This window comes from Fundulus heteroclitus, chromosome 10 (genome assembly GCF_011125445.2).
Source record: "Fundulus heteroclitus isolate FHET01 chromosome 10, MU-UCD_Fhet_4.1, whole genome shotgun sequence".
Lineage (NCBI taxonomy): Eukaryota > Metazoa > Chordata > Actinopteri > Cyprinodontiformes > Fundulidae > Fundulus > Fundulus heteroclitus.
In genome coordinates this window covers 2118433-2259503 of record NC_046370.1, presented here as the reverse complement: position 1 = coordinate 2259503, position 141071 = coordinate 2118433, and the positions used below count along the sequence as shown (strand labels likewise).

The window sequence follows — 141071 nt, the reverse complement described above, 5'->3', positions numbered from 1 at the left end:
CTCTAACCTAATTTGATACTGCCTCCTGTCGCAATCTCCAGGTTTTTGGGTTTTGGTTTTCTTTTGTGTTTGTATTTTAAATATTTCTTTGCTGTTAAGTTCCCTAGATCATGCTTTATTTAGTTAATTATTAATGTGTATTTCTGTTAGATCATTCCCTGAGTTTCTTGGTGTCCTGCTCCACATCTCCACTGATTGCCCTCCCTTCATTAAACCTCATTTTTCCTGATCAGTTTTTCTGTTTGCCTGGCATTTCTCCACCCTCTCTGAATTTGTATATTTTCAGTAATTCTCTTGTTTCCTCGCTGTTTTTTTTAAAAATTATATAAATATATTTTTATGCTCCCCGTTGCTCTGCCTTATTTTCTTTTTCCTACTTGCCACATCCCTGGTCTCTTTATTTGCAATGTCTCCATGCCATGTCCAGTTCCGGTGCTTCTCCTTTGACACTTTGTAAGTTTTCTTTTTTTAATTATTAAACTTTTCACCCACTCTTCCTGCATTTAGGATCCTCCTGACACCTCCGTGTTATTCACATCCTCTTTTTTTTATCTTTACAACCCAAATAAAGGTATTACAGATCACAAACTGCTAATTAAATCATCTCAGTTTTTATTTTTAGAATCTCGATTCCTCTAAGTATCACTTATTATGAAGTAGAGCTGATCTATGGTTGTACAGATGCAAAAAGGAAACAGCAAAATCACCCTTTAACCTTTACAGTTAATTCATAGAAAATAAGGACAAGAAAACGAATACTACATGTTTTGCAGTCAAGTGTAAAAGGATATGGAACATTAAAATTTAAATTACATGGAAACACTATTATTACTATAAAACAGCAATAATTAAATTGGATAAATCATCGCACACGCCATACTTTAGAGTCATATGTCTTTGCAGAGACTATAAAACAAGTTACTATTATGTGTGAAAGGTTAAGGCACAGCAAGGACAACTCAGTGGTTTATTAAATGTCCAAAAATCGTATAATTTTCTCTGCTTAATCATAGAAATTTTGTGGATTGAGGACTATATCTCGTCTGAGAGGGAGGGGGGTCCGAGTCATATTATCTTTTGTATTTATCTAGTTTTTGTGGTTTTGGTAAATTTTTGCAGTTGGTTACAACTGACTTCAGTCATGTTTAATTTTTATCTGTTTTTTTGTCACTTCTTTCTTGGATTGACTTCTTTATTTTATTTTGTGCCTTAAACCATAGAATAAAAATCAGCTGTTCGTGTATGGAGTCGGTTGTGTTTCAAAGATTCTCTCGTATAATAGAGTAGGACGTGATCGGGTGGGATACAAAATAAAAAGTTGTGACGAAAAGCAAAGTCCGAGAATCTATGTTCTAGTTAAACTGTTTTACTGTTTTTAATGTTCTTTTTTGTTTCTACATTCTATCCCTACTTGCTTTTATTCTATTTTCTATCTACATTTTATTCCTACTTGCTTTTATTTTGCTATATTTTAATCATGTAAAGCACTTTGTATTGTCTTTGTACTGAATTGTGCTATATAAATAAATTTGCCTTGCCTTGCCTTGCCTAATCCAAACAGCAAGGAAGCTTTTATAGAATATCCACTTAAACCACCAAACAGAACACAAGCAAAACACAAAAATCCACAATTCATGACTGAAGCAGATTTTTACCATCTGCATTTCAGAGAACTGCCGACATAAGTTAAGTAAATCTTTGATTTCCCCTTGTATGCAGAATGCATCCACTGTAACTTTTTATTTGTGAGCCTTTAAACATTGCAAATCTTTAAAACCCCAGGGGCCTTTCTACATGAAGTTAGCGTGCGTTCTCTCCAGGTACCCGAGCCTCCGTCCACCATCAAAACACCATAGCGTTGACGTAATTCACCTCTAAAACCAGGAGATCTGTGTGGCTTTCTGTCCTGTTTTTTATTCATGTCTTTACGTTTTAACTGCTCCTATCAGTTGTTTTGCTCTTGCTGTGCAACTTTTTGGTTGTAAAGGGCAGAAGAATAAAGATAATAGCAATCATTATTTACTGCTGCAACTTTGTACTTTCCAATGAAATTTGTCCTCTGCAATCTGACAATCTCTCAAGCAGCCAGTGGGACTCGAACCAGGGACTTGCTGCCTTCCCAGGATGCCCACGCCCTTCTCTGACCGCTAGGCCCCCACCAGTGGTGCCAAACATAGTGCCTGTAAGGATAAAGGAAGCATAGAAACTCAAGTTTGTGTATTTTGATTAAAAATGTACCAGAAAAAAACAGTTTTCAAGAGAAAAAAAATGAAAGCAAAAAATTGTCTTGTATGTGTGAATGTGTCAACACTCTTTAATGGATCTGCTTTTATTTTTAGCAAAACCTGTTTGTTTGTTTGTTTGCTTGTTTTTTTTTTTTTCTATTCAGATGATTTTTATTGTTTGTATTTAATTGTTGAAGCAGCTTTGTTTAGCGTTTGATGTCCATCTATCTATCTATCTATCTATCTATCTATCTATCTATCTATCTATCTATCTATCTATCTATCTATCTATCTATCTATCTATCTATCTATCTATCTATCTATCTATCTATCTATCTATCTATCTAATTTATACACCCTGACAGTGTCTGTGTGCTGTGTAGAACTTGCTGTTTTTTTTAACTATAATGTCAAAGCATGCAGCTACTCAGATGCTTCAGTATCTAAATATAACCAGACTGATTTCCCCTTGAAGCAGAGCCTACATGAGAAAAACACAAACATGTCTCTACCTTTTTTTTTTTTTTTTTTGTTCCAGACATGAAGATTACATGTTATTTTCCTGAAAAGTACGTTTCCAGCACAAAAATGGACGATGACGTGATTACAACCGTGGCCACAATCATCCCGCTGGCTTAGCTCCTCTTTTTTTCCTCCTCCCTTCTCACTGAATGATAGTAAACGCTCATATAAGATGGTTTCACATTTCTCATACAAGCACTTTTGTTCAGTCCCTTTCCTCTCCAATGAGCTGACAGAGATTTGCCACCAAGGCTTTAATGTGTCTCACAGGAGCCTTGTGGGCCTTTTAGCACTGGTGCAGGAGTAATTGGTCATCTGATACCTTCTTCGCTGATGGCTTTGCGGGATTTTCTCAAATCCCGTCGGCTGATGACATTAGCCTATGTACTTTTTTCCCCGCATTCATTCGGTTTGAAGACCCTGGGCAGGTCGCCATGTACATCACAGGGCACACAACCAAGCATTCACACACGAAGCAAAGGAGGATTTCACAATAATGAATTAACCTGAAACTGAACAGAAGCCAGAGTACCCAGAGAGAACCAACCCATGCACAACATGCCTACCCATGCAGAAAGACTCCAGGCCAGGATTTGAAACCAAGACCTTCTTGCTGCAAAGCAATAATGGCACCAAAAGTGTCTCTGAGCAACCCATCATACAAGAAAGCACAAGTCTAAAGGAAAACCTGCACCAAAAACAAACACTGATACAAAAATACCTACTTGTATTAACATTTATATATTGAACAGATAATATGTTTTAGAATTGAGGACATCTACTCTGCATTGATGCGATTTTAAGTCTTTTCCCTGAAGTAAATTCCTTAAGCAACGTTTTAAAACTAAATGTTTCAAAGCACCTAAAGAGAAATTCTGCAAAGCATTACAGTCGGACATAGTTTCAGCATTTCATGACCTAACCATCGGATTTAAACTGGCATTTATTTTGAGATTAGATTACACACTCAAACACACACGGGCTCTGCTTACTAATTAGGTGACTGGTTGCTCTGGGTTTTTATTTAAGGATTTTACAGTGAAGTGATCCTTGTTTGTATCGAATTTCAAAACCACAATTTATTTTTTACTTTAGCAGCACAATTAAGCACATCTTTGGGTTAGATGGGTTAGTTTTAACAAATAAAATCCCAAATGTACCAACAATTTTGCGAGACATTTCACTGAACGTTATCTGGCATATCTCAATTCTACGTGGGCTCCAACACCGGTCCATCAATTATATTTTAGGACTGTGGGAGGAAACCAGAGTACAGATGGAGAACATGCAGAAAGCCCCCAGGCTGGGATTTGAACCCAGGATCTGCTTGCTGCAAGGCAATGGCGCAGTCTCTGCTTCTTTTTTCTATCTAGACCACATGTGTCAAACTCAAGGCCCGCGGGCCAAATCTGGCCCGTCAAGACAATTTATCCGGCCCTCAAGAGCCAATAAAGACATATCATGTCATAAGATAGAGGCATATATTCTTTTAAAGTGTATAAAGTAGTTAAAACTATGCCTCCTGTGGCAAATGTAGATTTTTGAACTGTGTAGTAACAGCCTCCTGCCACTAAATGTCAGTTTTTTCACAACACATTAGAACAACTCAGAAAAGTCCAAAAAGAGAAAAAGTGATGCAGAATTTATTTATGGACATTTATTGTTAAACTTAATATAAAGAGGTTAAGTACGAAATGTGACTAGTTGCACAGGAACTAATGCTGTGAGAGGCTTTTTTTTTTTCCTGTTTGTATTTTATTTTGACTTGAACAAGTAATACTACTACTGCTGTTGTCATATTTTGTAGATTGTTCAAGATGTTTGTTTAAACTGCCAAAATTTTAATTAATATATTTTGGGGGGGGAAAAAAGTGATGCAGAATGATGAGTTTAAAGTGTAACTCACCCCAATATCAACTTTTTTAGCGGATAAACTGAATAAACTTGGCATAAGGTTGCTACTTTTATGTTACTGTGCATTTTTTTTTATGCTGCTATGGGAACTGAATTGAAATCAAAAGTATCATCTATGCACGTGCAACTGGCCCTTTTAATGGCTGCCTGATGCCAAAGTGCCCCAATATAGAAATTAGTTTGACACCCCTGATCTAGACATTCCAAAGTTAAGGCTGCACATTTTTTTTTTTTAGAAATATCACACTGTACTCCAAAAAAAACAAAAACACATTTATTAAATTACCAGAATTTTTTTTTTTTTTTTACAATAAACACACAACACAGAGCAAGTGTCGTAAAATATTTACATGCAGTCATTTTTTTTTTTTTTGTCTGTGTGTGTCCTGTGAACGCTGGCGGCTCGCGCTGCAGGGCTTTCTCGTAGGAGGTCTCCAAAATAACCCGGGTTGTCTGCTGCTCCGAGCCGCGGCCTGGAGGGCAAGTGCGACATTCTGGAGGGTGTTGTGAGGGAACTCGGGGTAGATGTTACACCGGAGGAAGGGATCAAGGGTAAAAAGTGCACGCATCAGCCCTGTGAGTCCTGTCACGTTGATAAATAGGAGCGTTCAGAGAACTCGGGGCAACAACAGGGAGGGAGACTTGTCTAGACACGCCGTCTAGACCCGACTGACTCAAACAATCCCGAGATGTTGATGGATGGATTGTTAAAGTAGGAGCTGGACTTACTGTATGATGTCTGCGTAATAAATACCATGTGGGGATCTACTTTTGGAAAAGGGAGCGTCGTCGGAAGTACAGTTTGGACAAGAGGGTTCCCCCCCCTACAGGGGCTTGGAAAACCAAACACTGGGCAGATGAAGGCAGGGGGGGAAGGATCACGCTGGAAAATATCTCACTGTTTATACATCCAGAGTGTCCGTGGGCTTCATGAAAGCCTTTCCAGCATCGCATCTGCACTGTTTGCACACGAATCTGCTCACATTACTCTCACGTGAACGGAGGGCATAAATAAAAATCAATAGCACGACTCCTTACGGTGAGGGGAAATTAAATAGAGGCGCCATAAAATCAGAGGAGCACCGGAGAAAACAAGAGAGCATAAACCATACCGGGTGTATTCTGTCACTTTAGTTTGAGCCCGTGCAAGTCCAGCGAAACACCCTTACAAAAGTATTCACACCAGTGTTGTAGTCAAGTCACTATGCCTCGAGTCCGAGTCCAGGTTCGAATCTCAATTGTTCAAGTCCGAGTCAAGTCCAAGTCATTAAAAAAAAATCTGAGTCGAGTCACTATTGATCAAGTCGAGTCCAAGTTCCGCACTAAAGTAAGCATAGCCTACATGTTTTTAAACTAAAAAAAAAAAATCCACACTCCACCACATTGCTCTAATAATTTAGATATTAAAATCATACACCAAATAACATTCTAATGACTTATTAAAATTATAGCCTAATGATATATAAAAAAAAAGTCGAGTCTTTTTCTCAATTTCCGAGTCAGAATGATCTGAATGTAGGAGTCCGAGTCCAAGTTCGAGTCATCAGTGCTCCAGTCCAAGTCAAGTCACGAGTCTCTAAATTTAGCTAATGACTCGGACTCGAGTTCGAGTCTCGGACTCGAGTCCTACAACACTGATTCACACCCCATTCAACTGTGAAATAACCCTTTGATTTAATGCCGAATAGGAATCTTCAAACCACATATAAATTAGACTAAGAAGTAATCTAATTCAGGGCGTGTCTTTATTCAGGATATTGGAACCTTCCCCTGATAAAAAAAAAAAAATGGCGCTCTGGGCGTGGGTTATATAGCCCATATATATAAAAAAAGCATTACTGCTTCAAGAGGTATGAATACTTTTGGACGGCACTTTCTCCTACCCGCAAACTCTGTACTTTTCCACCAGCAAAGATTACAAAATAGTTTCCAGCTCCTTCACAGATAAGGAGCCGTCTGGGTCGTCTGCTCCGTTACCGCCGCAGTTATCGTTCCCTTTGTTGGCTCTGGTATGCCGGGCGAAAAGCCCTGACTCAGCCCTCCCCGGTTTCCACACGGCCGGGTCCTGCTGGGGGCCCGGGGTCTCCGCGGAGCTGGGGACGAAGACGCACACGCTGCTGTGGTTGTGGTGGAGAGCCGACGGGGCAGAGTGTCGGGGCGGCCTGACCCCTGACCCGCCGGCGGCCCCTCCCGAGCTCGTCGTCCCTCCTGTGAAGGAAAAAGCTCTGGGATGAGTGGCGACCACGCAGACGCTGTGGGTGGTGGCGTGGGACATCATGCCGCCGTAGTAGCAGCTCCCCCCGCCGCTGCTCGTCATCCTGGCTTTCTGTTTGAGGTCCATGACCAAGCTGCGTCTCAACCAAGCCTTTTTCACCTCGGCCTGCACCTGATTTATGAAAAAAAAAACAAAAAAAAAACATCATATTCATCTTTTCTGGTGGCTGGGAACGTTTCAAAACAACCGCCTTGCAGCTTTACCTCGCCGTTGCAGAAGCAGTAGATGAAGGCCACGAAAAAACCCTGAAAGCATACATTTTTTTTCGTTTTTACTGCATTAATTTTTAACCTGTTTAACCGCTGCATGACCACACACAATCATCCGGCTGTTCAGGATTGGGCTCTGACCTGGGAAGAGTTGAAAAACATCTCGTAATGCATCTGCACCTGCCACAGCAGCCCGGTAACCTCGGTGTACGGGAGGGCCATAAAAACGATGTAGTGGACGCCGAATAAAGGCATCAGCACCAGGGTGGACTTCAGCAGCTTCCTACAGAGAACAATAAATTACACCAACTATCCAGGAATGGTTTGCATCCTTTTCTTCCAGGAAACAAGTCACCTGTACTGCTGCCGAGGGTCCAGTTTGCCCGTGTTGGTTTCCCACAGTTTAGAGGCCAGAACACGGATTATGTTGAGGAAAAGGAGGAAATTCACCTGCGTGGGCAGAGAGATGAGGTCAAACCACTGAGCTATATAATACACTGGAGTGCTGATTTTGCCGAAAAGCTGAAGTCACTGGCCGCCATCTTGCTACTCCCTACTCTCACAGAATCCCACAGGATTTGGTTGCAACAACAAGCAGTTTTCTGGCTGAGTGAAAACATTTCACAGGTAATTCTACAGTCAGTGGATGTACTAACACTATCAACTACTAGGAAATTAGGTGCTGAAATATTTTACATGTTATTCATATTAAGTATATATATAAGTATGTGTATATGTATATATGTATATATATGTATACATATATGTAAATATATGTTTTTGCATATTGCTATTTATATATTTATAAATGTTATATATATATATTTAAATAGATGAAATGCAAAATATTTCAGCACATGACTTTCTCAGTACTTGATAGTTTTAGAACATAGCATAAAAGTATATGGTATTTGATATTTTAAAAGTTTTAAGCCCCCCCTGAACATGAGAAAATCCTTGTTATTCGATGCTGTAGTGCACATATTCCCTAGTTACTGGGGGGAAATAGGGAGTACCAATATGGCGGCCGGTGGCTTCAAAGCGACTCGTTCTAACAGCCGGCGATTAGCACTCCAGTGTATAATATAGCTCAGTGGGTCAAACCCTACGCTTTAAACCCTGGAAAAGCCAACTGAAGCTGAAAGTGTTTTTTTATTTTTTTTATTTTTTTTTTACCACAATGGCCGCCAGAATGGGAACTTGGTAGATCCACTTCAAGTTTCCGGCGCTGATGTCCCAGCATCTGGAAGCAGGAGAGAAGCCGTTGTGGTGAAGATAACAGAGCATCCTCTGAGGTTATTGTCTCCACAGTAGGGCTGGACGATAATTCAATAACAATATATATCGATCGACAGACGTGAGGTCAGTGTAAAGTTCAATGAAAGAATAGTTTTCCTTCCTTTTGCATTCTATCCGATTATGTAGTTTAATACTATAACCAATCACAAACGCAGACCCAGGAACGCTCCGTCACTAAGCTTCAGGGTTCAGGGAGAATGTGTTTTCTTTTTTTTTTTTACTTACAGTTTTGGTAAAAAGTTGGTTGAACAAAGAGTTGCGTTTGGATTCTATGTTCTTTATTTAAAAAATGGGGCATTAAGCAACGGCATAAAACGGCCAGGGCTGCACTTAAAATACACGCTGGTTAAGATTCTCTGTCATCCAGGTTATGGTCATTCCAAAAAAAAAAAAGTAAAAAACAAAGCAACTGGACTTGTTTTCCGTAGTAGAAGACGTTTCGCTTCCTCTCCTGGAAGCTTTCTCAATTCAAAAAGTCTGGAGTAATGTGGAGTAACAAGCTTTATACCATTGCCAAACAAAGGCCTTGCAATGGCTTAGATAAGATTGAATTTGCATGTTATCTAAGCCATTGCAAGGCCTTTGTTGAGCTTGTTACTCCACATTACTCCAGACTTTTTGAATCGAGAAAGCTTCCGGGAGAGGAAGCGAAACGTCTTCAACTACGGAAAATAAGTCCAGTTGCTTTGTTTCTTACTTTTTTTTTTTTTTGGAACTTAAAATACATGTTTTGAATTATCAATGCCGATCAGTCTGATTTCTATTTTATCTTTTTTCTATATCAGCCCTACTCCACAGGTAAAAATTGGGTCCAAAAGCAAGAAAACAACTTGCTGTTTAGCCAACATGGTGACGACAAACTAGAAAGGTTTGCTGCAGCTTTCTAGCAGCTAACATTGGTGATTTCTTTCTCCCTTACGTCCTCGCTAGCAGTGAATAAACTGCATTCCTCTGCAGCCATGTTTGACACATCCAGCTGTTGTTTGCGTCTGTATAGATGGGCGAGTTCAAAGGAGAAGCTCATCTTGTAGCCCTGTTCCTGACTTACGAACATCACATCTGCCTTTACTGAATAGCATCATCTCACGTCTTTCCTGTATCGAAGAGAAGCTGGCCACTGTTTCAGAGTATCATTATATCTCAGGGAAACAGGAAGTTGAGTTACTCATTTACAGTTCCTAGACACCCCGATTAACTTAAAAAAAATACATTGACAAAAATGCTTTAGTTAGATTGATTTAATGTGGAGAGCTAGATTGCAATTCAGTAAAATTACCATTTTCCCCTATTGAATAAAATCATGGAAGAGGATTAGGGCCATTAAAAAAAGTTTATTCAACTTTGACTTTAATTTCCCGAGAATAAAGTAAAAATTGAATAGATTTTTTATTGTTTGAATGGCTGTCCTTTTTTTTTTGAAAGGCTTAATCCTCTTCCATATATATTTACCTAAACTAAAGCTTTATTTCAGTTGAAGTTTCTGCTACTGCATTCAAAGATGAATTGCCAGTAGAGTGAACGACCGTGCTGTAAGTACAGATACATCTAAAAAAATTAGAACATCATGAAAAGGTTTAATGTTTTTTTCCTCACTCGTTTCAGAAAGTGAAACTCATATATAGATTCATTACACATAGGTTTCAAGTCTTTATTTCTTGTAACTTTGAAGATTATGACATGCAGCCTTTTTGACAAAGCTTATAGTTAGAGTGGTTCATGTTACTCTGAGCTATCTCTGTAGTTATGCTGCTATAGGCTTAGGCTGCTGGAGGACATCAGGGTCTATTTCTCTCACTCTGCTGAGTTCTCCTACTGCTCTCCAATTTGCATTGTTTGTTGTCATTTCAGCTTTTAACTTTTTGTTCTCTTTCATTTTTCTCTTCATAGAAGGTACACCTGGTCTGGCGTTCTGTTAGCTGTGACATCATCAGGGGAGGCAGATCATCCTCTATTACCATCTAACATAGAAAGTACTCCTGGGTCAATGTGAGCTTCTGTGCTTTCTGTGTCTCTGCTCTGTCTTCTCTAACATAGAAAGTACTCCTGGATCAATGTGAGCTTCTGTGCTTTCTGTGTCTCTGCTCTGTCTTCTCTAAGCCCCAGTGGGTCGAGGCAGATGAGCGTTCACACTGAGCCTGGTTCTGGTTCTGCTGGAGGTTCTCCTCCCTGTTAAAGGGGAGTTTTCCTCTCCACTGTCGCTTCATGCATGCCCAGTATGAGGGATTGCTGCAAAGCCATCAACAATGCAGACGACTGTCCACTGTGGCTCTACGCTCTTTCAGGAGGAGTGAATGCTGCTTAGAGAGACTTGATGCAACCTGCTGGGTTTCCTTAGAGAGGAAACTTTCTCACCAACCTGGAGGATCTGATGAATTTTACTTTGGAAAGAGCCTCGAGATGATGTGTATCGTTAATTGGCGCTATATAAATAAAATTTAATTTAATTGAATAGAACTCAGTGTCTCATAAAATTAGAATATTGCGAAAATTGTTGTGCTTTAGGACAAGGTGAACCAGCCACAGTCTTTAGAGCAAAATACATTGAAGAATTTGGGTGATGATTCCCAAGGAGTTAATCAAGGCTGGAGTCAGCACACCAAGAGCCAATGCGCACAGACAAACCACTACACACGGGATGCAAATGTTTTATTTCCTTGTGTCAAGCCACTGTTGCTCAGTGACCTAAATTCTTCTTTTCAGATGAAAGTAAAGTTTGCATTTCATTTAGAAATCAACGTCCAAGATTGTGAAGGAAGAGTGGAGAGCCACAGAATCCACCTTGTTTGACGTCCAGTTGGAAGTTTACAACTGGAAGTGCAATCAATCTATAAAATATATGACTTTCATTTTCTGAAATGTGTGACAAATAAATTTGAACTTTTGCACAACGTTCAAATATTTTCAGATGTACCTGAATACATCTAAAATGTTAAGACACATCACTGGACTCACTGAGTATCTGCCAACGAAGCTCGTGCGCTGACCCAAATGGACACAAACACCGCTGGAACGCCTGGGAGCAGCAGAAAGACAAGTTAGGGTTCTTGTACTTCTTATACCGAGCAGCTTTTATTGTGTTTTTGCATTTTACAGATGGATATTTCATATGGTTGTTTGGCGTCACAAAAACAAAGAGAAAAGATTCTCATCTTCTCATAATGCATAGGAGGTCATGCAGTCAAGCATGTAATTGTATTAGTTGCATTTTGTACTTAAGAGGGGAAATTTCCAAATTTTTCACCAACCTGACATACCTCAAAATCAAATATGGCTACCATGTATAAACATGGGTTTCAGATGTTTTCACATGCCTACAAAAATGTTTTTGTGATATAAAAAATGAGACTATAATAGATCTTTTGAAAAAATTTTCCACATATAACGTAAAACCTATTCAGCAGAACTCAAAAACAAACACATGTGCTCCTTTTGACTCGCTTTCAGCATTCAGTCTTCTTCTAGTCACACCTACCGTCAACTCTATTTAATCTTATAAACCTGAAATACAGTTCAGCTGTCCTCGTTGGATTTCTCCACATTTGGATCCTTATTCAGCATCGGAACTACTCTAAGCCAAAGTCACATTTAGCAGAGAGGATCCGAAAAGTGCCGTTGTTCGAAGGTATCAGTCAGGAGAAGATCTCGAGTTACAGGAATATCCGACAAGTAGTGGCTGGGTTTTAAATGCAACAAAAGTTCTGCTGCCTTTTCAGTGCATAGAGGCATTTTTACCCTCCATTCAACTTTATAAAACTTTAAAATATTTCTGTTAGTTTATAAATCACTGAACGGCTTAGCACCAAAATACATTAAAGACCTGCTGTTGCTCTATCAACCCTCAGATCTTCTGGTTCTGGTCTACTCTGCATACCCAGAACCAGAATCAAACATGGATAAGAAACATTTAGTTCCTATGCTCCACAAATCTGGAACAAACTTCCAGAAAACTGCAAAACAACCAAAATACTGACTTCCTTTAAATCATGACTGACAACCTGCCTGTTTAAAGTTGCTTTCAGCCATAATCACAGGAACACTGACCAACATATTTGATGTGTATTGATGTTTTCACTTGATACAATTTAATGTATGTTACAGTATGTTTCAGTGTGTTTAATATGTTTTATGTTTTCATGATGTAAAGAACTTTGAACCGCCTTGCTGCTGAAATGTGCTACACAAATAAACTTGACTTGACCACGGTCTTTATCTTTTACCCTCCCTGCCTCTGTTTGCAATGTCCCAGGCTGTATAAACTGTTTGCTTCATGTTTGCTAAGATAGCAGCTGTCCTACCGGGCTTTATGCTGTTGAGGAAAAGGATGGTTAATAAACCGGACGAGCATTGTGGAAGATCCAGTACCAGTGTCGTCTGAGTTTTTGTAATGAATGAGTTGCTCCTACCACCTCTCGACCACTATAAATACAATCCACATTACAAACCCCAAACATCCCACCCACCCACCAGAGACATCCTCCAGCTCATTCTTGGGTATCCCGAGGTGTTCCCAAGCCAGACGGGATATATAGTACCTCCGGAGAGTTCTGGGTGTTACCCAGGGTTTCCTCCCAGTGGAACGCCCCCGTTTAATCCCCAAAGGAAAGTGCTTTCAGATTTCTGAACCACCTCAACTGACTCCTTTCGATGCGGAGAAGCAGTGGCTCCACTTTGCCCTACCCCCAGATAACTGAGCTCCCCTCCCTGTCTCTAAGGCTGAAACCGGCTATCTTTTGGTCATGATCCATACCTCATAACCACAGATGAGGGTCGGAAGGTAGATGGACCGGTAAATCAAGATCTTTGCTTTGGATCAACTCTTTCTTCACCACAACAGACCAAAGCAGTGCCTGTATTACCGCAGACGAGCCCCTAATCTGTTTGTCCATCTCTAGTTCCGTCCTACCATCACCGGTGAACAAGACACCAAGATACTTAAACTCCTCCACTTAATGCAGAGACTAAGCTCCAATTATGTAAAAAAAAAATAAAAGCAGCACAACCTAATGACAAGAAAAACAGATATGCAATAATATTACTGGTACTTTCATTGTCCTTCAGTTGTGTAAATACATTGCAATTATTCCATTAAAGGCATACTATGCAACATTTTTCAGTTAATTAATGCGTTCCATACCGTTTTGGATGATTAAATGATTCATTTCAGGTCGAACGGAGAGAACTCCATGTGTTTTTGCCCTGCCATTCACTATATGCACGCGCGAAAGCAACAACTAAGAACCGCGTGTTAACGTCAAATAAACATGCAAGCATATCGAGTTTTTTTTTATTATTATTATTATTATCATTATTATTATTATTATTTTTTATTTTTTTTTGAATGTTGGCAAGGCGGCTGCGGCGGCCGCCTCGCCAAGATAGCGCTGCGGGAAAACCTGATCTTCATACTTTCACTGTGTTAGTCATTGTTTGTACTGCCGTTTTTTTCAACTTTTCGTGGCGTTCGCCTGTCTGCTAAGCTCAAAACAACCGCGCCTGGCTTGACGGAGAAACCAGAACAGCTGAGCATCTTTACGACAGTGCACTTTTACTTTCGGCCTCTGGGGGGAGCCTCGCTGGAAAATCAACCCCGGTAGCATAGTATACCTTTAAAAGAACTGAAAAACTCCTAAAATCTCCATATGTGATTATCTATTTTGGGAAACAGTTCCAAAAGTCATTTTTAGCAGTTTGACAGTCAGGACAGTTCATGAGAAGGGATTTGCAACTTTGTAACAAACTATACAAAGTCTAGAACTTAACAGACAGAAAATCTGTGGGGTCAAAGAACTGATGGTAATTAGTGATAATTAGCTCTACGTCACAGTTAATTTGCTTATATTTACCACACATATGATGGTGCAAAGGGCAGCCTAACAACCACTAGGAGTGTCTGTGACACAGTGTGAACACAATAGCCTCAGTATATACTGTGCAGCCCACCAGGGATGCGACTTACCCCAGCCCATGATGGTGAGGGCCCACAGGTAGTTCTTGTCAGATAGGAAAGCCATAAAGATGAGGCTGTGGAGGTACAATCCCTCCACCAGAATCCAGTAATGATTGGTTGCCAGGAAGTACAGGAAGAGGGTAACAGCAGCTTTACAACCAGCCTGATGGCACAAAAACAGCAGTTTACTGGAGCGAATTAACCCATTAGCGTAAGTTTTGTTTGCACACTGGAGGCTGGTCCACTGGCTTCCAGTAAGCAGGCGGCCATCTTGGGTGCACGTATTTGTGCATGCATTTACACACATCCCTCTCAATGCCAAGGCCAATTCAGTAAACCTTTCTGAGCATAAAGTCTGGGAACAGATCACGACGTTGTGCCTGACTCCGTCTTATTTGAAACACTAAATGCTTCCAATGATTTAATCACTGCTTTCTCCCAATATGCTCAATTCATATCTTTACAACATTTGCATTTAGTGCTAACTGCTAATCAAAATGCTGTCTTTATACTAAGAAGCAGTAAACACAGTACAGTAAACAAGAATATGAATACAAAAAAAAAGAGTTGTATTTGTATCTTTACCATGGGCGGTTTCACTGCTGTGAACTCAGACTCGGTTCTGTTGGTGTCAGATATGGAGGAGAGCACAGCGTCCTTCACAAAGATGCTAACAGCTCGACAGATGAAGGAGGTGAAGAGGTGAATGTGAATGTAGTTGCGTGTGCAGTGGAGGCGCCTGGAAAGAATTTGTGTGTGATAAAAAGAAATGGTCAGAACCAAAATTACATATTTTATCACTTGTAGGAGAAACCTGCTGAAGGTCAGAGTTCAGGATGTCCTGATTTGATCCCCTAGTTTTGGTTTGAGGTTCGAAACGAGGCAGAATTACAGGAGCTGTGTGACTTTCTTTGATTAAACTGAAATCCTGATACCTGTTCTTGGTTTACAGTCTGATTTTATGTCTGCATCAGCCCTGACAAGTCATACAGCCAAATGTCAGTCTGAGGGTATTTCCCCCTTTGCAATCATGGTCACGGTAAAATAGTCACAATCTCCAGGTGTTTAGGTTTTGGTTTTCTTTGTGTCTTAACTATTACTTAGGCCATAATTTCTTTAGTTATTTCCTTATGTTTATTTCCCTTGGGTGTTTGAATTTAGCTTTTATCATGTTTTTGTTTTTTCCTGTTTATATTTTGTAGTTTCTACCATTTTAGTTTATACATTTGTGGATTATTGTGTTATTATGTTCTTAGTTCACCCTTTGAACATTTTGTTTTGTTTCTTTTAGATTACTTCCCCTTCCTCCTCTCAGCTCATCTGTTTTCATCGGTCTCAGCTGTTCCTCATCTCCTTTACCTGTTTTTTTCCCCCTCTCTTTTCTCCTCACGTCCCTCTGTGTTTAAACTAACTGGTTTTCATTTACCACCATTGGTTTCTTCTGTTTGGTTTAATGCTCCCTGTTGCTTTATCGTTCTGCCTGATATTTCTGGGGTTTTTTTCTCCTTGTGCCTGCTGTAAGTTTGCTTTTGTATCCTGAATTACATCCTCATTGCGGCCTCTGAGTTCCTGCCTGCATTTTGGTCCTGCTAAGACCTCACAGTGTCAGACAAAAACTGCCTTGCTGCCTTGCTATCTGCTTTAAGCTGCGATATCACCAACCAGCAGAAGACCGGTGCAGAGAGCAGCTGAAACACAAGTCAAAAAAACATCATGACGGGAAAAAAAGCGTCAAGTTTATGAAGCAGAAGAAACATCTTCTGCTCACCCAAATTCTTGAATGGATTTTACTTGACTAGCCTCTTAAGACTGTGGCTGGTTAACCTTCTCCTAACTTTTTCCTTCCACTCAATTTTCCGTTAACATGCTTGGATGCAGCACTCCGTGACCAGCCAACATCTTCTAGCTGGAACAGCACAGAATTAAGTTAAGCACCAAACTAGCAATTAGTGAAGACTATAGCTGCATTGAGTAAGATACATGTTTAAAGAGAAATGATAAAGGTAAGGCTATTGAGGTGATGTGCTGTCAGATCTGTAACAGGTTTCTGTAAAGCTTCTGTCAGCGTGAAGAAAACTGATAAGAGAGGCTGCAGCGCCCAGAACGTCATTGTTAAACCTATCGGCTCGATGCCGATAAAATGTAATGCACTATTTTATTGCGCTTTAAAGCTACCAGGTTGTTCAAGCATATACATATTATTGGTTTCATTAACTTTAATTAAGTAATGAACTGAAACTCAGCATGGTCAAATGCAGATTCTTAAATGGCTCGGAACGATGTTGCAGAGAAAAATATATATATTTTAATCAGGATATTCCTGATTTAAACATGAAATTAAAATTTAGTGTTTTTTTTCTTACTTGAAATAGCAAAGGATGGATATTGCTACCAACAACGATGCCAGAGAAACGGAGTAGCCGACAGTGTACATGAGATGGAGCCGCTGAAAGACCTGCTGAAACAGACCAGAGGCTCTTTTCACATGGATATCTGGTTAAAAATGTTAAACAGAGCAAAAAGTACATCGCAGTTTATCAGCATTATTGTTAAAAACCTCCAAATTTGAGACATTTTCATTATTTTAAAGCAATAGCTCCCATCATTGCATGGTTTCGGCTTTATGATATGTCAACCTGAAACTTCAGCCTGGGACTTTAGTACGTGTAATTCAGGAACACGCTGAACCCAAACAGAAAATGTTCCTGTACACACCTCCTCCAGGTTTCTGTGGTTGGAGGTCAGGTATCGGGTGCACTCCGTGTAGTTTGCCCATGTGCGGTTGTTACTGGGCACCAGCTCCCAGTTCCCTGACACATCACACTGGCGGTATGCTCGCCCTGATTCACAGGTGCACAGGAGACAGTGACAGGCAGAACGGCTCACACAAAACAGACAACAGAGCTCCGAAACGACTACAGAATGGTGCAAATTCACATTTTTTCCCCCAGTGTTTTACAGTTCAGTGTGTTTCACTTACCTCTGTGGTTGAAGTCATAGATGTATGCCGGACACTGCACTGAGACCAGCTGGGCCGCTCTGCTTCGGGGCCAGCAGATGATCCCATCCCACTCCGGAGCGCAGTCCCCATCTTTAAAAACGATGGGAAACAGGATGTACCCGTATTAATGTAATCAGAAAGAACGGAAGGTCTGATTAGCTTTCGCCAACTGTTACCATCTGTTATATCCCCATGATACACTTATTTGTTATGCACATAAACAGCTGTAGAGTCATTTAACATGGATGTTCTTTATTCCAATGTTTAACTTGTCCTGTCATGGAGTTATTTTAATATGACAACACACCAGTTGTCAGGATCCCCAGGGATGTCATAACTTATGGTAGCTCCCTGGGGATCCTGTAGTCTGTGTTTGTTATTAAAGCGACTGGAGAGCTGGGTCGGGCTCTCTGGCAGAGGACTCAATTAGTTCAAATCCTACCAAGAGAACAGAGACTTCTTTGTGTCAGTAGGTAACGTCTCATCAGAGCGGACAAAAGTCACATGTGGGGTTCCCCAAGGTTCAATCCTGGGATCTCTTCTATTCAGTATCTTTATGGTTCCACTAGCTGAGGTTATAACAAGAAACATTATTAGTTACCATAACTAAGCAGATGATACACAGCTCTACATTACAATGTCACCAGGTGACTCTTAGCCCATCCATGCACTGAACGGATACTTAGAACAAATCAATGAATGGAGGTACCAACACTTTCTCCAGCTGAACAGAAACAAAACTGAAGTTATTATCTTTGGACCTAAAGAAGGACGAACTAGAGTCAGCACACAGCTTCAGTTATTACAGCTACAAACTAGTGAACAGGCCTGAAATCTGGATGTAGAGATAGACTCAGACCTGAACCTTCAAGGACACATAAAGACCGTCACAAAGTCAGCCTTCTACCACCTGTAGAACATTTTCAGGATTAAAGGACTAGTGTCCCAACGAGATCTAGAGAAACTCATCCACATTACCACAACGGTGTTTTCACAGGTCTACTCAAAAAAAATCAACCAGACAGCTGCAGCTGATCCAGATCGCTGCTGCCCGCATTCTCACTAAAACTAGGAAGATAGAGCACATCACCCCAGTTCTAAAGTCCTTACACTAGCTCCCTGTAGCTCAGGAAATAGACTTTAAAATACTTTTGTTAGATTATAAATTCCTGAACTGCTGTGATAGGGTTATTAAAGATAACCCCTTTTATCCTAGACCAAAAAGCACGCAACACAAGGTTAGACTGTTCTATAGAAGAGGACAGAGGATAAACCCAAGCAGAGGACTTTTACACCCTGACAGTTTGAGATCGTCTGCGTCGGGCCATCTCTCTCCTTTTGCCTTTATTGTCACACATCAAAGAAGGGTCAGGAGGATTCAGGAATTTACATCATGGGGGTTGAAAACAAAGAAGGGAGCAAGTTTTATTGCGGATGGTGATCAGTCACCAGCTTCATGCACAGCTGGATAAGGCAAGGCAGTCCTTATCTGGGAGGACCATTTGTTGTCCCTGTCTAAGGTTAAAAACAACAGAACCTTCCTGAAAGCAAACTCTGTAAACAAACCAAATGCTGTAACTTGATAAAAATAAAATTAATACATTCATATTTCTCCAACAGGCTGAGCACCAAAATACATTAAAGACCTGTTGTTGCTGTATCAAGCCTCCAGACCACTCAGGTCTTCTGGTTCTGGTCTGCTCTGCATACCCAGAACCAGAACCAAACATGGAGAAGCAGCATTTAGTTCCTATGCGGCACAAATCTGGAACAAACTTCCAGAAAACTGCAAATCAGCCGAAACACTCAGTTCCTTTAAATCAAGACTGAAAACCCACCTGTTCGGTTGCTTTCAGCCATAATAACAGGAACACTGACCAACATATTTGATGTTTATTGATGTTTTCACCTGATACTATTTAATGCTTGTTACTGGTCTCACAACCAGTGACCATTTCAATGCGTTTATGATGTTTTTATGTTTTCATGATGTAAAGCACTTTGAACCGCCTTGCTGCTGAAATGCGCTTCACAAATAAACTTGAGTTGACTTGACTTTATATTATTCTTTTTCATTGTTTTCTTCTAGATCCTTTGTGTTATATGCTTAGTTTTGGTATTGGATTTAGGTTCATTAGTGATTCGGGTACTGGTTAGATTTGTCCTTTCTTAGTATTAGTTTAGTGAGAGATCCTTATCTGTGTTACCTGTTTAGTTCCCTGTTATCTTATGTTCTCATTACTCTAGTATGCTGCTGGATCCTTACTTATACTTGCCTGTGTTATATTTTATTAGTGTATTGTTAGATTAGTTTGCTTATGGCCCTTTATTTCTGTTGTTCTGTTATATCTGTTCCTTCTTAGTGTTTTTACTCCTTCATTTTATTGCCCCATTATCTTGTCCCCTGCTAGGCTCTGCTAATTCCCTGCACCTGTCAGCTCATTATCCTTACTTTCCTTCAGCCTGGCTGTGAGCTGCAGTTCACCTGCCCCTCATTACACACCTACTGTTTCCATTGTATAGCATTAAGAATTGCTGTCTTAATGCCAAAGAGAGCCCAATAAATTCACTTTCACAAGTGGAGCATTATTACTTTCGCTAGAGCGTTCTGCTTGATATACATTCAAAAAACTTTATTAGATATGATTAGTCAAAATATTTCCAATTAACTTAATGCTTGTACACAGTTATTAACTGCTTTTTTTTTTTTTTTTTACAAAATCATCAGGCCACCTTTTCCTATAAAAATGTACTTGAATAACTAATTGCTATTTATACTTCATCCAGTGGATTGAATACATTTAAATCAATAATAAATGGTTTGTGTTACCCTCAGGGGTTGTTTTTGATAAGGGTCATATGGGCAGTTGCATTGAAAATGGAGTCCACTGAACAAGTTTCTAATTGCTTTTATCAATGTGTTGAATTGGGTGATGCTCTGTATTTTATTCCTGCACTAGAATCTCAGATCATTTCATGCATTATAATTGGTATAATTAATGGTTTTCCCATTATTTATGTTCTACAGGTCTTGCCTTATTCAGTTTTGCCATAAGGTTCACTTTCTCGTGTTTTTTTTTTCACATTTGTTAGATGTTTTTCCTTCTTACTGCATTTCTTTACTTTTTGCCTTCTTGTTAATTCTTGCATTAATTTTTACTTTGAGTTTTGTGTTTGTCTCCTCAGTCAGGTTACATCCTTGTATTTCTTTTCAGCTCCATTCATGTTGTCTTCAGTCTGTCACCCTCTACCATCACCCTAGCCAATTTACCTCCATTCAATCCACCTGTGCTGCGCTCATTATCCAGCCTTTGTGTCACCTGGGACTCTGTCTATTTTTACCTCTGCCTCCTGCAGTCTTTCTCTACCAGATTGTGTGAGCAGCCATCCAGCGTTAGTGTTTGCATCGCCTGTTTTTGACCAGTTTCTCTGTTGTTGTTGTTTGTTTTATTTTTTATTTTTTGGATTCCCTGTTTACCCTTGCTGGATACCTCACCGGCCTTCTGCACTCTGACTGCGATTCCTGCCCAGCCTTTTTGTTCTTGTCTTTCTTCTCCTGCTTGTTAACTCCTGCTGTGAGCAGCCTGCTCCACTTTTGACATTTTCCTGCCCACATCTGGTGATTTGGTTTGATTTATAAAAAAAAACCAAAAAAAAAAAAACCCTTTAAAGCGCAACTCCATGTCTGGCTTGAATATCGGGTTTTCTGATCTGCTGTTCTTGACAGCCGCCAATGGAATAAATGAATAAATGATGAGTGAAAGATGCCTGTTTCATTTAGACACTCTTCAAAATGGGAAAGACCCTCTGAATTCTGTAACCTGACTCTCGCCAGATGAATTTCGTTCCGCTTAGCTCCATTCATCCATCTGGAACATATCCATAGGAATGGCTTTTTCAGAAGGCTGGGCCTTATCAAAAATCCTTGCATATGATTGGATAAGCCACTTGTCTGTCATCTTTATCGACGTGCTATTTCAACCACTCACACCGAAGCCAACCCATGACGCTGTGAGAGCGACGCAGGAAAAAACAAAACTTATTTTTTTTAATGTGTTTGCAGCTCTAGTGGCACGAGTTTATTGACAGTGAGCTGACAGGAAGAGGGAGGAAGACAGGCGGCAAAGCGCTACGGGTCGGAGTCGATCCCGGGCCGACCGCGTCGAGGACTAAAGGCCTCCTAACATGTTTTGTGCTAACCGATAAGATGTCCGCTGCGGAAAACATCGTTTCCACCAACAAAAGCCTTCAGAGGCGTTCTCTGATGTTCTTTTAATGAAACAATATTAGGTAGATTGGACAACACGGAAGAAATAGCAGCATCAATGCTAACCCTTGCTTCCTCGATGCGAGCCGCCATTGTTGTCTGAATCAAAACAGTCTCACGTCATGGTCGCTTCTCCACTACGTCACATCTATGAAACTCCAGCCCTGCGTCCTGATTGGCTAGACAATATAATTGGTTGAAGAAATCACTCTCTATGGGAGATGTCCCAGATGGATGTGAGCGAAGCTAAGCGGAACGAAATGCATCTGGCGAGAGTCAGGTTATGAATTCTGAGGATCATGTTTAAAAAAATCTTCACCAGGCGTGCCAGATGTGGAGGGTGCTGTAACTCTGGCTTCCCTGTACGTTCTTGTTTGCTTGAAATCTGCTGTTTCTGTTAGTTTTTACAACTGACCCTCACACAGATGAAGGCATCATGGGTAGAATTGCATTTTTAACCTGGAAACATTTCAAAAAATGCACCAGGAAAGACCGCGACTGAAGAGGTTTTTTCTTTTCCACCAACCCTCATCTGCTCCTTTTTAGACATTAAGTGTAGGATTTCTGCCTTTTTTTTGTAAAAATAAATAAATCACCTTTCGTGTTTGACTCACGATCCGGTGGTAAAGCAGCTGCAGAACTGGACTCAACGCTAGCTGCTGTGATGCTACGTCTCCCTCGCTCAGAGCTACGTGTATGCCCCCGAGTTAGAAGAGCCGACCCTGGACCAGATTGTTTTTGATAGCCAGCTGGGAGCCTCAGAAATTAGATTGTTTAGGGAAGTTTATCGCAGAACGTCTTGTCGTTTGATTGGTTGCCTCGGCGAATGCTTCACTAAGCGGGTCCGTGGTGTAAATGGCTGTTAAAAGAAAATTATTGTTCCTTTTAGAGTAGAATAAAGCAAAGGTTGACATAAATTCAGTTTCTGTTAATGTAAACTGTCCGCACAACTCTCCCTATCATGTTATTCTGTATTTATCATGTCAAATAAAAATAGTGTAAACAACTGAAGGTGTTTTTGGGTCTTCAAAACCGCTTTAAAATAAGACTCCCCCTATAGATGGCTAATAAATAGTTTATAGATATGAATAAATGGTTATTATGCATTAATTAGGAGCAAGCAAGAGACAACACTGATTAGTTTATGCTTCCAAGGTGGTAACTTAGTCTGAAATGTTTAACATAAGCAACTCTAGATGAAATATATAGTTGAACAGATTAGGCAAGAAACCAGTCAGTTTTGTCTGTTGGTTGCCCCTAATTAGTGCATAATAAACATTTATGAATGAGCTATAAAGTGTTTTAATGATATAGATTATATGAAATTAGCCATTAATTGTAAAGGTGCACTAAAATGTGTCTCAGTAGACTCACTCGCTTTGATGATGCGGCTCTTTTGGGACAGTTGCTGCTTTTTGACTGCAGTTTTAAGTTTGTAAAGCTAAATATGTAAATCTGTAAGAGTGAAAATGTTGCTGCTTATGGAGAAAATCTTCAATGAACAAAGGTCATTAAAATTGTGGAGGTTTGGGTAAATCGTTTTCAAGATCTGGAGGAGTGTAGAATAATATAATTTCCAGACTTCATTTCCTGCTCTTTTACCCACTTATGTATCCATCCATCTTTTCATCTTTCATCCATCATCCATCCTCTGCCCATCTATCCATCCTTTCTGCAGGTTATATATTTAAATCTTCAACATTTTAATACATGCTGTAAACTCTAAGTTGAAGTCTGTTTTTCTGCTTTAAAAAAAAGAGTCAGTGGTGGACTGAGAACTTTGCTTTAGTCTGAGAAAACTTGTCCTAGAAATTCGCAACAACCCTGTAAATCTTAGGTCAGCGTAAGCTTGTATAAACTCCTTTTAGGAAGATTGATACAGCCACTTTAGCCACTTTACTCTGCCAATGTTTATTTTCTGTTACTCTTCTGACATCTGCGTGTAGTTCGTCTCTGAAAATCTTTCTCCTAATGCAACATGATTAATCTTATCTGACATGGCTCCTACATCCTCGCCTAAATTAAAATTTCCCTGTTTCAATAAATCAAACGGTGCAGACGTAGATAACACTCCAGAGGATATTGGATGGATGTCATATCTGATGCCAGATAATTAAGACGACTCATGTTTTTTTTTTTCTTCTTCTTCTTCTTGTTACATATTTAGACATGTTCCAGCAGATATCACCGGCTCAGTATGGTTGTGAATTGATAAAAAAAAAGCGGCACACAAACCTCTAATGAGGGCCATTTGGGCCCGGATGCTCCTCTCACACCTGGCATGGGCACCAATCAGAACATAGATCTGCTCGTCTCGCGTGATGACGTCATCGGAGTCTATCTGCAGCAGACAGAAGATAAAGCTTTAAAAACCTAAGAGATGGAAATGATGGAGGATTTTCTCCTGTTACTCCAGCCAGGCTCCTACAGACAAAAACATATTAATGTTTATCATTTAACCAAATCTTTTAATGAATGTTGATCAACATAACTGAACGTCTTTTAACCCGACAAGGCTTATTAACTGAGTTATTAATCATGGCTGATTGCAGCTGGTAGCTGGCTGCAGAAAATTATTTATTCAGTTGGTAGAAATTTAAGTATTACAGATTTACTCAACAAAAGTCTTCTGGAGCCATTTTTACTAAACTACAGATTCCAGAACAGTTTGCAAAACCATTAATAGTAGAAGTTGTAGCCGAGCTCATCAAAACTGCACAAAAAAAGTTAGACAGTCAACATAAATTATGAAATAAAAAGTAATCATTGCATCTGTTGTCTCATAATAATTTCATATTCATTATTCCTTTTCCATTTTTGGCTTTACTTCAGGTTATTTTTGTGTGTAAGCCTCCTAATTTAAAGCTTCAAAGCCACGGCGGGCAAATGATTGCGTCTTTATAACCTTTTGGCTTCTGTGTGACTTCAAGCTGGTCTCTAATTGGTTACTTATAGAAACCTGTGGCCAACCAGCGCCTTTTGTGTCATCCTCCATCCAATCAGATTAATTCATCCTGTCAATCAAAGCCACTCCACTGACAGCTTATATGTGCAAATGTCACTCAAACACACAGATGCAAACGGAAGAGTCATCCGACAACAACGAAAAGACAGGAGAGAATGGCAGCAGTGACAGAACATTTTGTCACTTATTTAGAAAATAACAATTTCACAAGGCTGTTGCTGGAGGGGAAAAAAAAGCGAATTTATATTCAAGTAAATTTGATTGTTCACTTGTATCACCAGCCGCCCCTGGTGCCAACCCCTCTGCCAGATTTTGTAAAAAAAACAAAGAAACACCCCTGGGGCCTCGGGTGCCTGGGGCCCATGGCTGGGTCCGCTCCACCGTAGCTGCCGGCGGAGCCCACAGGCTCGTCCCCGTGGCTCCCGGGGGGTTCGGCATTGTGGCTGTTGGCGGGTTTCCTGGGGGCCGTCTCTCCTCTTCCCTTGGGTGGAGGAGGCAGATTTCCTGTGTCGGCCCCTCTTGGGCACCTTTACTCTGAAAGTCCCTTATGGGCATCTGGGATTCTGGTTCCCCTGGCGTCTGCCTCGGTGCTCTGGGGGTCTTCATAACTACCATTGAGCGTTTTCTCATGGATAAACCTTACAAGCACAACCACAATCTAACAAACACCTACAGGTGCTTGGATCTAGGTACTTACACATTCACTTCTATACCGAAAACCCCTATTATTATCTTCAGCTGTCACTTTATACATGTCATATTAATTAATACTGTATATAGTTCAGTGATGGTATCATGGTGTCACTTGATTGTATCTTTAATATTTTATCGGCAGGTTTTGCTTTTCTTTGTACATCTCTTTGCAGGTGAAGAAGCAGACTGACGATGTATCATTCTCTCCCCTTTCTCTCCTCTTTCTTTCGCCTTTTCTTCTCTTCTATCTTTCTGTTTCAATGTCCATAAAACATGAAATATTCCCTGCACAAATTTTAACAAAGCTTGTTGCACGAATAAATCAAGCAGAGCACTATGGCAAAAGCGGTAAGGCTCCACTTGTGAAAGTAAAATCTGTTGGGCTCTTTTTGGCATTAAGACAACAATTCTTATTGCCACATTGCCAAACAGGACACTATGTAAAAAAAAAAACTCAGACTGTCACCTAGAGAGGAAAATGAAATCAGTCAGGTAATTCAGAAACTACCCAGGAAACTGCAGGGCTTAAGCCTGGCATGAACTAGAAACGTTCAAGAAAAAAGCAGACGCAGCAAAATTCACTCCTTCAAGCTGGACTGAAATAAGCACAAAGTGGATTAAAATAGTTTTCCAATTCTCAAACTTTGACTTAAATCAACAGGTAGATGGTAGATGGTTCAAACTCGGACAAAAGCGATTCTTCCAAATGTCGCGATCCAACATTCAAACCGGTCTAGATGTTGATTAAATACCATTAATGCCGTTTCGAATGAACTGTGCCAATTTTGTCAGGAAAAGTCGCTAAACATCCAGCTATAATTATTATGTCAGAAGCTTTCAGATGGCTCCAAAAATCCATATAAGTGGAGGTAACCTCCGTATATTTGAGCTTACATGCAGAAATTTGTCTCGGCATGGAAAAGAGAATATTTAAAGTCTTCAAGCTTCTTTGTATGAGGAAGGCCTGTGAACATCTTGAGCTTAAACTCTTTGGTTATTTGTCAAATTCCCAGAGCAACAGAGACGTTTCTATTAAAAGTCAGAAGGCTCCTTCCAAGCAGAGCGATCTGTCAAGCCTTTCAAGGATCTGATGTGCTGCCTCCAGGTGTTGTGAAATTTTTGTGCGAGGGTGCGGTATGTGATGATCCCCCGCTACCTCGCCTCGCTCGGCGGCGGGGCAGAGGGCCGGGCACATGAGGGAACCGGCCCTCGGCACGGCGGCGGCACTGGTCAGAGCCGAGCTGCACAAACAACTCTGTGTTCCCGGATACATTTCACAACACAGCAGCAAAACAAGCTGCGAGTCAACCGGAGAACAAGAGGTGACGGAGATGTCAATCAATCTCTGTCTATCTGAGCGGCTAAACATGGCTCTTTTTTTTTTAGGACTCCTGCACTGCAAAAATATACCTAAAAATAAGACATTTTTTCTTGAAATTAAGGTATTTGTCCTTGATTTGAGCAGGTAAATAGGATTATTTGCCAATGGAATAAGATTTTTGCACTTAAAATAGGAACAATTCATCTCCATTGTCTTATTTCAAGTGTAGTTTATCTATTTATCTTATTTTAGGGGTAAAAATACTCATTCCATTGGCACTGTATATAACTGAATGCACCTTCCCTACTCTGCACCTTCTTGTATGAGCCAATGTGACGAGTGAATTTCTCCATTGTGAGATCAATAAAGACTATCTTATCTTATCTTATCTTAAATAGTCTTATTTACCTGCTCAAATCAAGAGCAAATACATTCATTTCAAGAAAATTTTACTTATTTTTAGCTCTCTTTTTGCAGTGTGCTATGGATTTCCTGCGAGAATAAATGGATTTTATGGCGAATGTGAGCTGTTAAGGTAGTTTTATAGTTGTGAAAGCCAGAGGCTTAGGTGCAGTATTTGGGTTTGTATGTCAGCTGAAGTTGAGGATATGAGTTTTCCTTTTTCCACAGCTGCCTTCCTCAGAAGCCAAAGCAAATTCTTGTTAAACTGATGAAATCCCAGCTGGACCAATGCCAGCGTTTAAGTGACTCTTAACGCTGATCCAGGCACGGGCCATAAAAGGTAAACCATCAGAACGGCTGCCGTTTTCTGTAGGCATTTCCTTCAGATGTGTGTGTGGGGGGGTTCTCTGAAGAGGTCAACCCACCAGTCCAGGGTGCAGGATACCCCGTGTTTGTTCTCAGACGGCACTGCACTGCAAAAACAGAACTAAAACTAAGTGAAATTTTCTTGAAATCATTGTAATTTTCCTTGATTAGAGCAGGTAGATAAGACTATTTGCCAACGGAATAAGATTTTTGCACTTAAAATAGGAACAATTCATCTCCATCGTCTTATTTCAAGTGCAGGATGTCTAATTATCTTATTTTAGAGATGAATTGTTCCTATTTAAGTGCAAAAATCTCATTCCATTGGCAAATAGTCTTATCTACCTGCTCAAATCAAGTAAAAATACACTAATTTCAAGAAACTTTTGCTTATTTTTAGTTCCCTGTTTGCAGTGTGGACACCCTGTATCTACGGTGACAACAATTACAGTCCGTACAATACATACGTTTGTCTGTCCTTGGGCTCCATCATGCTTCAACGTGCATCGATTTTGTGCTTCAGCAAAAAAACAAACAACATCAGTGAGAGGAGGCCATTCCCATCCGTTTTTTTTTTTTTGTTTTTCTCCCTACAGATATTGCATTTAAGCAAAAACAATTAGTCTCCGCGTCCAATCCCCGTCGAGCCTGTGAAAGCGTCAACCCTCTCGGGCCTCGTCTGCGAGAGCCAAGTGATTTTCAGGCCGACTGATCCTGAGATTGTAACTCTGTCACAGGGCGGGCACTCAAAATCGACCAAGAGGGGAGATTTAGTGAGGAAGAGTCGGAGATCAGCGAGGTGCGTGTTGTCCGGATGGACGGCTGAGGGAAAGCCTGGGGGATCTGTGACGCAAACGCTGTAGACAGGTAATTTCTAACGGGGAAGATTGAAGGGTTGCTCTTTGGCTGGCCCCCCCCCCCGTCATCGCTTAAGTGCTCCACTTTCAGGAGCAAGAAGAATCTCCGTGAACCAAGGATCTGCACGTGCTCAGGGACAAACCTTCACAGGAACCGACAACCCTTCAAAGAGTCCTCCATGGGCACGTTTTGGGAAGCCACAGAAGATCCGAAGGAAACATGAAACAAACCGCGGCCTCTCTCACCTCGTTAGAGGCCAGAACGTCTGGCTTCAGTACGAGTAAAAATGGCATCTAAAGACACCCTTAAGCCTTTCTGGAAAAAAAAAAAAAAGTTTTAAACAGATAACTTTGGCGTGTTGTGTAACCAGAGATGTGTGCAAAAGCAAAACAGAACAAAGACGCTGAATATATATGAGACAAAAACAACAGAAAACACAGAATTCAGCAGAGAATCATGCGATCGTTTAGGGGCAGTTGTAAATTTAAGCTCAGAAACAGAAGCGTTTCAGAAAATGAAAAGCTTTTGACTGACATGAATCCATGAGCAGATGAAGAAGCAACAGGCTGCAGGGCATGCATGTAAAAAAAAAAAAAAAAAAAAAAAAACACTTCCCTGCTTGTCCTGCTGAGAACTGAGGCGGTTATAAATCACAGAGATATAACTGCTGATTGTTTCAGCCCCAGCTACATACCTGCACCAAAGTACATATTTGGTCATGTTTTAACATATTTTTTTCCTGCTCTGTTTTTGAACTTCTTTGTAGAGATAATAGAGTCATATTTTCCTGCTTTGACTGCTTTCACTTAACATCCTCCCTATGCCTTGGTCTTATGTTTCATTTTTCTATGCATCTCCAGCCATGCTGTGTTTTTCAGTTCATGCCGTTTTTTGTATTTTGGGGTCCGATTTTGGTTTAATTGTTCTTTTTGGTCCGATATGCATCATAATCACCCTACATGTTTGCAAAAGCATGATTCTTCTTATTTAATTATTTCATTTTGTTCTTCAGTAAAAAATGAAAAAAAAAAAAGATCCTCATGTTTCTTTTTTTACCATATCTTCATAATTGATTGGTCAAATATCGGCCTTTTTTTTTTAAACGCCGCACTGTCTTTAATTTGCATGCATAGTCTGTTTCTCTCTGGGTCATATTTTGTTTTCTGTAACAGAACAGATGCCCTTCTGGTACATTTTGGTCCGAGTTTATGCCTGAAACTGAACAAGATAACGTAACGGCAGCAGAGATGAGCACCTTTGCAGCTCAACATCCGTGCTGCAGAGAGGCGCTGTTGATAATTCCCCCAGGGTTATCAAAAATGGTTCCAGTTGTTGTTCCTGAAGCTGGCCCCACTTCCTATCAGGTATCAGATAAGACTTTGTTAACATTCAAAAACTGGGTTTTGTCTTTTCCCACAGTCTGTTTCCATGGCCTGACAAAACTTAGACCTTTTAAAATCTGATTAAAGCCAAATTTGGCTAGCCTTTTAAAATTTTCCACAATTTCCCTTTAAAAACTATATGGAAAACCAAGAAACTTTATCAGCTTATCTTTATAATGTATGCAATATAAATTAAAACCACCAAAACAATCGAAAACAAGTGAAGTTTTTGAGCTCTACCTAAAGACCGACAGTAGGGGAGAACTGTAAGGCTTTATTCTGATAGCAGAACCTGTTAAATCTTAAACAATAAAAACAATCCAGTTTGAAAATTATTTATCAATAATTTAATAAATGAGGACTTCCCAAGTGCAAATGTGGTATAGCTCCAAATTAATGACATCTGCCCTTCAGAAGCAAACATTTAAACACATTAAAAAACTTAAATCTTATTTTCTAAAACTCTGCGTAGCCGGGTTGCTGAAAAACCCCATTAATTGTTTAAATGCTCAGAAATAAAAAAAAAATCAACTTACCAGTGCAGCAGCTGTCATCACACTGTGCAAAAGAGCCACAGCATAAAGTCCCTGCAGAGATAACATGATTTCTTTTAACACAAACGCTTGAAAAAAAAGAGCAACAACACAACTTTCCCCCACAGCCTCAGATAAAGTGGCGCTCCTCAGGCTGCGCTCAGAGAAACTTCTTGAGGTGTGTCGTTCTCTCGTGTCCCATCAGTGCTCACATTTTGCTCATTAGTCCAGAACAACTGCTTTCCTGAGCTTCCTGATAATATCCAGGACAAAAAAAAAAAATTCTTTGCCTTTCCCCTAACGCTCAGAGGACATTTCTGCTGCAGACTGTGGGAGCGTGCAGCCATCGGACTGAGCAGAGAGGATTAAACCTCCCGTTTTTTTTTTACAGCTCTTTGGAACCACTGGGCTGGGATGGGTTGGCCTTTATTGGCTGGGTATTAACTCTTTCTGCTCCTCTGCTGCTGCTGTCATCTGTCTCTGGTTACCTCTCGCCTGCTTGGCCTGTGTGTGTTTTTCAAAACCCTGCACTGGAGTAATTATCTTTTTTTACTGCTGCCACTCAGTTTAACTTTCACATCACATAAAGTCAGTTTTACTGCGCTGGTAAGTGGCCATATAATGAGCCCTGCCTCTCCATTCCCCGCACACACACACACACCTACAGGTTTTACATAGAAAGTACATCTGATTTCAGATAGAAAAGCATTAAGCTCACTTTTGGCCTACTTTTGGACCCTTTTGTGTTTTTGAGGACGCAGACTTTTGATTTTTGCATATTGGATAAATCCTTATCAGCAGCGCTAACCTCTAACCTTCCTGAAACTTGCAGAGACAGCAAAAAACGCAAGTCGATGACTGGGTTGTTGTTTTTTTTTTCCTTCACACACATTTTCTAAATCAATAAATTGTTAAAAGAAATAGGAAAGCTCAAGCAAAAGACCACGTTTTATGACTTTATGATAAAAAAACATCTAAATCTGTACAGCAAAATCTCTTCTGTTACTGTATGGATTAAAATTAAACCATGTTTGGTGATTATTTGACATGGATTGATGACAAATATGTGCCTAGACCCTATTAATGTCTACAAGTCCAACTGCACTGCAAAAAGAGAACTAAAAATAAGTAAAAATTTTCTTGAAATTAATGTATTTGCCCTTGATTTGAGCAGGTAAATAAGACTATTTGCCGATGGAATGAGTATTTTTCCCCCTAAAATAAGATAAATAGATAAACTGCACTTGAAATAAGACAATTGAGATGAATTGTTCCTATTTTAAGTGCAAAAATCTTATTCCATTGGCAAATAATCCTATTTACCTGCTCAAATCAAGAGAAAATACCTTAATTTCAAGAAAAAAATTCTTATTTTTAGGTATATTTTTGCAGTGTGATGTCTAGTTCTCAGCAATAAATAAATTCAGAGCCAGGTTTTAATGCCGCGTTGACAACTATGGACAACTAAATGGTTTATTGACACTGACAAGTAAATGTTTCTTCAGGACTCAGGAGACGGATCCAGGAAGGTACTGATGAACTGAGGAAGTTGCTAGGGGAAGAAAAGTTTGGGAACTGATGAGGAAGATGAAAAAGTGTCACGATATTTTTCTAGGATGAACCCGGACACAGCACGCACACACAGAGCTAGTTCTTAGGAGTGAGTTTTATTGAATAGAGTGGAAGATGAATGATGATGGAACCCAGAGTCTTACAGCAGACGGAGGATCTGAGCCGAGGACTTGAGACCAGAACAGCTCACCAGGAGTTGAGAACAGGAGTTGAGAACTTGAGTGGGAACAGAGCTGAGCTGGATCTAGGCTGAGACTGGAACAAAAACAAAGCTGAAGGAAAGTCTTCTGGCTGACTGTAACAAAAAACTGAGCTGACAAGGATTCTGGCAGAGACTGAGCGGGAGTGAACACTATGGACCGGCGACGAGAACACAACTGAGGTGAGTTTATATAGGGAGCTTGACAGGTGGTGGGAATAAGGACTAATTAGTATCCAGACAGGTGTGACTATAGCTGAGCGAGGGAGAGCCGTGTGAACTGCAAAATAACAAGAAAGAAACCAGACAAAACTTAAACCATGACAAAAAGACGAAGAGGGAACTCATTCTTACTGTTTGTGGAGACGATGCAGATCCAGGAGGAAGGTGAGTGGACCCGCGTTGGTTCTGACCGCGGGTCCAGGGGGGCAGCCAGAGGGGCGCTGAGAAGATTATTGGAGGGATTTACAAAATGAGTTCTTCCATTAAGGGCTGGGAGGTAGTGTACGGAGCAAAGGGCTGGATATCTGCAAGGGAGGACATTAGGAGGTAAGCGAAAGGACATAGGAAGATAACGAGCAAAGACAAGAGTCCTGATTATGACTGTGAGTAGCGACAATACGGCATCTGCCTCAGGGGAGCCCAACGCCTCCTGACTGGCCCTGATGTGCTGTAGCTGAGTGGAGTCACCTGCAGGTAATGTAAAGCAAGGTGCACACACACACACACACACAGCCTGGCGAATGGTGAAGTTTAAAAGAGCTGCAGCAGTAAAATGTACAAACTGGGTCATTATTTTTCGTGCTGTCTATTTTAAATGCGGCTTAGTTGATCATTCATGCAGTTGTTTGTTTCAACAAGAATCAAATACATTCATTGTCATTTCATCGCACGACTAACCAAGCAAGATTTTTAAAGGCATTCTATGCAACATTTTTCAGTTAATTAATGCGTTCCATACCGTTTTGGATTATTAAATGAGTCATTTCAGGTCGAACAAAGGTTTTCTCGGCCGCCCTGGTGGTCTGTGGGGGAAATACCGTACTTGCAATTGCAGGAGCCCTCGGCCCGCACCCACAGGCTCAGAAGTCTGGTGCATCGCGAGAGTCAGTCTTGCTTTACGGCGAGAACTGCTACACGCCCGCAGTGAAAGGCTCGTTGCTAGCGCAGTGGCGATATTTATGCAGTTATCATGGCGGAACCAGCGAGAAAACAGCGAAAGCCCATGTTGGAGCAGGCAAGAAAGAGGAAAAGGGCTCTGGACAGAGAGGAGTCGTACACGGGTGAACATCAGGCAAGCTTTTTCAGAATGGCGAGAGCTAAAAGAAAAAGAAGGCTGCAAGGCTGACGCGGACCTCGCGTTTCTGCTGATGCGATTGTAAGTAACATTGGAATGGTTTCTCTCTCTCTGTGTGCATGTTCATACCTTCACTGTGTTAGTCATTGTTTGTACTGCTGTTTGTTCGACTTTTCGTTGTGTTCGCCTGTCTGCTAAGCTCAAAACAACCGCGCCTGGCTTGCCGGAGAAACCAGAACAGCTGAGCATCTTTACGACAGTGAACTTTTACTTTCGCCCTCTGGGGGGAGCCTCGCTGGAAAATCAACCCCGGTTGCATAGTATACCTTTAAGAGACTGGCTCAAAAGTAGATGAAACATATACAGCCACATGCAGTGATGTAAAGTTCACACTCTAAACAGCAGAGCAGCATTTCAGCATCTTTAGGCAGGAGGCTGGATGGCAGCAGAGAAGGATTCACCATTAGGCAAAACAAGGCAGTTGCCTGGGGACCTCAAGTTCTTGGGGGCCACATACAATTCCTTATACACGTATGGTTAATGCAGTTATTACTCATTTGTGCACATTAATTATGTTCTTGATTTAAATCCTTTCACTAAAATGCCATCAGAATGCTTATTATATTAAGTGTTTCACTCTCCACTACATTGGGTCTTGCTGCCCATGTGCAGAAAGGTCCAGGCGGCATGGGGCGGATTTACCATTAGGCGAAACTAGGCGGTTGCCTAGGGCCCCCAAGTTCCTGGGGGCCCCGATTATCCAGCCAGGCTTTGATAATGATGTTGTTCCACCAGACTGAGAGAGTCCAGCATCATCCACTCTGCTGGTAAGCAGTCACCACAGTGGATTTCCTGAAGATGACCCAGCTCTGGCCAATCAGCTGTCTGATCATCCACGCTGCTCAATAGTACTGAGAGGCAAGGCAAGGCAAATTTATTTATATAGCACAATTCAGTACAGAGACAATGCAAAGTGCTTTACATGATTAAAATATAGGAAAATAAAACAGAATAAAATCAAGTAGGGATAGTGTAGAAACAAAAAAAGAACATTTGAAAACAGTAAAACATTTTAACTTGAACATTCAAAGGCAATTTTAAACAAATGTGTTTTTAATCTCGATATAAAGGAACTCAGGCTTTCAGCACTTTTACAGTTTTCTGGAGAGGACCACTCCAGGTGAAGAACAGGATCTTGCCAAGAAATGGAGACGGGCGCGGATTTACTTCCAGCTATTATTTCATTCAAATAAAAAATGGAGAACAGATAAGCAGATCATGGCTTGTCTACTAGAAAAAGGGACAAAAAAAACATAGAGGAAAACCACAAGAAAAGGGATAAGAGAGGGACAAAAGGTAGAAAAAATAATGTATGTCTATTCTATTAAAATGTTTGTATCTGTATAATGGGTCTGTTTTATGTGTCGTCTTCACAATTCAGAGGGCCCCATGCCTTTCTTAGGCATGGGGCCTAGGGCCCCAAATTTCCTAAATCCGCCCCTGCCAGGCGGACAGCAGCAAACCATTTGAAAACAAACGGCACAAAGAGGCGAGATGAGAGGAGAAGAGAGGAAAGAAAGCTGAAAAGAAGCTACCCTTGTTTCTGCTGCCGCCTTTTTTGGAAACACAGGAAAGAACAATCGGCTGAGTGAGAAAGGGCTTGACGAAGGAAGACTCCTTCCTGACTGAAGTCAGCGCATATGGATCACCTCACTGCAAGATTTGCTCAGGCCAGGGTTCATAAAATAACATTTCAGGGACAAAAGAAAGAAAATACAACTACTAGAAAAAGGAACAAAACGAAAACATTGAGAGGAAAACAACACGAAAAAGGGAGAGGAAGAGCAAAAGGGGAAAAAAGGAGAGGACTACAAGTAAAAGGAACGGAAGAATAAAACATACCAGGACATAAGGGAGAGAATGGAGGGGATGACAAGGGATAAAAAGAAAGACAACATGAAAAAGGACAGGAGTTAAAACAAATAATGCATCTGTATTCTGTTAAAATGTCTATTTGTGTAATTGACCTGTTGTTTTGTGTGTTGTCTTCTCATTTCAGAGGGCCCCATGCCTGTCTTTGCCTAGGGCCCCACATTTCCTAAATCCGCCCCTGGGTGGCAGGTTGTGTTTTTCATGGTTTGGAGCCATTTACCTGGTGGCAGCAGATCAAACATAAGGTGTCTCTGACAACGTCCCGAATCCTGCAGGGAAAGACTTTCTCAGATCCCCTCTGCAGGGGATTCTGTTTATGCAGACCAAACCAGATGTTTGCATCCACTGTGGAAAAAGATAGAAGCTTACTAGTGTGTTACGCTAGTTGTGATTCTCAAAATTAATTTTATTTACAAAATGTGAGGAAAAATTTGCGAAAGTATGTTTGTAAGGATTTTTTTTTTTCCATTTTGACATTTAGAAATTCCCCTAAATCTCAATATTTGGTAGAACAGAAATCAGGGCTTTCTAACGGCCACTTTGTGACGAATGTTTTGGGTCATTGTTCATCTGAAAAACCCATTTGTGCGTTAACTTCCAGGCTAATGTCTTGAGATGTTGCTTCAGTGTAAAAACAAAAACACGACGCTGCCTCCCCTGGATTTCAAAGTTGAGATGGTTTGCAAACTTTCACCTTATGGTCAACATTTCAACATGTTAATTTAACCAAACCACAGAACGTGTCTCCAACTTAACGGCTTTATCCCTGAGAACATTTTTTTTTATATATATACTTTATTTGTTGTTCAAACGTTTTTAACTGTTGAATAAGTAACAGACAATAATACAAATGATGACAATGGTAAAACAAAATCAGAGAACAAACCGGGGTATAAAAGAGGTATCAAATGTACAGTTAAGTGTGACAAATGTATATGCAAAATGTAGAAGACTAAAGAAAGTTAAGCACCATAAAATTGGCTATTATCAAACATCATCCCCTAACATGAGGAAGGTGGTCCATTTCTCCCAGAGGGCATTCTTCTGTTTTTGAAGCCTTAGTAAAAAGTTTAAGCGCCCCATGGACTGAATGCTTTTCACTATGGTAAACCACTGGTTTATATGTGGGGGGGGGGGGGGGGGGTCTTTGGTAAGCCATCACTTGGTAAAAACTTTTTTTACTTGCAACAATGAAAATTTTAAGAAGATATTTATCTGCTTTAGACAGGTTTGGATCCAAATTACCTGAGTAAAACGAAATACATGTAAATGTTACATAATTTCCTTTTATCCCTGAGAGTATTGTGTCACGTGTTCTGGTTTTCTTTGTTGATTTTGGAGTATTGGCTTCTTCCTCTCTGAGTGGCTTCTTCCCTTGGATGATGACGTTCTCTTACCTGCTTGAGCCTGCGGGTCTTTTTCTTTTGTTCTGGGGTTTGATTCACATGTTGTACCAAAACATGTTGAACTCTGGGACCTGACAGAACGTGTCTCCTGCCTGAACCGTGATGACATTCCCATTTTGTTTGTACTTCTGTGTAATTGCTTCAACAGATGAACGTGGAACTTTCATGCATCTGAAAATGAAACCTGAGGAGGCTCACGGTTCCTTTCCTGAGATGTTACCTGGATTTTTTTTTATATATTCCTAACTTTTTATTCATATTTCTAGTATTTTTATCACTCTAACTATTACTGCTACTATTAGTATTATTACTTTAAATATGACCAAGATTAGTGCTGCTCTTGAGACTAGTACTACAGTAAGAACTACTGCTAGTACAACTATAAATATTACTCTCACAATTATTACTACTACCATTACTATAACATTGACAGCTATCGCTACTATCAGTATGACTAATACTGCTATAATTATTACTGTTACTACTTTTACTAATAATCAATTACTGCTAGTAAAAAATAACTATAATACTATCACTAATACTGCAACTACTCCTATTACTACTAATACTGTTATTACCATTTATACTACTATGACTATTAACAGCTATAGAAATTACTATTACTGTTAACATTAGTGCTACCAGTACTTAACTATTATGACTACAACTAATACTGTTTGTACTGCAACTACTAGTAGTACTACTACAACTACTATGGTTACTACTACTACTACTACTACTACTACTACTAATGTTATTATTATTTATTAGTATTATTAATACTACTACTACTAATAATAATAATAATTAATACTTTAAATTATCTGGGTTATTGAGTTTATGAAGAATTTGATAATTTGCACAAAATTCTGTATTGATTAATGTGCGTTTATTAGATCTCCTCCTGTAGGTCTATGGAATGGTTTGTTAAACTCATTGACATCGTTTATTGATTACCTGCACAAAGACCTGTAGACTTGACGGATGATCATCTGAAAGGTTTATTGTCTACTAGGTTTATTTTTATTTCTTAATTTTTTTTTGCTCGTTACCCTTTTTGAGTATATGTATCTGGGAAGACATTGCAGTTGTTACTTTGTTTACATTTATTCTCCTTTGTCAACGTGTTGTTCTATTTTCTAAAAGAAAAAATACATTTTCAAAAGATAAGATAATTGGGTGCGACGAAATAATAATATTAAATGTTCAATAATAATAATAATAATAAAATAATAATAATAATAATAATAATAATAATAATAATAAAAGACAACAAAAATTCACACTGCTTTTACTTTGAAAGGTCAGCGTCAACAGTTACGTTACTGACACCCCGGAAGTAGTAGTTCCACAACAAAGGCGGCTTCCTGTGCGTGCGCTCTTGTGCTGTCATAGGCGTAAGGTAGAAGATTTAGCTGTTTTATTTCCCATTTTTAATGAAAACGGTTCCTTAAAGTTGAATGGTTGGTCTAACGCCGCAGAGGTGCGGCTTTGTGCAGAAGTTTGTCTGCGCATGTGCGGCAGCAGCGCCTCTGGCTCAGTAGCTGTGGCTGTGTGGGCGCTGTGAAGGGCATGCTGCGGCCAGCGCTGCTCCGCGCTGGGCGCTCCCTGCGCCTCCCGACCCTGGCCGCCCATCTGCCGGCTTCATGCGGGCTGTCCCCGGCGTGGGGGACGTCTCCTGTCCGCCCGCTGCAGCTGAGCTCCGCCCTGTGCGCCGGACACAACAAGTGGTCAAAGGTGAAACACATCAAGGGACCGAAGGACGAGGCGAGAGCAAAAACTTTCATGAAGTTGGGGATGTTGATGAGGATAGCTGTTAAGGGTGAGTTCAAAGTGCTCTTTAAGCTTATTCTACTAATTCTAAATATATAATATATATGTTTTACCGTGTTGTCAATCTCCAGAAGGTGGGTCTAACCCGGACCTGAATATAAACCTAGCCCACTTAGTGGAGCAGTGCAGGAGCAAGAACATGCCCAAAGCATCCATAGACGCAGCAATCAAGAGTGCGGTAGGTGCATCACTCCCTGCTGCACACTAATAGATATAAACATTTCTTTTTTTACCTTTTCTATCTACTTTATCTTTGCACGATCTAATCTGGACGGGGGGAAATCTGTACACAATGTTTATTGCATGTTGTTTCTTGTGTGTACTCTTAAGCCGGAGTGTCCTGAAAAGAATTTCACCACAGCAACACGCAGCGACAATAAAGAATATTTGAATCTTTGAACTGATGTAGCAGACATGGCACACCACCCAGGGCGGCATGTCACTGGGGATCAGGGAAAAATTGTATCGTTACACGTGTATAAATTACACTTTTGATTTCATTTCAGTTCACACACAAATATAAAAGAAGCTGCACAGTAACATAAAAGTAGCACCCTTAGGCCCAGTTTATACAGTTTATCTGCAAAATAAGTTGTTATTGGGGTGAGTTACACTTTAAACTCTCATAATTTTTCATCACTTTTTCTCTTTTTGGACATTTCTGGGTCGTTTTAATGTGTTGTGGGAAAAACTGACATCTAGTGGCAGGATGCTGGCACAGTTTCATCCACTTTATACACTTTAAAATGATATATCCCTCTACTTTATGACATGATAAGGCTGGATAATTTGTCTTGCGGGCCTTGAGTTTGACATGTGTGATGTATGGAAAACCGTTCTGCCGCAGACTACATAATCTTGTGTATCTAAACCTCCTCTAATGTCGTCATGTCTTTATTCCGCCCTCTCTGAAATGCTCGTAAGGTTTTCTGAAGGTCTTGTTTCAATCATTGATTTTGGTAGCCGTTTCAACGTCCGCAATAATGGCAGCGGTGACCAAAGTGCTTAACAAAATAAATTTACAGCAACAAAAATATGCTAGGAAGTTAAAGAAAACGGATTTAGAACAAGGTAGATACAACCAGAAGTGTCACCACAGTTTCATGTGTTAAAAGTCTGCCTGAATTAACAAAAAAATGTTGAGTTTGATTTAAAAAAAGGCAAGGTTTAGTTAGAGATCGAAGATTTGCTGGAAGCTGATTCCAGATTAACTTTATAATGTTTTTACTACTAATTTTCTGCCCAGCTTTGTACATGACCAGGTTGCAAAAATGATTATGAATAGACAAGATACGTTTATTTGTTATTGCACGCTGTTATCAGCATAAAAGCAATATTTTTCTGTTTTCCCCAGACTAAAAGTATGGGGGGGAAGAAAAAGTTTACAAATAGGCAAAATAAGGCTTGCCAGATCTAAAAAGCTCTCTGTTTAAGGTCATCTAAGACAATATTTTAATCGTGTCAGCTTTTAAGTCAACAAATGAGAACAAGTTGTGTTTGTAACAGGCTGGTTGTTAGAAAGATCAATTTAAAAATGGCTTAAAAAAAACAAACTTTTTAACCCTGAATGATTCAAATGTTAAAAGTAAGCATCCAAACAATAAAAATAATCCACTGAAAATAATGAAATACTGTCTGAAAATGAAAGAATTGCTACATTTCTGGGAAATATTGCTCGAGGCTACCTCACCGTGAGCCTGGCTGATTGGGAGTGAAATATAAAGAAACAAGAAATTAGCCTTAAAATGTAACACAGTGAATGTAGCACCTCTAGGCTCTATGGTGCATCCTAGGAACATCAACAGCTTCAAGTATTATTCCAAGAAATATAAAGTAAAGCGTATAATTTCTTTTTCATCACCTAAATGCTAAATGTTTCCCTCGGCTTAAAAGAACCGCATGGGGAAAACCGGTCCGAAAAAGCATTTCAAGTCCAGACGGTCCAAACAGAATCCTGTTTGGTGAAAATAAATGTGATTTAATAGAGTTTTTACTCCTTGTTCTGATATTAAAACAAAGTTACGTGTTTCAGGAAAAGGCCAAACCGGCGTCCCAGCACATGTTCGAAGCCCGGGGTCCCGGCGGGTGTCTGCTGCTCGTCGAAGTTCTGACGGACAACAACTCACGGACTCTGCAGGACATCAAACGCCTGCTCAACAAGAACGGGTCAGAACCTCCCTCCGTATCACTCTTCTCTCATTCAAGAAACATTTCTAAGATACAACACATGGTCTCCAGAACGGATCTGGAGAACATCTTTCATGCTTTTGTGTTATTGTGCTCAGATTGTTCTGGACAGAAAATGAATTCCTCACAAACGAGGTGTTAAAAGACCCACAGGCGGCGTCCTCCACAATCAGTGGCGCCGCTGATTAAGACGAGGAAACCGAGTTTTTTAACCAACTAATTAATTAGCTAGCCTGTGCACAGCGTTATGATTATCCCAGAAGCTTCCAGAATTCAGTAATTTATTTATTTTTGTATATTTGCACATAAAATGTCCTGATTGAGAGCAAAGTGGAACAGAATTCAAATGTCTTACTGCATGAAGCAACTTGGAGTTTAAACCTGAACTGATTCTGAGTAAAATGAACAAATTTCGTGCTGTGAACAGCTTTTAAACTATTTATCTGAGCTGCGTTTATATAAAAGTTTTACCAGTCAGCTAAGCTCTCAGTCTGTCCGTCCGTCCGTCTTCTTCCGCTTATCCGGGGTTGGGTCGCGGGGGTAGCAGCTTCAGTAGGGAGGCCCAGACGTCCCTCTCCCCGGCCACTTGGGCCAGCTCCTCAGGAAGAATCCCAAGGCGTTCCCAGGCCAGCCGGGAGACATAGTCCCTCCAGCGTGTCCTGGGTCTTCCCCTGGGCCTCCTCCCAGTGGGACGTGCCCTCACTCTGTTCCAGTGTTATTAACGGCTATGAAAATCCAAACCTAACCACGTCGTCGTCCTCAGGGGGATGCTGTCCGACGGGGCTCGTCACAACTTCAACCGGCGGGGGGTGGTGGTGGTGCCTGGTCACAGCGTCTCTGCGGAGAGAGCGCTGGAGATGGCCATCGAGGCGGGAGCGGAAGACGTCCAGGAAACTGAGGATGAGGAGGAGAAGCTCCAGCTGAAGGTTAGACTGTGTCTGGGAGGAAAATTACAACAAAAAAAAATCCTGAGTTTATTAATACCCTGAGCTATCTCTGTAGTTATGCTGCTATAGGTTTAGGCTGCTGGAGGACATCAGGATTTATTTCTCTCACTCTGCTAAGTTCTCCTACTGCTCTCCATTTTGCATTATTTGTTGTTATTTCAGCTTTTATCTTTTTGTTCTCTGTCATTTTTCTCTACATAGAAGGTACACCTGGTCTGGCGTTCTGTTAGCTGTGACATCATCCAGGGAGGCAGATCATCCACTATTACCATCTAACATAGAAAGTACTCCTGGGTCAATGTGAGCTTCTGTGCTTTCTGTGTCTCTGCTCTGTCTTCTCTAAGCCCCAGTGGGTGGAGGCAGATGAGCGTTCACACCGAGCCTGGTTCTGGTTCTGCAGGAGGTTCTCCTCCCTGTTAAAGGGGAGTTTTCCTCTCCACTGTCACTTCATGCATGCTCAGTATTAGGGATTGCTGCAAAGCCATCAACAATGCAGACGACTGTCCACTGTGGCTCTACGCTCTTTCAGGAGGAGTGAATGCTGCTTGTCAATAGTCGCGTTTCCATCAACGATTTTTAATGCGCATGCAAAGTATTGCGTTAAAAGGGGGTTGATGGAACCGGCAAAATTTGGATTAACTCACTAAATTTCGCAAAAAAAGGTTTTAACGTTCACTTGAGGTGATTTTAGACTTTATCAAAGACCAGTAAATGCGCTAAAGAGGAGATGGAAACGCATTTGTCGAATTTGTTTGTCGCATTTGTCGAAGCGACAGATTAACAGGGAGGAGAACCTCCATTAGAACCAGAACCAGGCTCAGTGTGAACGCTCATCTGCCTCGACCCACTGGGGCTTAGAGAAGACAGAGCAGAGACACAGAAAGCACAGAAGCTCACATTGACCCAGGAGTACTTTCTATGTTAGATGGTAATAGAGGATGATCTGCCTCCCCTGATGATGTCACAACTAACCAGTGTTGTAGTACTCGAGTCATTAGCTAAATTTAGAGACTCGTGACTTGACTTGGACTTGAGCACTGATGACTCGAACTTGGACTCGGACTCCTACATTCAGATCATTCTGACTCGGAAATTGAGAAAAAGACTCGACTTTTTTTTATATCATTTGGTTATAATTTTAATATGTCATTAGAATATTATTTGGTGTATGATTTTAATATCTAAATTATTAGTGCAATGTGGTGGAGTGTGGATTTTCTTTTTAGTTTAAAAACATGTAGGCTATGCTTACTTTAGTGCGGAACTTGGACTCGACTTGATCAATAGTGACTCGACTCGGACTCGACTCGGATTTTTTTTTAATGACTTGGACTTGACTCGGACTTGAACAATGGAGACTCGAACCTGGACTCGGACTCGAGGCATAGTGACTTGACTACAACACTGCAGCTAACAGAATGCCAGACCAGGTGTTCTTAGAAAAACAAAAACAAATTTCCTACAGTACATATTTATAAAAAATAAAAGTTGTCTTTTTTTTTTTTTTAAAAAAGGTGTTGCAACATTTGAGTTTCTAAGCTGAGTGTTATTTAGCTGGATTGAATGCAAAAATGCCTCTTTGGATCGTAAAGTGACACTGAGCTCAGTGCCTTGTATGACGTACCCTTCCAGTAAATCCCAATGATTTGCTGTAATCTAATTTGGAAAGTTTTACTGTTTGCTAAACTTTTCCAGTCTTGGGGGGGCGAAAACAGAAGATGCTTAAGAGCTTGTCCTGTGTGTCTCTCCCCAGTTCATCTGCACTACGTCCGACCTGAACAAGGTCCGGGGTTCACTGGAGGGACTGGGATTACAGATCACATCTGCAGGTTTGGAGTTCGTTCCCCGCAATCACTCTTCTCTGGATCAGGAGCAGCTGGAAGCCGCCTCCACTCTCATAGAGGCCCTCACTGACTGTCCAGATGTAGTGAGAGTTTGGGACAACATCCAGGCCGACAGCTGAGACGTTCGGGGGGTGGGGGGGGGACACACACCGCATATTTGGAATACCTCAAGCATTTGCCATCTGATACCCTTTCAAAAGAGTGTTGTGGTGAAAGCTATGCATGTTGTCACAGAGAAGAGACATTTTAAGGAGGCAGTTTTGGATGCTTTATGTGTGGGGGAAACATTAAAAAGAATTAAACTGTGGTAGGGAGTTGTTTTCCATTCTTGGTTGACCTACGACCTTTGCAAGTGGCTGTGGTGCTGCTCCAGATGTCGCTCTGATGAAGAGCAGTTTTCGGGCCGATGCTGCAGGAGCAAAGCTGGTAAAGTGTCAATGAGAGTAAGTGGTTCAATCAAAAAGATTTTTCCTTAGATAAAAAAAAAAAAAAAAAAATGCATTTTCTCTCATCATAGTCAAAAAATCCATAAACTGGTTTTCACTCCCTAAAGATTCACTGACATCCACATCGTCACCGTAGCTGTGCTAAAAATATGAGGAGCTTTCATCTCCCCTGGTTTTCCCGCATATTGATTTCAGATTCCTCATTTATCAGCCAGACAGACCAACAATATGATCGTTTAGGAGTATTTACAGCAATCACTCTGTAACGTCTCCATTTACAGAGACACGTGCTCTCTCTCACATCTAAAAGCAAGTCGGGATTTTAGACTGTGGGAGGAAGCCGGAGTACCCGGAGATGACCCATGCATGCACAGGGCCGAGATTCAAACCAAAGACCTTCCTGTTCACTGCAAAAACGAAAGAAAAAATAAGTAAAATTTTCTTAAAATTAATGCATTTTTCCTTGATTTGAGCGTGTGAATAAGACGTTTTGCCAATGGAATAAGATTTTTGCACTTAAAGTAAGAACAACTCATCTCCATCATCTTATTAAGAGGGCAGAATCTAATCATCTTATTTTAGGAGTCAAAATACTCATTCCATTGGCAGATCATGTTGTTTACTTGATCAAATCATGGACAAACACACTCATTTCAAGAAAAATTGACTTATTTTAGTTCTGTTTTTGCAGTGTTGCAACGGTGCCACCATGCAGCCCGACTTTGTTACACAGCTGGAAAATAAATCACTTCTCTTGTAGTGTCAAAACTCCCGTCTAGAATAATTCAGGTTTATTTCTTTCACAAATTTATAAACGAATACCGGCCGGATGATGGTGGAGTTGCTGCTTCGCACCAAGAAGGTCCTGGGTTTGAATCCTGCACTGCAAAAAGAGAACTAAAACTAAGTAAAATTTTCTTGAAATGAATGTATTTGCCCTTGATTTGAGGAGCTAAATAAGACTATTTGCCAATGGAAGGAGTATTTTTACCCCTAAAATAAGATAATTAGATATCCTGCACTTGAAATAAGACGATGGAGATGAATTGTTCCTATTTTAAGTGCAAAAATCTTATTCCATTGGCAAATAGTCCTATTTACCTGCTCAAATCAATGAAAAATACTTTAATTTCAAGAATTTTTTTATTTTATTTTAGGTCTATGTTTGCAGTGTGGCCTGCGCTGCAAGAGCAAAACTAAAAATAAATACAAATTTCTTAAAATGAGTGTGTTTGTCCTGGATCTGAGACGATAAATAAGATTATTTGCCAGTGGAATAAGATTTTTGCACTGAGAATAGTAACAACTCATCTCCGTCATCTTATTTCAAGTGCAGGATGTCTTATTCTAAGGGTAAAAATACTCCTTCCACTGGCAGATAATCTTATTTACCTGCTCAAATCAAGGACAAATACATTGATTTCAATAAAATTTGATTTATTTTTAGTTCTATTTTTGCAGTGTGGGCTCTTTCTGGATGGAGTTTGCATGATTGGAATCCCTCCGGGTACTCCAGCTTCCTCCCATAGAGGCTCATTGGTCTCTCTAAATTGCCCTTAGGTGTAAGTCTTGTTTATCCTAAGATGGGCTGGCGACCTGTCCAAGATGTCCTCTGCCTCTCGCTCAGTGGCTGCTGGAGATGGGCCCCCAATCACCCTGCCAGAGATAATAGATGGATGAAACCGCCCTAGTTCCTGAATAAGTAAACCGAAAGCAAAACTTGACTTTGATAACCAGTCTGAATTTCTTCTGTCAACGATTATCTTACCTTCCTCCATTATTTCCAAAATGTAGCATCTGTGACTTAAAAGAAAACATCTGGATTTACCATGGATATAAAGTCTCTACGACCATCTGGTAAAATGTCAGCAATCCACCTTTAATGTGATGTATATTCTGCACAATTAAAATAAAAACAAAGACATCTGTTGGGTTTTCAAAGCTTCTTCGATAGGAGTCCGTCTTAGAGGCATAATTTGACTTGGGGCCGCTCTTCTTTTAGGAGCACCACCGCCATTAACAACGTTTCAATGCAGATTCGGTGGAATCTGGGAGGCTGGGCCTAATTTAATTGGCTGAACATGAAAACAACCTCATATAAATGATTATTATTTGCTTATAGATCTCAAAGAATCCATCAACACCAGAGTTGTATGTAAAATGTCCCAAAGTAATTGATCTTATTAAAACCAATTTTACTGTTTACTGTTGTGAAAAATCTATTTTTTTAATCAAATTACTCGATTAATCATCAGAATAATCGATTGCTAAAATAATAATTTACGACAGCCCTACTGTTGTTGAAGGGTACGGCTGAAGGAGCCTTAGGATGTCCAAAGTGTGGCCCTGGGGGTAAATCCACTCGGCCCTGAACTGCAGTACAAGAATAATACAAATTTGTCCCTTCAGTCTTTTTATATTTAATTCAGACTAAATTGTTACCCAAAAGAAAAAAAATTTCTTACAATGGAAGATGTTAGGAGCAACATAGAAGGTCTGTCTTTAAAAAACTTTTGGCGTTCTCCTTAATTTCATAGTATAAAACACAACATCTCTCCATGAACTGAAAAGCAGACTTGCACCTTAATCTGATTCTCATTAATTTATTAAACTTGAATTAATGTTTTCAAAAGAAAGAGCGACCCGACTCTTGTTCCTATTTCTGAGCGTAGAATAAATTAGTAAAAAGCTCAGAAGAATCTGCAAACTGAAGGCCTTTCTTCTAACTGGGCAAACATACAAAACTCTTTTTAAGTTCTGACTCTACCATTATTTACACGCCCCGTTCCTACAGAAAATCTGATTTTTGTTTCAATTACATGCTTAGTGTAAAAAAAATCTATGCTTTCTTTGTTATGATCTTAGTTTTCAGATTATTTTTTGTTGATTTCGGGCCACGTGACAATAAGTTTAGACACCCCTGCTTTGGGGAGCGGCCATCATGGATCACTGCCCTCTCATACTTCCATACCGTCAGCACCGCAGTCAATAACATCCAACATAAAGAGCGCGCATGCAGCAAATTGCAGTGCTGCGACATATTTGGCCGTCTCTGTCAGTGTTGAGTTTTTTTTTCCCGCACTTATTAAACAGATAATTCAACGTATTCTCCCAAATCAAACTCCTCCTAAGATCACTGGCATGCTGGAAAAGCCGGCGACTGTCTCCGCTTTGCTTTGTTATCAATGCCCACTCATTGATTTTTCCCGTGGCTTCCTGTGAGCTCCAGCGTGGCATCGATTGGCTTCCATTGTTGGCGTGCTGCAGGGCACTCCCCTGCTCTGTGCCAGCCGGGGTGGAGGGTTCAACGTCGACAGCGGGCAGTCACACGGCGGCAACAAGAGGAGCGCTTGTTTCGCCCACAACATGCTTCCCAGATAAGACGCCTTCTGAGCACCTAACGAGTTTAACGAGGGACGGTTTACAGGCCGAGATCGACTGCGATCTGACTTTTTCTGGTCCCAATCAGGTATGTTCTGTCTATTTTATTTTATTTTATTTATCCTTTATTTAACCAGGTTATACCCATTGAGATTAAAAATCTCTTTTGCAAGGGAGACCTGGCCAAGATAGGCATCAAAATTACATCACATCATTACATACGTACAAAGACACACACAAGAAAAGCCAAATATGCACTTATAATAAAAATTTCATTTAAAACATTGACATGTGAGGGAGTCCAACTCAAAGCATCTCATTTTCAGCTTAAAAATACTCAAAGGAACCAATTTACTAAGTTTCAAGTTGTTTTGCAGCAAATTCCATGTAGAGGGAGCAGAGTAAGCAAAGGCCTTTTTACCCAGCTCAGTACTGACACGTGGGAAAAAAAACAAGACAACAGCCTGAGAACGGAGAGAGTAATGACCAGTACTTTTTTTCATAAGAAGTGAACATAAATAAGATGGAAGAATAGCCCAAAAATAGCCTTATATATAAATGTATACCAATGACAAAGCCTCCGTGTAGCCAAAGCAGACCACCCTACACGAGAATACAGCTCACAGTGATGGGTGTGAGCTTTACAATTAGTAATAAATCTCAACGATTTGTGATAGGCTGCGTCAATCATCTGAAGGCATTGAGCAGATGAATGCATATTTATCTGATAATGAGCTCGAAGATTTGGTCAACTGGTGGGATGTGAGGCTTTTACGCAAGCGATGCTGCTACGTGTGCGTAAGAAAAGCCAGCCAACTCTCGGCATAGCACCGGCACGTTTAGATCACAAACTCTTACAATGTAATGATTACAAGGAATAATAAAAAAAAAGCAAAATAATGTCAAGAAATGTGTCTTTGTTGTAAGTTTTTTGGTGAGCTCTCATCCAGCCGAGGGTTTCGGTGCGACTCCGGGCCCCCATGAAGGGCGAGGATCCGGCCGTCAGGAGCCCTGAATCCAGGATGGAGCTGCTCAGCCCGCCGCCGGTAAAGGATCACTCGCCGAACGTCACGGAGAAGGTCACGCAGGTACGAGGAGCGAGAAAACAAACTACCGTTGGATAAGATGTAGAAAAGATGGTGTAGAAAAGTCGTAGGTTTGGACATTTGTTCAGATTGAGGAGATAGGTCTGAGACTGGATCTACGGGCTGAAATCTTCACCAGAACACCTGTTTACCTTTAAATAGCTACAACTCACCCTGCGGGCGTCCAGTGTTTGTAGAGCTGTTCCCCGGTTTTATTGCAGAGCCAGGATTATAGCGTTTCTGAATCAATAAACTCACTCATTCACCAGGAAATTTCACGTTTTTTTTTTTCTCCATGACTCGATGGCATCCAGGGTTCAGCGTGTCGTCGAAGCAATGTGCTCTGAACAAGTGGAGAAAACAGCAGAAGGTCCCAATATGTTGCCACGATGGCGGGCTGCTGCTAATTAACCCTCTAATGGAAAAATCAGTGGGCGGCTTAATGAAGATGCATAGAGCTACAGTTGTTGCCCCCCCCCCCCCCCTCCCCCTTCCCCCCGGGGGCTGTCGGCTCCGCATCACTGGACCCGGGATGCTAAACAAACGCTAGAGACGGGCTCGCCTCGACCCGTGACCTTCCGGTTCCTGTCTATCGGATGATCTATCTGTGTAATCTTATGGATTTGTATGGCTGATAGATACGCGGGGGAAGGTCAGGCGCATTTGTCAGGAGCGCAAATACTCATTTGATATCAGGCGAGAGACACGAGATGAACCGAGCATCCCTCGGCCCGTAGATATTTCAATTCAATTCAATTCAATTTTATTTATATAGCGCCAAATCATGAAACATGTCATCTCAAGTCACTTTACAAAGTCAAGTTCAATCAAATTATACAGATTGGGTCAGATTATACAGATTGGTCAAAAATGTCCTATAAGGGAACCCGTTGATTGCATCAAAGTTCCGACAAGCAGCATTCACTCCTGGGGAACCGTAGAGCCACAGGGAGAGTCGTCTGCATACTGTAGGGATGCTTGCTCATACTGAGCAAGCATGAAGCGACAGTGGAAAGAAAAACTCCACATTAACGGGAAGGAAAACCTCCAGCAGAACTGGGCTCAGTATGAACGGTCATCTGCCTCGACCGACTGGGGTTACAGAAGACAGAGCAGAGACACAACAAGAGAGACAAAAAAGCACAGAAGCACACATTGATCCAGTAATCTGTTCTACATTAGATGGTAGTAGCGGGTGAGCCGTCTTCTCTGGATGATGTCACAGCTAACAGAACGCCAGACCAGGTGTACCTACTATGAAGAGAAAAGAGAGAGAACAGAAAGTTAAAGCAGAAATGACGACACGTAATGCATAATTGAAGAACAGTAGAACTCAATAGAGTGAGAAATTTGAGATTTGTGAGATATTTAGTTGGCTTGGATTAATTTAACCAAAACAGGCGGCTGGACTCTTCTTATACTCTCACTGACGTAATCTCTACAGCGTCTTGACTTTGGCAAGAGTGAAGTGGCAGCTTTGTGAAGCAATAACGATGAAATACCGCCGCCATGTTCTCTAGCACTGCAAAAACGGATCTAAAAATAAGTAAAATGTTCTTAAAATTTGTGTATTTATCCTTGATTTGAGCAGGTAAATGAGATTATCTGCCAATGGAATAAGTATTTTGACCCCTAAAATAAGATAATTAGACATCCTGCACTTGAGATAAGATGATGAAGATGAATTGTTCCTATTTTAAGTGCAAGCATGTTATTCCATTGGCAAATAATCTTATTTACCTGCTCAAATCAAGGACAAATACATTCATTTTAAAGAATATTTTACTTATTTCTAGTTCTTTTTTGCAGTGAGAAAGGTCCGTTTGGGACTCTCTGTTCGGTGAACAAAAGCCGCCCTGTTTTTTGAGAAGAGAGTAAATCCTTACAGGTGAGAATAACGTAACGGCTCTTTGCCTCTGCAGGTGCTTTCTTTGGAGTCGGACGTTCTGCCAGAATACAAACTCCAGGTGCCGGAGACGACCTGGTGGATCCTGCTCCACTACAGCCCCTTCAAGGCCTTCTGGGACTGGATTATCCTGCTGCTGGTGCTGTACACGGCCGTCTTCACGCCGTACTCGGCCGCCTTCCTGCTGGACGAGCACGGCAGCCCGCGACAGAGGCGATGCGGCTTCACCTGCAACCCTCTGAACGTGGCGGACCTCATGGTGGACGTGCTGTTCATCGTCGACATAGTCATCAACTTCCGCACCACGTACGTGGACCACAACGACGTCGTGGTCACGCAGCCGGGCCGCATAGCCAAGCATTACATCAAGGGCTGGTTTTCCATCGACGTGCTCGCGGCGACCCCCTTTGACCTCCTCATCTTCAGATCCGGGTCTGACGAGGTGATGAATTTACTTATTGTTCACGCTCATTCAACTTTGCCTGACTTTACACTGCAAAAACGGATCTAAAAGCAAGTAAAATGTTCTTCAAGTTAGTGTATTTGTCTTTGATTTGAGCCAGTAAATAAGATTATCTGCCAATGGAATGAGTATTTTTGCCCCTAAAATAAGATAATTAGACACCCTGCACTTGAAATAAGATGATGGAGATGAGTTGTTCCTATTTTAAGTGGGAAAATCTTATTCCATTGGCAGATCATGTTATTTACCTGCTCAAATCAAGGACAAAAACACTCATTTTAAGAACATTTTACTTATTTCTAGTTCCGTTTTTGCTGTGTAGTGAGACAAAAAGAGGTTCAAGAGGCACAAACGCTTTTGAGATTCTTCATATTTTCATTCTGAGTGTCTAATTCTGCCTCGCACTTTTCTCTCTGTTGCCCGCGGAAACACCAAAGATGGCGAACTTAACGAGCCTGCTGAAAATTTTCCTTTATTTGAGCAGCTAAATAAGACTATTCGCCAATGGGATGAATATATTTACCCCTAAAATAAGATAATTAGACATCCTTCACTTGAAATAAGATGGAGATGAATTGTTCCTATTTTAAGTGAAAAAATCTTATTCCATTGGCAGATGATGTTATTTACCTGCTCAAATCAATGGCAAATACACTCATTTTAAGAACATTTTACTTATTTCTAGTTCCGTTTTTGCAGTGCACTCATCCTGCACAAACTATCCTCACAGCGGAACACGGTGGTGGCAGCTTCATGCTGTGGGATGCAAAAACGAAACTAGTAATAAGTAAAATGTTCTTAAAATTAGTGTATTTGTCCTTGATTTGAGCAGGTCAATAAGATGATTTGCCAATGGAATAAGATTGTTGCACTTAAAACAGAAGCAACTCATCTCCATTGTCTTATTTCAAGTGCATTGTATCTAATTATCTTATTTTAGGGGTAGAAATACTCATTCTATTTGCAGATAATTTTATTTACCTGCTCAAATTAAGGATAATTTCAAGAAATTTTAACTTATTTTTAGTTCTGTTTTTGCAGTGTGGGATGCAAAAGCGGGGAAGCGGTTCAGAGTTGAGGAGCTAAAAAACAAACAGTGCAATCCTTAAAGTAAAACTGGGATTTTATCATATTGTTGTATCATTAATCGTTAAAAATGTCTGTTCTTTTGTCACGATAAGAATTTCCATTTATCTTAACAGAGATAAATTCCAACTAGTAGTGTCTGAAATCCCCCAAAGCTGCTTTGGATATTTTCTCCACTGTTGGTTTACTGTGAATGAGTATTTTGAACCCTAAAATAAGATAATTAGACATCCTGCACTTGAAATAGGATGATGGAGATGAGTTGTTCCTATTTTAAGTGCAGAAATCTTATTCTATTGGCAAATAATCTTATTTACCTGCTCAAATCAAGGACAAATGCACTCATTTTAAGAACATTTTACTTATTTTTAGTTCCGTTTTTGCAGTGTAGTGAGACAAAAAGAGGTTCAAGAGGCACGAATGCTTTTGAGATTCTTCATATTTTGACTCTGAGTGTCTAATTCTGCCTCGCACTTTTCTCTCTGCTGCCCGCGGAAACACCAAAGATGGCGACCTTAACGAGCCTGCTGAAAACGGCGCGGCTGCTGAGGCTGGTCCGTGTGGCCAGGAAGCTGGACCGCTACTCCGAGTACGGCGCCGCCGTCCTCTTCTTGCTCATGTGCACCTTTGTGCTCATCGCCCACTGGCTCGCCTGCATCTGGTACGCCATCGGCTTCGTGGAGAGGCCGTACACGGAGACCGGCTGGCTGGACAACCTGGCTGAGCAGCTGGGGAAGGCGTACAACGAGAGCGACTCCACGTCCGGCCCGTCGGTCAAGGACAAATACGTCACGGCTCTCTACTTCACCCTGAGCAGCCTGACGAGCGTGGGCTTCGGAAACGTCTCTCCAAACACCAACTCCGAGAAGATCTTCTCCATCTGCGTCATGGTCATCGGATGTGAGTCGGATTCCTCAAATGTTTGGAAAATGGTCGGAGCAGCAAAGGCACAACAAGAAGACACAGAAGAAATGTTTGAGCACTAGTAAAATCTCACAATACTCCATAAAAAATCTCTAAAATTAAGTTAAGAAATACATTTTGGCATCAATGATTATTCCTATTTTTATTATTTCAATATATATGTATATTTGTAACCCGTGACGCACTAAAAACAGTGATTTACTTTCAAATAGAAGCAATTTAAAGTGGCAACACTGGAAAATTTGCAGAGAGGAAACCAAAACTAAAAGCTATAATTGTTTTATTTGGCTTTTGTCATATACAATCCAAACCATATATTTACATTTACATACAAAACAGTTTTTTATTCTGACACCCTGGCATTAAATTAGATTAAAACCTTTTCTGTTTTATTTGTCAATGCCAAAATAATAAGAGAGGCAGAGAGAATATATTTTTACTTTATTGTTTTTGTAAAATCTCAAATTATGTTTTAAAGCAGGGGTTGTCCAAAATTAGTGGTCCCTGGACTGTTTTTGTGCGCACCCCCCCCCCCCCCCCCCCCCCAATTTGGCCCACCTGCTCAGCTGTCTGATGCAGATGAAGACCTTTTATTTTTAATTAGAGCAAAATTATTACAGAAGGTAAAAATATTCTTAAAATGCCAAGTACAACACTAAATAATAACCACACTTTATATTCTTCTTCTCTATTTTTTTTACTTTTATATTTATTCAAATGCAGACTTTGGGGCATCCACTGCAAAAAGGGAACTAAAAGTAAGCACAATTTTGATTTGATCTGGCAAGTTTTCAGAGACCCGCCAATGGAATAAAAATACACTGCAAAAACAGAACTAAAAATAAGTAATTTCTTAAAATTAGTGTTTTTGTCCTTGATTTGAGCAGGTAAATAAGATGATTTGCCAGTGGAATAAGGTTTTTGCACTTAAAATAGGAACAACTCATCTCCATCATCTTATTTCAAGTGCAGTTTATCTAATTAACTTATTTTAATGGTCTAAGTACTCATTCCATTGGCAGATAATATCATTTACTGGCTCAAATCAAGGACAAATACACACATTTTGAGAATATTTTACTTATTTTTAGATCCGTTTTTGCAGTGTACTCATTGCATTGGCAGATAATCCTATTTATCTGCTCAAATTAAGGATAAATACACTGATTTAAAGAACATTTTACTTACCTTTAGGTCCCTTTTTTTTACCCGTGTCAGAAATCTGCTTTTATTTTATTTCTTAGATTTTCCCACATACACAGAGTGCTTTCATAGACTGACCCACATCCTGTTTTTATTACTAAGAATAAATAATAAAAAATTCTCAATTCTTTCAGTCGAGCTAGAAAAGATTTTGCAAACTCACTGCAAAAGGGGAACTAAAAATAAGTAAAAATTTCTTGAAATCAGTGTATTTTTCCTTGATTAGAGCAGGTAAATAAGACTATTTGCCAATGGAATAAGATTTTTGCACTTAAAATAGGAGCAATACTAGATGTCTGCATTGTTGATGGCCCTGCTGCAATCCCTCATACTGAGCATGTATGAAGCGACAGTGGAGAGGAAAACTCCCCTTTTTTTATATTTTATTTTGTAATTTTGGTATTAACCAAAAACAAAAACCAAAAAATAAATAAATAAAAAAAGAGAAAAAAAATCATCTCTAAAATAAGATAATTAGATATCCCGCCCTTGAAATAAGACGATGGAGATGAATTGTTCCTACTTTAAGTGCAAAAATCTTATTCCATTGGAAAATAGTCTTATTTACCTGCTCTAATCAATGAATATTACAATGATTTCAAAAAAATTTCACTTACTTTTAGCTCCCTTTTTGCAGTGCTGGACGACCACATTTTGGTAAACGTTACAACAGAAACGATGCGATCAGCTGCTGAGTTTGTCTTCTTTTCACTGTTTTAGCGCTCATGTATGCCAGCATATTCGGAAACGTCTCCGCCATCATCCAGAGGCTTTATTCCGGCACCACCCGCTACCACACCCAAATGCTGCGGGTCAAAGAGTTCATCCGCTTCCACCAAATCCCGGGCGGCCTGCGGCAGAGGCTGGAGGAGTACTTCCAGCACGCCTGGTCGTACACCAACGGCATAGACATGAATGCTGTGAGTAGAAGAAAGGTGTGTCCTGCTGTAGCATCGCCGTCGCGCGTCACTGCGGCACGTTTAATCTCTGATGCGAGGGTTGTTTTCAACTTCTTTTTGTAAAAAAAAAAAGGTGATGAGGGGTTTCCCCGAGTCCTTGCAGGCAGACATCTGTTTGCACCTGAATCGCTCGCTGCTGCAGAACTGCAAGGCTTTCCGCGGAGGCAGCCAAGCTTGTCTGCGGACGTTGGCCATGAGGATCAAGACCGTGCACGCGCCTCCGGGGGACACGCTGATCCACTACGGAGACTTCCTGGACTCGCTCTTCTTCATCTCACGTGGCTCCGTCCAAGTCATGCGGGATTACGTGGTCGTAGCTTTGTTAGGTAGCTGATTGGGTTTCATGAATTGTTCCCGCAGGTGGAATAAAGAAGCAAGTAAAAATGCTCTTCTCCTCCTGCAGAAAAGAACGACATATTTGGGGAGCCCATCCACCTGTACGACGAGCCGGGCCGGTCCAACGCCGACGTGTACGCCGTCACCTACTGCGACCTGCACCGCATCCCGAGGGACGACCTGCTCGACGTTCTGGATATGTACCCAAGCTTTGCCGACAACTTCTGGAGGAACCTGGAGATCACTTATGACCTGCGAGACGTGCGTTGCCAGTTGGTAGATGCAGTCGGGGAGGGGCCTTGATGAAAGTATTCACACTTTTTCGCACTGCAAGCAGCAACTTCGGCGTGTTTGTTTTCATCGCCACCAACACACAGTAGTGCAGTAGTCTTCAATTCATGCCACAAATTCAATTCAATTTTATTTATATAGCAAAAATTCATGAAACATGTCGTCTCAAGGCACTTTCTTAAAGTCAGATTCCATCAAATCCTCCAGGTTGGTCAGAAAGTTTCCTCTCTAAGGAAACCCAGCAGGTTGCATCAAGTCTCTCCAAGCAGCATTCACTCCTCCTGAAAGAGCGTAGAGCCACAGTGGACAGTCGTCTGCATTGTTGATGGCTTTGCAGAAATCCCTCATACTGAGCATGCATGAAGCGACAGTGGAGAGGAAAACTCCCCTTTAACAGGGAGGAGAACCTCCAGCAGAACCAGAACCAGGCTCAGTGTGAACGCTCATCTGCCTCGACCCACTGGGGCTTAGAGAAGACAGAGCAGAGACACAGAAAGCACAGAAGCTCACATTGACCCAGGAGTACTTTCTATGTTAGATGGTAATAGTGGATGATCTGCCTCCCCTGATGATGTCACAGCTAACAGAACGCCAGACCAGGTGTACCTTCTATGAACAAAGTAAAAAAAGAGAGAGAACTAAAAAGTTAAAAGCTGAAATGATCACAAACAATGCAAAATTGGAGAGCAGTAGGACTCAGCAGAGTGAGAGAAATAGACCCTGATGTCCTCCAGCAGCCTAAGCCTATAGCAGCATAACTACAGAGATAGCTCAGGGTAACATGAGTCCTCAGTTATATTTATATCTGGACTTTAACCTGCTGTGTGGTCAACCTCTGGCCCAGTTTATGGTCCTCTCAAGCCTCTTAACAGATTGTCTTCCAGGATTTTCCCGTATTTTGCTCCATCCATCTCCCAGGTCCCTGTCACTGCTGAAAAAAGGCATGATGCTGCTACCACCCTGTATCAAGAGTGGGGAAGAAATCATTTTCAGGGTGATGTGTGGTGTTAGTTCTCCACATGTGCAACATATACGACCCTCCGTGAAGGTCAGGGTTGTGACGGCACGACTCGTATTTACCCCGTCAGCGGATTCTCCGCTCTGAGCTGTGGATCTCTGCAGCTCCTCCAGTGATACCAGGGGCCTGTTGTTCTGCTTCGTGTCAGGTTTGCAGTCGTGCCGTACATATTAGCTGAACACACAACGTTCTCTCTGCTGTGTTCCTTGGTCCTCATTACGCTATTTGTTAAAAAAATGTTCCACAAACTTATTGGTCCTTCAGGCTGACTTTATTTACCGTATTTTTCGGAGTATAAGTTGCACTTATAGTTGCACTAATATGGACTTATAGTCAGGTGCGACTTACATATCAAATTTAAATGGTAATTCTTCTTGACCAGTGAGAATCTAGGAAGTAAACATTACTGTCTATACCAGGGACCTGCAACCTTTACAGTCTAAAAAGACATTTTTCCTACAGTTCACTTGAATTAAACTCGTTAAGAGAAGCAAATGTTGCCTGGCCTTTTGAAAAAAGACAAATTATAATTTTTGATAAAGATCTACTGTAGGAAATATGTTGTCATCATTAAAGAAACGCCCTTTTATGTCTATTTTGAGGTTTTAAAAAAAAGGATGAATGGGATGTTGATATTTTATGGATAATGATGTAAAAAACAATCATGGATTCCAACAGAATGAAAAAATATTGATTTAAAATTAAACATTGCTGGCACTTTTAGCATCATTCTATCGTGAAAATTAAAAGCAATTATTCCAAGAAAAACACAGCTAAAACCTGCATTTATTATTATTATTACATTTAAATACCAAAATAAAAATATAATTTGTAGCCTAAAGTTATTAGGAGCCACTGTGGAAGATCCAAAGAGCCACTTGTGGCTGCAGAGCCCCAGGTTGTAGACCCCTGATCTATAGTATATATATTCATTGTATCATGATGGAGGAAAAAAGCTTAGCGCAATGAAATAAACGTATTTAACCGGTACTGCCGCTGTCCCGATGTAGCAGAAGAGCTGAACGCGAACTTCTCAGCCCCGTCGCGTTGCAATCATGCAAAACAAATCAACCCCCAGACAGAGATTCTCACCAAAATCAGAGACATCAGCCTGTTTTTGTTAGAGAAACCTGGTCACCTTAACTTAAAAATATTTAAGGTGACTAGAGTATACAAAGTATTGAAACATTAACTTATTGGCAATAAAGACTGACAACATGTTTGTATGTTGTTTCACTGTGTCAGTCTGCATTAACACAGCAGAGCGTTGCCTGGTGCAGCTTGAAGGACCCAGACCACGACAGAACCTGTCATTGGGCTGTCTGTGAAGCTAATAGCAGCTAGCGCTAGCTTAAAGGCCCGTTGTCTGGGCGGGTTACAACTTTGCTGATGACCAGTGTGACTTCTATATGTTTTTTTTCCTCTTTATGATGCATTTTTTGACTCATGCAACTCATATTCCGGAGCGATTTATAGTTCGAAAAATACGGTACTACTAATTCAGCGACTCCTGAAGGCAAGTGGGCTGAATACAAATGGATATTACACAGTTTTTATTAGTAAAGAAAAAAGAAAAAAAAGCTCTACTCTGTGTTGTTCTCAAATAAAAACACATATAATTGGGAAATATAATGCAAAATCCACTTTTTTAGGCCTTAAATATATTTTGTTGCGTACTTGGAGTCTCTAGGAGAGAAGAAAATTTTAATGTATTCTGTCCTGGAGCCGTGTAGATATATTTATGTTCGGCTTGTGTCATATTTTTCAAGCCGTTCAGTTTTTTTCTGTTCTCTATTACGTGTTTTGAACAATTATGTCGCAGTATTTGCTGCAGAGCTGCTAAACAAGGCCACGGACTTCCAGCTTTTTTTTTTTCTGATCGCATTTTTGCAGTCCAAGCTGAAGGATGCAGAATCTGAGTGGCTCAGTGAAAATGTTCAGCTCATTACACCGTTCCCCAGAAGACTACAAAAATGGCCAAATGGGTCAGAGTTGAACACTGTGCGACCTGTAGGGGGGGGGGGGGGAATTACTGCCTTTGCATTTAAAGAGACGGCACCAAAACGAGTTGCTCTCAGACGCACCTCAGAACAATGGTGAAAAGGGGCCATGGGGCAACAATAGCGAGGAAATCAGACCAAAACGCTGCATTTCCACTTAATATAAACCACAACTGAATGATTTAAATGTGAAAAAGTATTTAAAAAGCATGATATGTCCCCTTTAAGTTTTTAGTTGTAACACAAGAATGCAGAAAAGCTCAAGGGGTATCGGCCATTTTGCAAGGCTCTAAATGGATTAATTCTGGATACTTTTTAAATTAAATATGATTAATTTTTATTTATTTTTTGTCTGTGGGGAGCAGACTGATCAAATGGCGCCGACAACTGATGAATCCGGGGATGACGATGAATACCGCCACAAACCGAGGCACAGGATCCACTCCCTTAACTGCAGAATAAGACCGGGTAAGTAACGTAAATGTGACTCCGGCGACATTTTTTCACAGCATAAAGCGAGAGAAAGTGACCTGACTTCCTGTGATCAGACGGAATCGACCACGAAGACTCGCACCTCCATCAGTCCTGCCGTCACTCGCCTCCTCAGGCTGGATGGGAGGATCTCCGGAGCTGTGGCTCCTCCTCCTCTCAGTCGTCTGAGGGTCTGTCCAAGCCGCCCGCCCATAACGCCAGAGTGGAGCTCTACCCGGCGGAGGACCCCAGACGGCAGTACTCCCCCTGTGTGGCCCGCCGGCTGCCCCAGAGCGCCGCTCCAGTGGGGAGGGAGGCGGCGTTGAACCAAGGTAGAAATGAACATTTAGCACAACTGTTGCATTTTAACCCTGAGGTGACCGACTGCTTGTGTTTCACTGCAGTACGTGATCTCTGTGCACCTTCAGCTTCAGTTTGACCCCACCGGGGGTTCCTGCATGTTTTATTTCTGTTTGTATTTTTAGATTTTTATTTGGGCTGAGCAATTTTGGAAAATAATCTAATTGCGATTTTTTTTTATCTTAATATTGCAATTAATTGTGATTTTTTTTCTGTTTAATTTATCATGTCTTTTGAAACATATACAAACAACAAATCAATCTGTTTCATCGCTGTGCAGATCAGGTGCTAAAAGAGCCGCTGCGTCTCAACTCGGACCTCAGAAATTATTGAGTTCTGACTACGATATATTTCAACCTAAATTGTATTTTGATTTTGACTTTTCTCTGCATTAACCAAAAGCAACAAAAATGGCCTCTAGATAAAGATGTTTGTAAACAAGGACTATTTAAAACAAGAACTTTTCATGTTTTTAAAAATCAGAATATTATTATTAAAGAGAACAGCTTTTAATTGATTTGGACGTCAATCCTTGTTGAACATAAAGTGCAACCAACAAACAGGTTTATGTATTAAACTGATTGATCAGAACTTAACGCTATAGTGAGATTTCCAAAAGTTTCTGCTAAAAAATATGATTATATAAACTCTGAAACAAGTAATAAAACTAGATTATCTCATTGCTGCAGCTCTCTTCAATATGGAGCAAACCCACTTTAAACATTTTACTGACACCTAAAGGACGCGTCTGATCCACTAATTGTTACATAGCCAAAAATTGCAGATCACTGCAATTTGGAAATTGCGTTTTTTTAAATTGCGATTATATTGCAAATACGATATATATTCTGCAGCCCTAATTTTTATTATCATTTATTTATTTTATAACTTGCACACAATTTAGCAAAGTTCATTGAGGGGGATTTTTATCTTAAACTAAATTTAAAAAAAATTAATTTTAAGATAAATAATATAAATGTCCCATTGGCATTTTTATGCTCCTTTCAAAAAGAATTTTACTGTACACACTTAGGGGATGCAAATTAAAATCAATTTAGCAGCAAAGTATGTAATTCAGACAGAGGTATGACATCAAATGTACGGTAAGTTAGAGCATACGATATATTTGATTTCTTCCGTTATTTAACCAAAATCTGTTATTTTTACGATAAATCAACATCGTTTCAAGAATTGAAGACTATAAAATTGAAATTATTAAACTTTTTCTGAGGTAAGTTGCCTCATCTATGTAATGTATGTTGATTTAATAGCCTTATGTTGTAGCTATTTAAGTGAGTGGTTAAAGTTTTTTCATTTATCATAAACTCCAACTGTTCCTAAATCGGCATATTGTGCAAAAAAAAAAAAAAGGAAACTTTTTTTAAATTCATATAACAAATATTCACACGTCTGCATTTTAAACCCTTTAAATGCCAGGTTTTGCATAATAATGGCAACAATGAAAAAATGTGATGAAACATGATTTTCACAAAAACAGCGAAGTTTTTGCAGCCCGTCCCCAAATGATCTTCACTAGACCGCCGTTTGTGTTGTTCTCAGCTTCGTCCTTGAATCTGCCGGGGATGTATCGATACTGGCCGGATCAACAGCAGTCGCAGCAGCTTTCTGATCGCGTTTTACGATCCTCTTCCATCGGGAACCCAAACCCCGCTGCCGTGATCTCAGAGGAAAGGCCCAGTGAGCTGGAGTCTCAGCTGGAGGTCCTGCAGTCGCAGCTCAACAGGTACGCCGCTGCTTCGATGGCGAAGAAAGGCCTGTGGGTCTGTACGGCTTTAAAGCCTCACGATAATCACAGGATTATTACACTTTATTCGTGTTAAACTCTTAATTCTCCTGACTCTAACCTCCAGAACTGTTTGCACTGAGAAAATAGAACTAAAAATAAGAAACATTTTCCTTAAATCAAAGTATTTTTCCTTGATTTGAGCAGGTAAATATGACTATTTGCGAATGGAATAATATTTTTGTACTTAAAATAGGAACAATTCATCTCCATCATCTTATTTCAAGTGCAGGATATCTAATTATCTTATTTTAGGGGTAAAAATACTCATTCCATTGGCAAATAATCTTATTGACCTGCTCAAATCAAGGGCAAATACATTCATTTCAAGAAAATTTTACTTATTTTTAGTCTTCTTTTTGCAGTGTGACCATAAATCACACTGCAAAAACGGATCTAAAAACAAGTAAAATGTTCTTAAAGTTAGTCTATTTGTCCTCGATTTGAGCCAGTAAATAAGATCATCTGCCAATGGAGTATCTTTACCCCTAAAATAAGATAATTAGACATCCAGCACTTGAAATAAGATGATAGAGATGAATTGTTCCTATTTTAAGAGGAAAAATCTTATTCCATTGGCAAATAGTCTTATTTACCTGCTCAAATCAAGGACAAATACACTTATTTTAAGAAAATTTAACTTGTTTTTAATTCTGTTTTTGCAGTGCATTCATTAGATAACTGTGATTATCTGATACACTGATGCTGAAACAGAGCTTGTCCACCGTTCACAATGTGTTTAAACACTTCCTGCACATTTTGGATGGATGGATGGTTTAAAAAGACGATGGGTTGCTGGACGGATGAAACCTTTAGACACAGATATTTCTCCCACCCTCATGTTTAGTCCTTCAGATGAACACGCCGCCGTCTTCAGTGTGAACAATCTGGGGTGAAGCTCTCACCCGCATGGCGGACGCGTGTAATCATGACATATAAAATACCTAAAATACCCATTATTTCCTCTCTTACCTCCCCAGGCTGGAAACTCGCATGACGGCCGACATCAATGTCATTCTCCAGCTTCTGCAGAGACAGATTGCTCCGGTTCCCCCGGCCTACTGCACCGTGTCGCCGCCTATTGATTCATCTGCGCTGTATGGGACCGCGGCGCCGGGAGTGCACGGCTTATGTGCCGTCTCTCCAGTGCAGATGGACTGCAGGGCATCCAAACAGGTGTGGAAGCATACCAAAGACCGCTAGAACAGGGGTGTCAAACATACGGCTGGCTAAATGGATTATCATTATTAAAAAAAAAAAAAAGTTTTTTTTTTTAAATCCAGTGTCCTGTCTGGTAATGTGGCAATAAGGATTGTTGTCTTAATGCCAAAAAGAGCTCATCAGATTTGACTTTCACAAGTGGAGCAGTACTGCTTTCAGCATAGTGCTCCGCTTGATTTATGAATGTGAATAGTTTTACTATGATTCATGCGGGGAATATCTCAAATTACATGGACACTACAATGGGAAAGTAGGAGAGGAAAGGAAGAACAAAAAGAAAAAAAAGAAAAGGTGAAAGAAAGAGGAGATAAAAGGAAGAGAATGATAAAACAATTATTGAAAAAAACAGGTACTTCGTTTAATTGAAAATCTGCAGTTCCTATATTGCCCACGAGGGGCGCTGTGTTTTAATCAGCACATGATAGCACTGAGCTTCAGATGTGGAAAATTGATTTTAAATAATTTCTTCATTTTTATCTGTTTGATGTATTTTGTCATGTAGGACAGTGTTTTTAAGTTCCAAAAAATGTGAATAAATGTTTTTCAACATTGTATAATCACTGTGATCAGTTCTTATGCATAATGCACTTAAGTAAATGTTTAACTGAATAAAAGTATTGTTGAAATTACACATACTTTTCTTAAAAATGCTGAGGTTATTCATAATATGTGTAAAAGTGAAATTGATTTAATATAAAAATCAACAAGTCCACTTTTATTAGTTCTATTTAATCTTGCAATGAGTTTACTCCTGTGGCCCTCTTGAGATCAGATTAAGCTGAATGCGGCCCCTAAACCAAAATGAGTTTGACACCCCTGCTCTAGAAGATACGTTTTGATCTTAATTTATGCTTTAAAAAGTCATAAATTATATATTTTTTTCTCTTTACTCCAGAGCTTGAACCAGACGGATCCTAAATCCTCCAAGAAGTCCCAAGAGTCCCTGTCCAGCGGCGTCCATATGACCGCGGCCTCTGACGACACGCTGTCCATGACCGTCAGCCCTGAAACTGAGACTCGTGGCGCTTTAACCCAGAAGTTACCGCAGCAGCAGTCGCCCAAATCGGCACTTCAACCCAACTCCAGGCTGAGTGAGACGGCCCGCTACCCTTCCTTACCCGTGAACCTGGAGCTGACCACGGGACCGGCCCAGATCCAGAAACACGCCTCAGACCCGGCGCTACCCGTCACCTGACTGGTCGGCTCCACCTGGAAAGAACGAACTCTAAAAGTTACTCTCAGGTTTTTTGTTTTTTTTTTGTTGAACAGGAGCCACGTAACAAACCCGTCTATCAGTGCATCACATGCAGTGCCTTGCAAAGGTGTCCTCAGCCGGTAAACTCCTCCACGTCACAACCTCAAACCTTAACGGACTTCGTTGGGATTTAATGTGGTAGACCAGGACGAAGTAGTGCGTAGCTGTGAAGTGAAGCCAGAATTTATGGTTTCCTAATGTAAAAGATTAATAAAAAACTCCTAAAAACACATTGTAGAGCCACCTTTCATATTAATTAACATATATTAGCAACCTCTGCTATGCAAAATACCTGATGGGGAGCGTCTGTGGCATGAAAACTGATGCTCACAGACCTGGACTTTGACTAGGCCATGTACCTACACAGTTTGATTGCAGCTCTGGCTCGATGTTCAAGGTCCTCGTCTTGCTGGCAGCTGTTGTTCTGCAGATAGCTGCTGATTTATTTTCACAGGACTCCTTAAAACCCGTTCAGAACCGGGTCACCTACTTTATAAACATAACCCTCTTTTATCCTGGCGACAGCAACCATAAGACTACAGCATCATCATAAATATAGCAAATATAGTAGCAGCAGATTAATAATGTGTTTAAAATAAATCAAGCTGCGAGTTTTGGCGCTTTTAAAATGCAGAATAACCTTATTCCAGGAATAAAACGAACAAACGTAGGAATTAATTGAATTGCAGCAACAGAAATAAATCTTGATGGATGGATAATTGCATTCTATATTAATAATTATGCATTAATGAGCAATACAGCACAACTCACAGAAGTTATGATAAAAACAGCTCAAGTGTATGCTCATTAATCACATCTAGGCAACTTTTTACGTGCAAACTAGTTGCTTAAGACGACCAACCAACGAGGACACTGAAATTTGCTTATAACTAATTAGTCTATTTATTGAAAAAAAATAATAAAAGCTTTAATGGTTTTTGATCTTTTGTGTCAGTTTTGCACAACAAAAGTAAGTTGTGTAAAGATTCTGTAAAACCTGCTTGCTTTCCGTGGCGTTACTGTATCCTCCTCTCTGATAAGCATTCAGCCGTAGTGCAGGGCATCGTCAGTCCTTTACAGGTTCATAAAGAAGTACGATTCAGCGCCACCTACAGGACTGGAGAGGAGCCGTTTGTTAGCCTTTCCACACTAAAGATTGCCGACTTAGCAAAAAAGTTTAGCGAAACGTTTAGTTCCTTAAACTGTTCCTGCATCAAGGCGTTTCTGATCCAGAGCATTTTGTCTTCAAGGCAGGTCAGCTGGATGCTTTTAATAAGCAATACGACCCAATAAAGTCACACAAACAACATCGTTAGCGTCAAGGTGAAGCCAGGAAGTGGATGTTGCTCCATAAATGGCATTTTCTCCAACAACATCCCGACAGCTGAGAGTATTTGCGAATGGCTTCATGTCTCGTTTCAGACTCTGAGGATTTCCAGGCAGTTGTTGTGGCAGATAGCGATCCAGTCCGGCAGGGCGGAGGCCCACTGCACGTTGTTGATCTCTCCCTCGGCTGTGAAGGCCAGGATGGGGTCCTCGATGGCCCGCGGCATCTGCTGGATGTCCCAGATTAAAGCCTGGTGGTCATCCGCTTAAACGGAGGAGAGGATATTTACAACAACGAGGATGATTTTTTCCTAAAATAAAGGACAAAAAAAGGAGGCAGGGCCAACATAAAAAATACATTTGCATTTGTATTGCAATCATTTAAAGGGTAACTCACCCTCAAAGCAACATGGTTGTCTTATAGTACTTGCTACATATTCTGGTCATTCTTTTGACAAATTAGTGCATATTTTTTAAAACTCTGCTTTTGTGTCTAAACTTGTCGGTGTGATTTGAATTTCAAATTCATGTCGCTATTGGTTCAAAAGTTTATGTGACGTAATTCGGAGTAAATGATGGCAGTAGCGCTCTCGCTGTAATGTATGGCAAGCAAATTTAACATTTAATCAGTAAGTTCAACTATCCTGAAATTACCATTATAGATATCTTTAACAACATTGACTAATCATAATGTCACTGTGACTAGTATGAATTTTGATTAAGATATAACCAGTCAAAACTAAATACAGATACCTATGATGACAAACGACACATGAATGGCAAAGTAGTTTGAACCTTGCTTGGCAAAACTGAATTGCAGATATCTGTAATTAGAGGTTTGCATAGTCTAATCTAATCTAATTAGATATTTTAAATAAGAGTTTCGACTAAGTAAAATTTTGTTGCAGATGTCAGTGAATATATTCCACTCTAGGGATTAAATGTTTATTGTCTATCTAGCTGCTGCGGCTGCTTTCCCCCCATCCTGAATTTTTAAGTTTGTCTGGGGGTGGGTATATTATTACATGGGGGTTAGTTAAACTTTAAAGCAGAGGTTCCCAAACTTCTCACCCTGCGACCCCCAAAATAACAGCACCAGAGACCGACGATCCCCCTTCTAGTGAGGTTATTATTTTTTCCTTTCTGGAAATTACGAGACTAAATTCATAACGTTTCGAAGATAAAGTACAAATTTTACGAGAACTCTTACAAAAAAGCACAGTCTTCCCTCTGTGTTAAAATAAGGATTGTTGAGCATCTTGTAAAGTCATACTTTGATGCTGATGTGCTAAAAAGATTTAGTATTTCGTTATTTGGGAAATCAGTAGCTTTTATTAGTAGCAATTATTTGGGAAACCAAACTGTTATTGTTCTCAGGAATTTGAAAAAAAATTGAGTGACTTTATTCTCATAATGTTCTCTCTTCTTGTACACACAATATTGTGTCTTTATTCTAGGAATTTCCAAGAAGAAAATGTATTATGGCCATTATATAATAAAGAAAATAAAGTATTTGCCAGAGGAGTAAATTTCCACAAAAAAACTTCAGAACTTTAAGATTAATTTCACATAAGAAAAACTTAGATGTTTACTACTGTGGAAAAGTTATACATTTTCAAGTAAAAATCTTTTTCCATGACTAAAAAGGCATAAATGTGTTATATTAAAACAAGCGACATCATTTGGATCACTTTAGAAACCTCTGCTTTAAAGCATTAATCTCCCTCTTGTGGTCCAAGTTAGTTACTGCACCATATCTAACGTCCTCTTTTTAGCAAATCTTTAAAGCTCAATAAGAAACCAAACTTTCGCCGTCCGTTGAAAGCAAGCTGCAGACCTGCGGTGCAGATGTGGCAGGAGGAATGTGGCGCCCAGGCGACTCCATTGACACCAGCCCGGTGGTTGCTGAGTTTCGCCACGGGCGTACAGGACACGCGCACGTCCAGGATCACCACCTGAGGACACGCGGGACACATCTGCTGCACGGGCACTTTGCAGCGGGACTCCGCCTGCTCGACTGAAGGAGATGTCGTACACCTTTTAACGCGAGCAGAGAGGAAGATCATTGGTTTGTTCACTCGTTGAAGTCAAACGTACAGCAGGTGGTGTACGACTCAGACGTTGCTCACAGGTACATGCAGACAACGACTGACTCAGGTGAGACAGAGGATTGGGACTGTCACTCAGAAAAAGATGAGTACATGTGTTTTAAGTGTTTCTGGTTAGATGTTAAGACAGAATCAGTAGGTTAGGTTACAGTCTAACGCACTCCACACCAAAGCGATGCAGGAATGAGGGATAATGATGTTAGAGGGGGGTAAAGACCAGCTTGCTTGTTTTTCCATCACTACTGAGGAGCGGTTTCATACGGAGCCCTCTAGGGGACATGGGGAATTTTTTTTTTTTTTTGCGTTACCGCGCAATACTATTTGCGTTACCTTGAGGTACGCTGATTTATTTGTTGTGGCCTCTTGTCATTCACACACAACAATAAACTGTGAGAGCCGACGTGAGTTTTTAAACAGCAAAGCTTTGTATTAAGTGGAAGATCAAACGTGCATCTACACAGCACACAGCACACAGCACCGCGTTCATAGACCAGTGTGATGCATTTGTGAGCGTCAGAAAGCTATGGTGCATTTAGGAGCATGGGACATTTCAAATTTACAAGGAAAGAGACATAAAACGGAACAGAACTTAACTCATACAATAATGTGTTTATCCAGAAACAATGTGGGCTTTCTTACAACACTGAATGCTCTATAATTGTATTTCTGTTCATTTTTGATTATGCACATCTGCTAGCTTTTTATTCTGAAAAATCTAATGTCCCATGCTCCTGAATGCATTCGCGAGCGTCAGAAAGCTATGGTGGCAGGCATGTACTTTTCGGAAACATGCACTTTGCGAGGGAACACAAAAGTTTTTGCGAGGGAACGCAAAGATTTTTGCGAGGAAACGCAAAAAGAAAAAAAATTCACCATGTCCCCTAGAGGGCTCCGTAGTTTTAGGTTTTCAGCACCCATCGAGGAGTATGGCAAGCTCATTGTTCATACAATTGTACTGTTTTTGCAAGAAAGTTGTGTATTTATTATATATTCTTGGCATTGTGCATCATGTTTTACCAACTAGCACACAGCGTACTTAACACGCTTTGGAACACCTGATAGAGAAAAATAAATGCCATTCATTATATCACCAGCCTTAAACACATACCAACAGGTTTTCAATTAGCGCCACCTAGAGTTCAGATAGTTTGGCCCAAGGTTAGTGAGTGGTTAGTATTTTTAGCTAGCCTATTTAATTTATATTTTCACATATGGACAAGTTATTTAGTCCCGTTCTAGCTTTTATTTTGTATTAAGACCAAATTATCAGAAGAACATTTTTAAACTTTGGTTTTACTTTCACAAAAAGAAAGACTCACGTCAGTTTAGATGAACGTCCTGCTACATTACAATCCCCTCACTAGTAATGCTAATTTATTTTTCAGTCCCCCTTTCTAAGGGGTTTAAAGAAAGTTAAAAAAACAAGCACTTTTTGCTCTTGAACGGTACCTTTACTGCACCGTGGCCCAATAACCATTGTTCATGCTGAGTTGGGTGTACCGGTACAAGCTAAGCACAAAGGTAACATGTCAACAAATGAATCAGAGCGTGAAATTTACCTCCTTGTCATGAGCAATGAGCTGCGTCTTGACGTGACCCGAGACTAGATTGACCCTGCCCAGCACCTGTCCAGTCTCCAGCCCCCAGATGGTGCAGGTGGTATCTATACTGGACGTACCTGTTCAAACAAGCACACCTGGCAGTTTAGATCTGCTAATAATCAGTTTAAGGAAGTTGTTGTGGGTCGCAGGAATAGTTCAGATATCGACGTCTCAGTTTGTTTGTCAAACCTAAGAAAATAAGATAATTACATGCAGCAGGTAACATACTGACAACACATAACCTCACAACAAAATCCCACTTAAATAAACCGAACTACCTGAAATTAAGTGAACCAAATCGGTGAGTTTACCAAGCAAGTTAGGGTCCACCTCGTTCCAGTCGAAGGATGTTAGCAGCGCACAGAAATCTGAGTTCTTGTTGTTGTTCAGCAGGCACTCCAGACGGGTCTCTGTGTCACTCACCTGTCAGCAGAAACACCTTTTATTATCAAAAATAAGTATTTTTCTAACAGCTTAGTTTAGGCTGAGTCTTAGCTCTGTATTACACTGCCCGTTTTTACATTTCAGTCACTGAACTTTATTGTTTCCTTGCTTTAATCCCTCTTAAAATCTGTTTTCTGTTAATTTCCCAACAGGTAAAACACAGATAGATAGAAACTAGGGATACAAGATATCGATCAATGAGTTAATCTAACGTTGATTGATCTCATCGATCGACTAATGCTTAATTGATAAGTGGCCATTTTCTTAAAAACCCTATTTTCTCTTGTATCAAGTGGGTCTTTCCATAACATGAAGGGCTAACAATATGCTGAATTTTAAAAGACAAGAATCATCATATTTTAGCAATTTATTGTGCCTCCTGTGGTAAACACTGAGTGAACAAACAAAATTTTGATTATTTTCACACATTATTTACCTTAATTTGGACAAAGTTATAAAATATAACAAAACAGAAACCTATTAGGTTACTGAATAGAAACAAATGAGGTGAAGAGAATAAAATAACACCTATTACCCCTACGAAAGCCATGAACATGAACCATGCTTTTGGCATCATATGCTTTTCTGTCATAACATCCTCACCTTCTGATTATTCAGTGAGTTTCACCCGGCTGAACGGGAGCCATTTAGCTGACATCTTAAAGAACTCGTTGAGTGTTTTAATTTAAAAGCAGAACAGCATAAATAGCATTTTCCATCCTCATTATTAATCTCAAACGCGACTCCTTTTGGACCGCTTCATGTTGGATCTGCCATAACTTTTTAATTTCTCTTAATACTAAGATGTGGCTCCACTTTAGAATGACCAGCAGCGCCCTCTTCTGGATGGTGGCCACACTAAAACACTAAAAGAAGACCTAAGCCAGGGGTTTCAAACATACGTCCCGCAGGCCGGATCTGGCCCTCCGGTAATGTGGCAATAAGAATTTTTGTCTTAATGCCAAAAAGAGCTCATCAGATTTGACTTTCACAAGTGGATCAGTACTGCTTTTGCCATAGTGCTCCGCTTGATTTATGAATGTGAATAGTTTTATTGTGATTAATGCTGGGAATATATCAAATGATATGGACACTACAACGGGGAAGTAGGAGAGGAAAGGAAGAACAAGAAGAAAAAAAACAAAAGGTGAAAGAAAGAGGAGATAAAAGGAAGAGAATGATAAAACAATTATTGAAAAAAACATGTACTTTGTTTAATTGAAAATCTGCAGTTCCTATATTGTCCACGAGGGGCGCTGTGTTTTAATTAGCAGATTAAGCTTCAGGTGTGGAAAAATTTAAATCATTTCTTAATTTTTATCTGTTGGATGTATTTTTTCATGCACGTTCTTACTCTATTCATTGGTAGTTCTTATGCATAATGCACAAGTAAATGTTTAACTGAGTAGAAGTATTGTTGACATTGCACATACTTTTCTTAAAAACGCTGAGGTTATTCATAATATATTGTGTAAAAGTGAAATTAATTTTTATAAAAATCAACAAGTCCACTTTTATTAGTTCTATTTAATCTTGCAATGAGTTTACTCGTGTGGCCATCTTGAGATCAGATTAGGCTGTATGCGGCCCCTAAACCAAAACGAGTTTGACACCCCTGGTCTAATGGTCAGATGGAACAAACTTTAACTCACCATTAATCGACAATTAATCATAAGTCGATTATTTGTTTGCATCCGCAATAGATAGTTTATTTCTCCAATGGGAAAATTAAGAAAAAAAAAAAGTTAAAATAAATTAAAAATTAACTAATAAAATTGTTGTTGCTACGTGTTGATGCATAATGAGTTAAGGGTGTTACCAAGATTTTTATTTAGTGACTTTTACCCCTAAATAAAATCCGATGAAAGTCACCTAAACAGGACATAAAATCCACCGTTATGCTGTTTATTCTCAACCACAGCTTGAAGGCCTCAGAGGTCTGTTGAAATACATTAGAGATCAAACGTCCTCATGGAGACCAGAATAACTTTTGGTTTACATTTTTTGTTTTTGTTTTTTGGCCCTAGAAATCCTTTGACAGGACAATTTTGACCCATGTACTGAAATGTTTGGACACCCCTGCATTAGAATATAAGTTCATATGTGGCTTTTTTTTTTTTTGCAAGAGTTTTTGAAAATAACCCTCTAGAAGGTATTAAACATACGTTTTATTAATCCCAAATTTCAGTATATATGCTTTTTTTTATTGGTCTGAAGTGATGTTATAATCCTAAATGTTGTGTTTTTTTATTAGCCGTAAGCAGAAAATCATCATAATTAACAGAAATAAAGGCTTGAAAAGCCGGAAATGGGTTACTGAAATAAAATAAAAACCTTTTAATAATATTCTAATGCTTTAACATATGACAGTAAACGGTAGGTGAAGGCATGAGATTCGAAATATCATATTCTATTTTTGCATCAAAGCGGTCCTTTGTATTGCCATTAAACAAATTTAATTTAACGATGCAAGTCCTTATGTTTGGGGAAATTGAAGCATAAATAGTATGTTTGAGAGAGGGGGAAAAATATTCCCAATTAAAATTAAATTTGGGATGTCAGCGTTGCACCTGTTCTGACCCAGGAGGGGTTCCGTGAACTCACCTTGTTGTTGTACTCCTCCACGAAGCTGCCGAGCGCCAACCGGAAGCATTTATCCGGTCGCACGGTCCAGTTCATGGCGTAAACCGTCCACGGCGCCTCGTACTTGTAGATTTCCTTACGTTTTCCGTGCAGAGACATCTCCAACCCCCCTCCCCCTTTATCAAATGACGGTAACAACTAATCACCCACAACCACCTGGGACCCTGAACATTCGGGTGATCAAAACATTGTTCCTTTAAGCCAGGCCAATAACAACTCTAACGACTCCTCGTTACAGAGGAGTGGACCAGTTTCGGTCCATTCTGCTGGCTTAATGGCTTTAACGGCCGCCCATTACTAAGGGGTGGACCTGTTTCGGTTGAATTTGCATGTTATTTAAGCCATTACAGGCCTTTGTATAAAGCTGGTTACTCCACATTACTCCAGACTTTTTGAATTGAGAAAGCTTCCTGGAGAGGAAGCGAAACGTCTCATACTACGGATAACAAGTCCAGTTGCCTTGTTTTTTACTTTTTTTGGAACGTTCAATGACAAAACTCAATACTCTCTCCGCTAAATGGGTCACCAATGCGGACAAAGGTCAACTTAACTGTTGACTTTGTGTTATCGCGTTCCTTCCTTTACGGTGGAAGTCACAGCTGGAGTGAAAATTAATGATAAATGTTTAAGGCGCCCGGCAGCGGGACGGGGTTCAAAAACAGGGCTGGAAATACGTCTCACCCCTGGCTGTAGGTAGGTAGGTAGGTAGGTAGGTAGGTAGGTAGGTAGGAAGGTAGATAGATAGATAATATCCAACAATTAAAAGAAATTAACTACAGAGTCAGTGGCGCCACCAGGGGTGGCCGTGCCCCCATGCCCCTTATTCCTAATATAATTACAGAAAAAGTAATTGTTGTTCAACTCAAAAATGTTATTGGTCTATGCATATTAGATCATTAGTAACATTAAAAATCAAACAATAAACCAAAAAGATGTTAGTAGGCGTTCGAGTCTGATAGTTTTCTACAGGCAGCTTTACTACAACAGTAGAATAAAATCCTGAAATTACGGCTTTTAGTTTCAGTGCACCACCCCTAAAGTTTAAGTGGCCCCATCTGGCCACCCCTATGAAAGGTTTCTGGAGGCGCCACTGCACAGAGTCCCCCCAGGGTCACCAGGTCTTCAAAGAAAACCTTCTATAGACATACATGCCAGCCTGTTATTTGGACGTGATGCCAATAAAAATAAAGCCCATAATGTCCTACCATCACAAACATAAACATGTATAGTATAGCTTGCTGTCCTCTACTGGACCTTTAGCTGGAAACGTGTGATTTGGTCAGAGACAAAAATAGAGACATTAACATTAGGAATTATAAAAACAACTCATTTTGACGGCTAAGTACGACAAATTAAGATCTCTGATGCTATGGGCCCGTTTCTTTTCCAAATAACCCGATAACCTTGTTAGAGTGCATAACATCATGGACTCCAGTACACTACCAGTGCATCTTTACCCATTTTACCATCACACAAAAAAAGGTGTAAGCTTTTTATTCAACACAGGAGAACAGCAAACAAAAGCTTCAACATATGTGTAAAAGTGCATAGTGCCCAAAGATTGGTGTGGGATCTGTGCTGCTGTGGGGCCTGTAAGTTTTCTGATGGGAACTTTGTTGGAGAATGACCTCAAGAACTCATTAAAATATCAATTTATTTTTAATAAAAAATAGTGTGTAGCCTCTACCAGAAAAAAAATGAAAATTGGTAATCACCAGGTCTTCCCGCAGGATAAGGATTTTTAACATTTGGCCTAACAAGCATGGTTACCAGACACGAAAAAAAACATGCTTGTTTCATGACCACCTTAATTTACCGACCTAAGTCCTATAGACAACCTGTGGACATTAAAAAACATTAGGCAGAAATTAATTAATAAATGTTCTGTCTGTCTGTAAGCTTTAACATCTTGAAATGGGCTATAGTACAAGATTAAGGTGCTCATTCTGGCCAATATGTGTTGCACAAAGTATAAAGGTAGCCACTAATTGTGCCATTCACTTTGAGAAAAGCCATTATTTCTTAAAAATTGGAATTTTATCCTCACTGAATGAATGCAACCAATTCAAATCTTGAACTTTTCTGGCATCTTTGCTGTGACTGTTATATGCAATAAAATATGAATTTGTTTAAGGGCTTGGTGGAAGCTTTATAGCAGGACGGACCTCTTTCTCAGGTCATATCAACTGTTTGGCAAATAAGTGAATGAGAAAATACTACCGGAAGTCTTTCTACTTTTCCATTAAGAGGAGAAAGTACTAAATAAAAAAAAATAATAATAATAATAAAAAAGAAATCTTTCACCCGTGACTGTTATCCCACCTGTAGCCACTAGGGGGCAGGAGTAGAAAAGTTCAACCAGCAGCAGATTCAGTCTGTGTCCCTGAGTTCAAAAGTATTTTAGAGGAAAGTGTTTCGAGAAGCAGTGCAACGTTTTAGCTTTACTTTTTAATAAATGGGACAGAATAGCTACCACATTGATCAGTTTATTTATATAAAGCTTTTTTACATTTACATGAAGGACTGATCAAAGTGAAAAAGGTCAAATGTACAAATCCCAACAAACTGGTTATTTATACCCTTTCACAATCATAACATTTAAATGTAAAAAAAAAAAAATATATACAAATATATTTAGATTCACCTGAAGAGTAAAAACATGTTTTCTTCAAAATGTAAATGATTGATTTTTAGTGTTTGAAAAACTTCAACAAACTGTTGTTAGCTGCATTTTTCTTCTTCTCTGGTTACTGATGTCTTGTTTTAGCCCAGTTTCAGTCCTTTTGTACAAGTATAAACATGTTTATAAAAAAAAAAAAAAGTAGCAGGGCTCATTTTTACTTGGTTAATGTTTCCTCTGCTGCGCTGGATCAACCATCCGTTTATTCTGTTAACATTTAAGCTCTGGTAAAGCAAACAGGCTCCCCAGGACAGTCTTAAAGAGTTTTTAGAGAATAAACACTGGTGCAAATCTCGTAAGGGAATATTGGCTTTGTGTTGTGATTTTACAACGACTTGAAATTAATCGCTGTTGTAAACAAAAACACAAACATCTTTCGGATTTGATTTAACAGGGTCCAAAAAAAAAAAAAAAAAAAAAAAAAAAGGAGGCAGCTTTCACAATCAGCCCACCTTTGTAGACACAGGAAAGGTAATAAATACAGGTACGGAGAAGTTCGTTGGCCCCCCTGGTCAAGATGTGTAAAAAAAAAAGCCTTAAAGTTATTATTTTTAATATTATTCTTGGGGGATTTTTTTGTGGCACTAATGGCCCTTTTTATTGAAAGTAGGCTGACAGGAAAGAGGGCCTGAGAGAGGGGAAAACCGCAGGCCGGAGTCAAACCTGGGTCAGCCGCGTCGAGGACTGAGGCCTCCATACATGAGCCACGCGCTACCCCTGCGCCACCAACATGCCTAACCATTAAAACATATTTAATCTTTTATTGCTGTAGTAAATAAATTAACTGTTTTTGACAAAATCCCTGCTGGCGACATTAATGAAACCTGCAACAGTCGCTTGCAGGTTTCCCCTAGCAAGTTTTTGAACATCCCTACAGGTTGTCTGGAAGGCAAACCAGGATGAAAGAAGTATTTGCCGTCATACCATCGCAAACACAAACATGTAGAAGGGTATCTTACTGTGTGTATTGAACAAATGAGGCCAACAAACATGGCAACAACTACGCCAGGTGGAGTCAGAGTGAAACAAGACTGAAAATGTGGCGTAGCGCCTAATGTCCACTACGGTGGAGGACTTGTGATGCTGTGGGCTTTCAAAGGTCTTGCGACTATTAGTGACTATTAAATTAGTATATAACTAGGGATGGGAATCGAAAACCGATTCCTGTTCAGAACCGGTTCCGCGTTTTCCAATTCCGTGGCACCGTTTGGCACCTCGCTTAACGATTCTCTTTTCGATTCCGTCGTGCTGTGGCTCTGAGCAGCATTACCGCAGGCGGACGTTTTTTTACGCACGTTACGCACACGGCATTCGGTAAGCAAGTGCGACGTGACCAGGCGTAAGTCTAGAAAACAAAACTAAAGAATGGCGCCCCATCGGGTGAAGCGGTCGAACGTTTGGCTTCATTTTAAGGACGAGAAAAATGGCAACGAGGCGCTTTGCAATCATTGCAAAGTGACTATTACGTCTGCGGGAGGAAATACATCCAAAACCTGCGCACATAACATACATTTTAACGAATGCCGTGTTTTTGATTCTTACCAGACAGAAGCTAAAGTTACGACCAGCATGGAAGGCAACTCTGGTGGTAAGTAGCTAGTTTTACATCACTGGCTGGTTCCTAGTAAATCATATGCCATCTCTGGAAATAAACCAATTTCCTACCTCTCTTTGGGGTTATTAAGGGAGTGTGCCTTTCTCGTTAATCCAGCCCTTCATTGGTAGTATGTTTGATTAGAACTACTGGTAGCTGGAATAACATTATTCTAGCTATTGCAATGGATGTAAGTGCTACAAAGTTGCTCCGCAGTTCAGGGAGCGAGAGAAAGGTGACGCTCGTTTATTTAAATCAGGGGGAGATGAGTTTATGTCCCAAAATTGTACAGTAATGCTTTTTCATTAAACGGATGCCTTCTACGTTAGATTTAGATGACTGAGGTTATCTAAAGAGAGATTAATAAGCAACTGTCACAACAAACTTACATTTTCTTGTGTTCTAAACAACTTATCTACTGTATTTAAGTTTGTTCTTATATTCCTTTTTTGTATTTAAACAAATATAAATGTTACTCCGGTTGCACATTTGCTGTGGACATCTTGACCTTGTTAGTTTGTAAGGTTGTGTGATAGTTAAGTAAACAAAGTTGATGCTCATCATCAAACTGTTTGTTCTCCTTTTTTTCCCCAAATTGGAATCGAAAAGAGAATCGTCAAAAAGGAATCGAATCGTTTCACAGAATCGATAAGGGAATCGGAATCGTGAAAATCTTATCAATTCCCAACCATATATATATATATATATATATATATATATATATATATATATATATATATATATATATATATATATATATATATATATATATATATATATATATATATATATATAGCACCAGCAGCAGACGTCGCAATAGTAATGCCACCTGTAATTTTATGAAAAACAACTTTTTCTACATATTTCCCCCCCTTACAATGAATAAATCTACTCAATTAAAGGTTGAATTTAATGTTATTTCTTAGGCTTTTTTTTTTTTTACACATCTTTACCAGATGTGGCAACACCTTTATCTCCAACTGTATGAAGGGTTTTTCCTCCCCAATTCCCCTAGTTACATTGTCTATGTAACATTAAAAAAATGTTATATAAATCTTATAAAAAAAAAAACTGAAGTCATTGAAAGCGAATCCCTGACATGTTATAGACTAAAAATCTAAAATATTTAAATTTTTTTTACATCATTCTGAAACAAAACTCTTCAAAACCCGTATTAAACATGAGATCTGACACAGACAGGGTGGGTGGATACATTCAGGAAATATCTAAGCCTCCTGCTTATAACATCCTTTAATCATAACAAGGATAACACAATCGTCTCAGAAAGGTTTAAAAAGCTCAGAAGCCGTCGTTCATTAGGTCACTACTTTCTCCTCTGGGACATGTAAGGAAAGCATTGACAACCAGGAAATGGGAGGTCAGACAAAGGCTCCATTGAATCGGCTTCAACTTTCCACTCCGCCAAACACCAGTTAGCATGAAGAAAAAAAGAAAAAAAAAAAAAAACATAAAAGCTGTTGATTATTAACTGGGAGGCAAGCGAGTTCTCAGTGACTGGAATTTGAACCATGCATCGATTATCCAAATGAGCCAGAGCGACTGTTTTGTCTCCTCTGAATGCATCGTCCTGCAGGCGTCTGCTTTTCTTGCTTCCTAAAGGGAGGCAAAACCCTTCAACATTTTGTGCAATATCCATTACAGCTTAACGGGCATGGCTCAACGGGTCAGCACAAGCTTGGAATAGGCAAATTTCTTGCATGATTTAGATATTAATCTCCTATAAAACAATATATTTTACACAGCTTACGAAGTCTACTCGTCGTACCTCACACAGTAGTAGCTGCAGCCACAGCCGCTGACGGCCCCATACATCAGAGCGGCACAAAGCCGCTGTCTTTGCCATACAGGGATGCCTTTCTTTCAGGGAGCATGCCCACAGGCCAGATGGGCTGCAGGGGCTTCTCTGTTTGAGACAAAATGGCTTTGAGGGTACTAGAGACCCTCGTCAGGCCCGGACGAAAGTGACCAGAATATTAAACACTAATCCTCAATGGCCATCGGAGTTCATTTTGTCTGCGGGAGCTGAGGGGGGGAAAAAAATTACAAGAACTGCTTCATATGTAGGAAAAAAAAAAAAAAAAAAGAGAGACATCTGAAAAAGTGTCACTGTGTTTATCAGACTCTCGTCGTAATGTGTTCGGTTTTCCACTGAACTGTCCCAGATTGTTGACGAATCCACACGATGTCACAGACACCATATTAACGCTACAATGTGTCGAGGTTAGCCTCCCCACATCGATGTGGCCAATCTGTGCTCACATCCAAACAAGTATCCCACTCAGTTCTATAACCGTCTCCAATTTTTCCCTTAGAAGAACTCTGATAGTTTTCCTTCTCCTCAACTATGACCGGTCCAGGTCTCTGCCAGTCCGAGATACTCTGGGTTTTCCGCAGTGGGGGTCACAAACCCGTTGACATGCCTGGTAACGTTCCCATTGCTCTCCGTTGCTCCGGGGCCGTTTCCCGTTGCGCCGTCGGGAGCGGCTTGCGGTCTGTCCCCCAGGTCCAGGTAGTACGGGTTGTCGAAAGCAGGGGAGGTGGAGTTGACAGGGATTAGGTATCCACGGTTTTCAACGCTGTGACCGGAGCCGAGGCCGTTGGGGAGTCTTCTGTCCACCCTGGAGGCTTTGCGTGGAAGCGTGGTGGGCCGATCTGGGATCGCCGGCCTGGGATTCTGCATCTCCTGGTTTACATACTCTGAAAGAGCCAGGAGAGAGGAGAAGGAGAGTCAGAAAACAATGCAATCAAATTGTTACCATGGAACCTACAGATAAACGGACTCTGGATGCACACAGAGTCTGACATACTTAGGCTACGTTCACACTGCAGCCTGAAGTGAACCAATTCTTTTTATGACAGTCTGAACAACACAGATCGGATTTTTTCAAATGCGACCCAGGCCACTTCGATATGTGGTCCTGAATCCGATACGTATCTGATCTTTTTAATAGGTTTAGGTACAATTATGAAAGTTGTAAATGTCAACATCTAAGTGAAAAGACAAAACTATTTAAACTGTAACCATCAACAAATCATACAGCACCAATGTATAAAATTGCTGTATTACTGTTTTAATATGTATGCCACAATGGTGGAGAATTAAAAGCTAAATATTTGTTGTAGAAAGTTTAATAACCACTTTCTTAAGAAATGGAGAGCGATTGATGTGTTAGTGATGCTAGGGCTGGGCGATAAATCGATTTAATCGATTAATTTGAATTTACAATTCTTTGAGATTTCATTTTTGGAAAATCTGGATTTTATTTTGCCAATACACTCATTGGGTTTCCATGAAGAGAACAGCATGTGATGCTGGATATATGTTTAGGCAAATTATTGTCAAAATATTGTTAAGTGGAAACTTTTTTTTACCATAATACGAGGTACTTCATTTACTTATTTTCTTTTTTTTAACTTAGTTTGATGTTCACAAGTGCAGTGAAGACTGTTCTTAGCTCAATGTGTAATACCACTAGCAGCAAATGTTTTGTTATATTTTCATTGTTTATAATGGCACGGCTGCCATCTTGTTTTACAAGCATGTTTCACAGCTTGTTTTTAGTTGCACTTTGAATTCAGGTCAACTCCCTGACCAAATACTTGACATAAAAAGCAAGGTTTTAAAATAATTTCTTTAATTTCTTTTTATGAAACAAAAAGGAGGAAAAAAAAAATCGATTAATCGGATTTGGTATGATAAAATCTGAGATTTATTTTTTAATCCATATCGCCCAGCCCTAAGCGATGCTAGCACTAAATAGTGCTTATTTAAAGTTGATGCTGAAGTGTCATGTTGTCTATTTTAAAATCAGTAAAACCTTGTTTTACAGTAAACGAACGGATGGACAGACGGACGGATGGTTGCACTAAAATCTAATCTGTGCATTTCTGGTCTAAACCTGCTGGGAAATTCTCCGTCCAGTTCTCCGCTCACCTGGCATGGCGTTTTTCTGACTGCTGGCATGACTCCTCCTGGGCAGGGTTTGGTGAAGGTGGTTAGGATGAGGAAAGCCGTCCGTCCCGTCGGCTTCCGGGTTGCACTGGATCCCGTTGTGGTAGGTGGGGTCTTTGGAGTAGCGTCCTGGGCTGGAGGGGGTCAACGATTGTCCATCTGGGATCACCTCCAGGAAGACGGAGTCAGACTGGTCTCCTGCCGACATGCTGCGAGCTAGCTGAGGCCACGGGCCGTTAGCTGCGCTTGCTCCCTCTGGTAGGGTGGGGTAGCGGCCCAGCGTGCTCAAAGAGGAGTACATGCTTGGAGGACCACCGGTGGGAGAGGTGTCAGCATCCAGAGCTTGATCTCTGCTCTGTTGGTGCGGGAAACACAGACAAGAAAGCTTTTAAAGGCAACAGAAATAAAACTGATGCTTGTTTACAACCATGGAAAGGGGGGGGGATAGTATCATCTACTATGTGTTTTCATCATCGCCAACATTCATTGGATAACTTAGACAACATTGAAACTGAAACAAACCTGATAATTTCTGTACCCAGTCTCCCATCCTCAGTGTGCTAAAAACTGAATTTTCTACACCTTCTATCATGGATGGACGGACAGACGGATGGATGGATGGAAGAAAGGATGGACGGATGGACAGAAGAAAGGATGGACGGATGGACAGAAGAAAGGATGGACGGATAGATGGCTGGATGGATGGACGGAAGAAAGGATGGATGGATAGATGGCTGGATGGATGGACGGAAGAAAGGATGGATGGATGGATGGATGGATGGATGGATGGATGGATGGATGGATGGATGGATGGATGGATGGATGGATGGATGGATGGATGGATGGATGAACAGAAAAAAAGATGGATGGATGGATGGATGGACAGAAAAAAGGATGGATGGATGGATGGATGGATGGATGAACAGAAAAAAGGATGTATGGATGGATGGACGGACAGAAGAAAGGATGGATGGATGGATGGATGGACAAATGGATGGATGGATGGATGGATGGACGGACGGACGGACAGAAGAAAGGATGGATGGACAGATGGGCAGAAGAAAGGATGGATGGATGGATGGAAGGACAGAAGAAAGGATGGATGGATGGATGGACAGACAAACAGAAGAAAGGATGGATGGATGGATGGACAGACAAACAGAAGAAAGGATGGATGGATGGATGGATGGATGGACGGACAGAAGAAAGGATGGATGGATGAATGGATGGATGGACGGACAGAAGAAAGGATGGATGGATGGATGGATGGACAGAAGAAAGGATAGATGGATGGATGGACGGACAGAAGAAAGGATGGATGGATGGACGGATGGACAGAAGAAAGGATGGATGGATGGATGGATGGATGGATGGATGGATGGACAGAAGAAAGGATGGATGGATGGACGGACAGAAGAAAGGATGGATGGATGGATGGATGGACGGACAGAAGAAAGGATGGATGGATGGATGGATGGATGGACGGACAGAAGAAAGGATGGATGGATGGATGGACAGAAGAAAGGATGGATGGATGGATGGATGGATGGATGGATGGACGGACAGAAGAAAGGATGGATGGATGGACAGATGGACAGAAGAAAGGATGGATGGATGGACAGATGGACAGAAGAAAGGATGGATGGATGGATGGATGGATGGACAGAAGAAAGGATGGATGGATGGACGGACAGAAGAAAGGATGGATGGATGGATGGACAGAAGAAAGGATGGATGGATGGATGGATGGACAGAAGAAAGGATGGATGGATGGATGGATGGATGGATGGATGGACGGACAGAAGAAAGGATGGATGGATGGATGGATGGATGGATGGATGGATGGATGGACGGACAGAAGAAAGGATGGATGGATGGATGGACAGAAGAAAGGATGGATGGATGGATGGACAGAAGAAAGGATGGATGGATGGATGGATGGACGGACAGAAGAAAGGATGGATGGATGGACAGATGGACAGAAGAAAGGATGGATGGATGGATGGATGGACAGAAGAAAGGATGGATGGATGGACGGACAGAAGAAAGGATGGATGGATGGATGGACGGACAGAAGAAAGGATGGATGGATGGATGGATGGACAGAAGAAAGGATGGATGGATGGATGGATGGATGGATGGATGGATGGATGGATGGATGGATGGATGGACAGAAGAAAGGATGGATGGATGGACGGACAGAAGAAAGGATGGATGGATGGATGGATGGACGGACAGAAGAAAGGATGGATGGATGGATGGATGGACGGACAGAAGAAAGGATGGATGGATGGATGGATGGACAGAAGAAAGGATGGATGGATGGATGGATGGACAGAAGAAAGGATGGATGGATGGACAAACAAATATTTTCCATGTTGTGTTTTTCTCACATTGATCTAGAAATGTAAAATCTGGAGATCATTCAGCGTAACTATTCGGTCAGATCCCACAGATCTCAGCCCGTCACGCGTGTCTCAGCGGGACCAGCTCCCGCCGTGGTGACGTCATCACAGCGAAACAAAAACAACCGAGGACCGATTCTACAGAGACACTCTGAACTCAAACGACTCAGATCTCAGAGTTTAACGCCGTCCATCACTGACCCTGTAGGACTGGTGCCTGGACGGCCCGTTAGCCGCGGCGTCGTCTCCGCTGGCTCTGGGGAAGATGTTGGGCTGCGGGACCAGATACTCCTCGGCGTCCATTATGTCCCCCATGTTGTCCCCCTCCTCCAGAAGCATGCGGTAAAACTGGCTGTCCACCGGGCTGCATGTGCTCCTCTCGTCGTCATTCTGGAGGGAGGCGACGAGACGATTATACAGATTATACAACAAAAAGCATCAGTGATTTATGGAATGAATCTGTGATAATTTTGTGCATAAGTTTGAATTTACTGTGGATTTTTTTTGTTTCACCCACACAGGGTCAGAATTATACATACACCTACTATTACTTGGTTAGTTGCAGAAATAACACACGTTATTTTGAGCCTTCAAGAAGGCCCTGGAATATTCCTGACCTCAGTCAGATCACTGCACAAAGTGAACTGAAAGTGAGTAAAATATTCTTGAAATAAGTGTATTTGTCCTTGAATTAAGCAGGTAAATAAATTCATCTGCCAACAGAACAAGTATTTTCACCCCTACAATAAGATAATTAGATACACTGCACTTGAAATAAGATGATGGCGACGAGTTGTTCGTAAAAGTTTTATTCTATTGGCAGATCGTTTAAACTTACCTGCTTATATCAAGCACAAATACACTCATGTCAGGAAAATTTTACTTACTTTTTAGTTCCCTTTTTGCAGTGAGGAGGAAAATGCAGATGTTAATGTCCATGTTGGTCAATTTACCCAACAATTTACAATTCAAATCTCTTTACTCGTATTTAAAATACTGTTTTAACAGTGAAAAATACTATATAATGTTTCCAGTTTGAAGCCATTTATTAATTTATTTTTATTAGTGATTGTGTTGGATTTTAATTGGTATGGTTTTAAATATTTAACGTCATGCTTTTCTAATTGCTTGGTTTCTGCGTTTTCCTTCGTAGCCGCACCCCCAAATGATATTTTTTGTTTTACTTTTTAACAGTTTTAAATCACAATCAGGCCGCCATCTTGACCAGGACTTCCTGGTAGAAAAGATCCTGTATCTTAATGGAACCAACCTGGCTAAAAGGCATTATTATAAGAGTGGGGTCCGTACCAGAAAACCAATTTTAAATTAAATATTTCTAAGGACAAGCCCAGCCAGCCTACATGGGTCTGTTGGTCATAACCCATTTCTTATGAGTACAAGTGACCAACCAATGAATGAGACCCCAAGATACTTGAATGCCACTGCAAGAGGCGCCGACTGACCCATGCTAAAGGACAGCCTGTTAAAGGACATTTGTCTACATATTAATGGGGGTGTATGCATATATTTGAGCCCGTATTAATAATTTTGAATCTGTGGGGATAAGACAAAAATCCACAGTACGCTAAATGAGACCAACTAAGACAATACAGATCAAGCGAGTTTTCTAAAAGTTCAACGTTTGCAGCCGCGCTCTGGATGAAGGTTACCTTGATGACTAAAAAGCGAGACGGATCTCTCGCCATGGCACTAAGCTCCTGAACCAGTTCCCTAAACTTGGGCCTGCTCTCTGGATCGATCATCCAACCTGCAAAGAAGCCAGAAAATCCCAACATGAACTCAAATTAGCCCCTCAGGACAGCAACGATTGGCTCGGTTAAAACAAACACACATCAGTCATGGCGCACTGACATTTGACCATGACCATGTAGACGTCGATGGTGCAGATATTGGGCTGGGGAAGACGCTCGCCGCCCTCCAGCAGTTCTGGGATGTCCCTCGCCGCGATGGAATCGTACGGCTTGGCGCCGAACGTCATCAGCTCCCAAACTGTCACCCCTGAAAAGGACGTCAGAACAGTGGGGAGTTTAGTTTATTATAAGGAATCTAATACACTGCAAAAACTGACCTAAAAATAAGTAAAATGTTCTTAAAATGAATATTTTTGTCCTAGATTTAAAGAAGGTAAATAATATTATCTGCCAATGGAATTACTATCTTTACCCCTAAAATAAGATAATTAGACATCCTGCACTTGAAATAAGATGATGGAGATGAATTGTTCCTATTTTAAGTGCAAAAATCTTATTCCATTGGCAAATCATCTTATTTACCTGCTCAAATCAAGGACAGATGTCCTCATTTTAAGAAAATTTGACTTATTTTTAGTTCTGTTTTTGCAGTGTAATGTTAATGATGCACAGTAGCAGATCCAACATGTCTGCACCCGACGACAGACGATCCGCAGTCATCCATTTTCAGGCCTCACCAAAGATCCTCAACCTTGATTTAGGTCGATAATAAAAAACAAGAACAGGTTCTAGCTGCAAAGGAGTGCAGATAAATTTGTTCTCTGTCCCAGGGCTGCCAGGACAAAAGGGTGTAATCCTGTTCTTGTTGCCTTAGTTTGGGAGTTCCTGCTGCTCGTTTTCATTTTGATAACTTTAATATACATGAAGGTTTTGGCCAGAAATAATTTTACTTTTATTACTTTGTATGAAAGAATAAGAAATTCTCAGCTTTTAATAGCTGCTTTGTATGTTATGGTTCAATTTGTCATGGGAAAGTAAAACTTTGCATCAGTAGAAAATCTTTAGGGGCCTTTGGGGGTGACAAATTTCAGTCCTTCAGGGCCGATGTCCTGCAACGTTTAGATCTATCCCCTGTCCAAGACACCTGAATCAAGTGGCTGAATTAGTATGGAGCTAAAACAGTGACAGCTTGCAGCGACATTCAAAATAGAAATGGCATTGAAAAGTCAAACATTGTTAGAAAGTAAAAACTTATGGTGATATTCTCATTTTATGCTGCAGCTTTTTTTTAATGAGAGATGTTTTCAGTGTCACTGCAGAGCTCCTTCATCTATGATGTCACTACAAGCTGGCACTGTTTTGCCGTTGGGGGCGGAGCTAAATTGAAGGGCCCTTCGTGGACCTTCAGTTTTTAATGTCGCTGCTAGCTGTCACTGTTTTAGTTCCATAAATTACCTCCTCGGTATACAATCAAGTTTCCTAGAGTCCAGCTAATGACATAATTATATGATCCACAGCATAATGCTGTCACCCCCATGTTTCATCATAGGGTTGGTGTGGCTACGCATGTCGACAGATTCTCCCACCTGAGCTTTGGATCTCTGCAGCTCCTCCAGAGCTACTAGGAGTCTCTAGCTGCGTCCTTGATTAATGCTCTCCTTGCAGTCTCTCAGTTTAGCAGTGTTGGTTAAAAATTGTGCTATACTCTCATTCAGGGGTATTACAGTATTTATTTGTGAAAGCATTTTAAAAAGAATGGTTAATTTTCCCTCCAACCACATAAAATCCTAATAAAATACATCAAAGTCTACGGTTGTAATGTGACATAATGTGGACAAGTTCAAGGGGCATCAATACTGTTTTTTCAATTTCAACTATAATTACAATCGGTGCCTGATTCAGAACAAACTCCAGCCAAGCAACACCCACCGTAGCTCCAGACGTCACTCTGGTGGGTGAACCTCCTGTGCAGAATAGACTCCAACGCCATCCATTTAATCGGCACCTTTCAACACAGAAACCCCGGTCAATCACAGGAGGCAGAGGCACGTAGCTTGGTCTCTGCCATCACGGTCCTGTCTCACCTTTCCTCCATCAGCGTGATACTCCGTCTCGTCGATGTCCAGCAGACGGGCCAGGCCGAAGTCCGTGATCTTCACGTGGTTTTGGTTCTTCACCAAAACGTTGCGGGCAGCGAGATCTCTGTGGACCAGCCGGATGTCTTCCAGATAACTCATCCCCTACAGTCGACGCAAACACACCAGATCCATCAGCCACAAGCCAGAGACAAAACTACGGTGGCCGAGAGGCGCAAACGCACTGCAAACACATAAAAGAGGCTAACGCACAAAACACATGCAAGGGAAAAATGCAGCAAAAGGGAAAAATGCAGCAAGAGAGAAACGCTGCAATCACAGAAATTAGACACGCAAAGAGCACACATCCTGCAAACACAAATGATGCTGACACACAAACACACAAAACACATGCAAAGGCAAAATGTTGCAAGTGGCAAAAACATCTGCAAGTTAAGAAAAGCTGCAAATGAGCTCCGCATATAGGAGGTCCTCCAGACCACCAGGGGGAATCAACAACAGTCTGCCGTCTACACACATTAAACTGCAGTGATTGGTCGTGTCCTAATAGTCGCTGAGGGTGTGAGTGGGTAGTGTGTCCTGATTCTCCACATTGGGATTTCGCCCCCCCCCATTTTGCGCCCTCGATACGCACTTTGGTAAAGTCTGCATTGATGCGGGCTTCGCTGAAGTGTATTACCCACAATTCATTGCTGCATGTGACGTTTTCAGCTACAAGGTGAAATTATTTTATCTCAAAAGACCTAAAATCATACTGCCACCTTAAATTAATGACTAATTGCCATTTTTTGTTACATAAAACAAATGTGTTATTTATTTTTACAGATAAAACTGAAATTTCCTCAAACAGTAGCAGCTGGTTTAATTTTATTCTATGTGCTTTGTTGAATTTGTTTGATATATTTGCACTTTAAAATGTCTGAAAATGTTTTGCACGTTTATTTATTGACATTTTATCTGAAAGCGTGTTTCTGAACAAGCAACCAGTTATGCTTCCTGTCAGCGATGTTGATTTTTTACCTCACAGCAGCTTTTGATGAAGTTGCAAAAAAATACAATAAAGAAATCGTTATGAAAATATCAAATGTCTTTATTTTATTGTTTTTTTGCTTATTTTCTGTGAGAAAAAAAACAATGTCACATCAAGGTGCTAACATTAATGAAAGGCACACAACATATTTTTTTGTTATTTTATGTATATAAAAATATTATTTTCCATACTTTTAGCATTTGTGTCAATACCCGCTCTGCCCAATCCTCTCAAATTTTGGTTCTTGCAATTTATTCCTCTGAGAACGACTGCTTGTTGCAATTATTATAATTTTTAGCAATAAAGATTGGGAAAACAGTGACGGTCCCGTCATATTTGGTGTCGCAGTGACTCCCCCTAGTGGTCTGGAGTACTTCCGTTATGCAGTTTGCAGCTTTTCTTAACTTGCAGTCAATTTTGCTACTTGCAATATTTTGCCTTTGCATGTGGTTTGTGTGTTTGTGCGTCAGCATCATTTGTGTTTGCAGCTCGTTTGCACTTTGTGTGTCTAATTTCTGTGACTGCAGCATTTCTCTTTTGCTGCATTTTTCCATTGTGTGCGTTTTGTGTGTTAGCCTATGTTTTGTATTTGCAGCACATTTACGTATTTGCAGTGCGTTTGGCCACCGTACAAATCAAATGTAATAGAAGATTTTAAAAAAATGACAGAGGAGTCATCTAAGGCTACCTTGGCAATTTGGACACACCAGTTGAGGAGAGACTGAGAACCGATGCGGTCCTTGTTCTCCCTGACGTAGTCGAGTAGGCAGCCGTACGGCATCAGCTGAGTGACCAGCTGCACGGCGGACGTCAGACAAATCCCCAGGAGACGACACACATAAGGGCTGGTGACTGACGCCATCACATACGCCTCCTGGGACCGAAATAACAAGAGGTGCTGCAGGAGACTGATCTTTAATATCTTCAAATGTGTGGACTCTCGTATTTGGTTTACACTCACATCAAGAATGTCCTTGTTGCCCTTTGGTGAGGTGTTCTCCCGCAACACCTTAATGGCCACAGGTATTTTTACATTTTCTCCATTAGGAGTCCACGCCCCCTGAAAAGGAATTAAAAAAAACATTATCTTAAATATAAACATTAAAAACGCACAGAAACTGCAGCTCACAAACCTTGTAAACAGTCCCAAAGGCCCCTGCACCAAGAGGTCTGAGCTTTTTTAACTCCGTCTCCTTCAGGATTCGCATCTGAGCTTGATTCGGAGACGCGCCGCTGGGTGTTAACGGCTCCACCAGCTGCACGAGGGACGCGGGGCGAAGAACAAACACGACCTCAGTCTAACGCCACACAGAAAACGGCGCAAACTGTGATCCAATGAGTGCCGACGCTCACCTCGTTTTCCTGCAGTATTCTTCTCACCGTCAGCTTCCTGGTCCTCCTCTTGTGTCGTCTCACATAAAAGAACAGCAGAGCCAGCAGGATGATGACGAGCACAACTCCAGTGACAGCAGAAGCGATGGTCGTGCCCGAACTACGCAGAGAGGGGAGGTTTAGTGGAACTTCTGAACTTTAAAACATTAACACCGCAGGGTGACTAAACGGGCCACAAAGTCAAATGTAAGCCTCTTAAATATTTTAAGGTATATGTTTCTGATTTTGCATGACCTAAAAACCAATAATCTGCAAATTGAATAAAATAAACACCAAATCTATTGTGAAGCAAACTAAAACCTAGTGGAGAGACAACAAAATAAGGATGCATTTAGGAGCATTGGGGAGAAGTCGGGTAGCTGCATTTTGTACTAGTTGAAGGTTGTGGAGGATAGCCTGACAGATTCCAGTGTACAGGACATTAACATAGTCCAGCCTTGAGTTAACAAAGGCATGTATTATATTTTGAAGATTTACCTGTGATAGAAAAGGCTTAACTTTTGATAAGAGCCTCAACTGAAAAACACTTGTGCTCTGACCGCTGAGATAATCTGTTTGTCACGCTTAAGAGCGTTGTCAAATATCCGTCCTAGGTACCTCACAGCTGAAGAGAACAGTATGTAAGTCTGTAAATCATCAGCATAAAAATGAAAAGAGACATTGTGTTTGGAGTTGATGGGTCCCTGTGGCAACAAGTAGAGGGAGAATAGAACTGGTCCAAGAATTGAGCTTTGTGGCACACCAGAGGAGGAGGAGGGGGGGGGGGGTAAATTGTAGAGGTAAAGTCATTAATCATTGCTGAGAAAGACCTGTTGGTCAGATACAAGGCAAACCTTTTAAGCACTAGACTGCAAAGTCCGACAGTTTTCAAGATGGGAAAACAGAACTGCATGATCTACAGCAGGGGTGTCAAACTCGTTTTGGTTTAGGGGCCACATACAGCTTAATTTGATCGCAGGAGGGCCACACTAGTGAACTCATTGCAAGATTAAATAGAACTAATAAAAGTGGACTTGTTGATTTTTATATTCAATGAATTTCACATTTACACAATATATTATGAATAACCTCAGCGTTTTTAAGAAAAGTATGTGCAATTTCAACAATACTGTCACTCAGTTAAACATTTACTTGTGCATTATGCATAAGAACTGATCACAGTGATTGTACAATGTTGAAAAACATTTATTCACATTTTTTGGAACTTAAAAACACTGTCCTGCAAGACAAAATACATCAAACAGATAAAAATTAAGAAATTATTTAAAATCAAATTTTCACATCTGAAGCTCAGTGCTACCATCTGCTGATTAAAACACAGCGCCCCTCATGGATTATATAGGAACTGCAGATTTTCAATTAAACGAAGTACATGTTTTTTTCAATAATTGTTTTATCATTCTCTTCCTTTTATCTCCCCTTTCTCTCACCTTTTTGTTTTTTCTTCTTGTTCTTCCTTTCCTCTCCTACTTTCCCATTGTAGTGTCCATATCATTTGAGATATTTCCCACATGAATCATAATAAAACTCTTAACATCCATAAATCAAGCGGAGCACTATGGCAAAAGCAGTACAGCTCCACTTGTGAAAGTCAAATCTGATGAGCTCTTTTTGGCATTAAGACAACAATTCCTATTGCCACATTGCCAGACAGGACACTGGATTGAAAAAAAAAAAAAGACTTATTTTTTTTTAATAATGATAATGCATTTAGCCACAGGGCCGGACTAAATTGTTCGACGGGCCGGAACCGGCCCGCGGGCTGTATGTTTGACACCCCTGATCTACAGAGTCAAATGCAGCTGCTAATGCTAATAACAGAGTTATTAGCATCTTATGCTGCGTGAATATCAGCGCTGTGACGAGACCAAAAACCTAATTTAAACTTGTCAGCAATTTCAGGCAATAAGAGATATGGTTGCAACTGTGATGAGACTAACTTTTCCATGACCTTAGACAGAAATGATAGTTGTAAGATTGGGTGAAAATGAACTATTAAAGCTATAAGTTGGGAATTCTGTTCAGAAATACGTTTTGTTATACTGGTTAAAACCATCCTTTCATCCTGAGAGTAGTGAATAGATTATATATTCAGAAGAAGGATCATTCTGACGCGCTCACGTAACGGCAGTGTGCATGCACGTTCCTTGTTAGTTTCCGCTTGCTGGCTGCGCATGCGTGTTTATATATCTGGTTAGCTTAGCGGTTAGCTTAGCAGTTAGCTTAGCAGTTAGCTTCAGTGTTAGCCAGTTGTTGTAGCTGTGCTGCTCTCCCCGTATACTTTGAACATGGCTGAAAGTCGCAAGAAGTGAACCATAGGACAATATAAATAGATGAAATAGATGAAAATAATTCTTAAAATTCAAACATTTTTAAGGATTTTAGGGCACCAGTGAGACTCAGACTAGAATGATTTTACCTTGTCTTGGTATCGAGCGGGCAACCTCTCTCATCCATCGTGGTGCAGCTGTAATGAAAAAGGTCCTGGTTATGAGTTATTCTCCCATTTGTGCTGTGTTTGCGTGTGTTTTTCAGACCGGATGCTCGCGTTCACTTACGGCACCGTGCAGTTAGTGTTGCAGGGCAGGCAGTGTCCTGTAGCGTTGCTGTACTTCCACACGATCTGTTGATCTTCCTTCACTCCGCTGGGACATCGTTCCACACAAAACCTTTCGTCCTGATGGTGCAGACACTCGGTACAATCATCTGCACCCTGAAAGCAGAGGAACGTTTAAAGTGTAATCCCGCCACAAGAGGCTTTTATTTCCTTTTTTTTAAATCTTATGTTGAGTTGTGTTCAAAGCTTGAAACATTGTTTTACAACCTAACCCTGGTTTAAGCTTTTTATTTTATTTCCCTGTAATCCTAAAGGTAAAATATTTGAGGATCAGCCTTCACTTACAAAAAAAACCTCGTTGACCACTAATATAAAAGCACCATGCCTGATCCCTCTGCTGGGTTCCTTGGTCTTTATGATGCAGTTTGTCCTCTAATGTTCTCTAACAAATCTCTGAGTCCTCCACAGAACAGCTGCTTAAGCACTGAGATTAAATTTCACACAAATGGACTCCTCCTCCTTTTCCACATAGCACAATTAATCCTGCATTACAATAAACAGTAATTTCCCCCTGGGATCATTAAAGTATGTCTGATTCTGATAAACATTTTTAAGTTTCTGTTCCACACCTTATTTGTTGTATGTTTTACACTTACTATCTGGTACTCTGCTATTCTTCGTGTTACTCTGTTATTTTATATATTATGTTATTTTGTGGGATTCCTAGCGCATGCTCCTTCGTATTAAATCCCAGACACTGGGTAGTGCATAGTGCTGCGGAATACGTTAAACTAGAATTAAAAAAATATTAGACTGCAGTGTAAGACAGTATTGTATATTCCAGTACATTATAGTCTAGTCCAGCACATTACAGTGCAGTACATTACACTAGTATACATACAGTAGAATAGCACAGCATACTATAGTATAGTACAGCACAGTACAGTACAACATAGAATAGTATAGTATGGTATAGTGTAGTACAGTATAGTGTGGTATAGTATGTACAGTATAATATAGTATAATATAGCACAGCCTAGTATAGTATAGTACACCACAACATAGTATAGTATAGCACAGCATACCATAGTACAGTACGACATAGTATAGTATAACACGGTATAGTATATTATGTTATAGTATAGTACAGCATACTATAGTATGGTATAGTATAATATAGTATGTTATAGTATAGTACAGCATACTATAGTATGGTATAGTATAATATAGTATGTTACAGTATAGTACAGCACACTATAATACAGTATAATATAGCATACAATAGTATAGTATGTTATAGTACAGTACAGCATACTATAGTACAGTATAGTATAGCACAGCATACTATAGTATAGTATGGTATAGAAAAGTATAACATAGTATAGTATGTTACAGTATAGTATAGCACAGTACAGTATAGTATAGCATACTATGGTAAAATATAGCATAGTATAGTATAGCACGGCATACTATAGTACAGTATAGTCTAGCGCAGCATTCTGTAGCATAGTATAGCATTGTATAGTACAGTATCGCATTGTATAGTATAATATAGTTTAGTACAGCATAATACAGCATAGTATAGTATAGCACAGCATACTATAGTACTGTATAGTATAGCGCAGCATACCATAGTATAGTACAATATAGCATAGTATAGCACAGCATAGTATAGTATTGTATAGTATAATATAGTATAGCCCAGCATAGTATCGTATAGTATAGTATAATATAGCATAGCATAGTATCGTATAGTATAATATAGCATAGTATAGTACAATATAGCATAGTATAGTACAATATAGCATAGTATAGTATAGCACAGCATAGTATAGTATCGTATAGTATAATATAGTATAGTACAGTATGTTTACTTACAGGGCCGTGGCAGGAGGCAGTGCCATTTAGAGGTCGACATTCTGCATGACAGGCGACGCACAAAGATCCATCAGGGTATTCACGAACAGCTCTGCAACAAAAACAAGCAGAGATGTTGACAATATGTTGTTGCTGTCTTTTTAATGTGCGTTACTGTCACTTTAAAAACAGGGACATAAGCTTCCATGTCATCATCTTAGAGGCAATGCCCTTCAAACAGCTTTTGGTCAGCCTTTGAAAAACCTTTACTCTGATTTCCTATCAGGGTTGAATGTGCACATGAAGTGTGAAGTTATGCTGCATCATTAGGAAGACCGTTACCCCTGATGGACATCACACTGCTCCACACACTCGGTGCCACGCTGGAACGACTTGCAAGCTGCGCACAGGCCGGGCCCTGGACCCCAACAGCCCCCCTGACACAGTGGATGACAAACCCGTCCCTCCGCCTCTGAAAACACAACCAGGAGGAGACGACGCACATAAAAGCTTTTAATATAATTTCCATTGACTCAATATCATATGAGTGAAAAGTTGTCACACCCATTACAGTTTTTTTTTCTTTTCACACTCTAACCACAAACTCCTATGTGTATATCAATTTACTTTACTAGGATTATATATATATATATATATATATATATATATATATATATATATATATATTAGGGCTGGGCAACGATTAAAATATTTAATCGCGATTAATCGCCCTGATTAATCGCGATTAATCGCGATTAATCGCATTGTATTTACAAACTCCAAGAATGAATTCAAAAGTAGTGTAAAGAACACTTTTATTTTAATGTTCTGCTGCCATATGAACAAAAGTGTTGTAACATTTGTAGCACTTATCAGTAACACATATTTAGTGTAAAGCTCAACTTAAACATGTAAAACAAAAAATAGCAATAATAATAAATTAAAGCTTATTGCCACTGACAGGGAATTCTCTTTATGGGGAAAAAATCTACCAAAAACAGGCAATTTCTGAGGTAACCGCAAGGAGCAGCATTATCATTTTATGTTCAATACCAAAATTTAACTTGGCAGTGGTTACAACTAACTTGTTTCTGTCATATTCCATGCTGGAAGAACTTTAAACTGAAATGCTTGCTAACTCGATATGCTTGCGTTACTTGCGTTTATTTGACGTTAACACGCGGTTTTTTGTTGTTGCTTTCTCGCGCGCATATAGTGAATGGCAGGGAAAAACAGGCAAAAACACATGGATACTTTGAAACGAGAAGCGACTTCACCGACGGCGTCTAAGCAGACCCCCCCCCCCGCTCCGCTCCGCTCCGCACAAAACTTGTTCCGGCCGCCAACTCACCGCCTCGCCTCGCCCCGCCTAAGCTCGCTCGCGGTACCTGCGGGAAACACCGCCTTCCGCATGTCGGCTTTGTTTTTTTCCGGCCAGTATCTTTCTTCCTCTGAATCCGAGGCTGGGCTGACAGCGAGGTTATTGGCGCATTATCGCCACTTACTGTTCTGATTCAAACCCCTACACCGCAGCAACAGACCTTTACAAAATAAAAGCATGTGAGCAACATGCGTTAATGCGCGTTAAAGAAAATATCGCCGTTAATAGTCTAATGAGTTAACGCAAAATTAACGCGTTAACTTGCCCAGCCCTAATATATATATATATATATATATATATATATATATATATACACTTTATCTTTTGTCCTGTATTTGTATTTAACCCACATCTGGATGGACTCTCTTCTCAAAAATACCTCCTGCTCAGTCAGACTGGATGAACTCCTGCCATAGATATTCAAGTTGGATTTATGTCTGAACTTTGACTAGGCCATTTTAACACATAAATATGTTTGGATCTAAACTAGGGTGTCCAAAGTGTGCCCCCCCTCCCCAGGTAGAATGGCACAAATTAAGCCTTCCAGCAAATCAAGCTAATGCAGATGAAAACTTTTTGTAATTTTTTTTCCCAAATTGTGTCGCTGGTGACATCCTCCAGCTCATTCTACGGGCTCTCCCATGTCAGACGGGACATACAGTCCCTCCAGGGGGGGCACCTGATGATATGCCTGGATCACCTCAACTGTCTCCTTTTAATGTGGAGAAGCAGCAGCTCGACTGTGAGCTCCCCCCAGATAACAGAGCTCCTCACACTGTCTCTAAGGCTGAGTCCAGTTGGTGTATTTTAACCTGGAGAAAGATTTTTGGTGCCATAAGTTTGAACACCACTGATCTAAACCAGTCCTCTGTTGTTCATACTGATCCTCCTGGAAGGTGAACCTCAGCCCGGTCTCTAACAGGATTGTCCTCTTTTTTTTTTTTTTTAGCTCCATACACTTTTCCTCATCCACTCTGAGCAGCTAAATATTTTGAAGGTAAGCAAACAATGTAGATTAGCTAACTGGGAGACTTCTGAAGGACAACTGGTTGCAATGGATTTCATTTAGGGTTATGGGAGGAAAAGAGGACTGAATGCAAATGCAAGCCACACTTTACAGGTTTTGTAATTCTGAAACGTTTTGAAAAGAGAATTTTTTTTTCCTTCCAGTTATTCACTTCTTTGTGTTGGTCTGACTATCTAGAATTGCAGCGCTCAGGATGGCAGCATGTTCAGGTAGCCCTATCACTTATTTTTTTTTCCAAAATTTTATTACTGCTTTTCTTAGAAAAATTGCTTTTTTGGACAACCGTTTCTTCTTGTATTGGATGCTGTGCGGCTGGATTGATTTTCCCCGGTATTTTTCCATATTTTTCCTCCTTTGTTATGATGCGTTTTTTTATTTATTGTCCCTCTGGGAGAAATAAAGTATTTTTGAATTCTTTTTGAGTTTGAATATAAAATCCAGATGAGACATACTGAAGTTCACGATTGTAATGTGACAAATTGTAAAAACCTCAAGGGGTGTGAATAGTTTTGCAAGGACGTGTACATAAAATCCAACAAGAATGAATGACGGGCATCAGACTAATGACCACCGTAGTGTCTGGAGCCGGCCTTTAGGTCACTATGTGAGCGTTCACCTACCGCACACTTTGGGGTCTCGGTTGAGGCCGACGATGTGCTGGGGGCCCTGGGTGGGATGGAGGACAGTGTCCCAGGGCACCGAATCTGTGTAGCACAGCTGAGAGTTGTTGTACAACAACACCAGGCCTCCACTGACGCTGCGCAGTGAACGCAGACCGAGCGACTGGATGTGTAGGTTCTGGATGGCCAGTGAAAACACCCCCCTGTACAACAAGAAGAAGGATGATTGATTTTTTATTTTTTCCCCTACTGCAACAATCAAGTGAATGTCAAGAAAAGTTTAAAAAGGTAAATCTGCACACAGCGAAAAACAAACCTAAACACACCTGACCGATATTGCAGCAATATAAATGCTTCCCAGAAACTTTGGTATTTCCTGCTGTTCAATGCGTCAGAGCTGGCGAATAATTAGCATTTATTACCATTAGCAGATGGGAGGGGGGTGGGGGGGACGTGCAAACAAAGACACGCTGTAAGTGGACGGACATCAACAGGCCGGCATTCAGTGTGTTTTGGGTCTCTCTCTGTTTAATTATTACCACATAGGACACAAAATGACGCAGGATTTAGGTTTCTAGTAGTAAAGAACGTACAGAGATACAGTGGGAACAGGCAGTTCAGAGAAGTCTTTATCAACCCATGGATCTTACACTAAAAGTGGCTTTCTAGACCTGTTTCCTGTGGGCCTTTGTCCAGAAAAATAAGGATAAACTAGAAAAATTAGCATTTCCTGCGAAAATGCACTGTGAATGCAGATAGCTGAATGATTGAGCAAAAGATGCAGAAGATCTTTGAAGAAAAGAAAAAATAGCTGAAAACATTGAAGAAGTTGAAAAAGTTGAAGAATTTGAAAGAGTTGAAGAATTTGAACATGAAAGAACAATAGCTGAATGATTAGAAGAAGAAAAAACTGAGGGAAAGGCACCAAACATTTCCTAACTCATTCTAAACACTGAAGCAGAAGAAGAATTTCAAACTTGAATATACTGTAGCCATATGTGGGCCTGCATTTCTAGGGAGTATAAGGGGTTTCGCCCCCATTGAAAAGCATTGGATGTTTGACACCTCCTAACCTGGAGATGCTTTACGTGACGAGGCCCAAACTTATTGTGGAGCATTCTGTATAAAGGAGGTACAGACTCTGTAAAGCAGAAGTTTGTCCGAGCTTCCTAGAGCTACTTCCGATCAGCAACATGCTAACCGTTAGCCCCTAACATGGTTGTGTTCAGTATCACCGGGTGATTGTACTCTGTCAGTTTGGTCCAAATCCTGTACTGGGAAGTGCCTCAAAAATGGGTGCCAATACTTAATGTCACCAAAGGTCACCAAAGTTCATGGGTCAGATTGGCCTCCTCTAGCAACTCAGCCTCACCACATCTGGGCCCAGAACTCAACATTTGACCAAAATGGCGTGTAGCGCCATTTCCCACAGGTGGGTGGTGCTGTATTGGCCAATTGGGTCGTGTCTGGGCATCATGCCAGGTCCTGTTGGAAGCAAAGGCCCAATAGGAAAGCATGTGAAATCCAAAATGGGTCAGAAAAGTGACACATGGCTAGGGCTGGGCAATAAATCGATTTAATCGATTAATTCGAATTTACAATTCTTTAAGATTTCATTTTTGGAAAATCTGGATTTTATTTTGCCAATACACTCATTGGGTTTCCATGAAGAGAACAGCATGTGATGCTGAATATATGTTTAGGCAAATATATTGTCAAAATATTGTTAAGTGGAAACTTTTTTTTTTTACCATAATACAAGGTACTTCATTTACTTATTTACTTTTTTTTTATCTTAGTTTGAAGTTCACAAGTGCAGTGAAGCCTGTTCTTAGCTCAATGTGTAATACCACTAGCAGCAAATGTTTAGTTATATTTTCATTGTTTATAATGGCACGGCTGCCATCTTGTTTTACAAGCATGTTTCACAGCTTGTTTTTAGTTGCACTTTGAATTCAGGTCAATCCCTGACGAAATACTTGACATAAAAGCAAGGTTTTAAAATAATTTCTTTAATTTCTTTTTATGAAACAAAAAGGAGGAAAAAATCGATTAATCGAATTTGGTATGATAAAATCGGAGATTTATTTTTTAATCCATATCGCCCAGCCCTACACATGGCTGAAAGTCACTTGAAAATTTTAAAATGTCAAGAGGAAGTGACTGTGCGAATTTCAGGTTCCTACATTAATCACAGCCGCTGCAGTGGGCGTCGAAAGTTGCCATTGTATCCCAATGGAGCTTCTCCCTCTGGCCCTCAGAGTTCCGTCGTCATGGAAACTCACTCACTCACCTGCAGCGGGCCAGTCTACTCAAGTGCAGACACTTTGCTCACAATAAGTCCCATTGGGTTATAATGGAGAACTTTGCCCCGAACAACGCTCCATATCTCCTGATCCGTAAATGGTAGAGACGTAATTTTTTCTGTGTTTATTTCTTAACGGATAGGGGAAGAAGACTTGCTGTCGGTTTTTGCAGGAAATATTTTAATAAAGGCGTAAAAAATTATGATATAAAGGGGATTTTTAAGGAATTTCAAAAATCCTCTAAAAACTGTCCCAAACAAATCGCTCTAGCTAAAAAAGTATAAGAGATATCAAAATAATTCTTTCACAGTGAGTATCAGCAGGCTTTTGAGGACTATGTTGCTCATTTTTATGTTTGTACAAAAATCGGTGTAGGCACAGCGATGATGTAAAATAGTGGATCATGTGGAAAAATGCAGCTCTAAAGCATTTTCAGGATTTTGCACATTCGCTACTCCCGAACGAATTGTTCCTGCGGCAAAACCGTAACAGTTATCCAAATAATTCCTTTTTTGTGAGTGTCAGAAGGGTTGGGACATTCATGTGTGAAAGTCTCATGCCTGTACATCAAACGGTTTAGGAGTAGCGACGGTGCGAAAACGTGTGATGTTTTGGATTTTCAGACGTCATTTTTCAAAACCGCTCCATAGGAAATTAATGGGGGAGGTTTCGGGTTTGTGTCGCTCTGAGGTGATTTGCAAAAAATCTATAAATGCTACACCAATGAGGGTTACATTTCCTGAATCCAGACAAAAATTCCTACGTTTTGATGTATAATTTATGTAGATAGGTTGAAAATTGAGCGAGTGACAAGAAGTTGTTCGGAGAAGAAGAATTTGTTGAATTTCTAGAGTGCGCACTCTATAACTGCATCCTTGACGACCATAGCAACGCATGTTATTTGCAGAATTTCTTGAAAAGCCAAGATTATTTTAAGGAGGTACTATATGAAAATGGTAAAATATATGAAAAAGCTTAAATATACCATAATAGCTGAAAGATATCACTACATTTTAAAAGTTGAATGGCGTTTCTAGCTGAAAGTAGGCTGAAGCAGTAAGCTGTCAAAAAGCAGCTAAAATGAGCGGAATTTTAGTGAATTACATTCATTTCCTATGGGAGAAAAAAAAAGCTGAAAATTTGCAGAAAAAGCTTAATATTTTAAAAAGTTGAAAAGTTAAAAGTACAAAAAGATATAGCCATCGATTCCAGAAGAAGCTGAATAGTTTAAAAGTTGAATGGTTGAAATCGGACAAAAACTGCAGGAGGAGAAGCGAATCAAACTTTAAACAGTAAAAACGTGAAAGAGGATCTTAATAACTGTGAATGCCTACTGCATTCACAGTAATAAAGTTTTGTCTAATCTCCCCCCTTACAGAAGGTGATGATAATATCCTGTAATGCAAGTTACTCCATACCATAGAAGAAGACGTAAAGTTTTTGTCTTTCACATGATTATCGAGAACCTCGGAGCTGCTTTGTCTAATATTCAGGGTTTCTGCAAGACTTTGAGACCGCTAAGATTTAAAGTTGAGACTTGCAAAAATTACAAACAAAACAACCTAAAAATAAAAAAATAAAACTATCAGCATCTTAGGCGAAGGATTGTTTCAGCAAGACTTAGTGTTAAACCCCTGTTTTCATAGCAAACCTAAATAAGTATAAGTCTTCTCTTTACAAAAGAGCTTGTAGAGGATAGAGTTAAAAAAAAAAACATGTATATATTTCTATTTTCATTTCATAAATGTGGAGAAAAGTTTACGATGTATGACGGGAATAGTTTAAAAAGCTAATTTGAGATGAAAAAAATTTATATTTTTAAGTTTTATGTCAAAAAGTTTGGCAAAAAGACACAATATTTCTTCTTCAGATTTTAGAATAGACATTTTAATGATCGCGTATAAAATATATCATTAGATTATTTGAGCAGCTGCTTGTGTTTAGGTGTCCAATAAACCCATTTCCCATCGGGATCAACAGGATGAATGAGATATTCAAAGTTTTATTACTAAATACCCAGACATGCTTTCAGAAACCATCTTCAGGGACCCTGAGGAGATGAGAGCCTCTCCTTTAAAAAAACTTACATGTAGAGCATCCTGCCTCGGATCACCTTCAGGTTCTCAAACACGGAGAGGTTGCTCCACTTCTCTGGCCAGGCATCAATGTACAAATAACCTGCAGGCAAAAAAATAAAAAATAAAAATCACAGCTATACTCAGACGTCTGTGCGGCATTCTCCGGGAAAAGTAAAAATTGGGATCTGGGGCTATTTTGCTGTTGAAAGCATACAGAAGCTTTGATAAAAGAGCCCGATACCTGTAATCTCCTCCAGCTTCCTGAAGTCTCTGAGCTGCTCCAACGTCAGGCCGGGTGTTTTGGTGACAGGGTCCCTGAGCGAAGAGGAAAGTTTTCACTTCAGCGGAGGATTTACTATTTCCAGAGGGATAACATCACCAAACACACAGGCAGAGCTACGGTGGGAGGGTGTAGATCGAATCGAGTTTACGACTGCAGGTTTCTTCTAACAACCATAAAACAGGCTGAGGTGGTTATAGAACTAGTTGGGACTGTTTACAGGATCTGCAGAGATCATAGATGTTCTAAACATAATGCAGATCTGTTCATGGAGGTTTAGAAGGATTGAGAAACAGGCTTGGTAACAACGACAGCCCACATCATGATACTACAGGGAACCGAAACCAGCAAACTTTTTTTCATCTCATCTCCAACCCAACCGTGTCCAGCAGCTGTGGTTTTAAGTCACTCTGGAAAACGCTGATTTCTCCCCATAAATCCTAACATTATTCGTATTATTTTAAAAATAAAGACTGTTGTTACAATACCCCCCCCCCCCTCCTCCTCCAATGTCTGCCTCTTACCCGGCAAAGCTCCGAGCACGGAAGGCCAGACTTCCAAAGATCTTGGTGCACTTGCTGAGCTGCGCCACGTTGTCAGCCGTTACCGTTGCCACGCCGCCGCTGTCCAGACTCATGCCGTTGCAATCTGAGACAAATGAGGAGCAGGTTCGACTTTAGCCGGTGCAAATAAAATCCAAACACAAAGCTGAAACCAGCAGTGTTTAACATCTGTAGACGTAAATGGAATTTAAAGTGACGACCAATTGGTTTATCGACAGGAGGCTAGCTAGGGCTACTTAACTAGTTAAGGCTAACCCAAGCATCAAACTATGGTGAAAAGACAGGCCCCTTAATTTAATTACATATTGACCTGTTTTCTGCTTGCAGTGAGTGTTAAAGCATGACTAAGCTGATAAGAAAAGGTACCAGTTTTGCAAAGAACATTAAACTTAGGAGCAGCTGGAATAAGAGTCTGAGGTCAGGTTCCCCGAATGTAAAAAAAAAAAAAGGGGAAAAAGGGGGGGGGGGGGCCCCCTTTTAATTTCAAGTATCTTGGTGTCTTGTTCACCAGTGATGGGAGGATGGACCAATAGATGGACAGATCGAGACTTCATCTGCTGATCCGCTCTGCTGTGCTAAATGCTGGTGAAGATTCTCAGTCATCCAGGTCATGGTCATTCCAAAAAAAAAAGTAAAAAACAAAGCAACTGGACTTGTTTTCCGTAGTAGAAGACGTTTCGCTTCCTCTCCAGGAAGCTTTCTCAATTCAAAAAGTCTGGAGTAATGTGGAGTAACAAGCTTTATACCATTGCCAAACAAAGGCCTAGTAATGGCTTAGATAACATGCAAATTCAACCGAAACAGGTCCACCCCTTAGTAATGGGCGGTCGAGTCGTTAGGGTTGTTATTGGCCTGGCTTAAAGGAGCAATGTTTTAATCACCCATATGAGGGTGAGAATTGAGGTGATGATTGGCCGGAATTAATCCTATAGCTGTGTTGTAAGTTTTTGAGAGTTGGAACCTAAGGCCTCCTCCTCTGTTTAAGGTTTGTTTCTCTCTCTTAACGTAGATGGCTTCCTTCACACCCCTTTCAAACCATCTGTCTTCTTTGTCCAAAATGTGAACATTTTGGTCCTTAAAAGAGTGTGAGCAGAGTCTTCTCCTGAGTGCTGTGCTAAAGGAAGAGCTGATCCAAAGAGCAAAGCTCTCGATTTACCAGTCAGGCTATTCTCTGAACCTCATCTATGGTCATGAGGTCTGGATCATGACAGAAAGAACCACATCCTGGATCCAAGCATCTGAAATGAGGTTCCTTTAGGGGGAACCTTCTGTGCAGATGACTGTTCACACTGAGCCTGGTTCTGGTTGAGGTTCTCCTCCCTGTTAAAGGGGAGTTTTCCTCTCCACTGTCGCTTCATGCATGCTCAGTATGAGGGATTGCTGCAAAGCCATCAACAATGCAGACGACTGTCCACTGTGGCTCTACGCTCTTTCAGGAGGAGTGAATGCTGCTTGGAGAGACTTGATGCAACCTGCTGGGTTTCCTTAGAGAGGAAACTTTCTCACCAACCTGGAGGATCTGATGGAGTCTGACTTGGGAAAGAACCTTGATGATGACGTATTTCATGAATTGGTGCTATATAAATAAAACTGAACTGAACTGAATGTTCAGCTGAGGAGTTGAACAGAGTTTAGTAAGATTATCAAAGCTTGGGAGACCGTTTTATAATCTAACTCTGCTTTAAACGTCTCCACGACTCTCCCTGGCCTGTCTGCCGGGCTCCTTCATCCTCATGATAATGTCTGCTCTTAAATGTCCTCTTGCAAACCTCGTAAGGCCTTCACAGAACAGCAGGATTTAAACTTGAAATTACAAAAAGATGGAATCTTTTTACCAATTATATGACTTGTGAAGGCAATTGGTTCTGTGTGTTTTTTAGGGGGTATCAGAGTAAAAGAGGCTGAACACAAAAGGCATTTAACACCTTTTTAGATCTTTAAATGTAAAAATAGGATAACCATTTTTTTTTCTGATTTGTGTAGATCCGTCAGATAGGATATTAATGAAAGCCCCGGATAAAAGAAATGACCGGATGGTAAAGTTTCCAATGAATGTAAGCAAAAGACGCATCTGGGTCCCACCTTTGGCACAGTCCCCTTCACACTTTTCGCATTTCTGCGTCTCCGTGCCGTCCGGCTGCTTGACGATGACTTCCTTGCTGTTTTGGGGACAGTTCAAGGTGCAGGCCACTTCCATAGCAAGGTAGTTATCTACAGAGAGAGAGAGAGAGAGAGAGAGAGAGTCAGCGCTCAAAGAGCAACCTGGAGTCCCTGAATGCCTTGTAGTTACACCAGGAGGAGACAGCCGAGTCCTTACAGGGACACTTCTTGACACAGGTGGCTCCGAAGCTGAACCTCTTGTCGGGGTTGGGTTTGGACTGAAAGATGACCGTGTCGTAGATGGTGGCCGGAGGACACGCCTCTTTGCAAAGTCCGCTGTCGTTGAAGTGACGACACGCCTGACGAGACGAAGCGGTGGGCGAAGGGACACGTTAAGTTTTAGCAGCATAAATAAATTAATAAATAAAGGTGTGGGTAAAAGGTGTCGTTTACCAAGCAGTCCGAGTCTTTGGGTCCAGTGCACCCGGCCGCACACTGCTTGTGACAGCAGTCGCTAAGAAGACGGCCTTTGCATCGCTGACAGCCAGAGCAGATTATTCTGGTCACTTTAGAAAAAGGGCAAGCCAGGGAATAAATAAGTCAATAAATAAATCAAAGTTTTAAAGACTAGCTGTATCACCTTCGAGAACGCAAGACATAAACTCACGCGTTTGGCAGTCCTGCTCCGTTTCCCCCCAGCACCTGTTCTCACACGCAGGATGGCAGTTTGCACCTGAAGCAGAGAAAGAAAGAAAAAAACATGCAACGGCAGAAATCTGAGCGCATAATTCTCACAGTTTTAACCAAAAGGAAAAACAAAACTCCGCCAAACCTCAGTCGACGGCTGAGAAACATTAGCTGAGCGGCAGAATAAAAACACAACTTTAACGGATAATGTGACAAACGCCTGCATGTTGGACAGGAAACAGGGCGGCTGTCGGCTGGACGAAGGGAGACGATTATGAAGAAGGTAATTTAACACAGAGTGTTGCCATAGATGCTAACCTACCCATAGCTGCAGGATAGCATTTAAAATCCTTTACTATTAAAACACATTCAACATCTATCAGTCTTTTAACATTTGTCTCAATGTGCAAAAGAAACCACAAAAAAACAAAAATGTAGAGCTTGTTGCTATATATATATATATATATATATATATATATATATATATATATATATATATATATATATATATATATATATATATATATATATAGCGTGATATTCTTCACATTATAAATTCAATTCTGTATAAATGTTTGGAGAAACATGAACACCTGTTAATGTGTCATTTCTAACAAATAGTCACAGAAACTAACAACACCAGTTAAACCCTTCATGTCATCCTGCACTATATGAGCTTTTAAGGGTTTTCTCCTTTAATAATTGAATTAATCATTTAGTTGGTGCTTTATCATATTAAGCTATTTGGGTAGCAGATTTGGTTTAGACTCTTCAGGAATGACCAGAAAAATTTAATTTGTCGGTGTAGGTACCAGATCGGCTCGGGTGGCCTGCGCTTCCCAATGACGTCAAATATATGGCAACTCCACTCAAACAAACTACATTATGCCCTCAGTCATTTGTTACAAATCAATTTTATTTTGCTAATTTACGGTTATTTTCCAGTAACTTAATCGAGGCATGAAAACTTTTAACATGTTTTTTGGAATGCTTCTGTGGTAGTCTGAAAATTTAATCAGTAGTTTTGCAGGATCAAATTTACATCTTACATCAGAAATGTCCTTCCTCCAATTTAAAAAAAAAAAAGTTGTGAAGGGAAACAAAACCATAAACTCTTTTCATTTTTAATAAAAGTCTGCAGCCATTTTAATTTTATCACTGCTTCATCACTTTAAAATCAATAACGTTTATTCTTCCTTTTTCTACTGATATTACTATGCCGTTCTTTCTGATCACATGTTTTTTATTATTCCAGATGAAATTGTGACAATATTCTTCCAGAGATTGAGCCAACTGTCAAATATTTGTTGATTTTTTTAGTAAAATGGCTTGAATATTTGTTCTGTCATTTTCAGTGTGGTCCTTGTTAATCATTATACCTAAATATTTTACCTAATTTTTATCAATTAAAGTGGGTTGATTATTTTGAATTGCTAAGATTTCACATTTTTCTATGTTCATCTTTAAGCCTGAAGCTTTTGAGAAAAAAGAAACCGCTAAATTAACTAAATAAAATTGATTCGTTACAAATTCAGACCGCTGGCTCAATGTAGTTTGTTTGAGTGGCGTTGCCATAATGTGACGTCATCGGGAGGCGCAGGGACCATGGAGAATTTCTTCGTAAAATTGTCCGTTTACAAACCGCAATCCCGCTCTCGAATAAAACCGCTATAATTATAATTATAGCGGTTTTAGTATAGTATAGTCCAGACCAATCACAATGTTTTGTGTAATTGTGCAAACGTTAAACCAATCATGTATAGTGACGTCATCAGAAGGTGCAGGACCCGAGCCGATCTGGTACCTACACCGGCAAACCAATGAATGTGTTAAAAACGGCTATATATATATATATATATATATATATATATATATATATATATATATATATATATATATATATATATATGATGAAATGACGCTAGACCATTCATTTGTGGCATAAATGTTTAAAATGGGCTTCCATGTGTTTTTAACTCTATTTCTGCGGTGTATTTCTGTTCTCTGTATTGAACTGTACGAGATTTGGTATTATAATTACAGTTAGCAGCAGACGGGCTTAAATCTGAGGCAACTGGACTTTCGCTCAGTTTAGTCCAGTCCCCTCCGGTTTAAGCCTACTTGCTGTTGCCATGACCCGGATAACAGAATTTGCACAAGCAGCTTACAGTTAGGGGCTCGAGACTGCAGACGAAGTTCTCTGTGGTGGGGGGTATTCTGCTCGTCCAAGATGTCCCTCAAATCGATACTCTGAGGGTCCGGGAAGCACAGCTGGGGGTTGCCCCAAATAGAAACCCCACCCAACAGGATCTCTGCAGCACAAACAACACCAGAGCTATGAGACGTGACTTTTCAAATCTTTAAGTAAATATGAAATTAAAAAAAAAAAAAACGCAGCTTGTAGCAGGCAGCTAATGAGCCAGAACAGCTCACACAAACGTGTTTGTATTTTAACTGACCTTTGAGGCTACGGAGCCGGAGCGTCTCCAGCCCTTGATTGTCCAGGACAGCCAGTGAATAGTTGGAGCTGTACAGCTGGCTGCCCCTTATGATCCGAAGGTTGTCCAAAGGCACCAGCTTCACTGAGACATGTGCAATGAGGACATAGCCCTGCACCTCTACGATCCCCTGTTGACAGAAACAACAAACAACTTTTGTAAATGTTTTCAAAGAAAAAAACCAACAACAACTCAAAGTCATTAAAAAATATGTACAGAGAAATCAGCCGCTGACTGTTTCTGAAACCGGATGTGTTTTCCAGACACAACATACACACGTGCTAATAGCTCGGGCTAACAACAACAACACTCCTTGGTGTGGAGGTGTTCACTGAGGGAAGGAGACTCAATGATAGCCTTTTTTTAGGTACAAGAGAGATTCTTAAAAACAAAGTCAGACGACACACAAAGAATGTAAGAAGCTATTAGCCACTTTTTTTAAAACGTCAAGAATTAGAAAGAAAAAAAAACTAGCTTGTCTGGCACAACTGTTGGTGAAGCTAACGCTAACGGCATTCCTTTGGAAAACGGGGTCAAGGGTCTACATTTTATGTGGTGTTTACAGTCAGTGATGCTAACTGTGCTAATCCCAGCACAGTTGGCATCTGTACCGGTAGCACGATCCAAAACAGAATAACTTCTGGATCGCCGTTGAATGCCCTTTATTAGTTCAAAAAAAGTATTTCCATCCTTTTCTACAAAATGCTATAATTCATCTGATGACTGTCATTTTTTTTTTAAGAAAAATATATTGTATTAGAAAATTGTTTATTAAAGTTGTTGATTGAGCTGTAAATGTATTTATGCTGTCAATGCGCCCTCTGATGGATCCATCATAGGCAAGCGATAATTTATTTCTTGCAAAAAGGTGGCGAAAGACTGAAAACAGATCCATTCAATAAGTAATACTGTTGGAGTGCACAGTTAAAGTACTTCTTGATTCTGATATTGACCAACTCGGAAATACATGCATTAGTGACCAAATTTTCAAAAAATGTAGCATTAAGATCGTGATTGCGCCGTTAAAAGTTTTTTTAAGGATTTAAAATAGTTCCTCGGCGTCCGCTAGGCTGAAAATCCACACTTTATCCACACTTTGGGTCGATGACGTAGTTTGTAGGCGTTGCCCAGGCTACGCTACAGAGAGTTCAATGAACTACACCACGAGAAGTTCAGATGGCGATTCACAAAGTGATGATTTTAACAGGAAAGACAGCGCAAGCGTCTGTTACGACTCGGGTAAGTCTGAGAAAAACATTTTAGGAAAATAAACGGAATGGTTTGCTAATGTATAATTGGAATCGGTGCTCATAATCGCGGTCATGGCTGACAGTTCAGATGTAAACACGGAAACAACTCATTGAAGCTCGATTGTCTGGCATCGTTTATGACGGCTGAAATCCACCAAAACAGCACATAAAAAAATTACATTTAGCACAAACCATAGCATTAATTTCAGCATTATGTGTTCCCGGAATTGTACTAAATAATCTTGACGTGAGCGCTCTGAGAGCGGACGCGCATTTATCTGTTGCGCCGTGGCGCTCATATTCTCCGGGGGTGGGGGGAAGTCGCTTCTCAGCAGGCTGCTGTGATGACGGCGAGATTTCTCCGCTTCACTGCGCCTGAAGACAGCATTTATCTATTTTTATTTTACAATTTTGTAAACAACAGCTACGGATTAAACTGAATGTTACAATCTTGACATGATTATATGAGTTGTTTTACCGAGAAACCGATCAGAAGCGACGTGAAACCCCGCCTCTCTGGCTGCAGCGCTCCCGACTCAGAGGGGAACAGATTTTAACAGGGGACCTGAATTTCGCACACCAGGACTTTTTGGGTTCGGAAATGTGTGTAAAGAGACATTATCCTTGTTGGTATTTGACCAACCATAAGCCACACACTTTTTAGCCATGTTTAATCCGTCTATTTGTCTTTGAGAAAGCGAGTTTGCAACCAGGAAGTATCTTGTTACCATGTCAACAGATCAACGCCTACCCACATATTACGTCATCGGTCATGCAACATTTTTTTATGAGCCTTGAGCTAAAAAGCCTTAAAAATCCACTTTTTCATCAAATTTTTTTTTTTTTTCCCCTCAGGTCATAATAATATGTGAACTTTCTAACATTTAGCAACTTGTATGATCTCAAAATCAAGAAGTACTTTAAGTACAGAGAAAATAAAATATTCAAATGGATTAAAATTTTGTGTGACGTAATCATTGAGCATGCTCAGAGCAGTCAAAGCGGCCATTGAAATGCATCTTAAACATGTTTTTCTGTATTTTTGTTATACCCTTCAAATTGTGCAATATTCAGTTAGTAATGCTAAATATGCTGTGATTAGCACAGTTAGCATCACAGAACTGGCACAGTTAGTAATGCTGTGCTGTGATTGACAGCTAGTAATGCTAACATTGCTGTGATTAGCACAGCATCACATGATTGGCACCGTTAGTAATGCTAACTGTGCTGTGATTAGCATCACGATTGGCACAATTAATAATGCTAACTGCGCTGTGATTAGCATCACATGATTGGCACAGTTAGTAATGCTAACTGTGCTGTGATCAGCATCACGATTGGCACTGTTAGTAATGCTAACTCGGCTGTGATAGCCTCACGATTGCCACAGTTAGTAATGCTAACTGTGCTGTGATTAACATCACGATTGGCACAATTAATAATGCAAACTGTGGTGTGATTAGCACAGTTAGCATCACATGATTGGCACAGTTAGTAATGCTAACTGTGCTGTGATTAGCACAGTTAGCATCACATGATTGGCACAGTTAATAATGCTAACTGCGCTGTGATTAACATCACGATTGGCACAATTAATAATGCAAACTGTGCTGTGATTAGCACCATTAGCATCACATGATTGGCACAGTTAGTAATGCTAACTGTGCTGTGATTAGCACAGTTAACATCACATGATTGGCACAATTAATAATGCTAACTGTGCTGTGATTAGCATCACGATTGGCACAATTAATAATGCTTGTAAGTGACAGTGAAATTATTTATTTCTTGGAAAAATGTATGTTTATTTCAGATTATGTATTTTAAGTTGTTTAGTTCAAATTTTGAGGTTTATGTAAAATTATTGTATTTTATTTCTTTTGAAACTATTTGTTGAAAAGTTATCGCGAGATTTGCGTATATAAGAAAGGTAGCGAGATTTGCATGAGAGAAGGAGCAGAAATCTGGGAAAGAGTAGCAGTCTCGTATTTGCTGTAGCTGAAAAGGTATTGTATTTATGTTTGTAATATTTTGTAAATTTATTGGTTATGGTGTTTTAATTACTTAATATTTAATTTAGAGTGGACAAAGAAGAATTAGTCTATTAAAGACCTCCGAAGTGGCAGGCGGTCACGAGGTAACTTTGTTACAGTATGTGTCACCTGACTGTCTGTAAATGTATCCATTTCTAAAGCTTGTCTTTATTTTTGTAGTTTTCACGGCATTTATTAAAGAGCCCGTTTTGAAGGAAGCCGTGCCAGTGTTGTCACTTTGGAGCAACAGTGAAAACTCCTCCAGCCAGCGCCGGTTACAAACCGTTAAGACGACAGCAGCCGCAGTGAGTGACAGTGCAACTCTCCAGCCAGCGCCGGTTACAAACCGTTAAGAAAACGGCAGGCGCACCAACGCCGGTTAGGACCGTTAAAGAGGACTGCCGCTGCAGTGAGTGACGGTGCCGTGGTGTAACACAAGAGGGCGCCATTTGTCAAGCTCACCGTTTTCAAGAAACCAAGCGCAGCAGCAACGTACATCAGAAGTTCGGTGGAAATGAATTAAGGACAGTGTTAAAAGTAGAATAAGAGTGGATTAGGTGAAGTTTAAAGCCACATAAGTTTCTACAACACATTTGTCAAAAGGTTACTTATTCTCTACTGAACTTCAAAGTGATGTGTTGTTGTTAAGGAAAGAGTGTTGTGTATGTATCTTGAGGTCAAACTAAGTGGGAAGTTAACAAATTTCTTTAAGTTGAAATACATCTGTATTAAGAATGAATCTCATTACAGCTACAGTATAAAGTAATATTCAAGTCACATAAGTTAGAAATTTAAAGGAGTATTTTGCAATTTAAAAAGAGCATTTAGTGACGTTTAACCAGACTTATAAAATGACTGACAAAGATCATAAAGAACTCTATGCTCTATCAAGTACTGAAGTGGAGGAAAATGATACTGAGCAAATCTCAGAACCACAGACTGTTCGAAGAAGTGAAAGAGTTAGAACGTTAACCGAAAAGGGTAAAGAGCTTCAAGAGGAGAAACTTAAAATGCTTCAACACAGATATGCAGTCGGTTTTGAAAAATGGAGATATGAAGCAAGACTGAGCAAAGTCATATTAAGAAAGGAAGCTTCAGACAGTGAATTAAAGGAGCTGATTAACAATGTAAACGTCACCTGCATATATATGCAAACTATTTATGAAGAAATACGGCAAATACACACTCCTGGTGCAGACGCAAGGCGCAAAGTAGATGCATGTACATCACTTTCTGCATTTATTGTCAGAAGAGCTGAGAAACAACTGCAAGGAGACTCTGCAGAAGACGACGAAGAGCCATGGCCAGATTTTGGGTCATGCTTAGGATCTGAAAGTATGACATCAAGGTCAAAATCCAGAAGCTCTAAAGGTAGTTCAGGTAGTTCACAAACAACCAAGAGATTGGAAGCAGAGGCGGAGGCAGCTGCATCTCAAGAAATATTAGCAGTTATGGAAGAGCAAGAAAAGGAAACGATTGAGTTACAAAAATTAGAACGCGAAAATTTGGAAAGGCAGCAAGCAATGGAAGAGCAGCGAAGAAAGATTAAACGCTTGGAAGAAGTTAAAAAATTGAATGCCGCAAAGGCACGAGTAAAGGTTTATGATGAAGCTGAAAGTATTTCTGAAAGTCAGAGTTCATCACAGAGCATTAAAGCAGAAAGTGAAATCCAAGCAATCCCTGTCACAGCGCACAGTTCTTCTCCAGCTCTAAATATTACCCATTTCCATAATGCTAAAATTGTTGAATCTATGCCACATAATCCTACAGTAATAAACCAAGCCCAACAAAGTCCTGCTGAACAACCTAAGGCCACCATAAGCCAAACACTTAATGCATCAAGTCCACCATTCATCCCTCAAGCCACACAGGTTTCCTCTGCTGCAGCTCAACAACAGTCAAATTATGAGCTAGTTGGCATACTAGCAGAAGCAATAAGCGCTAATCGTCTTCCAACTCCAGAACCTGCATTGTTCACTGGTGACCCCTTAAAGTTCAAAGATTGGCAGTTGTCCTTTGAAACCCTGATAGAAAGGAAAAACATTCCAAAGAATGAGAGACTCTATTATCTCAGAAAGTATCTTGGTGGACCCGCGAAGAAAGCAGTTGAAGGTTTTCTTCTAGTGGGGACAGATGAAGCATATGACTCAGCTTGGAAAGTGCTGGAAAAACGTTTTGGAGATCTATTCACCATAGGAAAATGCTTCAGAGACAAGCTTCACAGTTGGCCTAAAATAAACTCCAAGGATGGAAGTGAGTTGAGAGAATTTGCTGACTTCCTGAAGAATTGTGAAGCTGCAATGTTACACATAAGGTCACTGGAGATTCTCAATGATTGTATGGAAATCCAGAAACTCTTGCTAAAACTTCCAGATTGGTTGACCACAAGATGGAACCGGACAGCCATGAAAATAAGAAGGGCTAGTGATGGAGAATATCCATCTTTTCATGTGTTTGCTGATTTTGTATCCACTGAAGCAGACTTAGCATGCGATCCTATAGCATCAGTGCAAGCTCTTAGAAGTTTGGAAATAAGTAAACCCAAACAATTACGCAACCAAGTCATCCAAGCAAAAACGCTAACAACAAACTCAAACAACACAAATACTGTGACCTGTCCTTTCTGCAAAAGAAATGGTCACATCCTTGATAAATGTTTCAAATTCACAGAAACCCCACTCCAAGACCGTATCAAGTTTGCACAAGCAGAAAGGCTGTGTTTTGGATGTTTAGAGAGAGGACATCATTCCAAGAAGTGTGACAAAAAGAGCACATGCGAAAAATGTCAAAGAAGACATCCAACATGTCTGCACAATGACGCGTTCATTGAGCGTAACAGGGTAATACCTGCAGTGAGTGAAAAGTCTCCAGACAACGACGAAGCTGACGCTGAAGAAGGAGACAAACCATCGGTGGCGATCTCTAACAGGGTAACTCAAGCAACTTCAAGCACGTTGACATCCTCTATTCTACCTGTATGGGTTTCATCAAAGAACGACCCAGACAGAGAGGTTTTAGTTTATGCACTACTTGATTCACAAAGTGATACATCCTTCATCTTGGATGAAGTAGCCCAAGGTCTTGACACAAATAAAAGTAAAGTCAATCTGTGCTTGTCAACTATGTCCACCAAGTCAACAGTTATACCATGTGACAAGCTGGTAAACCTTCAAGTTAGAGGATATAAAGATGAAAAAAGAATTACACTGCCACCAGTATATACAAGAGAGTTTATCCCTGTCAACAGATCACATATCCCAACGTCTGAAACCGCCTTAAAGTGGCCTCATCTGGAAAAGCTGGCAGATAAGCTACCTCCACTGCTCGAATGCGAAGTCGGTCTACTTATTGGCTATAATTGTCAACAAGCCCTCCTACCACGCAAAGTTCTTGCAGGCAAAGAGAACCAACCTTACGCACAGTTAACTGATCTTGGCTGGAGCATAGTTGGTTGCTCATCTCAATTTCAAAATCACAACGATGTCATCGGTACAAGTCACAGAATAATTGTTCGTGAAGTATTCCCTGTTTCACAACCAGCAGTTGAACTCAAGAAACAAGTACATTTTGTATGCAGAACTCAAGTAAAGGAAGCCAGTCCAACTGATGTGATTAAGGCTTTGGAATCCGATTTTTCTGAACATGCAACAGATGACAATCCAGTTTCACAGGAAGACATTTTGTTCATGTCAAAGGTGACCAAAGGTATAAAACAGAAGAACGATGGTCATTACGAACTCCCGTTACCATTCAAAACAGACAATCCGAATCTCCCAAACAACAAGCAAAGTGCTGAACACAGATTGTCTTCATTGGAACGTCGACTAAGAAGGGATGAGAAATACTATAAAGATTATTTCAAGTTCATGAACGATATTATAACTCGCGGAGATGCAGAAAAGGTGCCAGAACATGAGCTGAACAACAAGACAGCATGGTACATCCCGCATCACGGGGTTTACCACCCCCACAAACCAGAGAAAATACGTGTGGTTTTTGACTGTTCTGCACACTTCCAAGGAACATCTCTCAACGATCATCTATTGACTGGACCGGATCTCACCAACACATTGGTTGGAGTGTTATGCCGATTTAGAAAGGGCCTCGTCGCCATTATGTGTGATGTGGAAAGAATGTTCCACCAATTCCATGTCATTAAGGAACATCAAGATTATTTAAGATTTCTTTGGTGGGACAAAGGCAATTTAAACTCCGAACCTTCAGTTTACAGGATGAAAGTACATCTTTTTGGAGCAGCATCATCTCCTGGATGTTGTAATTTTGGACTCAAACACATTGCATTACAGGGTAGAAACAAGTTCAGCAAAGAGACTGTTGAATTCATCCAAAGAGGTTTTTACGTTGACGATGGACTTACTAGTGTAACATCAACAGCCAAAGCTATACAGCTGGTCAAAGAGTCAAGGGAACTTTGCAAAACAGGAAACCTACATCTGCATAAGTTTGTGTCAAACAATAAAGAGGTGCTTGCAACAATTCCCCAGGAAGAACAAGCTCAGTCCAAAGATCAGAACATGGCTTTTGGAGAACTCCACATTGAACGTGCACTTGGAGTACAATGGTGTGTAGAAGCAGACCAATTCCAGTTCAGAGTTCAAGTTAAAGAAAACCCATTGACCAGAAGAGGGGTGCTTTCGACTGTTGCTTCCATCTATGACCCTCTTGGGTTCGTCGCCCCTTTCACATTGATTGGAAAGCAAATACTCCAAACATTATGCAAAGACAAGGTCAACTGGGATGATGATCTTCCAGACCACATTCTACCACGATGGGAAGCATGGTTGAGAGACCTGCCTAAGCTGGCAGCTCTGAAGATCCCACGAAGCTACTCACAAGACATCAACATCATACAGTATGAATTGCATAACTTCTCGGATGCGAGCCTTGACGGTTATGGTGCATGTTCATACCTTAGAGCAATAAGCAAGGAAGGACAGATAAGCTGTTCACTCGTCATGGGAAAAGCGAGAGTTACACCCATCAAACAAATGACCATCCCAAGACTCGAACTGTCGTCGGCTGTAACTTCAGTCCGAAACGCGGATGTAATTAAACAAGAACTGGAAATCAAAAATCTACTAGAATATTATTGGACGGATTCACAAGTCGTACTGGCATATATAAGCAATGACGCTAAAAGATTTCACACATTCGTTGCCAATCGGATTCAACGAATAAGACAAAGTACGAGTCCTGAAAAATGGCAGCATGTCAGCTCAGCGGAAAATCCGGCTGATCACGCCTCAAGGGGTTTAAATGCTGCACAACTGAAAGAATCAAACTGGTTGAAGGGTCCAGATTTCCTTTGGAAAAAAGATCTTCCAATAAAAAAGGAAATGGTGGGAGAAGTTGAAGGGACAGATCCTGAACTCCGTACAGGTCATGCACACACTGTGCAGTCAAAACAAGTGAGCCCTGTTCTAGAGCGTCTAAAGAAGTTCTCTGATTGGTCGAGAGCTGTAAAGGCTATTGCCAGACTCAAACGATGCATAAAAGAGTTTAAAGGTGTTCAAGAAAGAACAAACAAAACAACAGATCTTGAAGAGAGAAGAGACACAGAAGTTTTCATTATCAAGCTAGTGCAAAAGGAAGCTTTTACTGAGGAAATACAGAAAATCAGATCTCAGAAGGAAAATTCTCTGCACAAGCATGACAGACTAAAGCAACTAAATGCTTTCTTGGACAAGTCCGATGTTCTCAGGGTGGGAGGAAGATTGTCCCAATCAGCCTTGCATCATCATGTCAAACATCCCGCAATTCTTACCAAGGAGTCCCACGTATCAGCTCTCCTCGTTAAACACTACCATGAACGTGTACATCATCAAGGAAGAGGCATGACCATAAATGAATTACGTGCAAATGGCATATGGATTTTAGGATGTGGAAGTATGGTTTCTTCGCACATTTACCACTGTGTTAAATGTAGGCGATATAGAAAGACCACAAATGTCCAACAGATGGCAGAGTTACCAGAAGTAAGAACAAAAACAGCACCTCCTTTTACATATTGTGGTGTTGACTGTTTTGGCCCATTCATGGTAAAGGAAGGAAGAAAGGAAGTCAAAAGATATGGATTATTGTTCACCTGCTTATGTTCACGAGCTGTGCATATTGAAACACTTGATGACTTATCAACTGATGCTTTCATGAACGCTCTTCGGGTTCTGATTGCCATAAGAGGTCCTGTTCGACAACTAAGATGTGACCAAGGGACAAATTTTATGGGAGCCAGAAGAGAGTTTTTGGAGCTAATGAAGGATATGGACCAAGAACCACAAAGAGCTATTGGTTGTGAGTTTGTGATGAACGTTCCATCAGCTAGCCACATGGGAGGTGTCTGGGAACGGCAAATTCGAACAGTACGAAGCATACTAACAGCAATGTTAGATAAATTCTCAAACAGACTTGATACAACTAGTCTAAGAACGCTCTTTTACGAGACAATGGCCATCATTAACAGCAGACCCTTAAGTGTGGAGTATCTTAATGATCCCTTGGGTCCAGAGCCTTTAACTCCCAATCACCTATTAACGATGAAGTCTTCAGTTATTCTTCCCCCTCCAGGACAGTTTTGCAGAGAGGATTTGTACTTGAACAAAAGATGGAGAAGAGTACAATTTCTAGCAAACGAGTTTTGGCAAAGATGGAAACGAGAATATCTGTTAAATCTCCAACAGCGACAGAAATGGCAAAAAGTTTCACGGAACCTCCACATTAATGACATTGTGATCCTACAAGATGATAATGCTCCAAGATGTAAATGGAAGCTAGCTCTAGTAGTAGAGACTCTAGAGAGCCCAGACGGCAAGGTTCGAAAGGTGAAACTAAAGACAAGTGAAACGACATTTGACAAAGGAAAACCACTGACAAGGTTGATATATTTAGAAAGACCTATTCATAGGGTAGTGACGTTACTTGAGACTAATACAGAGTAAAACAGACTTTAATTCTGACATTCATTGAAAAATCACATTGAAACAAATTAGTGATTTTGGTGGGAGTGTAAGTGACAGTGAAATGATTTATTTCTTGGAAAAATGTATGTTTATTTCAGATTATGTATTTTAAGTTGTTTAGTTCAAATTTTGAGGTTTATGTAAAATTATTGTATTTTATTTCTTTTGAAACTATTTGTTGAAAAGTTATCGCGAGATTTGCGTATATAAGAAAGGTAGCGAGATTTGCATGAGAGAAGGAGCAGAAATCTGGGAAAGAGTAGCAGTCTCGTATTTGCTGTAGCTGAAAAGGTATTGTATTTATGTTTGTAATATTTTGTAAATTTATTGGTTATGGTGTTTTAATTACTTAATATTTAATTTAGAGTGGACAAAGAAGAATTAGTCTATTAAAGACCTCCGAAGTGGCAGGCGGTCACGAGGTAACTTTGTTACAGTATGTGTCACCTGACTGTCTGTAAATGTATCCATTTCTAAAGCTTGTCTTTATTTTTGTAGTTTTCACGGCATTTATTAAAGAGCCCGTTTTGAAGGAAGCCGTGCCAGTGTTGTCACTTTGGAGCAACAATGCTAACTGTGCTGTGATTAGCACAGTTAGCATCACATGATTGGCACAGTTAGTAATGCTAACTGTGCTGTGATTAGCACAGTTAACATCACATGATTGGCACAATTAATAATGCTAACTGTGCTGTGATTAGCATCACGATTGGCACAATTAATAATGCTAACTGTGCTGTGATTGGCACAGTTAGCATCACATGATTGGCACAGTTAGTAATGCTAACTGTGCTGTGATTAGCACAGTTAACATCACATGATTGGCACAATTAATAATGCTAACTGTGCTGTGATTAGCATCACGATTGGCACAATTAATAATGCTAACTGTGCTGTGATTGGCACAGTTAGCATCACATGATTGCCACAGTTAGTACATAAATGCTAAATGTGAAAATCATGCTAAATGCTAATATAAGATGCTAAAGGGATTTCATCGCCCTGATTGTTTTTTCTGTTTTAAGATAATCTAATATATATCTCACTTTAATAGGCACTCCTCCTTACTCACACACACACTGATGTCACCTTGGCATCAAAGATATTTATTTATGATCTCTAGACTAGAAACGATATTTGTAATGTTCTTTATTATTGTGTATAAAGGAACGATCAGGATCTGCTCAACTCTGCTTCATCTGGTCAGAACGTTACAAAAAATAAAATTATTTTGTTTTGCATATCGAGTAGGGTGTTTAAGTTTATATTTTTAAAGACTTAAATTACCTGCAGGAAGGAGAGGTCTGGGTTCCCACTGAGGTGTGTGATCTCCAGGTTACCATGGACAACCTGGCAGTCGGTGTAGAGCAGCCTCAGGGTCTCGTAGTGATTTTCCAGGCTGGAGGGCAGGGCTAGTTTCATGTCTGTACCCAGACAAACTGCAACACACACATAATGACCACAGCTCAGTAAGACTCAGCCCTTTGTAATATGCATGAATAAGTACAACATCAATTCAGAAGTAGATGCTAAACATGCTTTATGCAAAAGTCCACATTAGTCCAGGCCTGAACCTCCACAACTTTCAGTTCTTGTCAACCTATTTCAAAAGCATACGTACACATGTTCCCTCTACGGTTATGTTTCTCAGGGGTTTTACCTTTATTTTAGGGCTGCATGAGTTCAGGAAAATATGTAATTACGATACAATTGGGACAATGTTATTGACATTGCTAACTCTTATTTATCAATACCATGACTACAATGTCTCTCTCCACCACACTCCGTGACCTTTAGCGTCCCAGCAAAAATATCCATCAGTCATGGGCATTAAGTGCAGTTGGAGCCCATCCGATTGTCAAAGACGTTTTATCAATATATGAACCTTTAATGTCTGACACTTTAAATATAGTTTCCTACCAAACTGTGTAACAAGCAAAAAAAAAAAAAAAACACACTGTATGGTTTGAGGAACAAATGGACGGTTAAAATGATAAAACACATACTGTAGATAGTAGGGCTGGGCGATATGGATTAAAAAATAAATCTCCGATTTTATCATACCAAATTCGATTAATCGATTTTTTCCTCCTTTTTGTTTCACAAAAAGAAATTAAAGAAATTATTTTAAAACCTTGCTTTTTATGTCAAGCATTTGGTCAGGGAGTTGACCTGAATTCAAAGTGCAACTAAAAACAAGCTGTGAAACATGTAAAACAAGATGGCAGCCGTGCCATTATAAACAATGAAAATATAACTAAACATTTGCTGCTAGTTGTATTACACATTGAGCTAAGAACAGGCTTCACTGCACTTGTGAACTTCAAACTAAGTTTAAAAAAAAAGTAAATATATAAATGAAGTACCTTGTATTATAGTAAAAAAAAGTTTCCACTTAACAATATTTTGACAATATATTTGCCTAAACATATATTCAGCATCACATGCTGTTCTCTTCATGGAAACCCAATGAGTGTATTGGCAAAATAAAAATCCAGATTTTCCAAAAATGAAATCTTAAAGAATTGTAAACTCGAATTAATCGATTAAATCGATTTATTGCCCAGCCCTAGTAGATGGGTGAAGGAATATTGGATGGGCGGACGGCGGAATGGACAGATGGATCTGGACATATAAATGTGTATGGAAATGTACGGAACTCATACGATGTGAATTTCTGAATACGACTGATGACGAAACTTATCAGTTACGCTATAACTAAATGAACTCCACATGTTCCTCGCGTCTCTTTCCTTTCTGTCCTCTGTTTCCTCGACTTTCGCACCTGAGCATCTAAACTTGTTATAAGCAGCAGCGGGGGGTGGGGGGTTTCGTTTTGGATTGGCCAAATATAAGATAGGCATGCAGAGTGCGTGGATGGATTGCACTTACAAACATGATAGTCAACTGGCTGCAATCCGAACGGTCCAAAGTTTATATTGTAATAAACGGACATGTTTGCACAGCCCTGAACTTTACATGGTTGCAGCATAAAGCTGTTTGCGTGCATCCTTGAACATATGCCTCGCTGTCTTTGCAGGATACAGAAGAAGAGAGAGTGGGTGCAGGAGGGTTGTGTTTCAGAAAGCCCAGATTCCCCGCAGAGGGTCACACGCAGCATTGCTTTCAGGGTCAGACAGCACTGCAATCCACAAGGGCTTTTTAAGACACATAGCTGCCATGCCTGCGCAGGCCGTCACACAGCGGACAGCCCCTCCTCTTTGAGGTTATAAATGACTTCCTCTGGTATCTTTCCAACAGCCCTCCAGCAGTCAGCACACTTTTCCTGCTGGAGTCCCTCGCCCTTCTACCGCTGCTGTAACCTCTCTCTCCTTTTGGAGAAGACGCACACATTTCTCCGGAGGAACAGGAGGAACAGTCTTGCCAGGCAGCTGGTCGGCCGTTTGTTTGGTTATTTAGCCGTTTTTTCCCCATCAACAGCGAGAGTCATTCATGTGTCAGGCTTTCTTTGTGGTGGCCCGGTGCTCACTGCCTGTCAACTTTGCTAAGAGGTGTTTCCCAATAAAGCGTACATAAGAGCTGGATTAAAATGTGGCAGCTGACTAAAGCAGCAAACGGTCTGTGATTAACCGCGCCGCTGCCAGAAACACACACACACACACCCAGTAGCTGGAGCTTACGTCAAAGAGCGAGTTAAATGTCTTGTTCGGAGAAGTCTTCATGGGAAAAAAATCATTTTACGTGTTCAGCCAAGACAAAATCTGTTTTTTGTTTTTTTCACGATTATGACGCTCAAATAATCCTGGGATTAGATAAATGTACCAAGAGGGACAACACATCTGAACATTTTCTCCTGATTTCTAAAAAGAAAAAGAAAAACGTGTGTAACTCTAGTTTCAGGCTTAACCTTCCTTTATCCCGTCATTGTTTGCTCTCCAAATGTCTCTCAGCAACGGCCGGGTGTTTATATGCGGCCTTGTGAGGAGCTGTCCCCCCCCCCCCCAGCAGCCAAAAATACCCCTTGGCTTTTAACACTCGCTGTGTGCCCTGATTGTCTGCCGTCGTGTCGCTAAGATATTCCCGCTGTGCTCGGATCAGTCGACCAGAACCCGCTCTGCCGCTCCTCTGTCCATTTCTTACCAGCTGTGAGAAGTTGCACACGGCTTTTAGACAGAGCGATCCCTCTGAAAGGGCTCTAGAAATTTCCACTCAGGTGTTTCCTTGTTTTGAAAGCTTTTTTGTTTGTTTGTGCTTTGACTCTTGTACACTGATTTGAACATAAGACGTAATGTGCCAAGAAAACGTAAAAATCGACGTGCAATTGTTAGCTAATCAAAGTGCTTAAACTAAAAAAAGCTACAGTTAAGCCCCAGTATATTCATAGCAGAATTGGATTTAGGATTTAACGATATGGTTTGTTTCTAATAGAATCGTTTTCCCAAATGTAATAAAACATATTAAAGTTGAATTTTAGCAGCATGTTTGCACTGTTATTTATTTATTTTTACAGTTTATATGCAATGCAGACGACTCTCCCTGTAGCTCTACACTTCTCCAGGAGTGAATGCTGCTTGTCGGGACTTTGAAGCAATCAACTGATTCCCTTATATAGGACATTTTTGACCAATCTGTATAATCTGATTGATTTTGACTTTGTAAAGTGCCTCGAGATGACATGCTTCATGGATTGAGGCTATATAAATAAAATTGAATTGAATTGAATTGATGAGCTCCAAGTCTTTGAATTTGGATGCTCTCCTTACAATCGCCCTAATCTTTAGCTCCTTCCACAGGATCTCTCTGAGATTTAAGTCAGGATTCTGACTGGGCTGCTTAATACCATTATTACTAATTCAAGACCAATATAACTTAGTTGATAAGGAGACGTGATCAGCCAAGAAGTGGGACAGTGTGAGGACTGAAGACAGTCGCCAGGAGGGCAGATAGATGGAGCGTAAAGTGAAGGTAGCTAAGGTAAAAAAAAAAAGGGCATACAGTGACCTGTCTGATAGGTTGGGCAGTGCGGAGGGAGAGAAGGATTTATTCAGACAGAGATGGGGAGGATTCCCAAGCAGGTTAGGGTGATTAAGGGCCAATATGGAAATGTTCTGGCAGGTGCAACAAGACGGAAAGAGTACTTTGGAGAGTTGAAGGATGAGGAAAACGAGAGAGAATAAAGAGCAGAAGATTAAAGTGGATCAGGAAGTAGTAAAGATTAGAAAGGGAGGTGCTGAAAAGGATGAAGGGTGGAAAGACATTCGGTCCAGATGATTTACCCACAGAGGTATGAAAGTATCTAGAAGAGACAGCAGCAGAGTTTTTGGCTTTCTGGAAGTCTTAAAGTTTTTTCTCTAGAGGTGTGCCGCTGTGCCATTATATATCTTAGTTGTCTTCTTGTACGTGACCAGTACATCACATTCTGTAGGTTGAGTTTAAAAACTTAAAAAAGGGTGGACAAATAAAAAGACATATCTAATCTAAAAAGAAAAGAATAAATGTCAGGAATCCAGGAAAGACCTGAAACAGGACGAGGGAAAAGCATCAACCTTCCACTGATCATCTCCTGTAGGCCACATTAAAAGAAAAAAGCTGTTTACTTATGTTTGATGTTTGATAGCCCTGTTTTAGACACAAATATGGATTATTAAATTAAACAGTGAATGAATCAACGTTGTTTAGTTATTTATAGTAGCTAAATTACTTCCCATGAAGCGGAGAAATGAAAATACCGTAAATCCCTGATAGATTTTTGGTGTGAAGGCTATTTTTGTAGTAAGAGGTGCGATTGTTAGCTCAGTGCCAGCGATGTTGTTTTGTTTGTGAGCTGAACTAATGCTAAAGACGGAAAACTGCGGGCCAGTATGAAGCCACACCTGTGTGTGGCAGCGTTCCAGTTAGCACAAGGAGTGTGCCTGCGTGTTGTTTACCAGAGCGAGCTGGGTCGGCAACACAACCGCGATGCTGCAGCCGAGCAGAGTTGAACCGAGGCCAATCACAGCGGAGGAGCGGAGAGCGTGACGTAACCAGAATAAAAGAATTAAATAAATCAGTCGGATCCTCTGGCCTCCACTCGGCTGAAACGGACAGGATCCCCTTCAAACACCGGCACCAACAAGCCGAGCTGATCCACCAGGACTTCCCCCGTCAGCTCATAAACCCAAAAGACTGGACGTCTTGTTGTCATCCTCACAGCAGCTCTGACACCTGCAGGATCAGATCTTGCATAAACTACACAACCTTACTAAACACATTCTTCTTTTCCCTCTTACGGCCGATGAAGAAGGGGGGAAAAAAAAAAAACAAAAAAAAAAAAACAGGTATTGCTCAACAGACAAGCAGAACAGGATCTGTTCCGCACTGTACTCGGTGAAGCAACACATATGAGCTTCTAGCTCACTGACGCTGACATGCAAAGACGACAATCACAACAACACACTCAGACGTACAAAAGATTGCAGCAGCGGAGAACCTGCGGCATTGTCCCGTGCACAAAAAGCACAGCTGGACGGATCTGCAGCTGGATTTACACAAGCAGAGTGAAAGGAAGAGGGATCTGCGGCTAGAGGAGGCCCGGGGGAAAAATAAACCATTATTGCAATGATTTCGTCGATGCAATAGAATGATAAACCAATAATCACAAAACATTTAAAGCCTTTTAGTCTCTCCGGTCAATTAAAAAGACAATTTTTTAATCAGGATGTAATGCTGCGTTTGATTTGTCTCGCGAATCTGAGCTCGGAGCTGCAGATGACATCCCACCTGCTAACTGTTAGCGCTGTGATCGGATCAAAACACATCTCTGTAGATTTTATGCATTCAAATGCTACAGGAAAGTATTCACCCCGTAGGTTTATCACTGCACTAAATGTGCCACTGGTTTCATGAGCCGCAAAAAAAAAACAACAATCAGAATCCTTAGTTTAGAAAAGATATAGTCTACATATCAACAGTCAACAGAATACTGAACTCAGGGCTGCTCGGTAAGCTCCGATTTTCCCAGTCATAATTCTGACTTTAGGACTGAGGACTCGGAAAAAAGATCGAACTTCAGACCCCAATGGAAATGCAGCATCAATGTCCCGTGAGACATATGATGCCTTGAAAAACAATTTTATTTTGTACAATTTATCAGATTACAACCACAAACTCAAATGTGTTTTATCTGTTTTTTATGTGACAGATCAGCTCAAAGAATAGCATCATTTTGAAATGGAGGGAGAAGGATTCATAAATTTTAATCCTTTACTTACAAATAAAAACCTAAGCGGCATTATGCGGTCAGCCCCTTGTAATCTGATGCCCCTAAATAAAATCCAGTGCTGCCAATTGCCTTCAGAACCTGGTAAATAGAGTCCAGCTGTGTTTAATTTAAAGTCAGATGTGTTTTAGCAAACAGTCAACAAACAGCATCTTAAAAACACCAAGGAACACAGCAGACAGGTCAGATATAAGGTTTAAAGCAAAGTTAAACCAAGGAGCGCTGTTTATAATATTATCTGAAAATGAAAAGTGTATTATCTAGGGCTGGGCGATAAATCGATTTAATCGATTAATTCGAATTTACAATTCTTTAAGTTTTCATTTTTGGAAAATCTGGATTTTATTTTGCCAATACACTCATTGGGTTTCCATGAAGAGAACAGCATGTGATGCTGAATATATGTTTAGGCAAATGTATTGTCAAAATATTGTTAAGTAGAAACTTTTTTTTTACCATAATACGAGGTACTTCATTTACTTATTTACTCTTTTTTTTTAACTTAGTTTGAAGTTCACAAGTGCAGTGAAGCCTGTTCTTAGCTCAATGTGTAATACCACTAGCAGCAAATGTTTTGTTATATTTTCATTGTTTATAATGGCACGGCTGCCAGCTTGTTTTACAACCATGTTTCACAGCTTGTTTTTAGTTGCACTTTGAATTCAGGTCAATCCCTGACGAAATGCTTGACATAAAAAGCAAGGTTTTAAAATAATTTCTTTAATTTCTTTTAATGAAACAAAAAGGAGGGAAAAAAAATCAATTAATCGGATTTGGTATGATAAAATCGGAGATTTATTTTTTAATCCATATCGCCCAACCCTAGTGTTATCTAAAAGTAAATCCCCCAACACACTAAACTGACAGGATTGGCAAGGAGAGCATTAATCAGAGAAGCAGCCAAGAAGCCCACGGGAACTCTGCAGGAGCTGTACAGGTCTACGGCTCAGGTAGGAGGCTCTGTAAACAAAACACCTATTAGCTGCACTCCCAAAAAAGTGTATGACTAGTCACTGCTGAAAGAATGACAGCAAATTCCCACAAGCCATGTAGAGGACACAGCACACGTGTCCAAAAAGGACCTCTGGTCAGATGGGATCAAAACGGAAAAGTGTAAAAACGCCACGTTTGGTGGCAAACTGTCACTAAGCATCACGCTGACCGGACCCATCGTGTCTACGCTGAAACATGACAGAGGCAGCCTCATGCTGTAAGGAGTGGATGTGGACGAAGGATGAAGCCAAACGCCTCCTCTGAAGTCTGAGGACCGTGAGTGGATGGAGCTAAATACGGAGCGACCCTTTAAAGCAGGGGTGTAAAACTCATTTCTATATGGGGCCACTTTGGCGTCATGAAGTCATTTAAAGGGCCGGTTGCACGTGTTTAGACGATACTTTTCATTCCATAATTTCATTCCAGTTCACATAGAAGTATAAAAAAATGCAAAGTAACATGAAACTAGCAACCTTAGGCCCAGTTTATACAGTTTATCTGCAAAAAAAAGTTGATATTGGAGTGAGCTACACTTTGGGGAGGCACCGTTTTAGCCACTTCATACACTTTAAAAGGATATATACCTCTACTTTATGACATGATATGCCTTTTTTTTTGGCTCTTGAGGGCCGGATAATTTACCTTGACGGGCCGGATTCGGCCCGCGGGCCTTGAGTTTGACACCTGTGCTTTAAAGGTATACTATGCAACCGGGGTTGATTTTCCAGCGAGGCTCCCCCCAGAGGGCGAAAGTAAAAGTGCACTGTCGTAAAGATGCTCAGCTGTTCTGGTTTCTCCGTCAAGCCAGGCGCGGTTGTTTTGAGCTTCGCAGACAGGCGAACGCAACGAAAAGTGGAAAAAACGACAGTACAAACAATGACTAACACAGTGAAAGTATGAACATGCACAGAGAGAGAGAGAAACCATTCCAATGTTACTTAAAATCGCATCAGCAGAAACGCGAGGTCCGCGTCAGCCTTGCAGCCTTCTTTTTCTTTTAGCTCTCGCCATTCTGAAAAAGCTTGCTTTGTTCACCCGTGTACGACTCCTCTCTCTGTCCAGAGCCCTTTTCCTCTTTCTTGCCTGCTCCGACATGGGCTTTCGCTGTTTTCTCGCTGGTTCCGCCATGATAACTGCACAAATATCGCCACTGCGCTAGCATGTATGCATGCCTTTCACTGGGGGCGTGTAGCAGTTCTCGCCGTAAAGCAAGACCGACTCTCGCGATCTTCCACGAGACTTCTGAGCCTGTGAGTGCGGGCCGAGGGCTCTTGCAATTGCAAGTACGGTATTTCCCCCACAGACCACCAGGGCGGCCGAGAAAACCTTTGTTCGATCTGAAATGACTCATTTAATCATCCGAAACGGTATGGAACACATTAATTAAATGGAAAATGTTGCATAGTATGCATTTAAATGACACGGAGGTTGCAAAAGACCTGAGAGTCGACTCTAAAACCTGCAGCCAGAGCTACAATGGAGGATTAGATCAAAGCACATTCCTGTGTTCAAATGGCCTAGTCAAAGCTCAGACCTGAAAGGAACTAAAAACAGGTAGCGTGACTTGAATGTTGATGCTCACAGGCGCTCTCTGTCCAACCAGACTGAGCTTGAGTGGATTTACAAAGAAAAACAGGAAAAACTTTCAGTGTAAAGCTGGCAGAGACATAACGCCAAAAAGACTCGCGGCTGTATTTGTTACCAAAGATGATTCTACAGAGTAATGCCTATACACTCCACACTTTTCAGATCTTTAGTGCTTGAAAAAAATAAAATAACATAATTTTCCTCCTATTTCAGTGCTATGTACCACTTTGTGTCTCACATGTAATCCCAACATTTTGTGGTGACTTCTGGAGCTCAGCGTCAGCAGTTCTTGTCCCAATGAGGTCTCCCTCCTGAGGACGGCTGACTTTAAATCTTTGTTGTCCTTTTTTTGCTGCAACTTTTGACGAGCTGCTCTTTCAGGAAAGTCAGACACCCTGTGTGACACGTCAGAGAGGTCGATTACTGCAACGGTGTTTTTATAGGTCTGCCTAAAAAGTGGATCAGAACGCTGCAGTTGATCCAGAACACTGCTTCCACTAAGACTAAGAACGTAGAGAACATGGACCCGGTTCTGAAGTCCTCACTAAGACTAAGAACGTAGAGAACATGGACCCGGTTCTGAAGTCCTTCCACTAAGACTAAGAACGTAGAGAACATGGACCCGGTTCTGAAGTCCTCACTAAGACTAAGAACGTAGAGAACATTGACCCGGTTCTGAAGTCCTTCCACTAAGACTAAGAACGTAGAGAACATGGACCCGGTTCTGAAGTCCTCACTAAGACTAAGAACGTAGAGAACATGGACCCGGTTCTGAAGTCCTCACTAAGACTAAGAACGTAGAGAACATGGACCCGGTTCTGAGGTCCTCACTAAAACTAAGAACATAGAGAACATAGACCCGGTTCTGAAGTCCTCACTAAGACTAAGAATGTAGAGAACATGGACCCGGTTCTGAAGTCCTTCCACTAAGACTAAGAACATAGAGAACATGGACCCGGTTCTGAGGTCCTCACTAAAACTAAGAACATAGAGAACATAGACCCGGTTCTGAAGTCCTCACTAAGACTAAGAATGTAGAGAACATGGACCCGGTTCTGAAGTCCTTCCACTAAGACTAAGAACGTAGAGAACATGGACCCGGTTCTGAGGTCCTCACTAAGACTAAGAACATAGAGAACATAGACCCGGTTCTGAAGTCCTCACTAAGACTAAGAACGTAGAGAACGTGGACCCGGTTCTGAGGTCCTCACTAAGACTAAGAACATAGAGAACATGGACCCGGTTCTGAAGTCCTCACTAAGACTAAGAACGTAGAGAACATGAACCCGGTTCTGAAGTCCTTCCACTAAGACTAAGAACATAGAGAACATAGACCCGGTTCTGAGGTCCTCACTAAGACTAAGAACATAGAGAACATAGACCCGGTTCTGAAGTCCTCACTAAGACTAAGAACGTAGAGAACATGGACCTGGTTCTGAAGTCCTCACTAAGACTAAGAATGTAGAGAACATGGACCCGGTTCTGAAGTCCTCACTAAGACTAAGAACGTAAAGAACATGGACCCGGTTCTGAAGTCCTCACTAAGACTAAGAACGTAGAGAACATGGACTCGGTTCTGAAGTCCTTCCACTAAGACTAAGAACGTAGAGAACATGGACCCGGTTCTGAGGTCCTCACTAAGACTAAGAACGTAGAGAACATGGACCCGGTTCTGAAGTCCTCACTAAGACTAAGAACGTAGAGAACATGGACCCGGTTCTGAAGTCCTTCCACTAAGACTAAGAACGTAGAGAACATGGACCCGGTTCTGAAGTCCTCACTAAGACTAAGAACGTAGAGAACATGGACCCGGTTCTGAGGTCCTCACTAAGACTAAGAACATAGAGAACATGGACCCGGTTCTGAAGTCCTTCCACTAAGACTAAGAACGTAGAGAACATGGACCCGGTTCTGAAGTCCTTCCATGGCTCCCTGGATCTCAGAGAATAGACTTTAAAATCCTTCTGTTAGTCTATAAATCCCTGAATTAGCACCTAAATCCATCACAGACTTGTTATCAGGGCATCAACCCTCCAGACCACTCAGGTCTTCTGGCTCCAGCCTGCTCTGCAGAACCAGAACCAGAACCAGACATGGAGAAGCAGCATTTAGTTCCTATGCTCCACTGATCTGGAACAAACTTCCAGAAAATTGTAAAAGTGCGGAAAGCCTGAGTTCCTTTAAATCAAGATTAAAAACACATTTGTTTAAGATTGCCTTCGAATGTTCTAGTTAACTGAATCACCACTTTTTTGTTCTATTTTCTATCTACATTTTATTCCTACTTGCTTTTATTCTGTTTTATTTTGCTATATTTTAATCATGTAAAGCACTTTGCATTGTCTTTGTACTGAATTGTGCTATAGAAATAAATTTGCCTTTTGCCTCGCTACCCTCCCACTCAGCCTCCTTGTGCCGCAGTCTTTATATTGAACAACTTCTCGGACTAATTTTTCCTAATTTTTTTCCCAGTCTATGTCTCAAAATAGCGTTGCTAATAAAAAGGTTAGACCTGTAATAATCAATATGGACAATTATCTCAGCAGCAGAAGAAATAACTGTGTATTTTATATGTTAAATAAAAGTGGCTGGATCATCTTTTATCAAACCATGCCTTGTATTTTGCTCTGCCACTGCTGACTGTCTATTATTATTATTGGGTTCATAGTTGTTAATTAATCTGTAACAAACCTCCTTTATATTCAGTTGCATCACTCCAATTAACTTTGATTAGTTTCCGCCTGTTGGACGAGCTAACATCTGGAGATTGGGGGCATGGCAATAGGCACTAATTAATTAATTACTTCAGCCTGAGACGTCGGCCCAAAAGGTGTAACAACAGCACCGTTTTCCAACCAGAGTCCAAAGTTAATGACCTTGTGGGATTTTGCAGATCACAATTAAAAAGACCGATTTAATGGTTCAAGAACCTGGCTGCTTGATGATGCATGGTGACCCGCAGGCCGTGGTCACCCTCCTCATGTAGGGCTCATTTAATCCAGTCTAGACTGGTGAACCACGACTCAGCTGTGGGTTTAACCAGTGGCTGAGGCCCACATGAGAAGAACGTGAACTCTGTGGATATCGAGGAATCTCAAAGAGGGGGGGGGAGAATCCCTTCCTGCTGAATGTGAGACTGTGAGGATTCATCCGCAGAGCACGCTGCATTGCCCAACTCTGGGAACCAGTCGGTGCGCTCGTGCTGATCTCCGATGCTTGAAAGATAAACACGGCGGGCCAAAGTACACCAACCAGTTCCCTTCAACAATGCAGTTTTATTTGGAAGTGACTTCACCTGTGACTTTTGCTTTTGTGTTGGTGCAGTAATGCCTGCAGAGCTCGGCGAGACCAGGACAAGTCAGACGCTTGTTTTTTTTATTTTGTTTTTCTGCAAATCTGCATGCAGGACTCTCACTCCAGCAGGCTTTTAATGTTTAACTGAGAACGTCAATAAAAACATGACAAGTTTAAATCAATAAACTCTACATTTGCAGAACAGAAATCTCAGTTATTGACGTTTGTGCTTTTGCCCCCCGTACGGATTTAAGCTTTTAAACTGCTCTGTCTGGGCCAATCGTTGACATTTCGGATTCTATAAAGATAAACAAACTCATAGTAGCAATCGTTTTAAAGTGGAAAACAAAATAAGATGCATGCCTTTTAGAAATATTGCACAAATTAAAGTCGGAAAAAACATACAATGGGGGAACCAACTTTTAATATGATTAGAGCTGCAGGCCTTTTGGGGTATGTCTCCGCCTGATTTGCACCTCTACGTCTACATTTTGCACATCTTTCTATGCAAAATAGATCAAGCTCAGTCTGACAAGAAAAAGATTACCAAGCCTTGCCACAGATGCAGAGATTTAGGTCTGGTCTCCTTCACTGTAGCGCTGGCTGGATGTTTAGCTTAGCATCCCTAAGCATGATGCTGCCGCCACCATGCCTCACAGTGGGAACACTGAGTTCAACGTTTTAAAGCGTTTGGCATGTAGGTGCAAAGAGTTCATAAAGTCTGCTGTGTCACGCTGCAAGAAATGCGGCAAACTGCAAAGAAAACTTCTTTCTTCGTGCCAGATTTGTCGAGCGCACAAGTGACAACTCTTCTTTCTTTTTCAGCTTTTCCATTTAAAAAAGATGCAGAGCCACTTTATTTGACTTTTTTTTATTTATACATCTGTAACTCACAAAGTATTTATGAAAGATTATTACATTCTGCTGACATATTAATCATTTTAGTGTTTTATGCTTTGTTTTTGGCTCAGTTTGTTAGTAAATAAAGCCTTTCGTATGTACTGTGCGTGCGTAACAGGGGATAAAATAAGGAAGTGGCTAACGGCTATTAGCATCTCCAGGTGAAACAATGAAGGCCAAAGGCCAGTGAAATAAAAAATACATTAAAAAAAAACGTAAAAAAAATAAATAAAAGATTCCCAGAGGGAAAAGCCTGGAATGTCTCTGGGAATCCAGTCTGAATGTTGGTGTTCACTGAAGCGGACGCTAAACCTGCCGAGGCTCAGATGTGACGCAGAGTTGATCGACGTGAGTAAATGTTCTGATATGAGGCTCTTAAAGTTGCTGTTGATCGGTTTATTTAATTAATAACAGTTGATCTTCAATCACGCCGAGCTGCTGCTTTACTGCGAGGGTTTGCAGAGGGCCAGGCTTAGTGTGGCATTATTTAATGGGAGGCTTTTGGGTCCCTTTATAATATAATATTCTGACCAATTCATACATAAGCTGTCCCACAACCAACAGTTACACTAAAACCATAATATTCAGTGGCGGTTCAGATTAAATTAGCAGGGGGGGCAGTCTGGCCAATGTTTTTTCATGGGGGCTATGCAAAAAAAGATTTAAACCAGGAAAAACTGGGCAAATTTTAATTTAAGTGAGCTACACAGCCAAAGAGTCACTTGTATCTCAATACGGCTGAAGCTAAAAGTGAAACACATTAATTTTAAAATTATTATTAAAACAAAAAAAGTAAAAAAATATATATATTAAATAGGCCTGGGACAAGCCAGTTACGATTTCTGTTCCTGAACACATCATCATAAGAAGCTGATTCAGCCCTGACCAGTTCCACAGGGGGCACTGGCCCATGATAATATCTATCAAATTAAATCAAATCCCACCAAAACGTTTCACCGTGTGTTTTCACTGGTTCGAAGGGGTGGGAATATTTATTTGCGAGACATTGTGCAATTTGTTTTTTCTGCAAATCTGAGCTTGCACTTTCAGTTGGCTCCTGTTTTTCTGGCTCGCACTCAAGCTGCGAGTGTGACAAGTGGCCCTCTGTCAGACAATGTCCCCTTCAGGGCCCCAGAAGGGAATAATAATTGACTTCGTGGTGATCTCTTAGGACACAATGCACCGCCTGTTATTGTTTGGGTTGTTTTTATTTACAAATGCATGGGATGGAGGGAGGGGGGGCACGCAGCTCAGCAAAAAAAGGCTCAGATTTCTTCCAGATTTACCTTTCCAGGTGTTTTTTTTTATTGATGTCAGACCGGGAGCCGCGGGTTCGTGGGAGGTTTGCCTGGTCCCGGTGGGAACAGCATGGTGACAGGTGTGATCTGCGCTTCCTGGACCCGGCGAGCCTCGGCAGGGACCGACTGGCTCTGCGGAGCCGCGCAGGAATGCGGTTCCTGACTGGAATCAACCTCGGAGCGTTTCACGGGAAAACTCTTTAAGAAGCTGACACGACTCCTTTAACCGGTTCCGGGTCCGCCCTCCCCGAACCGCGGAGGTTCGGTGAAGACATTAAAAAATATATATAAGTTACCCACCTTCCCGGCTCAAAGCGCCCGTCGCTCCGAGCAGAATGGCCCCGACCAACACCAAACTTCTCGCCGCCTCCATCTGCGCCACTCAGTCCATATTCCCAAACTTAGATTATATATATATATATATTTCTCTTTTTCCGAATAAATCCAGATGAGACGCTCAGACTCCTTCCCTTCCTCAGCTTGGGTTTGGTTGGTTTCTAATTCCCGGTCCTGAGCGCAGTTGAAGTGCGATTCCCAATCTCAGTGACTTCCTCCCATGAACTCAAAGTCTGTAGTAAAACCGTGACCGCGCACAGGAGTAAAAGCGCGCTCCCGTAAAGGCCGGAGCCTAACCCACCCTCACACCGGGCCGTATGGAAGACCAAAACTGACAATAAAAAAATAAAAAAATAAAATTATATATATATATACATATATATATATATATATATATATATATATATATATATATATATATATATATATATATATATATATATATATATAGATAGATAGATAGATAGATAGATAGATAGATAGATAGATAGATAGACAGATAGTTAGATAGATAGATAGATAGATAGATAGATAGATAGATAGATAGATAGATAGATAGATAGATAGATAGATAGATAGATAGATAGATAGATAGATAGATTTATATAATTGTCCAATAACTATACAGAAAATACACCACTAAATAAAGAAAGATAAATTATGTTTTATTTATTAATCATTCCAAAAAAAAGTAAAAAAAATAAATAAATAAATAAAAAAACTGGAAGCTTTTGAATTGAGAGAGCTTTCTGAATGGGAAGCGGAACGTCTTCAAACTTCAGAAAAAAGTCTAGTTGCTTTGTTTTTTTTACTTTTTTTATCGGAATGATCATGACCTGGATGACTGAGAATCTTCACCAGCTTATTTATTAATGTGTGTTTGTTTAAAATGTCCAATTATTTTACTTTACCATCTTTTATAGCTGAATTGGCCCTCACGTTTCTTTCTGTATTTATTTCCAATGCATTTTTTTCAAGCATTTCATTTTTTGTTTCTTTTACTTATAGATACACCTGTGTCTGTTTTATTTTCCCCTTGAATCTTCTTACCTTGTTTATTCCCTTCAGAATAACAGTCACAATCATATCTTCATTCATGTCCCGAAATTAAAGTTATAGCAAGTCACAATAAACTGACACCAACATTTAATAAGAGTTTGGGGCACTGAATCCCACGACTTCAACAAGTGGGGGTTAAAAAAACTAAATATGTCAGTTAAAAGCATATAAAGTGCTGATAGAACTAAAAAAGTAATAAATGGAAAGATAATATTTTTCAAAATCTATCAGGTAGGATAAAAAAAACACACATCACTGAAAATCACAGTAATTAATAATACATAAAACACAGTCTGGAAGACTCAACCATAATGCAAAGTAACCCCTAGCCTTGTCTAAATTAACAAGAGATATTGAACTAGGAATAAATTCATGTTTTTACCTATTGCTCTGAATCACAGGAAGTCTGAAGCACAACCCAGACTATAAGGGCTGAGTGAAGAGGGTGAGTATTGACAGACAGGATGTTTGGTGGTTGTATATGTCAGTCAGGCTGCGTTGCTGAGCACCAATGATTTTGCTAATGACATTTACAATTTTAATGTCTTATACCAAGGTTTTCACTCTTGTAAATTTAAGAAAAATATTCAAAGGGGATTTAACGTAAGATTTACAAAATATACCAATGTTGGGACAGCTTCTCTACCACTGGAACCAATCAAAACAAAGATTGAAGGATGCAGGTACTGTACAGATCTGGTTCCTCCAAAGCTATACTTCGGCTGCTAAATGGAAGAAGGGCACGCATGTGCAATCCAGATTGAAGAGAAAATAAGAGAAACATAAATGCATATATGAGTAAAAGAAAAACATTAATAAAACTGTAAAATTAAAATAAAATGCTTGACCAATGTGTTAAATAAATAGAGACGTTTATTACATGGTCAATTAAATTAATGTGGAGTAAATAAACAGGATTGATAAAAGAAAGGTAAATCAATAAATATAACATTATATTTTCACCTTTAAAATCATTTGGTAAGTATAAAGTGTATTTGTTTATTTACTGGGCAATTTATACATTTTGGCTATTATTTTTATTCTGCCAGTTTTGGTCCTCCATACCCTACAGCCCAAAAAATTCTACTAACTGCTGTCTGTATCCGAGCAGATTCAAGAAACCTCACGACAAGAAACTTGATTAAAAAAGCATAATTTAAGGCAAGCGGACGATCAGAATCTGCAGATAAACCATCCCAAACATATTTCTCCAGCTAAAAGTTTTGGATATTGTCCTGATGATTTAACTTGAATGTTTCACCTTTATAAGCCATATTATCAACAAGTGTGCAATATTTACTCTGGAACTTTATATATATATTTCTATCTGTCTATCTATCTATCTATCTATCTATCTATCTATCTATCTATCTATCTATCTATCTATCTATCTATCTATCTATCTATATATATATATATATATATATATATATATATATATATATATACATATATATATAACAAGAGAGATTTAACTCTTGTTTCACCCTCCCCGAACCGCGGAGGTTCGGGGAGGGCGGACCCGGAACCGGTTAAAGGAGTCGTGACAGAGAACAAAAAGTTAAAAGATGAAATAACAACAAGCAAATTGGAGAACAGTAGGAGAAATCAGTAGAGTGAGAGAAATAGACCCTGATGTCCTCCAGCAGCCTAAGCTTATAGCAGCATAACTATAGAGGTAGCTCAGAGTAACATGAGCTACTCTAACTATAAGCTTTGTCACAAAGGAAAGTTTTAACATTAGTCTTAAAAGTAGACGGGGTGTCTAACTCACGGACCAAAACTGGGAGTTGGTTCCACAGGAGAGGAGCCTGATAGCTAAAGGATCTGCCTCCCATTCTACTTTTAGAGACTCTAGGAACCACCAGCAGACCTGCAGTCTGAGAGCGAAGTGCTCTGTTAGGAACATACGGGGTAATCAGAGCTCTGATATATGATGGAGATGATAGCCTCAATAAATGAAAACCCTCATTTGGAAACAGCTTTTTGTCTTCACTCGGGTTCTCTATGTGTCACATTTAAATCCATTTGATCATTTGAAACATTTAAGTTTTACAAAAAGCAAAAGAAAGAACAAATCTGCGAGAGGTACAGTCCTCAACAAACTAACATATTGTTAAAAAATGACCTGATACTGTAATGAGTGCATTCCTGCACATGTCAATGTAATATCTTCCGTGTTTAATATCAGTAGTTGCTCTTTTGCAAATATTTAATGGGGTCTGGGATTTACTGGACTGTGAATTTAAATAAGGCATTCCAGCTGTAGCTTTAAAATGTACAAACTGAGTGAGGTCCTAAAATAAGCTTCTGGACTGACGGCGTGGTGCTCGGTTTACACAGAGGGAGGTATGTCCAACATGCCGTCATCTCGGAGCTTCTTCACATTTCTACCAGTTTTCTCATGCTCTGCAGTCACGGCTGGAGATCAGGAGTCGAAGGAGGAAGAATAAACTCCATTCATCCCAGTCGATCCGCTCTCCCCACCCACAGCAGCCCGGGTCAGGGTCCGGCCTCCTGCACAGAGCTTCCAGAAAACAACAAAAAGCTGCACTCTCTCGGCCACACAGGAAACCGATTCTGCAGAGTTTTCACGGGTTAAGTAGCGCTGCTCGAGCTGAGGTTGTCCCTGTTTTGTTTCCTGCAGAAAGAGTGGCTGCAGGCCAATCTAACATGGTGGGTAGATTTTTTTTTTCAAGCTGAGAGCTGCTGTGAAATTAATTACTTGAGCTACACGGGAGGTTGTGAAGCATTTGGTTTCAAATAAAGCTGTCCGGTTTTGTATGAAAATCTTCTTGTTCACAAAACGGTCTAAAAACGTTAAAAGTGACATAAATTTTAACATAATTGTCTGGATTAAATGGTAGAATTTAAATGAAGGTTACATGGGTTAAAAGGCGTTAGGAGAGATGCTGTGGGAAAATGAGAGCATCTAAAGACTGTGTTAATACTCAATAATAATCTTTAAAATGCTGCCGTTTTCTTTGAATATCAAATCATTTCCACAGGAAAATGACTTGATGAAGATTATAAAACCAAGAAACAACAATGTTTTGCTCTGACAGATGAAAGTTGGGGCTTTGAGAATCACTTTTTAATTGCTCGTTTAATCAGATTTTGGTTTATAGAGAACTTTTTCAAACACTCAAATGAAACATAAATTTCTTTAAAGCGACTAAAGCAAAGGAACAAACACGTATTAACAATTATTAACATTTAGTTGGGTAAAAAAAAATATTCTCACTAAGCAAAAAAAATTAAATTTAAACTAAAATATAAAAAAATGTAAAACTGCAGTAATCTTAAAGAAACTATTTTTTTTAAACAATACAGAAAATTGTGCTTTACAGAACAAAAGGGAGATCAAACATACAGCTGCATATTGTTCAAGATGATAAGGTAAAAATGAGATTAACAATGAAAAAAATATGAATTGCAACTAGATTTAATTGATACAAAAGAACCAAACTAAGATGAACATATCTGCCTTTTAAGGTACATGTTAAATTAGATGAAAATAAGACATAACTACTGAAATTCAAGTAAAAACCCAGCTATAATATTTCTTTATTTGGTTTTTAAAAGTGCCCTCAGGCCTCTGGAAGGCAGCACCACAGGTAATAAGGAAGTTTTAACTTTAGGTGCAGTGAAGCTTTTGTCAGCAGACATCAGTGGCCTGTGGGGCCAGGTGGCCTGTTAGACTCAGAGCTTTATGGGTTTCAAATATTTTTTGTATCAAATCTGTTCAGTGCTTTAGTAGGTTGTGTTTTTCAAAAGTCATTATTAATAAAGTTGACTTTGTTTTGCTTTAAATACGAATAAAAGTACTTTAAGATATGTTTGAATACTCAGATTGAATCCTGTGAGAAGCGGTGGACTCCCAGCAGCTCTGCTGACCACCCGCCAGCAGGGGGCGCCATTATGCACATTATCTGTCTGTTGTGCAGAGTTTGCGGATGATCCAGCTTGTTTGTGCACTAAAAAAGCATCGCGGTCGTGCTGGGATGTAAAGTTTGTGCATTGCATTGATCGTGGTAACTGTGGACTTGAACTATTCTCACCTGCGCTGCAGAAAATATTGCTGGCATCACCTTCCTTTTCCTCAGCACTTGGCTCTAAATTTAAGCTGCCACTCTATTAAATTTAATAGAGTGAAATGAACCTTTGCACCTCACTGGTATTCCTTGCCAAGGTGGAGTTGTTGACAGCTTTCTGGGCTTCCCTGACTACAGTGGAAATAATGAGTTTAAGGGGCAAAGCACTCAAACTATTTTCATATCCCTCTGTTACCACATTTGCAAGTAATCCCACAAAAACTATATTTTAAATGTGCAATTTCCATCTTTGGGACGCACCGTGTTAAACTGAAGCAACCAAAACCAGGATGGTTTACAGCAGGGGTGTCAAACTCATTTTGGTTTAGGGGCCGCATACAGTTTAATCTGATCTCAAGACCCACACGAGTTAAATCATTGCAAGATTAAATAGAACTAATAAAAGTGGACTTGTTGTTGATTTTTATATTAAATTAATTTCAGTTTTACACAATATATTATGAATAACCTCAGCGTTTTTAAGAAAAGTATGTGCAATTTCAACAATATTTTTACTCAGTTAAACATTTACTTGTGCATTATGCATAAGAACTGATCACAGTGATTGTACAATGTTGAAAAAAATTTATTCACATTTTTTGGAACTTAAAAACACTGTCCTGCATGAAAAAATACATCAAACAGATAAAAATTAAGAAATTATTTAAAATCAATTTTCCACATCTGAAGCTCAGTGCTACCATCTGATTAAAACACAGAGCCCCTTGTGGACAATATAGGAACTGCAGATTTTCAATTAAATGAAGTACATGTTCTTTTCAATAATTGTTTTATCATTTTCTTCCTTTTATCTCCTATTTCTTTCACCTTTTTTCTTTTTGTTCTTTCTTTCCTCTCCTACTTTCCCATTGTAGTGTCCATATCATTTGAGATATTCCCCGCATGAATCATAATAAAACTATTCACATTCATAAATCAAGCGGAGCATTATGGCAAAAGCAGCACTGCTCCACTTGTGAAAGTCAAATCTGATAAGTTTTTTTTTGGCATTAAGACAACAATTCTTATTGCCATATTGCCAGACAGGACACTGGAAAAAAAAAAATATTTTTTTTTTGTTGTTGAATAATGATAATGCATTTAACCAGCGCCCCTGGTTTACAGCGTCAATGTAAATGTTGCACTGGCTTGTAAAAGCACACTAAGTTTATTTATAAAGTGCATTTCAATGCATTAGAATGTAATTGAAAATAAAATGTATCTCATTAATACAGATTTATGATGCACAAAGTGACATATTTCAAGCGTTACTATAGTTATAGCTGACAGTCGATACCCGTAAAAAAGTTTGCAAAGCCACATAATATCATTGCTAAAGAAGTTGGCTGTTCACATAGGGCTGTTTGTTTCCAAGCTAAATGGAAAGTTGAGAGGAAGGAAAAAATATTGGGGGGAAAAAAAGGTGCAAAAGCAGTGATAACCCCAGCCTTAAGAGATCAAAAGATCAAAGTAAGCACAGCAGTTTCCCAGGAAGCCTTACAGAACTTCATCCTTCCCTCTTCTGACAAGTATTAAGGAGATAAAATTGTCAAGAGGAAGAAGAGAAACACCAGAGATCAGATTGGAGACCAGCTGAAGGATGCAGCAACCTGGGCCTTCTGAACTCCTCAGCAGGCTGATCACCTCCGTGCCACGCCACATTGATGCATGTAAAAGGAGCCCCAACCACATGCTGGGTGCACATAACACACTGTCCATGGACACATTTCTTTACAACTCCATTAAAAATCCCCCTTTTTTTGTGTGTGTCTCATGTAGTGTTTTAATTTTCTGAGAACCTGAATGTTGACTTTGTGTTTGCTGTAAGCCAGAATCATCACAAAGTTAACAGAAACTCTGGAATCTAATTAAGATAATATATTTTGAAATAAGAGTACTGCAACAGAGTAACTTTTAATTTGCTGAGATATTCAATTCAATTTTATTTATATAGCACCGATTCACAACACATCATCTAAAGTTACTTTATAAAGTCAAATTGAATCTGATTATACAGGTTGGTCAGAAAGTTTCCTCTCTAAGGAAACCCAGCAGGTTGCATCAAGTCTCTCCAAGCAGCATTCACTCCTCCTGAAAGAGCGTAGAGCCACAGTGGACAGTCGTCTGCATTGTTGATGGCTTTGCAGCAATCCCTCATACTGAGCATGCATGAAGCGACAGTGGAGAGGAAAACTCCCCTTTAACAGGGAGGAGAACCTCCAGCAGAACCAGAACCAGGCTCAGTGTGAACGCTCATCTGCCTCGACCCACTGGGGCTTAGAGAAGACAGAGCAGAGACACAGAAAGCACAGAAGTTCACATTGATATCACCTCAAAACCTCTCATACTAGTTCTGTAAAATATAAAATACCTTTTCAAATCATGTCAGTAAACAAAGAGAAATCACACTCTGAAACACTGTGATCCTTAACTTAATCGGGCACTGAATTTTCTGATGGCATTTGAGTGCAGCTACAGTACAAGTATTTCTATATTAAGCTAAAACATGTTAGTGTTTATAGCTTTTAAACATACCATCTGGGTTTTGCACCTTTTATACCCCTCAATTTAGATTTTGTTTCACCTATCTAGTTTGGCCAATATTTCTTCCTTCTATCCATCCTCTATGCCCACTTGTCCTTGCAACCTTCTGGCTGCAAAACAACAGCGTTGCATTACTTCCTTCTTATCATTAATCAATAATAAAGTTTCTACTCATTCACTATAGAAGACGAGGAGAAAACAAAACATTAACAAGAAAAAAAGAAACACTCAACTCTGTTTCTTATCAGCAAAAACACTTTTATTTAAACCACATCCGTATTTTTCTTTTTTTTTTTTTTGGTCAAATATTAGACAGGTTGTTGAAGGTGCGCTCAGTGGAGGAGGTGGTTGCGCAGGGCAGCAGGCAGGGGGCAGCAGAGAGACGCGTTTACTACCGAGGAAGACTGAAATGATTTATGGAGATGAAACTGTTTTCAGCTTTTAGTCGGATGTTTTTAGAAATACATTTTCTTTAATTATCCCCTGATACCTTTAACTCTTTAATTTCATAACCATATCCACACCTGTGAATACCAAAGTTTTCAACAAATATCTCTACAATTTTATTTCATTGTTCAGAAATTGTGGGTTCCAGTGTATGGAGCCATTAAAGTGCCACAATTTAATCAATAAATAAGTGGTGAAATACGGATTTTTATATGATAGTTTAATTAAAATTGTAAAGCAACAAATTTAAATGTGTCTGTTTATTAATTTCAGCAATTACATATGCGGAACTTCAATTTATTGTATGTGAAAATTATATAGAAATATTAATGGTGAAATTGCTTAAAGTGCCTCGTCAAACACAAGCCGAGTTCTGATTGGTTAACCTGCAAATTTCCATTTTGGGCCAATCACCTTGGCTTATGTGACTTTTACCAGTTAAATAAAAAATTTGGTAAATAAAGCTACTTTTAATAA

The 141071-nt window shown here is 40.2% G+C and overlaps 5 protein-coding genes and 1 pseudogene across 10 annotated transcripts; 3 read left to right on the top strand and 3 right to left on the bottom strand.

Moving 5' to 3' along the window:
- Nucleotides 1-6279: 6279 nt before the first annotated feature.
- Nucleotides 6280-34015, bottom strand: pth3r (parathyroid hormone 3 receptor). Of its 4 annotated transcripts, XM_036141787.1 has the most exons (15): nucleotides 33950-34015; nucleotides 32305-32393; nucleotides 30183-30233; nucleotides 23895-24000; nucleotides 17372-17482; nucleotides 17107-17231; nucleotides 16755-16849; nucleotides 14977-15130; nucleotides 14401-14554; nucleotides 11397-11457; nucleotides 8322-8388; nucleotides 7501-7595; nucleotides 7287-7428; nucleotides 7140-7181; nucleotides 6577-7047 (listed from the first exon to the last, which is right to left on the bottom strand). In XM_036141787.1, exons 3-15 carry the CDS (start codon nucleotides 30198-30200, stop codon nucleotides 6577-6579), a joined length of 1641 nt encoding a protein of 546 aa, XP_035997680.1. In that variant the 5' UTR covers nucleotides 30201-30233; nucleotides 32305-32393; nucleotides 33950-34015. The 4 variants fall into 4 exon arrangements, with proteins under 4 accessions (XP_035997677.1, XP_035997678.1, XP_035997680.1 ...); XM_036141784.1 differs by lacking the exons at nucleotides 32305-32393; nucleotides 33950-34015 and adding an exon at nucleotides 30392-30543 and having other exon boundaries at nucleotides 6280-7047; XM_036141785.1 differs by lacking the exons at nucleotides 32305-32393; nucleotides 33950-34015 and adding an exon at nucleotides 30392-30543 and having other exon boundaries at nucleotides 6280-7047; nucleotides 16755-16846.
- A 3905-nt stretch (nucleotides 34016-37920) lies between these two features.
- On the top strand, nucleotides 37921-43703 carry LOC105916108 (translational activator of cytochrome c oxidase 1). Its single transcript, XM_012850426.3, has 5 exons — nucleotides 37921-38407; nucleotides 38490-38596; nucleotides 40451-40584; nucleotides 41369-41531; nucleotides 43306-43703. Exons 1-5 carry the CDS (start codon nucleotides 38158-38160, stop codon nucleotides 43513-43515), a joined length of 864 nt encoding a protein of 287 aa, XP_012705880.2. The 5' UTR covers nucleotides 37921-38157; the 3' UTR covers nucleotides 43516-43703.
- Nucleotides 43704-48154: 4451 nt separating this feature from the next.
- LOC105916110 (potassium voltage-gated channel subfamily H member 6) lies at nucleotides 48155-63837 on the top strand. Of its 3 annotated transcripts, none has more exons than XM_036141783.1 (11): nucleotides 48155-48311; nucleotides 50231-50656; nucleotides 52270-52663; nucleotides 54611-54810; nucleotides 54923-55175; nucleotides 55253-55446; nucleotides 58857-58962; nucleotides 59043-59297; nucleotides 60886-61069; nucleotides 62110-62305; nucleotides 63246-63837. In XM_036141783.1, the coding sequence occupies exons 1-11, from the start codon at nucleotides 48204-48206 to the stop codon at nucleotides 63543-63545; spliced, it is 2616 nt and encodes an 871-aa protein (XP_035997676.1). In that variant the 5' UTR covers nucleotides 48155-48203; the 3' UTR covers nucleotides 63546-63837. The 3 variants fall into 3 exon arrangements, with proteins under 3 accessions (XP_035997676.1, XP_012705883.2, XP_035997674.1); XM_012850429.3 differs by having other exon boundaries at nucleotides 54611-54825; nucleotides 58860-58962; XM_036141781.1 differs by having other exon boundaries at nucleotides 54611-54825.
- Nucleotides 63838-64465: 628 nt separating this feature from the next.
- On the bottom strand, nucleotides 64466-71949 carry LOC105916109 (annotated as a pseudogene).
- A 4980-nt stretch (nucleotides 71950-76929) lies between these two features.
- erbb2 (erb-b2 receptor tyrosine kinase 2) lies at nucleotides 76930-132695 on the bottom strand. The gene is made up of 27 exons (XM_036141779.1): nucleotides 132415-132695; nucleotides 118111-118262; nucleotides 106525-106693; nucleotides 106234-106377; nucleotides 104046-104111; nucleotides 103832-103944; nucleotides 103596-103737; nucleotides 103361-103489; nucleotides 101240-101363; nucleotides 100677-100750; nucleotides 100445-100535; nucleotides 96052-96254; nucleotides 93366-93495; nucleotides 93045-93135; nucleotides 91168-91322; nucleotides 91029-91076; nucleotides 88571-88709; nucleotides 88351-88473; nucleotides 88179-88277; nucleotides 87906-88091; nucleotides 86176-86331; nucleotides 86021-86096; nucleotides 84252-84398; nucleotides 84050-84147; nucleotides 82581-82769; nucleotides 79957-80329; nucleotides 76930-78719 (listed from the first exon to the last, which is right to left on the bottom strand). The coding sequence occupies exons 1-27, from the start codon at nucleotides 132485-132487 to the stop codon at nucleotides 78361-78363; spliced, it is 3849 nt and encodes a 1282-aa protein (XP_035997672.1). The 5' UTR covers nucleotides 132488-132695; the 3' UTR covers nucleotides 76930-78360.
- LOC118564326 lies at nucleotides 113195-117378 on the top strand. Its single transcript, XM_036141780.1, has 2 exons — nucleotides 113195-117245; nucleotides 117322-117378. Exon 1 carries the CDS (start codon nucleotides 113533-113535, stop codon nucleotides 116800-116802), a length of 3270 nt encoding a protein of 1089 aa, XP_035997673.1. The 5' UTR covers nucleotides 113195-113532; the 3' UTR covers nucleotides 116803-117245; nucleotides 117322-117378.
- Nucleotides 132696-141071: the final 8376 nt, after the last annotated feature.

Excerpts from the sequence above, each read along its gene's own strand:
- pth3r (XM_036141784.1), bottom strand. The coding sequence starts at position 30,526 with ATGGCTGCACGCTCCCACAGTCTGCAGCAGAAATGTCCTCTGAGCGTT. Across the intron at positions 14,555-14,976 it reads CAGCAGTGAAACCGCCCATG|GCTGGTTGTAAAGCTGCTGT; the intron begins GTAAAGATACAA and ends TTGTGCCATCAG. Across the intron at positions 7,182-7,286 it reads TGTTTTTCAACTCTTCCCAG|GGTTTTTTCGTGGCCTTCAT; the intron begins GTCAGAGCCCAA and ends GTATGCTTTCAG.
- LOC105916108 (XM_012850426.3), top strand. The coding sequence starts at position 38,158 with ATGCTGCGGCCAGCGCTGCTCCGCGCTGGGCGCTCCCTGCGCCTCCCG. Across the intron at positions 40,585-41,368 it reads CGCCTGCTCAACAAGAACGG|GGGGATGCTGTCCGACGGGG; the intron begins GTCAGAACCTCC and ends CGTCGTCCTCAG. Across the intron at positions 41,532-43,305 it reads AGGAGAAGCTCCAGCTGAAG|TTCATCTGCACTACGTCCGA; the intron begins GTTAGACTGTGT and ends GTCTCTCCCCAG.
- LOC105916110 (XM_036141781.1), top strand. The coding sequence starts at position 48,204 with ATGAAGGGCGAGGATCCGGCCGTCAGGAGCCCTGAATCCAGGATGGAG. Across the intron at positions 54,826-54,922 it reads ATGCTGTGAGTAGAAGAAAG|GTGATGAGGGGTTTCCCCGA; the intron begins GTGTGTCCTGCT and ends AAAAAAAAAAAG. Across the intron at positions 55,176-55,252 it reads CGTGGTCGTAGCTTTGTTAG|AAAAGAACGACATATTTGGG; the intron begins GTAGCTGATTGG and ends CTCCTCCTGCAG.
- LOC118564326 (XM_036141780.1), top strand. The coding sequence starts at position 113,533 with ATGTCAAAGGTGACCAAAGGTATAAAACAGAAGAACGATGGTCATTAC.
- erbb2 (XM_036141779.1), bottom strand. The coding sequence starts at position 132,487 with ATGGAGGCGGCGAGAAGTTTGGTGTTGGTCGGGGCCATTCTGCTCGGA. Across the intron at positions 93,496-96,051 it reads CCGAGACCCCAAAGTGTGCG|AGGCGGAGGGACGGGTTTGT; the intron begins GTAGGTGAACGC and ends TTGTGTTTTCAG. Across the intron at positions 91,323-93,044 it reads CTGCCTCCTGCCACGGCCCT|GGTGCAGATGATTGTACCGA; the intron begins GTAAGTAAACAT and ends CTCTGCTTTCAG.